Source organism: Ornithorhynchus anatinus, chromosome 16, assembly GCF_004115215.2.
Source record: "Ornithorhynchus anatinus isolate Pmale09 chromosome 16, mOrnAna1.pri.v4, whole genome shotgun sequence".
Taxonomy (NCBI): Eukaryota; Metazoa; Chordata; class Mammalia; order Monotremata; family Ornithorhynchidae; genus Ornithorhynchus; species Ornithorhynchus anatinus.
Window position 1 is genome coordinate 37,990,777 of NC_041743.1, and position 138,585 is coordinate 38,129,361.

At 55.0% G+C, this 138,585-nt stretch overlaps 5 protein-coding genes and 1 long non-coding RNA gene across 9 annotated transcripts; 4 read left to right on the forward strand and 2 right to left on the reverse strand.

The window, feature by feature from the left end:
- The first annotated feature begins 3,988 nt into the window (after positions 1–3,988).
- YRDC (yrdC N6-threonylcarbamoyltransferase domain containing) lies at positions 3,989–10,624 on the forward strand. The gene is made up of 6 exons (XM_029080742.1): positions 3,989–4,172; positions 6,137–6,332; positions 7,198–7,312; positions 7,796–7,915; positions 8,284–8,426; positions 9,687–10,624. Exons 1-6 carry the CDS (start codon positions 4,004–4,006, stop codon positions 9,757–9,759), a joined length of 816 nt encoding a protein of 271 aa, XP_028936575.1. The 5' UTR covers positions 3,989–4,003; the 3' UTR covers positions 9,760–10,624.
- Positions 10,625–11,054: 430 nt separating this feature from the next.
- On the reverse strand, positions 11,055–18,709 carry MANEAL (mannosidase endo-alpha like). 2 transcript variants are annotated; one of them, XM_029081351.1, is made up of 4 exons: positions 18,220–18,709; positions 14,941–15,050; positions 13,493–13,569; positions 11,055–12,748 (listed from the first exon to the last, which is right to left on the reverse strand). In XM_029081351.1, exons 1-4 carry the CDS (start codon positions 18,683–18,685, stop codon positions 12,112–12,114), a joined length of 1,290 nt encoding a protein of 429 aa, XP_028937184.1. In that variant the 5' UTR covers positions 18,686–18,709; the 3' UTR covers positions 11,055–12,111. The 2 variants fall into 2 exon arrangements, with proteins under 2 accessions (XP_028937184.1, XP_016083524.1); XM_016228038.2 differs by lacking the exons at positions 13,493–13,569; positions 18,220–18,709 and having other exon boundaries at positions 14,941–15,011.
- Positions 18,710–37,611: 18,902 nt separating this feature from the next.
- Positions 37,612–77,025, forward strand: EPHA10 (EPH receptor A10). The gene is made up of 17 exons (XM_029080280.1): positions 37,612–37,768; positions 40,923–40,987; positions 42,540–43,209; positions 56,775–56,930; positions 57,697–58,056; positions 59,516–59,645; positions 59,919–60,082; positions 61,705–61,813; positions 64,488–64,543; positions 65,719–65,844; positions 66,898–67,083; positions 69,087–69,148; positions 70,544–70,747; positions 71,521–71,670; positions 72,247–72,440; positions 72,916–73,110; positions 74,057–77,025. Exons 1-17 carry the CDS (start codon positions 37,612–37,614, stop codon positions 74,169–74,171), a joined length of 3,099 nt encoding a protein of 1,032 aa, XP_028936113.1. The 3' UTR covers positions 74,172–77,025.
- Positions 77,026–81,601: 4,576 nt separating this feature from the next.
- On the reverse strand, positions 81,602–91,965 carry CDCA8 (cell division cycle associated 8). The gene is made up of 10 exons (XM_029080973.2): positions 91,802–91,965; positions 88,686–88,814; positions 87,984–88,024; positions 87,365–87,431; positions 87,005–87,072; positions 86,626–86,696; positions 85,879–85,974; positions 84,932–85,058; positions 83,577–83,663; positions 81,602–82,514 (listed from the first exon to the last, which is right to left on the reverse strand). The coding sequence occupies exons 1-10, from the start codon at positions 91,899–91,901 to the stop codon at positions 82,470–82,472; spliced, it is 831 nt and encodes a 276-aa protein (XP_028936806.1). The 5' UTR covers positions 91,902–91,965; the 3' UTR covers positions 81,602–82,469.
- LOC120638901 lies at positions 85,919–88,334 on the forward strand. The gene is made up of 2 exons (XR_005660940.1): positions 85,919–86,003; positions 86,675–88,334. It is a non-coding gene; the product is annotated as an uncharacterized LOC120638901 (long non-coding RNA).
- Positions 91,966–92,246: 281 nt separating the features above from the next.
- C16H1orf109 (chromosome 16 C1orf109 homolog) lies at positions 92,247–98,199 on the forward strand. 3 transcript variants are annotated; one of them, XM_029080340.1, is made up of 5 exons: positions 92,247–92,375; positions 94,272–94,557; positions 96,148–96,327; positions 97,381–97,499; positions 97,719–98,199. In XM_029080340.1, exons 2-5 carry the CDS (start codon positions 94,283–94,285, stop codon positions 97,754–97,756), a joined length of 612 nt encoding a protein of 203 aa, XP_028936173.1. In that variant the 5' UTR covers positions 92,247–92,375; positions 94,272–94,282; the 3' UTR covers positions 97,757–98,199. The 3 variants fall into 3 exon arrangements, with proteins under 3 accessions (XP_028936173.1, XP_028936174.1, XP_028936175.1); XM_029080341.1 differs by having other exon boundaries at positions 92,250–92,319; XM_029080342.1 differs by lacking the exon at positions 97,381–97,499 and having other exon boundaries at positions 92,266–92,375; positions 96,148–96,341.
- The last annotated feature ends 40,386 nt before the right edge of the window (positions 98,200–138,585 follow it).

Below are 138,585 nucleotides of genomic sequence, written 5' to 3' on the forward strand. Positions count from 1 at the left end.
GTACTAAGCGCTTGGAATGTACAGTTCAGCCACAGAAGAGCAGGGGAGAGAGCTGGGGGCCCCGGGGAGGATCTCTCCTCGCTCCCCTCCCCTCCCAAGCCGGCCTGGGATCCCTCCCTTCGGCTCCGTCCCGAACCCGTGGTGAGGTGGGAAGAGAGCTTCTGCGGGCCAGAAGGGGCGCGGGGGGGGACACGGTCCACCCTGCTCCCCTTGACTTTGCGCCCATCTTATCCTGCTGCCTTCGGCGGCGAGGTGGGGGGCGGGGGCGACCAGAAGGGCCCCACCCAGGCCTCCCATGACACCCCTCCAGAAGGTGTTCACGGTACATGAGCCCCAGCCCTGGCCGGAGGAGCAGAATCCTCCCGGGCGTGGCTGGGGCGGGGAGCACCCAGCTCCCTCTCCCCCCTCCAACACCTTTCCAGGCTTGGGGGAGACTAGCAAGGGCCCAGTTAGGGAGTCCATCTAGGCGAGATCTCGTTCAGTGCTGAATGCGTTCGGAGAGATGGGTGCAGAGCATCATTTATTAAAAATAAAATAAAAAAGCACTTTAGGTTATTTTATCGTTAACCCGATTGCTGCAATTTCTTTTGTATATACTTTCCACAAAGTTTTATTTTTTGCTCTGAGTAAAAAAAGCCCTTCAAGGTGTGAAAAGAAAAGCACTTACCTTGGTGCAATACTTGTAGCTCGTTAGCGTCGGGGTCCCCGCGGCCCTGCTGTTGACCCTCGCTCGGTCCCAGAGTACACTGCCCGGTCTTGGCGATGATACACACGATTTATGCATCCTTAGCACCCGACCAATCTATGCAAATCCTCCTCCTGTCGCCTCCCTGGGAGGAGCGGCTCTCAAACTTTCTCAAGAGCCGCCCGTCCGCCTCTTTCCCCTCGCCTGGTTTCCAGGGGGAGGAGGAACCGCCCCGTTCCGTTTCCCAGCTGCGGTGCATCCTTCTTCCTCCCCACCCCTGACCTTTACTGGCGAAGCCTAAAGCGGAGGAACCGATCACCTTTAGGAGGGCCGATCCGTGACGCTTTTTAAAACTCCCCTCTCCGCTCCCATCCAGGGTCTTGTTCTAAAGATTGCACTGGAGCGTCAGAACCAGTGATAATCTCTCTTTTGGCAACTGCAGCGGTATCGTGTGACCGTCTGCCACGCTCTTCCCACATCACCGATCGGAAACGTATAGCGGAGAAGCGGACCCGTCCCCACCTGGGCGGGATATAGCTGCGTCCTTCCTCGGGGTGGGGGAAGGGAGGGCTCGATTTAAAATCCCACCTCCGGGTGGTCGAGTCAAAGTGGAATTTGGACTCCAACTCGCATTTTCCCCAATCAGAGGAATGGGGGAAAAAAAACCCAATCCATTTTCAAAGGCTACAGGCACAGTGGAACTCTTCACTGACCGTGTTAACTTGTAACGGGGAATTGGCCCTTCCTTATTCTTTGAGTTAGAAAAAAAGGGAATGCTACGTATTTCCGATTGGTTTTGTGTGTGTGCGTGTGTTTAAGCTCCATCTCCCCAGCCCATTCGAGTCTGTCAGTAACGGGTCATCACGCCGACTGGGGGCCAGCCCACCCTTAACTCCGCCATCTCGTCTCACCCATTCTGGAGTGGAATTTTCTTGTTTGCACTGAAAGAAATGCAAGTTAAACTGGGTATCTATACCATCCCTTACAGAGTCAGAGCTTGTGTTCCTGAGGTGTAAACGGCATCTGCCGTCCTATCTGAGGGTGTGCCAGCCAGACCCAGATTTGGTTGATTATGCAGCAGCCGCTCTCACCTGAACGCAGTTTCTACTCTTTTCTTACCAGAAACTTTCTTAGCAAACGCAAGGGGATGTGTGGTGGGGTTTTTGATGGTTTTTTGACATCCTGGCCTCGCCCCAACTGGCTCAGAGTCCAAGGCTTCAAGTCAGTGGGATCCCTGGAATTCTGGGGTCCCGGTGTCTGCTTAGAGCTGCAGCTCTCACCCCACATCCATTTTTGTAGCATTTTGAGCTAAGGGGAGAGGAATGAGAAGGTAATTGCAGTTTCCTGCATTGGGTCATTGCTCTGCTCTTTCCAAGCAAAGGCAGATTCTAAAGCATCTCCCCCCCGGCACCTGCTTCCGCGGGCAGGAAGGGGGAATTGCCTCAGCTCTATTTGGCCCGCCCCCCTTCCTTCCCTTCCCCCTCAGTGCATGCACACCCACAGCTGGGCCATCGTGGCAGTGATTTTTCCAGACAGAACATGCTTTTCCTAGGATCGAGAGTCTCTACTGAAGGAACTTATTTAAATATGAGACACGGTAACAACTGACTTCCACTGAGCGATGTGAAAAAAAAATGTTAGTTACAGGTTCAGTACTTCCAAAGGAAGAAACCTCCAAATCCAAAAAAGTAAATATGAATTTGTATTTTTGAAGAATGTGAAACAATGGTGTTTGCTTAACTGCTCATTTTGTATAAAGTTAATATTGTACTTTAAGATCCGCTAAGTGGAAATTTAACTTTTTTTAATTGAAGAAGCAATATTAATACTAATGGAATCCTAATTAAATGCTTATTTAAATCTGCTGGTGTCAGTGGTCTTTTTCCTCAGCAGCAGCCTGTCTCCAGCCCACTCTAAACTCATTCCTCATCCTCCTTTGACTTTTCCACCAACCCTAGGGGACAGACCCTTCTCCCTCTCCCACTAAAGGAGGGGACGACCAGTCTTTCCAGGGCTCCAGCCCAGGCTTTCAACGAGTACCACCCCTCCAAACAGGGAAGGTTGGGGTCCGACCTCCTCTTAACAGGCCGGTACAGCTGCCAGGCTGAAGTGGATTCTAAGGCCTGACCTATTAATGAGACCCACAAAAGCCACAGTATAAGGTTTGCCATTTATTTTCAACACTCGGGTCCACCAGAGGATTGGGACAGCCTACTGGGGGGGGGGGGGGGGGGGTCGGGGGAAGAGGCGTAGACTCCGGATGAGGTTCCGGGGACAGCGGCCTGCATCCGGAGATCATTCCTCAGGGCTTCGCAGCACCAGCCCCGGGTGGAAGGTCGTTCCCGTCGGCGGGGCCGAGCGGAGCAGCCGCCTCTTGCTCAGGTGAGAGGCTTCTGGTTGACCCGTCGGAAGACTAAAGGGGGGAGAGAGGAGAGGTTATACGGACGGGCAGTCCACGATCTTGAGGGCGGAGTGGAAGGTTGGATTCTCTTGACTCTTCTTCCCCACCCCCTCCGGCTCTCTCAAATGGTGGCCGGGGCCACTGACCGGGGAAGAGTCCTCGTCGTGCAGCAGGCTCTTCAGGTCTTGCAGCATCTTCTCACAGGTGGCAATGATCTCCAGGAGGTGTTGCTGCCTCTGCTCAAGGGCCTTCAGACGCTCTGCGGCCAAGGTGGGCTGGGGAAGGGGGAGACGAGGCCTCATTGAGTTTCGCCACAGGGGAAACCCAATCCTTCGGGAACGGAGGGTCTTCGCGGGGTCCGGAGTTCTAATCCCGGCCCCGCCGCTTGCCTGTTGGGTGACCTTGGCCTAGTCACTCCTCCGGACCCCCAAGAGACTTCTTCCGCCGTCTCCCTTTTGGACCGGGAGCCCCTTATCGGGCGGGGGTCGTCTACCTGTGGTTGAACGGTCCATTCCAAGCGCTCAGTACAGTGCTCTGCACACAGTAAGTGCTCAATAGACAATTCAACGAACACAGTCCTCCCTCCTGTCCTAAGGCACCCACCTGAGCAGCACTGGCAGAGACGGTGCTGGCAGCATCTGGGGCACTGCAGGAGCAAAGAAAGAGGGTCAGTCCCGAGCTGCCCCCCCCCAGCAGCAGCCCCCCATCCCTTTCTCTCCCCCCACCCCCGGCGACCTTTGGGATTCCTGGGTGGGCTCCATCTTCCGGCGGCGCCCCCTGCCCGCCCCCTCCATCCCTTTTATGCCGCCGCCCTCACCGCCGCCCCCTGGCGCTCACGTGGAGTGCTGCAGGCGGCGCGGGCCCTTTAAGGGCGAGGGGGGCGGGGCGGCGGCGGCGTGGCGTCACTTCCGGCGGCCATGGCGCCCTCGCCGCCGCGGCCCGGCCCGGGCTCCTCCGCCGCCTCCGCCTCCGCCTCTGTCACGAGCGTCGTCCCCGCTGTCGCGACCGCCCTCCCCGCCGTCGCGACGCCCCCCTCGCCGCGTCTGCTGCTTCTGCCCGCAGCGGACCCCGGCCGGGGCCGTCGAGGTCGGGACGGGCCCGGGGAGGCGCGCGCCCGAGGAGAGGGAGAGCGCGCGCGCCCGAGGAGGGGGCGAGGGAGCGCGCGCGCCCCCTCGCGGGGGACCGACGTTCGTGCGTGCGCGCGTTTCCTTCCTTCATTCATTCACCCACCCCCATCATTCATTCATTCAACCCCCCAGCGGCGCGCCCCCCTCTCCCCCCGCCTTTTTTTAATGGTGCTTGTTGGTGTTTGTTAAACGCTTATTAGGTGGAAGCAGCGTGGCTCAGTGGAAAGAGGCCGGGCTCGGGAGTCAGAGGTCATGGGTTCGATTCCCGGCTCTGCCCCTTGGCAGCTGGGTGACTGGGCAAGTCACTTCTCTGGGCCTCAGTGACCTCAACTGGAAAATGGGGATGAAGACTGCGAGCCCCACGTGGGACCACCTGATTCCCCTGGGTCTCCCCCAGCGTTTAGAACAGTGCTCTGCACCTAATAAGCGCTTAACAAATACCTATATTAGTATGGTCCCCCTGGAGGCTCCCAGTCTTCATCCCCATTTGACAGAGGAGAGCACTGAGGCCCAGAGAAGTGAAGTTGGTATTGGTTAAACGCTGACTAGGTGCAGAGCACTGTTCTGAGCGCTGGGGGAGATACAGGGTCATCAGGTGGTCCCACGTGGGGCTAACAGGCTTCATCCCCATTTTACAGATGAGGGCACCGAGGCCCAGAGAAGTGAAGTGGGTATTTGTTAAGCGCTTACTAGGTGCAGAGCACTGTTCTAAGCGCTGGGAGAGACACAGGGTCATCAGGTTGCCCCACGTGAGGCTCACCGTCTCAATCCCCATTTTAACAATAATGACAGTAATGTTGCTATTCAAGCGCTTACTAGGTGCAGAGCACTGTTCTGAGCGCTGGGGGAGATCCAGGGTCATCAGCTTGTCCCACGAGGGGCTCACAGGCTTCATCCCTGTTTCACAGATGAGATGACTGAGGCACAGAGAAGTGAAGTGACTTGCCCACAGACACACAGCCGACAAGTGGCAGAGCAGGGATTCAAACACATGACCTCTCACTCCCCGGCCCGGGCTCTTGCCACAGAGCCACTTTAAGCGCTATGTTCAGTCATTCAGTCGTGTTTATTGAGCGCTTGCTACTACTAATAATGTTGGTATTTGTTAAGCGCTGACTATGTTCATTCATTCACTCAATCGTATTTATTGAGCGCTTACTAATGTTGGTATTTGTTAGCGCTATTTTCATTCATTCAGTCGTATTTATTGAGCGCTTACTAATGATGGTAATGTTGGCATTTAAGCGCTGACTATGTTCATTCAGTCATATTTCTTGAGCGCTTACTAATGATGATAATGTTGATATTTGTTAAGCGCCGACTGTTCAGTCGTACTTATTGAGCGCTTACTAATGATAAGGTTGGTTTTTGTTAAGTGCTTTCTGTGTTCGATCGTATTTATTGAGCACTTACTACTACTAATAATGTTGGTATCTGTTAGGCGCTGGCTATGTTCATTCATTCATTCGGTCGTATTTATTGAGCGCTTATTAACGATAATAACGTTGGTGTTTGCAAAGTGCTGACTGTGTTCATTGATTCATTCAGTCGTATTTATTGAGCGCTTGCTACTACTAATAATGTAGGTATTTGTCGAGCGCTTGCTGTGTTCGATCGTATCTATTGAGCGCTTACTACTGATAATGTTGGAATCTGTTAAGCACTGCCTATGTTCATTCAGTCGTATTTATTGAGCGCATACTAATGATAATAACTTTGGTATTTGTTAAGCGCTGACTCTGGGGGGGCTGATCTGCCCAGAACGTCTCTGTAGAAAGATAATCCGGGCAGAAGAGTGAAGTATGGAGGGGAGGGGGAGAGGGGCGCGCTGGTGGGTGATGGGGAGAGGGGCGTGCGTATGGCGGGGAGGGGGAGAGGGTCCCTCATCACTGCCCCCGGGCCCCCCCGGGGTCTCTCCCGCAGGCTGGCGGGAAGCGCTGGGCCTGGCGGTGTCGGCCCTGCGGGCGGGGGGCGTGATCGCCGTGCCCACGGACACGCTGTACGGACTGGCCTGCTCCGCGCTCAGTTCGGCCGCGCTCAGGGACGTGTACCGCATCAAGGGACGCAGCGGGGACAAGCCCCTCGCCCTCTGTCTCGGAAGCGTGGCCGACGTCTACAGGTCAGGACCGGCTCCGGGACGCCGCCTCCCCCCTCCGCCCCCCTCGGACAGCGGGGTCCGAGGGGACTGGGCACCGGCTGGGAGCCGGCACACCTGGGATCTGACCCCAGCCCTGCCACTTGCCTGCTGGATCACAGTTGGGCAAGTCACTCGACTCCTCGCCTCGCCTTTCTCGTCTGCAAAATGGGGATCGAACGCCCACCCTTTTAGGTTGTGAGACCCACGCGGAATGGGGACTGTATCCGACTTGACTGTTATCTCGGTGCTTAGCGCGGTTCTTGCTGCCTAGTGAGCGCTCAGCACAGCTCGGTTATCTTTAACAAGAAGAGATCCTGCTTTCCCTCCCCCTCCCTTTTTTTAAAATGGTCCTTGTTAAGCGCATAGCATATGCCAAATGCTGTACTTAACACCGGGTTAGGTAGAAGACGGTCAAGCCTGACACATTCTCTTTCCCGCATGGGGCCCCTACTCCTAAATAAGAGGGAGGAGGATTTAATCCCCATTTGCCCGGTGAGGTAACTGGTGCCCAGCGAAGTGATTTGCCCAAGGTCACGAAGCAGACAAGTGGCAGAGCCGGGATCGGCACCCTCCCCTTCCCACCGGGTGGGGCGTCTCCTGTTGGGGGCCTTCCGGGGACGAGGAGGGTGGGCTGCGGAGTAGCCGGGCCCCACCGTCATTCCCCCGTGAGGCATCTTGCCCTCGGATGCTCAGCATTCATCGCCCGGAGGGCTTTGGAGCCGACGACCGTCTTTGAGCGGCTGGCGGGGGGGGGGGCGGAGGGCGGAACCCGCTTGACCTCGTGGCCTCCGGGAGGGCGAGCCCAGCCGGGGCTCCGTGCCCAGCCCGCCGCTGCCTTGCCGAACAGGTACTGCCTAGTGAGGGTTCCCCGGGAGCTGCTGCGGGACCTGCTGCCCGGCCCGGTGACGCTGGTGATGGAGCGATCCCACGAGCTCAACGGCGATCTCAACCCTTTCACTCCCGTGAGTCGTTGACGCGCGCCCCTTTCCGGCCCTTCCGCACCCCGGGCTGTCGTGGCCCGCTTTCGTTCATCCCGTCGTACTTCTCGAGCGCTTACTGTGTGCGGGGCACGGTACTGAGCGCTGGGGAGAGTAAGTCGGCCTGCTCACCGGTTCCCCCTTCAAATCTGGCAGACCACCATCCTCCCCACCCTCACGTCTCCTCTGCCTACTGCCACTTCAGCCCTTCCGCTCCACCTTAAATTCCCACTTGGGTTCTTGCGGCATATGCTCGATCACTCCCCCCCCCCCCCCCATCTGTAACGAGATTTTAAGCATCTCGTCTGCCCCGCTAGAATGAAAGCCCCTCGAGGGCAGGGATCGCGTTTTCTAGCCCTTTCGTAGCCTTCCGAGCACTCGGCGCGGGGCGCCGCGCCCGACGGGGGCCGACGGAGGGTCGATTTTCGTCCAGGCCTCCCCGCTGACCCTCTCTCCTCCGGCTCGCAGCTGGTGGGCATCCGGATCCCCCGCCACGCCTTCATGCGGCAGCTGGTCCAGAAGTTCTCGGGACCCCTGGCCCTCACCAGTGCCAACGTCAGCTCGCAAGCCAGCTCGCTGACCGTCAAGGTAAGGGCCCCCCCAACCACCTCCGCGCTCTCAGTTAACCTAAGAAATATCACTTGTGTTCGATCTTGATTGTGATCTCTTTGAAGGCTCAGATGCCTAAGGCTGCTGTTTTGTTAACGTTTGTGTTTAAATTCCTTATCTGGCATTTATTTTGGGGTCTGTGGGTCCTGCTGGGTTATAACCTCCTTGAGGATAGAGAGCGTTTCTATTGGTTCTTCGGCAGTCTCCCAGGGGCTTAAGAAATACCATCCATGGACTCTCGTCTCATCTCCGAGCATCTAGCGCGGTGTTCTACCCAGGCGGTGGCCCCAGCGGTCGACCGATGGGGTCGAGGAGAGACACACGTTCCGTTTCATCTTATCTCTCAGGAGTTCCGGGACCTGTGGCCTCAGTTATCCTTGATCGTCGACGGGGGGCCGATCGGAGATGTCCAGAGCCCCGAATGTCGCCTGGGCTCGACCGTGGTGGACCTGTCCGTCCCCGGCAAGTTCAGCGTCATCCGGCCAGGCTGGTAGGTGGGCGGCCGGGCCGCCGACTCACCGGGGGAGCCCGGCAGGGCATCTAGAAGTTCAGGAAGTCACCCGCCCTACCTCTCCCCGACCCCCCAGCCTGGCGGGAGGGTGCGGAGGGCCAGGCGGGGCCACGCGCATCACTGCAACACGGTCGCCTCGATGGCACCACGGTTTCCTCTCGCTGCAAGGAAGCTCTTCCCTATAGAGCTTGAGATTTTATTTTTGGGAGACCTCGTAAACCATCGCTTTTTCATTCATTCATCCAGTAGTATTTATTGAGCGCTTACTATGTGCAGAGCACCGTACTAAGCTCGTTTATGCGTTTGGATCTCTACCCTCTGAGCACTTGATACCCACCCCACCTTCCGCCTCATAGCACTTACCCATAATTTATTTTCACGTCTGTCTCGCTGTCGGCTTCTAGCTCCGTTTCTCCCGGCTCTGCCACTTGTCAGCCGTGTGACTGTGGGCAAGTCACTTCACTTCTCTGTGCCTCAGTTCCCTCATCTGTAAAATGGGGATGAAGCCTGTGAGCCCCACGTGGGACCACCTGATTCCCTTGTGTCTACCCCAGCGCTTAGAACAGTGCTCTGCACATAGTAAGCGCTTAACAAATACCAACATTATTATTATTATTATTATTATTATTATTATTATTCCCCGGTGCGTGGCACATAGTAAGTGCTTAACAAATACCATCATCGTTCCCCGCCGCCCCACCCGGCGGTGGTGAGGTGTGGGTCATCCTGTTGATCCTGGAAATCAGAGCTGGGGGCTGGGGATGCCAGAAAGCAGCCTGGAGGCAGCTCCGCCTCCTTCCAGCCGGTGAACCTGGGTGGCTTAAGGGATAGAGCCCGGGCCTGGGAGTCAGAAGGACTTGGGTTCTAATCCCGGCTCCACCGCTTGTCTTCCGTGTGGCCTCGGGCAAGCCCCTTCACGTCTCCGGCCCTCAGTCACCTCACCAGTGAAATGGGGTTAAGAGCCTGAGCCCCTCGGGGGACGGGGGACGGGGACTGCGTCCGACCCGATTAACCCGTATCTACCCCGGCGCTCAGAACGGCGTTTGACCGATAGTGAGCACTTAACCGAAACCATCATACCAGTAGCCATTTCCACAGGCCACATTTCCCAGCCCCCGTGGCCAGGTGGGGATCGTGCTGTGTTGGCTCGGCTGGCGTGATTGGCGGTCAGAATCCGGGGGCTGCAATTTCTGTCCACGCCCGGGGGAAGACCTTACCATCTTCCGCTTCCCTCCACAGTGCCCTGACCCAGACGGCCGACATCCTCCAGAGAAAGTACGGTTTGCAGCCGTCCGAGGACTCTCACCCTTAGCATCGGAAGCCAGCGGGGTCGAGGTCGTCGTGCTAGGCACCGTGTGTCTTTGGGTTTTTATGGCCTTGTTTAATGAGGTCGGCGGGGTGGGCTCTCTCAGCCCTGCTCTTTGGGGGAGTCGTTCAAGTAAGTCAGCCCTCCCTTTCGGCCGAATTCTCATCTAGAGACCTTCCTGGGCGCGCTGGGCGGCCTCGGTTGGCGACTAGACTGGCGGCTGCGTCTTTACGGATGGTTCCGGGGGGGAAAGCACGTCCGGGCCCCGTCGTCCTGCTCTGTGCCCGGAAAGTCCGGCACATACAGAGGAACGAGGTGCAGCTTGACTGGCCGAGGGGAAGGAGCCCGGGCCTGGGTTCTAATCGCGGCTCTGCCGGGTGCCTGCTGCGTGATTTTGGGCGAGTCACTTAACCTCTCTGTTAAAATGGTGTTTCGAACCTATTTAGACCGTGAGCCCCATCGGTTCAAGGACTGTATCCAACCCGATTAACTCAGATCTACCCCAGAACTGTGTCTGACACAGGGCCAGCCCCTAACAGATCCAGTTGTACAAATAGAGAGCTCTTACCCCGTCCTCAGGCTAGAGGTGGGCTCCGGGTTCGAAATCCCTTGTGTTTGCCGGAGCCTGCCCTAGCGTCAGGAAGTCACTTCGAAGTTGCTGGATCTTTCGGGTAGGCTAGTTCGCGGTCCGGAGAGGGGAATCGAGAAGTAGAATCTCTGACCGTGAAGGTGCGTCTCCTTCCCTGCCTCTCCTTAGGGATGGAGCGGCAGCGGCCCAGCGGAGAGACGCAGATGACCAAATCTGCGTTCGCCTGTTCCGGGTTGGAACGCCAATGCAATAAAAGCCCCCGAGGGCGTAATTACCCTGTGACTGGCTTGTGATTTGTGGTTCCAGCTTTGAGTCTTACCGAAAAAGCACGTCTTCTCCTAGAGGCCTTCCTTGACTTGAGCCCTCATTTCCTCTTCTCCCGCTCCCTTCTACGTCGCCCTCGCACCTGGATTTCCACCCTTTACTCAGCCCTCTCTCAGCCCCACAGCACTTCCGTACGACTCCGTGACCCTGCTATCAACGCCTGTCCTCCCCTCCGGGCTTTGAGCACGTCGTGGCCGGGGGACGTGTCTACCAACCGTTCTATTGTACTCTCCCAAACGCTTAGCGCGGTGTTCTGCACACCGCAGACGCTTAAAAAACACTTGAGTCCTCTCCTCCGCTCCACAGCACCGAATCGACTCGTCGCCTCTCGCCCGCGGGGGCCGGTCCCGGAGGGCATTCTGTACAAGGTGATAGCGAGAGAATCCACTTACTTGCGTAAACGGGACACTGCACGTCTCTTTATTTTATACAAATCACAGTAGCACTGTAAATGGCTCTGGTAGGTGGGAGTAATTCACCGAGATTGGTGCAAACAGAGGGGGATGTGTGAGGAGGAGACGCGGACGATGAAAGCTGGCGAATGCTGTGGTTATTCGGGGATCTGCTTTCTCCTCCCTCCACCCTCCGCTGCCCCTCTCCTTTGACACTGGGGGGGGGGGGGGAGGGGGTCCCAGATTCTCCCTCTACAGCACCCACCGGCCGGGCGGAGGCGAGTTTGCCTGATTGGCGGCCTACGATTTTAGATTAAGGAAGAAGACCCAAAGCTTTCCCAAACATTCGAATGAAATTCAGCGGCAGCCGAACGCCCCGCCCGGAAGGACGGGTGTGATGGGAGCTGGGAGCCCAAGTGGCGTCGGTGGTTTCAGAGCTTCGGGATCGGTTACGAGGGAAGCTTAGGCCCGGAAGGGATCCCCTGTCGGAGAACTACGTGAACTCCCCCGGCCCTGGGGGAATCCGTTCGCCCACTGGCCTCTCCACGGGGGACGGTCGATCGCCGCAGCGCCCGGCTCGAACCCGAGGTCCATCCGGCCCAGTAACCCGTCCGTCGGTGGCGAGGGAGGGAGCGAGGCGGGACGCCGGGGCGGGAAGGGACCGGGGTACGTGCTGGGCCGGGAATCCCGATCTCTCCTCTTCAGGAGGAGAGCGACTGGCGGTGAGAGACCGCAGACACCGAATCCAGCACCCTCCCTTCGGCTACAGAGTCCAGGTCTAGAAAGGATTCTTCGCGTCTTTTCTCCCCACCCCGATTCCGTGGCACCGGGTCGCCGACCCGGTTTCCCTCACGCCCGCCCCCCGCTCCGAACCGGCCCCCCGCCGCTTCCGCCTCCGCCGCCGGCCCTCCCGGAGGAGGAGGAGGGTCCCGGGCGGCGTCGGGCCGAGACCGGGGGGCCCGCGCCGGCTCGCCCGCGGTCACGTCACGGTTCCGGGCTCGGCCTCCCCGGGTCGGGGCCGCCGCCGCGGACGGGCTCCCCCCGCCCGCCCGGTCACATGAGCCACCGCTCCTTCTCCCTGCTGAAGTGTTCGGCCCAGCGGCGCGTCAGCTGCAGGTAGAGGTTGGGCTGGTGGGGCAGGTAGTCCAGGTACAAGCGGGTGAGGGTCTTCTTGGGCACGGCCTTCTCGATCTGGGTCCCCTCGTGCCACTCGTTGAAGGAGGTGATGGAGACGATCTCCGGCCGGACGGTCAGGGCGGCCTGCAGGGCCGTCTCGTAGTACTTGCCGTTGACGCGGTTGCGGGTGTTGTGGTTGTTCCAGGGCCGGATGCTGGTGTCCACGTAGCCCGGCCCCACGCTGGGGATGAACAGCAGGTTGTGGGCGTCGCAGAAGCCCTTCACCGCCTTCCAGTTCTGGTGGGACGAGCCGAAGGAGAAGCCGTTGGAGGCGAAGTACGTGTACATGCCGTCGAAGCCGGCCGTCAGGATGTCGCGCTTGTGGCCCTCCTCCACCAGCAGGGCGATGAAGACGCCGTCGTAGGGGGTGTGGCGCAGCGAGTGGGAGCCCGAGGCCGTCAGCAGGTTGGCCCAGGCCTCCGGCGGGGTCAGGTAGGAGTCGTAGATGTAGAAGAGGGGCAGGCTCCGCCCCGTGGTGCTCTTGTATCTGTACATGGCCCCGTGGGCCCCGTACCTAGAGACGGAACGGGGTGCCCGGGACTCGGGAGGCTGAGTGGAGAGATCCCGGCCCCGGGAGCCCCAGAACCCGGGTTCTCGTTCCCGCCCGCCCGCTGCTGCGCTGCGACCCCGGGCAAATCCTTTAACTTCCCCGCCTCGGTTTCCTCATCTTTAATGGGGGGATTCGATCCCCGTCCTCTTTCCTACCCGGACCGCGAGTCCCACGTGGGACGGGGACCGGGTCCGACCTATTTCCGACCTCTCTGTCCCAGGGCTTAGGGAGGTGCTTGGCCCGTTGTAAGCGCTTGAATCGCACCGGCCGCTATTACCCGCGGGCCCTCGGAGCTGGCAGGATCAACCAGAACCGGCTTGGCTGGGCCACGGAGCTCCACGCCACCCTGAGCTGGGGAACCTGGCCGCTCCCCCCCCCCCCCATCTGAGAGGCGGCACGGCCTAGTGGCGGGAGCACGGGCTTGGGACGTGGGTTCTAATCCCGGCGCCGCCACTTCTCGGCCGTGCGACCTCGGACGAGTCACTCGACTTCTCCGGGCCTCGGTTCCCTCGTCTGTCCAGTGGGGATTAAGACCGTGGGACAGATTGGGTACCGTGTATCTACCCTAGTGCTGGGCGCACAGTGAGCGCTTGACAGATACCAACGTCACTATTACTTCAGTTGACTGACCGCCTGCCCGGGGCTCGGGTGGGGAAGGGTGAGGGGAAAGGGGGAGTCCCTGGGCCAACCCGCCCGCCCCTGCCTTACGTGTCCATGATGTATTTGATGTTTTCGTGCAGGGTGCGGTCATCCCGCCCCTTGTACGGCTGAATGTGAAAGGCCACCTGTAACAAACCAGAGACGTGTTACCAACCGAATAAGCAGCACCCGTCCCTACCCGCGAGGGAAGGGGGCTCGGATCCCCTGGGGGAATTCTAGCGTTGTCGGACTTTCCCGGGCACTTGGTGCACGGTGGGCGCTCGATAAATACCGTCGACCGACCGTTAGCACGGCAGCTGCGGAGAGGCAGCGTGGGCCTAGTGGAAGGAGCCTGGGTCCCGGGTTCTAGTCCCGGTCTGGCCACTGGCCTGCCTGTCACCCTGGGGCAATCCACGTCACCTCTTTGGGCCTCAGTTCCCGCCTCCGTTAAATGGGGTCAAGAAACCTGCTCTACTTCTTAGACTACGCAACCAGTGTGGGATGGAGACTTTCTACCCGCGGTGCTTAGCCTCATGAAAGCACTTTACAACTGTCATTATTAAAGCTGGGAGACGTGCTCAGAGCAGTGGCTGCTTCTGGCTAAAAGACTTTTTGGTCCCAGGGCCTACGAGCTACTCGTACGTGTTCAGTGCAGAGACTCGGCGCTTAGAACAGGGCCCGGCGCAGAGTAAGCATTTAACGGATACCACGGAAACAACAAAAACCACCCACTGCTCTGGGTTTATTGATATGAGTTCTTCCCAGCCAATTAAAGATTTCTTAATTGAACACAAGGACATAGGAAAGGGAAATCTGCTATGCAGTCACCACTTCAGCAGGTCAACTCACCCTACCATTTGGGACCCGACGATCTTGTATCTACTCCGGCGCTTAATACATTGCTTGACACGTAGTAAGCGCTTAACATCTACCACAATCATTATTATTTAAGCGCTTACTCATCCACGTAGCCGTTCTTCTCATCCCCCCTCTCCCTCCGAGAACTTTTGTGTCTCCCCTATTAGACCGTAGGCTTCCCGAGGGCAGGGATCGTGCGTTCTGATTCTACCGTTCTCTCCCGAGCCCCTAATTCGGCGCACATAGCGGGTGTTCAGCGGGTAGTCTGGGACCTGACAGCCAGAGGGGAACTGGGACGTGATCCATCGTCTGGCTGAAAGACGGGGCTCTGGCCCACAAATGAGGGAAATGTTGGGGGGACGAGGGAGGGAGAGAGTCTTTCCATACGTATTTATTATTCTATTTATTAATGATGTGGACAAATCTAGAATTCTATTTACATCGATGCTATCGATGCCCCTCTACTTGTTTTGTATTGGTGTCCGTCTCCCCCGTCCCAGACTGTGAGCCCGTTGTTGGGTAGGGATTTTCTCCATTTGTTGCCGAATTGTACTTTCCAAGCGCTTGGTACAGCGCTCCGCACACAGGAAGCGCTCGATAAATACGATCGAATGGATGAATCCGTCATCGTCTACAGCTTCAACGAGGCAGGGACCGACCTTAATGTTGTACCGGTGTGCGGTATCCAGAATGGCCGGCACCAGGTCATCTGAGGGTTCCCCGTTGTCATCTGCCATGCCCGGCGGGTACCAGGACAAGACCAGGACCCCTGCAACTCAAGCCACAGTAGCTGCTGGAGGGGAAGGGTGCCCCGCCCCAGATTTCTCCGGGTGACGAGATTCCACCCATCCCCGCTCCCCCAGCCCCACCTCCGCTACAGAAATAGATTTTTTTCTCGGAGTGTCACAGAGGAGGCCCGCAGTTCTTAGAAAGGCAAAGTTCTGAGGCTTGCAACTACTAAAAGGAACTGGGATAGAGAGAAGGCGCGTCCTGCGGGGATTTTTCGGTTCTTGGGAGACTACGCCACGAAATATAGTCGGCGGATACGATTCCCGCCCCCGGAGTTTACGATCGAGAGGTTGAGTTTAGGTGCCGTTCCTTAGTGAAGGCCTGGATTTGAAAATGGAGTTGTGGTAAGACCGTGTAAGTCTCAGCCTATGCAAGCACACGCTTCAGCCCTTATTTATACTCGTCCTAAGGCTTCGGTATAGACGGTATATATGGTATATATGTTTCTCAATCGCTTCGGCGATTCAGTATTTCTATGTCTGCTCCCCCCCATTAGAGTGTAAGTTCCTCCCGGTCAGGGAGTGTTTCTCTGTAGGTTGCCCCGATGAAAGGATGAATGGAATATATATATATATATATATTAAACATATATACTTACAGGACCGGGCCTTTGTCATATAGCAGAGGGCGAGTATGGACTGTGACAGTCGGGAAATTCAACCCACCCGGAAAAAGCCCCTCTTAATAGCTGGGGCAGCGGGGAGGGGCAGAGAGCTACAAGAGGCAGGTACCGATCGAGAGCCGGAGGTCATCGGGAAGCTGACGACCCGATCGTCTCTCCAAGATGCGGCCGCTGCCGGGCGGGGAGCCCCTCCCCTCGAGACTAGGCTCGGAGCAAGGCCCACGACGCCAAAGTCGATGGGTCAATTAACCGGCGGTAGCACGGGCCCGGGAGCCAGAGGACCTGGCTTCTGATCCCGGCTCCCACACGTGCCTGCGGCGTGACCTTGGGTAAGTCACTTGGCTTCTCTCTTCCTCAGTCTCTTCGGCCACAGAAGGGGGATTCGACACCTCTGCTCCCCCTTACTTAGACTGTGAGCCCCATGTGGGACGGGGACTACGTCTGACCCGATTCACTCGCATCCACTTCGGTGCTTAGGACAACGCTCGATACGCAGTAAGCGCTTAACGATATCAATAAAAAAAAATTGAAGATGAATTTCTGAAAGACGTCGGAGCTGTCCACGGGCCACGGTGCCGATATCCCTCTGGAAAGAGCCGGAAAGGGGACGAGCAGAAACCCGTCCGACTTACCCACGCCTCCAAAATCTATATTTATTAATGTCCGTTTCCCCCTCGGTAAGTTCTCTGTGGGCAGGGAACGTATCTACCGACTCCGTTCTATGCTACTCTCCCAAGCGCTTGGTACAGCCCTCTGACTGTGCGCTCGTTGTGGGCGGGTTACGTGCCTGCCCGTTGCGTTGAACTCTCCCAAGCGTTTAAGTACAGTACTTTGCACACCGCGAGTGCTCAAGAAACGTAATCGAGCGAACGAACGCTCGGCGCACAGGAAGTCCTCAACAACTACGTCGGTTGATTCATTCCCGAGCAGCAAGTCCATTTAACGAACTACCAAAAACGGAGTGCCCCACGTAGAACCATCTGTACCTTCTTGGGTAACGTTTTAAATATTTTCAAAAGTGTAACAACTTGGAGGGGCTTGACCTTTTAAGCGCTCGGTCGGTAGCATCGACTGTAGCGGCCCAAGACGCGCTGTGAACAGAGAGCCCGGCCTGCTCCGCTCATTTTCCTTTTCGGGTCAATCTTTTCCCCGCCCCTCGGCAAAGGACGCAGGACGTCCTAAAGACACAAAAATAACGCAATTTCGTGTGCCCCTTCATCCTCAGAGATGTAACTCGGTTTCCCTTCGCAAGCGACCATCCTCTAGGCGCCGGCCTCCTGGGGCACTTGGTGCTTAGGACGGTGCTTGGCGCAGAGTAAGCCCTTAACAAATATCATCATCATCATCATCATCATCTCCGCTTCTATCGCTGTCTTGGCCTCCCCAGAAAGTGGCCGAGAAGATCGTTCCCAGTCCGGGTCAGCCGCTTCCGCCCCACTCCACTTGGTTCGTGTTTTTTCGCTCCGGATAGCGCAGCCCGAAAAAGTCCCCGTCTCTTGCTCCCAGGTCAGCAACCTCAATTCGTCCGGGCCGGAAACGTCACTACCGTCGATCGACCGATCGACCCGAGCCGACCGCCCTGCCCCCGGCGTCACCGGGCGAGGGCCCACGACTCCTGGCGCCGCACAGAGCGAGGAGGACGAAGACGCCAGTCTAGTCGTAGTAGTTGGTCGCCAGGCCTCTAAACCTTTCCACCCCGCTCGTCCGCAGCAGGGAAGCCCCTTCGATCCTGACCGCCACCCTCCTCTTGACCGAGGCTGGGGTCGCCTGCCCGGGACCCCGGAGGAGGGGCTGGGGTTTCGGGGTGGGGGGGTCGGAAGGAAAGGGGGAGCGGCTGGAGCGGGGCACAGGCCCCGGGGGAAGGGGAGAGAGGAGGGACCAAGTTATTCATTCAGTCGCATCTATCGAGCGCTTGCTAGGTGGACTAAGCGCTCGGAACGGACAGTTCGGCAACGGAGACCGTCCCTGCCCAACGACGGGCTCACGGTCTACACGGGGGAGACGGACGGCGAAACGAGACCGGGCCGGCATCTAAATCGTTAAGATGAGTAGAATCACGGACACGTACGACTCAAGTTATCGACGCCCGTCTACTCGTTTTGCCGTCCGTCTCTCCGGACTGCGAGCCCGTCGTGGGCAGGGCCGGTCTCCACCGGTTGCCCGGTCGTACTTTCCAAGCGCTCAGTCCGGCGCTCTGCACACGCTAAGCGCTCGGCAGATGGGTGGAAAGGTGTTGGGGGGTGGGGGAGGGGGGAGGCCGGAGAAGCAGCACGGCCCGGTGGCGAGAGCCCGGGCTGGGGAGTCCGAGGGCGCGGGTTCTAATCCCGGCTGGGCCGCTCGTCCGCCGCGTGACCTCGGGCGAGTCACTTCACCCCTCTGGGCCTCGGTTCCCTCCTCCGGAGAAGGGGTCGAAGACCGTCGGCCCCGCGCTGGGACAACGCGATCATCACCCGGGACGTCCCCCCCCCCGTGCCGAGGACGGGGCACCCGGGGGGCGGGAGGAGGGGATGGGGGTGGCGCCCCTTACCGATGGCGGCCGCCTCGAGCTGAGTCATGTGGTCGTCGAGGACGTCGGGGTCCCGGGAGCTGTAGGGCCCGAGCTCGGGGTAGAAGCTGGAGCCCAGGTCGTCGGGGGGGCTGTGGCGGCCCTTGGGGTAGCCGGCCGAGATCTTGGGGTCCCAGTGGGGCACCATGACGTGGTCCCAGTGCAGGTAGCGGCCCTCCCGCCCGGGGCTCCCGTACCACGAGTAGTAGAAGACGTGCAGGGCGTCGTAGACGGCCGGGCCCGGGGGCCGGGCCGGGGCCGGGGGCCGGGCGGAGCCGGGGCCCGCCGTGCGGGGCTCCCGGGGCTCCCGGGGGTCCCGGGGGTCCCGGGCCAGCACCGGCGGCCCGTCGGGAGGCTTCAGCGTGCGCAGCCCCATCAGCGTCCCGAAGGCGAACAGCAGGACGAGGAAGAGGCCCAGCAAGGCGCGCCGCCGCCGCCGCCGGGCCATGGCCGAAGGGCCCCGGGGACCCCCGAAGGCCCCGGCCCCGGCCCCGGCCCCGGCCCCGGCCCGCTTGGGACGCTCCTCCTCCTCCTCGTCCTCCTCGTCCTCCCTCCTCTCCCTCCTCCTCTCCCTCCTCTTCCCCCCTCCTCCTCGTCGTCGTCGTCCTCGGCCTCCTCCCAGGCCTGGACCCGCCGTTGCCTAGAGACGGCAGCCTCCCCGGCCGCTCCCCGCGGCCTCGCTCCGCCCCCCGCCCCCCGCGCACGCCCCGCCCCGGCCTCCGGCCCCCCGCCCTCCTCTCCCGCCCGGCCCGGGCCCCGAGCCCCCTCCCCCCCCAGGACCGGCCATCACGTCCCCTCCCCGGGCCCGGCCCGGGCCCCACGCCCTCTGGCCCGCTGCCCTCTGCCCGCTGCCCTCTGCCCGCTGCCCTCTGCCCCCTGCCCTCTGCCCTCTGCCCCCTGCCCTCTGCCCCCTGCCCTCTGCCCCCTGCCCTCTGCCCGCTGCCCTCTGCCCCCTGCCCTCTGCCCTCTGCCCCCTGCCCTCTGCCCCCTGCCCTCTGCCCCCTGCCCACTCCCCTCTGCCCGCCGGGCGAGCAGAGGGGGCGGGGGAGGCCTTCCTTTCCTTCCCCCGAACCCGGGGCCGCCCGGGGCGCCGCCGACTGCCCCCCACCCTCCTCTGGTCCCCACCCAAATGAGAAGCGGAGCGGACAGAACCCGGGCTTGGGAGTCAGAGGACGTGGGTTCTAATCCCCGGCTCCGCCACTCGTCCGCTCTGTGACCTCGGGCCGGCCGCTTCCCTTCTCTGGGCCTCGGTGACCCCATCTGGAAAGGGGGGATGGAGACCGTGAGCCCCATTGAGACCGTGAGCCAGGGACCGCGGCCGACCCGATTTGCTCGTATCTACCCCGGGCAGCGTGGCTCAGTGGAAAGAGCAGGGACTTGGGAGTCAGAGGACACCGGTTCGAATCCCGCCTCTGCCACTTGTCAGCTGGGTGACCGTGGGCCAGTCACTTCACTTCTCTGGGCCTCGCTTCCCTCGTCTGTAAAATGGGGATGAAGACTGGGAGCCTCACGTGGGACGATCTATGACCCTGTATCTACCTCGACGCTTAGAACGGTGCTCTGCACACAGTAGGCGCGTAGCGAAGACCGACGTTAATCAATACGGGGCTTGGCACCTAGTGAGCGCTGAACGGATAGCATTCTTCTTCTTATTTTTATCCTCTCCCCCGCCTACGGCATGGAAAGGCCCGAGCGGCGGCAGGAGAGGGGCAGGGGCGGCTTGTGGGGCCTAGCGGAGAGTGGGAGCGGGGCCTCTCAGCTCACCCCTTGCTCCCTGATCCCCCCAAGACCCGTGGCCCTTGGGACACGAGTCCGCGCTGGCCCGCTGGGGGTTGCGAGAAGCAGCCTGGCCTGGGGCCCGGTGGAAAGAGCGTGGGCCCGGGAGTCAGAGGACCCGGCTTCTCATCCGCCTGGCTTCTCATCCCGGCTCTGCCGACGGCTCGCTGCGTGAATGTGGGCAAGCCGCCCGATTTCTCTCTGCCTCGGTTTCCTCAACTGCAAAATGGGGCTTCGGTAACCGCTCACCCTCCTCCTCCTCCAGACTGGCGGCCAAAGACAGGGCAGGGACGGTGGCTGACCTAATTCGCTCGGACCTACCCCGTCGCTTTTTATTGTTGAACTGTTCTTTCCCAAGCGCTTGGTACAGGGCTCTGCACACAGTAAGCGCTCCGTAAATATGACTGAATGAATGACGCGGAGTGAGTGCTTAACAAGTACCCTAAAACAAGTGAGCAAACCTCCTGCCAGCGAAGGCTGGGCCTAGGCGTTCATTCATTCGGTCGCTCGTATCTATTAAGCACGCACTGTGTGCGGAGCGCCGTACTAAGCACTTGGGAGAGTAGAATACGACTCATTCATTCAACAGTATTTACTGAGCGCTTACTATGTGCAGAGCACCGTACCAAGCGCTTGGAATGGACAAATCGGTAACAGATAGAGACGGTCCCTGCCCTTTGACGGGCTTACGGTCTAACTTGTCTGCCCCGTGACCATGGGCGGGTCACTTCACTTCTCTGGGCCTCAGTGACCTCATCGTAAAATGGGGATTCATTCATTCGATCGTATTTATGAAGCGCTTACTGCCTGTCGAGCACCGTATGAAGCACTCGGGAAAGTACAATATAACAGTAAACGATACACGTAGACGTCCCCGGCCCACGACGCGCTTACAGTCTAGAAGGGGTTTAAGACTAAGACCCCCGCGTGGCGGACCTGATTCCCGCGGCGCTTAGAACAGTGCTTGGCACATAGTAGACGCTTAACGAGTAGCTGTGTGACTGTGGGCGAGTCACTTAACCTCTCTGCGCCTCAGTTTCCTCATCTGTAAAAGGGGGATGAAGACTGTGAGCCCCACGTGGGACAACCCGATTCCCCTGTGTCTACCCCGGCGCTTAGAACGGCGCTCTGCACAGAGTAAGCGCTTAACAAATACCAACGTTATTCTTATTATTACTATTATTACCAGAATGATCATTGTCATCATTAACAATCAAGAGACACGTTCCCTGCCCACAACAAGCTCATCGTCTGGGCAGCGGCCCCGCCGGGCACGGGCAAAGGGTCTCCCTTTGTTCCGGGTGGATTTCAGGTGCCAGTCAGACGGAGGCCCTGGACCAGGCGTCTCCCCAGTAGCCCCTCCCTCCCCCCCAACCTGCCCCCAACCGCCGGGGCCCCGCGCGGGGCGGCAGGTCGGAGTGGGGTGAGGCCTCTGAGGGCCGCTAGATGGCGCCAGATCCACACATTTCCTCCCTCAGCCCAACGGCTTCTTTCCTTTCTTTTCCTTTCTTTTCCTTTCTTTTCCTTTCTTTTCCTTTCTTTTCCTTTCTTTTTCTTTCTTTTCCTTTCTTTTCTTTTCTTTTCTTTTCCTTTCCTTTCCTTTCCTCTCCTCTCCTCTCCCTCTGCCTCTGCCTCTGCCTCTCCCTCTCCCTCTCCCTCTCTTTCTCCCTCTCCTTCATTTCTCCTCTCCTTTCCTTTCTTTTCTTTTCCTATCTGTTTCCTTTCTTTTCTTTTCTTTCCTTTTTGTTCTTGCTTTTCTTTTTCCTTTCCTTTCTTTCTTTCCCTTTCTTTTTTTCTTTCCTTTTCATTCTTTATTTTCTTTCTCTCCTTTTCCTTTCTTTTGCCTCGCCTCGCCTCGCCTCTCCTCGCCTCTCCTCGCCTCTCCTCGCCTCTCCTCGCCTCTCCTCTCCTTTCCTCCCCGTTCCTTTCCTGGGCTGCCTAGGGACACCGTTTTTAGGCAGGATTAAGAGAAGCAGCGTGGCTCAGTGGAAAGAGCCCGGGCTTGGGTGTCAGAGAGCATGGGTTTGAATCCAGGCTCCGCCACTTGTCAGCTGTGTGATTGTGGGCAAGTCACTTAACTTCTCTGTGCCTCAGTTACCTCATCTGTAAAATGGGGATTAAGACTGGGAGATTCAAGTAGATGACCCTGTATCTCCCCCAGCGCTTAGAACAGTGCTCTGCACATAGTAAGCACTTAAATACCACCATCATCATTTTCATTCATTCTTTCCTTTTCTTTTTTTATTTCTTTTCTTTCTTTCCTTTCTTTCCTTTTCATTCTTTCTTTTCTTTTTTCTTTCTTTTCCTTCCTTCCTTCCTTCCTTCCTTCCTTCCTTCCTTCCTTCCTTCCTTCCTTCCTTCCTTCCTTCCTTCCTTCCTTCCTTCTTTCCTTCCTTCCTTCCTTCCTTCCTTCCCCTTTCCTATCCTTTCCTTTCTTTTCTTTCTTATTGAGCACTTACTGTGTGCAAAAGCACTGTAACACAGAACCCGTGGTAAGTAGTTTTTGAGGGAATTTATTTGACAGATTTGCCAATCAGGACCTTTTGCTTTTTGAAGCTGCCACCGTGGCCTGCTTATAGATGGGTAATTGAATTGTTTTGCTTTGGGTTTTTAAAATTGAATTTCTTAATCGATCAATGGTATTTATTGAGCGATTACTTTGTGAAGAGCACTGTACTTAGTGCTTGGGAGAGTACAGTACAGCAGAATTAGCAGATACATTCCCTGCACGTAACGAGTTTACAGGCTAGCGCTTACTAGGTGCCAAACACTGTACTGAGGGCTGGGATAGATACAAGATAATCAGGTTGGACACAGACCATATCCCACAAGGTGTTCACAGTCACAACCGTCCTCTCCACAGCTCTGACCCTTCTCCTGTTTTGGCATGAACTCGGCCTCCCCCGCTGGAGCTAATAGTAATGATGAGGCTATTCGTTAAGCGCTTCCTCTGTACAAGGCGCTGTTCCAAGCGCCGGGGTAGATACGAGGTAATCAAGTTGGACCCAATCCCTGTCCCACGTGGGACTCACAGTCTCAATCTCCATTTTGCAGATGAGAGAACTGAGGCCCAGTGAAGTGAGGTGATGTGTCCGAATTCACACAGCAGACAAGTGGCGGAGGCAGGATTAGAACCCATGACCTCCTGACTCAGACCCTGTACTCTATCCGCTCCACCATCTGCTTCTCCAAAGCTCCCCGCCTTTCCCCTGTGGCCTCAACCCCTGGGCCCAAGAACCCCTTGGAACTTCACCTGAGGCCCTCAACCTTTTCTCTGCCCTTGACTTTTACGCTGTTTTAATTTTTTAATTTTATGCGTTCTCCCCCAGACCTTTCCCCTCCACGTTTTTAGTATATTGCAGCTCCCTAGGTGGTCAAGGACTGGGTCGAATTCTCATCCCCGTATTTTCTCCCAGTGCTTTGCCCATGCCGAGCATTTAATAAACACCACTGAATGGGAGGCAGAGGACCTGGGTTCTAATCTAACCTGGTTATCCTGTATCTACCCCAGCGCTCAGCACAGTGCCTGGCACATAGTAAGCGCTTAGCAAATACCATTTTGAAAAACAAGTCTGCCGCGATGCCCTTTAAATCCCCTTCAGATCTTGAGAGGCGGATCGGAAAGCCCAAGCCTGGCAGGAGAGGAGGGCGGGCTCTGGTTCTCCCAGCTGTTCAGAATGGAAGTGAAGAGAAAGCCGTGGTTCACTTACTGGTAGGTTTTGGGTTTTTTCCCCCCTCCTTCCTTCCTCCTTCTGTCTTGAGAAAGCGCTGAGGGATTGGACTCATTCATTATTCTGGGCAGGTTTCCTGGGGGGAAAAAAAATCCCCTCCACTCCTTCCCGGTGCATTTCTTCCGAGAGAGCCACAGACGCCCCTCCTCCTGGACATGGAAATTCCCATCTGAACTGGGGTGGGTCTGAACTCCCAGCAGGAGGGTGGGTCGGGGCCAGGAGGGCATATGGCCCCCTCTGAACTGAGCACCGCTGGCCAGGACCTCCCATATTCCTCATGCTCCCGTGGGAAGCAGCACGACCTAGTAGCGAGAGCACGGATTTGGGAGTCAGAGGACCTGGGTTCTAATCCCCGTGCCGCCACTTGTCTGCTGTGTGACTTGGGTGGGCCACTTAACTTTTCTGCACCTCAGTTATCTCATCTATCAAATGGGGATTAAGACTGTGAGCCCCATGTGGGACAGGGACTGTGTCCAACCTGATTACCTTGTATTTACCCCAGTACTTAGAACAGTGCTTGGCACATAGTAAGTGCTTAATAAATACCATAACTATTATTATTATTATTCTACCACTCTCATTGTCTTCCAGGCTGGTTAGGGGGAGGGAACCTCCAGCCCATGAACCTACTCCCCCCCGGCAATTTATATGGTATCTGTTAAGTGCCAGGCGCTGTTCTAAGCACTGGGGTAGATACGAGTTCATTAGGTTGGACACAGCCCCCGTCCCACATTGGACTCACAGTCTAAATAGGAGGGAGAACAGATATTTAATCCCCATTTTACAGCTGAGGTAACTGAGGCACAGAGAAGTTAAGAGACCTGCCCAGGGTCACACAGCAAGCGATTGTCAGAGCTGGGATTAGAACCCAGGTCCTCTGCCTCCCAGACTTTTACGGTTTCCTCTAGGCCGTGATGCTTTTCCCCCTCTTCCTCTTTCAAAAACATTAATCTTTCCTGGCCCTTTCCACTGTCATTTCAGCGGGAGAAACTGGAGCCTGAGAGCAAGAAGGACCAGGGATAGAGATTCCCTCTGGGCTAAATCCTTACTTGCCCAAGTCTGGGTTCCATAATAATAATAATAATAATGGTACTTGTTAAACACTCACTATGTGCCAAGCACTGTTTTAAGCGCTGGAGTAGATTCGAGTTAGGTTGGGCCCAGTCCCTGTCCCACGTGGGGCTCCCGCTCTTAATCCCCATTTTGCAGGTGAGGTAGCTGAGGCCCAAAGAAGCAAACTGACTTGCCTCGGGTCACACAGCAGACAAGCGGTGGATGCGGGATTAGAACCCATGACCTTCGGCCTCCCAGGCCTGGGCTCTATAGCTGCTAAACCTGGCAGTCCTCGCATCTCAAAGGGGCTCAACACACTTTGAAAGTCAGCTCTTATCACCTCGAGGAGACCGAATCCGCCTATAGAGCACTTACTGTGGGCAGAGCGCTTGGGACATGAAGAAGAAACGGAAGATACCTTCCTTACCTTCGAGGAGCTTACATTCTAAGGAGGAAGGGTAAGGCTCTAGACTACGTCCCACAGCTCCCAGGTGCTTGGATTGTGGCTGAGCAGGGTTGACTTCCTCTCGGTCCCAAGGTCAGTGGCTCTTGGAAGGTCCCACCAAGACTGTAAGGTCCTTGAGGGCGGGCATCATCCCTGCCAATGCCATTATACGGTATTCTCCCAAACGCTTAATACGATGCTCGGCACAGAATGAGCGCTCAGTAAGTGTCACTGATTGCCCGAGCCCGCCTCTGTAGGGGCTCATCCAGTGCCATTAGATTGTAAGCTACGTGAGGACCAGGACCACGTCTCGCTGTTATTATTCCTTGCTCCTCCTCCCTCGCATGCTCTGATGGAGAACACGTGGGTGTAAACACTCCTGCTCGGAGCTACTTTTAAAAAATGGTTCCTACTCATCCGGAAACCGCTGACCGACAGCGCGAGAAGAAGCGGGCGGAGGAAACCGGGGGGGGGGGACGGGACGGGGGATTCCACCGACTTCCCCGTCCCCAGCTCCAGATGCCACTCTGCCCCGCTCCTTTATACCCACTACTGGAAGCTGAGCCTCTCAGCCCCGCAGAAGTGGGGTCACCGGGGGCCGGTTGTGGGGCGAGTCTCTCGCCCGCTCCCTCCCGACCCCAGCTGCCCTTTCCGGGAAGTCGGCTTTGGCTGCCAGGAGAGCTCAGATCCTTGTTCCCTGCGCCCTCGCTTCCCCAGCTTCTTCATCCTAGCTTTCATCTCCGGCCTAGCCAGAGAGGAGTGAAGATGAAGAGAAGAGAAGCGAGGGGAGAGGGGAGAAGGGAGGAGGGGTGGGAGAAAGAAGGAGGAGGGAAGGAGAGAAAAGGACCCTAGATAACCTCCCCTTGTGTGTACGTACACCCCCACACATTCTCTATGGAAGGAAGACTATTCCTTCTCTCACCATCCACAATTTGCTCAAGGGACAGGAGCTTGGTGGAGAAGGCTGTGTTTGTGTGTGTGTGTGTGTGTGTGTGTGTGTGTCTGTTTGGGTGTCGAGAGACGCTTCAGGATGGGGCTTTGTGTCAGTGGGAGTCCTGATAGAGCCCACATGAGCCATCATTCTGTGACCTAGACCCACGAGGCTCCATCCCCAGTCAGACTTCTGCCTTTCTCAGCCCAAGCTGACGCCCAGAGGAAACTTTCTGGGCTTGATAACGATGCATGATCACGGTATTCGTTAAGCGTTTACTATGGGCTGAACTAAGCTCCCTGTCCCTCATGGAGTTCTCAGTCTAAGGGGACTTAATTCCATTTTAGAGTTAAAGAAACAGGCCCGGAGAAGTTAAGCGACTCGACCGAGGTCACACAGCAGGTCACACACCGGCAGGGTGGGGATTAGAACCCGGGTCCTCTGACTCTTAATCCTGTGCGCTTTCCACTCGGCCACGTGCAGGCCACGGGGGGAAATGTAGTCCCCCAGAAGGTTGGATGCCACTGGGCGTGTATGAGTCAGTTCGGGTATTTATTCAGCGCTTACTGTTGTTGCCAACCCCTTTCCCGCCAAAACCTGATCCACACCTCACCAGGGTGGAGGGCAAAACTGCCCAAAGAAGGGTGATGCCGGTTGAGGTTTGGGGCAGAAGAACCTCTTCGGGCATCTAGCGGGGGTCAGGCCCAGCTGGAATCCCCAGTATACACCAGGCCGACAGGGACAGCGAAGATCACAGCGGCTAGTGAGCCCGCTGCTTTGGTAGCCAAGGGTCCACGGTATTATGGCATGACATTGGCACAGACATCCATTTGGTTGTAAACTCCTAGGAGGGCAGGGATCTTCGTCTACAAACTCCACTGGGATGTCCTATCCCTAGTGCTTAGTACAGTGCTCTGAACACAGGAAGTTCTCCGCAAATACCGATGATGGATTAATTGAGCGTCACCCTAAGTGTTGTTCATTTTGCCCACAGATGGGTTTTGAATGAAAAATTATCGCACACACCACGGCATTGCGTCACGCCACCGCCTTTCGACTCGCTGTCATCGATCCGTCGGTTTGTTCCATCGATCCATCTTCAGTATTTGTGGAGCATGTACCGTGCGCAGGGTACTGTGTCTAGGACATCGATCGGCGGTATTTACTGAGCACCCACGGTACGCAGAATCGTGGCAGTCCAATTGGCGTGATTCCCGACCTCATGGAGTTTCGGATCTAGTAATAATATTAATAACGTTCGTATTTGTTAAGCGCTTACTCGGTGCAGAGCACTGTTCTAAGCGCTGGGGTAGAGACAGGGTAATCGGGTTGTCCCCCCTGGGGCTCGTAGTCTTAACCCCCCGCTTTACAGATGAGGTAACTGAGGCCCAGAGAAGTAAAGTGACTCGCCCACAGTCCCACAGCTGACAAGCGGCGGAGCCGGGATCTGAACCCATGACCTCTGCCTCCCAAGCCCGGGCTCTTTCCACTGAGCCGCGCTGCTAAGGGAGAAGGGCCCTGAAATAAACTACAAAGAGGAAGAAACCAAAGTAGAAAGATACGTACATATACCTCCCAGGGCTCAGTACAGCGCTTTGCCTATAGTAAGCGCTTTCCAAATACCATGATAATAATTATTATTATTACACGACACAACCAGGAGGTGTGACTATACACTCATTCACTCCATCGCATTTATTGAGCACTTACTGTGTGCAGAGCACTGCACTAAACGCTTGGGAGAGTACAAGACCTGAGCGCTTAGGTGATGTGGAAGTGCAAAAGGGGCAGTAGCCGGGAAAATAGGGTGGGGCGTAGGAGGATCGAATCAGGGAATACCCCTCGGAAGAGATGTGATTTCAAGAAGGGCTTTGAAGATCCCAGGGGAAAAGGAGGATGTGAGCAAGAGGAGGGCGGTGAGAGAGATGAGAATGTTTGTCACGACTGAGACTGTTTCGGCGGCCAAGTGATAGATGGGAGAGAAGGAGAGGCAGAAGAAGAGAGCGAGATGGAGAGATTGAGAGAAGCAGCGACAAAAAGTGAGGCGGAGACGACTGGGCTTTGGGCTCAGCGTTTCCTTCCCAGGAATGAATGGCTCAGACAGCAGATGGATCCAGATGGATTGGAGGTGGAAGAAGTTGGGGAGAGCGGAGACTCCTGTCTTTGATCGTGCAGGAGCAGCATCTGGAGTGTGCCTCGAGGTGGGGGTGACCCCCCCACCCCCCTCTACTTGGGCTCTGTCCCTCCTGGGGCCGGGGAGAAGGCAGTGCCTCCATCTCTCCTTCAATTCCCCGCAAGGGGCCCTCTCTGCCTCCCCACGTTTTCTGTGATCTGCACTGCCGCGGCTGGCCCCGGCCGTCTCAGACGCACAATTAGCATGGCGTAGTGGGTAGAGCGCGGGCCTGGGAGTCACCAGGTCACGGGTTCCAATCCCGGCTCCGCCACTTGTCTGCGGTGTGACCTTGGGCAACTCATTTCTCTGGGCCTCAGTTACCTCATTTGGAAAATGGAGATTAAGACTGTGAGCCCCACGTGGGACAAGCTGACTACCTCGTACCTACCCCCAGCGCTTTGAACAGTGCTTGGCAGATAGTAAGCACTTCACGAATACCAGAATCATCATTACAGTCGCTGCCGTTCTGCTACGTTCCCGGCTCGACTCATCTCTCAGAAGCTTCGGCTCCTGCTCCGGGGAGGGGGAGGGAGAGGGAGAAAGACGTATATCCATTTATTCATTCAATTCGATTCATTCAACCGACTCACCCCCTTTGCTCCACCCCCCACCCCCCAGCACTTGTGTATACGCGTACACGTCTATAATTCTATTTATTTTTACTAAAGCCTGTTTACTTGTTCCGGTGTGTATTTGTATATGTAATTCTATTTATTTATATGGATGCTACTGAGGCCTGTTTACATGTTTTGATGTCTGTCTGTCTCCCCCCCTCAACTCTAGACCGTGAGCCCGTTGTGGGTAGGGATTGTGTCTCTTTGTTGCTGAAATGTTCTTTCCAAGTGCTCAGTACAGTGCTCTGCACACAGTAAGCACTCGATAAGTACGATTGAATGACTATAGAGTGGAGACGCTCTAAGGGGACTTTCCTCTCTCTCCTTCTCCAAACACTCCCCCACCCCCTCCCCGTCCACAGATGCGCAAACATACTCAGAAACAGATACGTATTGATATACACCCCTACACAAAAACACCCGCCCACTGATGCACACAGATACAGTCCCATGAACACTACACAAAGACATACACAGAGCTACAGATACCTGCACGCTGCATACACCCACACAAGCACACACAAATACACACCCCTACACATACCAACATCCGCTCGCATGGACCCAGACCGTGATGCGTCCAGAAACGGGCCTATAGTGAACCACACACACGTTATCATCACACAGCCTCACCTTCCTGATGAGATTTCATCATCTTTCATAATTCAGCGATCTAACCGTAATTGATTTTCCACCCATGAAGAATAGAATAACCCAATTAAAAGCACTTTGTGGAGAAATCCACAGTGTTTTCCCTCAAAGTAATTAAAACCAACAGCCCCTCAGACCTGGGGCTTTAACCGAAATTGCTGTTGGGGGATTTTAAAGAAATAGACACTCCCCTCTTCCTTCCGCATCCCAACGTATCTACCCCAGCCCCCCTCTGCAGAATATCGGACGGACTCCTGGAGACCTGTTAACTGCCTTGTCCACCCGGCCCGGGCGGAAGAGCGAGGCCCAGAAAGGCTAAGCCGCTTAATATCACAGAGTACATAGATGCTGAAAAGGGGAGAAGAATCTAAGTGCCAGGGTTGTCTCTCCCCCAGAAAAGTTTGCCTGATGATGAAAAGTTCAGCTCTGCATCCTCAAGGCTCATGACCCTCAGGCTCCTATCTCTCTATGTCTCTCTCCTGGCTCACATGGAACTAGAGAGAATCCAGAGGCCACCCTGGGCCCCGTTTAGCCTTAACTGTGCCTTTTGGGCCTGACTAAGAGGGAGGGAAGGAGGGAGCGTAATTGGGGCTCTCCCGGAGGGGTGAGTGGAGGAAAAGTACCTTAGGAGAGCTGAGCAGAGCGAAGCAGAGCTGCCAGCTGCCAGAATGATCATGGGGGGGTTTCATTCCAGCCTGGATTCCCTATGGGACTTGGGGCATGGCGTTTCCCCTCTCTGGTCCCAGTTTTCCAAATGGAGAAATGGGGGCACAACTCGCTCCCCGGCTACAGATGGTGTAAAGGGGTTTGGCGTTCCTTGGGGGGGGGGGGGGGTCTGCCTGGGAAGAATTACTATCATTTTCAGGTGAGGTTTAGGACCTGGGTGGCCTCTTTAGCATTTTTATTTCCGGAGGGAGAGTCTATTCGGCCCCCTCCGAGCCAGCCGGCTTTGATTTCTCCCTTCAACCCCCTACTAGTGGCTTCCGCGATAAGGTCATACATTCAGTCGTATTTTATCGAGCGCTTACCGTGTTGAGACCGGGGGGAATTGACTCCATAACAGTACCAATGGTACTCATTAAGGTTTACTATGCGCCAAGCTCTAGGATAGACATAAGATTAGTTTGGACGCGGTTCCCCTCCCAAACAGGGTTCACAGTCTAAGCGGGAGGGCGTTTTACCCCTATTATTCGGATGGGAAAACTGAGGCACGGTGCAATTAAGTGACTTGCCTAAGGTTACACGGAGGGCAAATGGAAGAGCCCGGACTGGGACTCGGGTTTCCCGAGTCTCTCTTGTGCGCTTTTTTCCGCCCGGGCCTCGCTAGCTCCGCGGAGGCGCTGGAACTCAGACGGACACGACTGGACTGCTCAGCCAGGCAGAGGCTCAGGATAGAGACGGAGCAGGTTAGAGGACTGAGAGAGCAAGAGAGGAAAGAGCTAATGCACTAAAGACGTGACGCAGAGGCCGTTGAGGGTTGGTTTTTTTTTTAAAATAGAATCTATTAAGCACTTACTAATATGCCGGGCACTGTACTAAGTGCTGGGGTGACCTTGGGCAAATCGCTTCACTTCTCTGGGCCTCAGTCACCTCATCTGTAAAATGGGGATGAAGACTGTGAGCCCCACGTGAGACAGACTGATCACCTTGTATCTACCCCAGCGCTTAGAACAGTGCTTGGCACGTAGTGAGCGCTTAGCAGATGCCATGACTATTATTATCCTTATAAGCTAATCAAGTTGGACACCGCCCAAGTCGCACGGGGAGCTCACAGTCTCAATTCCTATTTTACAGATGAGGGAACTGAGACGCCGAGAGGTTAAGTGACTTGCCCCAGGTCACGTAGTCGACAACGCTGTGTTGTACTCTCCCAAGCGCTCAGTACAGTGCTCTGCGCACAGTAAGCGCTCAACAAATACGATCGAATGACTGACCGACCGAATGAATGACAGGCGGCGGAGTCCGGGATTAGGATCCAGGTCCCGTGACTCTGACTAGGCCACGCTGCTCTTCAGGTAGAGCGGGAACCCTCAGCTGGGCCAGATGTTCAGCTCCAGATGCTTAGCTCCAGCTGTAGCCAGCTCCTCTGCAGAGGAGGCCAGATGAATAAATACCGCGATGATGATTATTATCACGTTTGACCTCTCACACCTCCCCCCAGGCCCGGCTGGAGGCGTCGGGACCACGGGCAGGGCCCGGACCGGAGGCCGGGGGAGGCTGGTTGCCAGCCGGGGCAGCCAGCCCCGTAAGCCCCGTCCTCCGAGGGGAGCCGGTTCCTTCCTCTCCGGCTCAGGCTCCCCACAGAAGCCACCCCCCAGGGACAGAGAAGGGGGCGCCCGGAAAGGCCCGGGGCTTCAAGGGTGGCTCCGTGGCAGCTCATCAGCATAGTCTTGAAGTCTCATTTGCACACATTTACATACATTTGAGTCTCTCCCCTTGGCCTGCTCACATTTTGTTCTTTATGAATTTTTCAGAGCAACATCCAGTCAGATCTCGAGTCCCTCCCCACCCCGCTTCCTCTCCTCCCCTGCCCTTTCTTTCTAATCTTTCCTCTCTGCTTCCCTACCAGCTCCCTCTTCCCTCTCCCCTCCCACCCCCTCTTCCCCCAGAAGGGTAAAGGGCGTCCACGGACAGAAGACGCCAGGTGGCTTTTCCCACCTCCCCCTCCCACCAACTTGCAAAACCTCCTAAAAGAAATCACCTTCGCCAGGAAGCATTCCCTGCCTAACCCACACCTTCCCACCAACTTGCAAAGCCTGCTAAAAAAAAACCTTCTCCAGGAAGCATTCCCTACCAAACCCGCACCATCCCGGTGGTGCCGCTCCATCAACCTTCCCAGAACTCGTGTGTGCGTCTCTCTGCCTCGTGATCCATTTAACTATCGCCTGCTTGCGTTTTTCTTCTCCTCTCACTCCAGTCCACATACGGCGATCCGTGCCCCATCGTCGTCTCCGTTGGACCGTGAGCTCCTGGAGAACAGGGATGCCGTCTTTAGCTCGGGTCGTTTGTCCCCGAAGTGCCCGGTACGGTGCCCTACGCACAGGAAGTGCCGAACGTAGGCCGTCGACGGTGACGACGATAACGGCGGCGGTGGCGGAGGGAGTGGTGAAGGGGGTGGAGGTGGTGAGGGTGGTGATGGTGATGGCAGAGATGGTTTTAGTGACGGTGGCGTTGATGCGGGGGAGGCCACGGCTGACCCGTACCACGGGACTCGATCCTAGTTCCCATCCAGGTCCTCCCCCCCCACTTCTCCTTCCCCTAATCTTCTTTCCTCTTCCCTCCCCTTCCCATCCTTTCCTCTCTAATCCCACCCTCTTGCTCTTCCCTCCACTCTTCTCCCTTCTCTTCCTGTCACCTTCCACCCATTTCTGCCTCTGTTTTTCCATCGCGTAACGGAGGGCAAATCTTTCCATTCACTCCCCAGAACTAACCGTGGACTCACCCCAGGGAAGTGATCTGTTTTCTCGTTTGTTTCGCCTTTTCCCGCCTCCTGCTGGAACCTGAAAGGGAAGGGTCTGGGTGAGGGGGTCTTAGTCAAGATGGGGTGGGTCCCACGCTGGTCTTGGCCACCTTGGGTGCGGGCAGAGAGGGAGCAGGGAGGTGGGGAGAGCCAAGGCAACCGATTCCTAGGGATTCTAGGCAGCAGGCGCCCTGGCACCCACCTGCTCTCTCCATCTGCTCTCCGGCTTGAGCTGTGTGAGGAAGGAGCAACTTACCCTGCGACTTCCACCTGAAGGGGAGGGGAAGAGAGGGGAATTGGGGGACGGGACCTGGGAGGAAAAGGGGAGGGGGGGCTCTGGTTGGGGAAACAAGGTGATGGGGGAGAGATTCTTAGAACCGTTTCCCAGAAGAGGAAAAGGAGGAAAACCCCCTGCCCATCCGAGACTGGCCGGCTGGGGTGAGGACGTGAGAGAGCTATGCAGATTAGCACGGGCCCACGGGCCAGAGACCTCCCTGGGGGACCACGACGGTAAATCGGCAGCCACCATTCTTGTCTTTCATTCATTCAGTCGTATTTAGCGAGCGCTCACTGTGTGCAGAGCACTCCGTTGAGCGCTTGGGAGAGTACGGTACAACCATAAGCAGACACGGTTCCTATGTCTAGATCGGATGGCTCTCCTTCTCCTTTCCCGACTCCCTAGGCCCTCCCCGTTTCGTAGCAAGGCTCAGCGCGGAGGGGGTCCAGGGCGTGACATCGGACTGCACGTTCTGTAGAATGGCAACAATCACAGTGTCGCTTAGAGTCCCTCCTGCTAGGGAACAACTGGCTGACCACTGAGTCAGCGGCCTTTCTTCCCAGGACCCGGAGGCTCCATGTCCTTCCCATCCCCTCACCGCTGGAAGTGCTCAAAACCGAATCAACTCATCCCCCCAAATGCTCTTTCCCTGAGAAACAGCGTAGCTTAGTGGATAGAGCATGAGCTTGGGATTCAGAAAGACCTGGTTCTAATCCTGGCTCTCTCACACGTCTGCTGTGTGACCTTCTGCAAGTCACTTCACTTCTCTGGGCCTCGGTTACCCTCGCCCGTAAAACGGGGGTTAGGTTCGTGAGCCCCGTGTGGGACAAGGACAGTGTCCAACCTGATTAGCTTGGATCTATCCCAGTGCCTGTGCCTGGCACATAGTGAGTGCTCAACAAATACCCTAAGAAAGAATGTGATCGTTAAATACTCGTCGCCTACCTCATCCCCCAGAACAGTGCGGAATTGGTGAGAGGGGTCGCGGATCAGGGCGGGGCCTCTGCCCAGAAGCCCGACTGAAATCTGTATATATTTTCATTCCCCTATTTATTTTGTCAATGAAATGTACATCGCCTTGATTCTAATTATTTGCTATTGTTTTCATGAGACGTTCATCCCCTCGATTCTATTTATTGTTATTGTTCTCGTCTGTCCGTCTCCCCCGACTAGACCGTGCGCCCGTCAAAGGGCGGGGACCGTCTCTATCCGTTACCGATTTGTCCATTCCAAGCGCTTAGTCCGGTGCTCTGCACATAGTTAAGCGCTCAATAAATACTATTGAATGAATGAATGAAATAAAATCTCCTCCAGGAAGTCTTCCCACACTAATCTCTCATCTCCCATCCCTATTTTCCTCCTCACCCAGTCACCCACGCATATGAGTCCTCATCACCTAAGCCTTCAGAACGCCACCCTACCCCTCACGCCACAGCACGTACATTCAAACCTTTTACTCCGTGGCTTCCCGTTACCAGTTATTTATTTTCGCGTCGGTCTCCTCCGTGAGGCCACGGACTCCTCGAGAGCAAGCATCGTGTCTGTTAACTCTATCGCACCCTCCCCGGGGCTTAGTACCAGGGCTCTGCACAGAGCGGGAGCTCGGTAAATAGTATCGATTGATCGATGAGGCATCTGCTCCGGCCCCTTCTCCTTCCACCCACCCCCGGTAGGGCTCGCAAAGAATGGGTCGCTTGATTCACCCCCAGAGCAGAGAATCAGAATGGCCTCCCCAGTCCTTCAGCAGGAGTCTTCCTCCCCCCCCCCACCCCCCGCCCCCCGGTTCTCCCTCAGCTTCTTTCCGAAGGGGAACGGGGGACCCACCGCCTCCTCTCCCTTTGGGAATTTTCCATCTCATTGTCGAGGGACTATTTATAAACACCCACCCACCCGCCCGAGCGGAGCGGGAGTTTGACGAGAAGGCGGGAAGGCTGCCTCGGCTCCTGGGAACCGCCGGAGGGACACGGGGGAACGTATCGATCGGGAGGGAGTCGGGGCGTCCCGCGGCTACGAGGCGGGGAAGAGGGAGAGAGACTGGGAACGGTCCGACGATGGGTGGAGAAGTCTCGTTCCCGACTCCTAGCGCGGCCCGTCGTTCAATCGACGCTTCCATCGCTTCTCGTCTGTCCGTCTCCCCCGATCAGACCGGAAGCCCGTCAAACGGCAGGGGCCGTCTCTATCTGTTGCCGACTTGTTCATTCCAAGCGCTTAGTACAGTGCTCTGCACATAGTAAGCGCTCAATAAATACTATTGAATGAATGAATGAATGAATGAATGAATGAATGAATCTGCGGGAAAGGGCAGGCCTCCTCCCGTCCACCCCCAGGTACCGGCCTGGGAACGGATAACAGCGACTTTGTTTTTTACTCGCCCAAGATCCAGGGCCAGGAGCTGATTACGAGTCTGCACTCAGGCCCGTCGGATCTGCAGGAGGCGACGGGCGGGAGGCCGGCCGAGAAGAAGAGCCCTGCTCCGGCCTGGACTCCCCTAAATCGAAGCGCGGAGCCCGTGGGAAACGGAAAAAGATCCTGGGAATAAAGCAGATAGATACCATAATTACCGGTGGGGTTCGCTGACCGCTTATTGGGTGCGGAGCACCGTATTAAACGCTTGGGAGAACACGACGGAGTGGGGAGATTCGCTCCCTGCCCACCGCAAGCTTACCGTCAAGAGGGAGAGACAGGCATTAATACAGGCAAATGATTTCTCGTCTAGGATTTATAGAGACGGTCAGAAGGGCCCGGGCTGAGGGTGGGGCGCATACCGAGTGCCCGAAGGTTACAGATCCATTATATTAATCCAATATATTACCCCTCCAAATGATAACAATAGCAAATGTTAGTTAGCGGTTGGCCCGCCTCCCTCCCATTTTTTAAACGGAATCTGTTAAGTGATTACTACGTGCCAGGCGCTGTGCTAAGCGCTGGGGTAGGAACAAGCTAATCAGCTTGGACACGGTCCCCGTCCCACGTGGGCCTCACCGTCTCAATCCCCATTTTACCGAGGCCCAGGGGATAAGAATAATAAGCATTATGGTGTTTGTTGAGCGCTCACCATGTGCCAGGCACCGTATTAAGCGCTGGGACGGGGACAGGCAAATGGGTTGGACCCAATCCCTGTCCCACGTGGGTCTCCCAGTCTCAATCCCCATTTTACAGAGGAGGGAACTGAGGCCCAGAGAAGCGAAGTGACTTAATAATGTTGGTATTTGGTAAGCGCTCACTAGATGCGCCAAGCACTGTTCTAACCCTAGTGGAAGCATCTCCTTCCCCCGGAGCCCCGCCCCCCGCCCCGGGGTTGGAGAGCCCCCCACTCCCAACCCCCCCCCCCCAAGGCTCCGCCCCCCGCCCACGGTAGCCCCGTTTAGAGAAGCAGCGGGGCTCGGTGGCAAGAGCCCGGGCTGGGGAGTCAGAGGTCGTGGGTTCTAATCCCGACTCCGCCACATGGCAGCTGCGTGACTTGGGGAGAGTCGCTTCTCGGTGCCTCAGTTCCCTCCTCTGTCAAATGGAGATGAAGACTGGGAGCCCCACGTGGGACCACCTGATCACCTCGTGTCTCCCCCAGCGCTTAGAACAGCGCTTGGCACATAGTGAGCGCTTAACAAATACCATCATCAACGGCCTCATTATCATCACTATTATTATTAGCCCTGGGGTTGGGGAGCCCCCCCCCCCACCACCCCGAGGCTCCGCCCCCTTCCCCCGGAGCCCCGCCCCCGCCCCGGGATTGGCCAGCCTCAGCCCCAGGCCCCGCCCCTCTCTCCGGAGCCCCGCCCCCGGGATTGGATAACTCCCCCCTCCGGGCCTTAAGGCTCCGCCCCCTTACACCGAAGCCCCGCCCACCTCCCTGGGATCGGATACCCCCGTTCAAGGCTCCGCCCCCTTCTTCCGGAGCCCCGCCCCCGCCCCGGGATTGGCCAGCCTCAGCCCCAGGCCCCGCCCCTCTCCCCGGAGCCCCGCCCCCTCCGGGATTGGTCACCCCCCCTCCTCGGGCCTTAAGGCTCCGCCTCCTTCCTCCGGAACCCCGCCCCCGCTCTGGGATTGGCCGGCCTCGGCCCCGCCCCCGCCCCGGGATTGGCCGGCCTCGGCCCCGAGGCCCCGCCCCCGCCCCGGATTGGCCGGCCTCCGCCCCGAGGCCCCGCCCCCTCCCAGGGAGCCCCGCCCCCCTCCCCGGGATTGGCCAGCCCCCTCCCCGCCCCCGGGCCCCGCCCCCCGCCGTCCGGACCGGCCCGACCCGCCGCCGCCGCCGCCGCCGCCCCGACCATGGAGCCGGGAGGTCGTCCGAGCCCGAGCCCGAGCCCGAGCCCGAGCCCGCGCCCCGACCCGCCGCCCCCGCCGCCGCCGCCGCCGCCCCCGCCCGTCCTGCTGCTCCTCGGCCTGCTGGTGCTGGGGCCCGCCCGCCCCGGGGCCGCCGAGGACGGTGAGCCTCCCCTCCCCTCCCCTCCCCTCCCCTCCCGTCCCGTCCCGTCCCGTCCCGTCCCGTCCCGTCCCGTCCCGTCCCCTCCCCGCTCCGGGGGCTGCTGTCCGCGGTCCTGCCCGCCCCGGGAGGAGCCGGACCCAGGACCCTGCTCGAAGCACTGCGGCGGAAGGCGGGAGCCCCCCGTCCCCCCCCGTCCCCCCCCGTCCCCCCGGAGGAGGAGGACGGACGCCCCCTGCCCAGCCGCAGCGCCGGACAGCTCGCTCCCTCCCCGGGAGGGGGAAGCGGGAAGACACCCCGACGAGCTCCGGAGGCTTCCCGGAGGAGGCGGCCCGGAGGGTCTGGCCGGGGGGGGGGGGGGGTTCGCCGCCCGGCATGCGGCCCCCCCCCCCCCGCTGGAGGAGCCGGAGCCGAACAATCCCGTCCCCCGGGAGGCTCCCGGTCTTCACCCCCCTCGGACAGATGAGGTCACTGAGGCCCAGAGAAGTGAAGCGACTCGCCCACAGTCCCCCAGCTGACAAGGGGCAGAGCCGGGATTCGAACCCGGGCCCTCCGACTCCCAAGCCCGGGCTCTTTCCACTGAGCCGCGCTGCTTCTCCCGGTGGACGCCCCCACCGTCTTGGGAGCAGCGCGGCGGAGCGGAAGGAGGCAGGCTGGGGAGGCACGGGTCACGGGTTCGAATCCCGGCCCCGCCACTCACGGCTCCGGGCCTCGGTGACCTCCTCTGCAAAATGGGGATGAAGCCTGGGAGCCTCCCGGGGGACCGCCTGATGCCCCTGGATCCCCCTCCCCCCCCCCGCCAGCGCTTAGAACAGTGCTCTGCACGTAGTGAGCGCTTAACAGATACCGACATTATTATTTGCTGAGCGCCGGGGGCAGAGCGCTGGACTAAGCGCTTGGGACGGGCAATGGGGCCACAGAGAGAGACCGTCCCCGCCCCGGGTCGGGTGTGTGAGGGTGAGGACGGAGGCGGGGGGATGGACAAGATGACCCCTGGAGGGCCTGGGCTGTCTTAGAGGAGCAGCGGGGCTCAGGGGAAAGCGCCCGGGCTTCCAGGTCGGAGGTCACGGGTTCAAATCCTCGCTCAGCCGCCCGTCATTCATTCGATAGTATTTATGGAGCGCCTCCTCTGTGCAGAGCACCGGACTGAGCGCTCGGGCTGGACAGATCGGGAACGGAGAGAGACGGGTCCCTGCCCTCTGACGGGCTGACGGTCTAATCTGAACGGTCTTCACTTCTCTGGGCCTCAGTTCCCTCTTCTGTCAAGTGGGGATGAAGACCGGGAGCCCCGGGGGGGACAACCTGATGATCTTGTATCCTCCCCGGCGCTTAGAACGGTGCTTTGCACATAGTGAGCGCTTAACACGTGCCATCATTCTTCTTCTGATTCTGATTATCCTCCCCGGCGCTTAGAACAGTGCTTTGCACATAGTGAGCGCTTAACACGTGCCATCATTCTTCTTCTGATTCTGATTACTATTGTTATTATCCCCTCCCTTGGGTGGCCCCCTTAGACTTCTGGTCTCTGCCCTTTCCTCCCCCATCACCTCCCTCCCTCTCTGCCCCTCCCAACCTCGGCATCCCAGGCCCCGAGTGCTGACTCTGTGCAGAGCCCTGAGCTAATCCCTTGGGGAGAGTGCAACAGAGTGAGTAATAATAATAATGATGTCGGTACTTATTAAGCGCTCGCTGTGTGCTGAGCGCCGTTCTAAGCGCTGGGGTAGATACAGGGTAATCAGGTGGTCCCACGTGAGGCTCGCGGTTAATCCCCATTTTACAGATGAGGTGACTGAGGCACAGAGAAGTGAAGTGAGTAGACGCAAGCGAAAGAGCCCGGGCTTGGGAGTCAGAGGTCGTGGGTTCTGATCGCGGCTCCACCGCCAGTCAGCTGGGTGACTCTGGGGCGAGTCACTTCCCTTCTCGTCTGTAAAATGGGGGTTAAGAAGGTGACCCCCAACGAGGGACAACCTAATTACCTTGTATCTAACCCGGTGCTTAGAACAGTGTTTGGCACATAGTGAGCGCTTAATAAATACCGACATTATTGTTGTTATTATTATTATTATTACGCTCCCCCTTCAAGGAGCTTACGGTCTGCGGCCTCGCTGCAAGAGAGGAAAATGACCCTTTCCAAAGGCCCAAGCTGCTCCCCTCAACCCCGGGACTGGCAGAGAGAGGAAACCTAGAGGGGAGGGGAATAATAATGTTGGTATTTGTTAAGCGTTTACTATGTGCCAACTACTGTTCTAAGCGCTGGGGTAGATACGGGGTTATAGGGTTATCCCACATGGGGCTCACGGTCCTCATCCCCAGTTTGCGGGTGAGGGAACCGAGGCACAGAGAGGCTAAGTGGTTTGCCCAAACTCACACAGCTGACATGCGAGGGAGCTGGGATTAGAACCCATGATCTCTTGACTCCCAAGCCCGGGCTCTTACCAGGGGAAGAACGAGCGGGGCCCGCCTGGGCCTCTCCCAACCTGGTGTCTCTGCCAGTTCTTCTCCCCTGATTCAAGCCTTCTGGTCTCCCTCCTACAGCTCTATTTCTCCTTTCTTCTAAGTCCCCATTTGGGTCCCAGTTGGGTCTTCTGGCCTCAAATTTCATCTTCCTTTTGCTCCTACTCCCCTAGTCCTCTCAACTCCCCCCACCACCATAAAAAAAAATCCTGGAAAAATGATGGGTGGACAGCACCAATCCTTACAGGCCACAGGGACTCCCGCTGGGGACAGGGGCCCTGGCCACTAGGCTGCCAGAGGGTTACTTGGCAAATTACGGTGGCTCAGTGGAAAGAGCACGGGCCTGGGTGTCCGAGGTTGTGGGTCCTAATCCCGGCTCTGCCGCTTGTCTGCCGTGCGCCTTGGGGCAAGTCACTTAGCTTCTCTAAGCCTCGGTGACCTCATCTGTAAAATGGGGATGAAGACTGTGAGCCCCACGTGGGACAACCCGATGACCTTGTATCTACCCCAGCGCGTAGAACGGTGGTTGGCACATAGTGAGCACTTACCAAATACCATCATTCTTCTTCTTCTTCTTATCTCCGCCCTTAGTCCCAGGATCCCAGGCTTTTCCCCCACCCAGTTTTCCATACCTCTCTCTTTCTCTGTCTCTCTGTCTGTCTCTTGTCTATGTGTGTGTGTGTGTGTGTGTCTGACTTTCCAGTTGTCCTGCTAGATTCCAAGGACTCCCAGGCTGAGCTGGACTGGACCGCATTCCCATCTAATGGGGTGAGTCAAACTTTGGAAAAAGCATGTTGTGGGGGTGAGGGGGAACAGAGTGTGTGTGGCTTGGTTTGCACCCTTTCCCCCCTCTTCCCCACCTTCCACCTCAGGACCCCAAACCGGCTCTGTCTTTAGGGATGGACAGAGTGGGGGAAGGGCCAGGTGAAAAGGGAAGAGCCACTTTAGAAGTTTGTATTTTCGCTGAAAGCACCGGAGGCCAAGGGGAAGGTGTAGGGGCACAGCTTCCGAGGGGAGCTGAGGAGCTGCAGCCCAAGGGAAGGGGCAGGGAGGAGGCGGGAGGCAGATGAGATGCCCTGAACCAACCGTTCGGGTAGAAGAAAGTACAAGCTTGGGAGAGGCGGGCTAGCTACTCTACCGGGTGCTGACCGCGTCGAGGGATTCCAGGTTCCCAGGCCCGGGCGGGGTGGGCTCTGGGCGGCGGGTTGGAGGTCCGTACTGCAATGCAGCTGCTCCTGCAGCCCAGGTGTGGAGTGTGGTTTGCCAGGAAGCTCCCGGCCTCGGCCACCTGTTCGGTCCATCCCCGTTCATCGATCAGTGGTGAGACACGGACAGCCGGGACGGCTCCCGGTCATCGGTCGGAGGATTAAAGCAGAGCCCTCAGATCTTATTCCCCGCTCCGCACTGGTGTGATGCGAGGCTGGAAGCCAGGCGAGCTCCCTGGCTCTGCCTCAGTCTGTCCCGGTGACGGAGGGAGGGGCCAACCCTGCTGGGTTTGAGTGGGCTTCCCCAAGCCCCGTGTCCCAAGCCAGGCCCTTGGCTGGACCTGGAGCTGATGCCAGAGTCAGGAGGGGGCCGCTCGGGGGGAGCGTTCCCTTTCTTACAGACGGGAAAAACTTAGAGCTGGAGAAGAGGGAGGCCTAGCCGGACTGAGCTCTCCTGCAGAAGCGGGGAGTCGTCAGTCCGGGTCCCCGTACTATTAAGGATAGTGATGATGATAATAACGGTAGCTGTTAAGCGCTCGGTACGTGCCAAGCACTGTTCTGAGCAATGGGGTCGATACAAGTTAATTAGGTTGGACCCGGTCCCCGTCCCACGCGGGGCTTCCAGTCTAAGTAGGAGGGAGTAGGATTTAATCTCCGTTTCACGGTCCCCGTCCCACGCGGGGCTTCCAGTCTAAATAGGAGGGAGTAGGATTTAATCTCCGTTTCACGGTCCCCGTCCCACGCGGGGCTTCCAGTCTAAGTAGGAGGGAGTTGGATTTAATCTCCGTTTCACGGTCCCCGTCCCACGCGGGGCTTCCAGTCTAAGTAGGAGGGAGTTGGATTTAATCTCCGTTTCACGGTCCCCGTCCCACGTGGGGCTTGCAGTCTGAGTAGGCTTTAATCTCCATTTTACAGATGAGGTAAGTGAGGCAGAGAGAAGTGAAGTGTATCGCCCAAGGTCACCCAGCAGACGTGCGACGGGGCCCCGTACCTTATCCAGAGCCCCTTCCGGCTCCTCCGAGAGCGGGGGGGGGGGGGGGGAGGAGGTCGGCGAAGGGCCCTCACCCCCCAGGCGGGGCCGGGGGGGGGCTGAGGTGTCCGTCTCCTCTGTGTAGTGGGAGGAGATCAGCGGCGTGGACGAGCACCTGCGCCCCATCCGCACATACCAGGTGTGCAACGTGCTGGAGCCCAACCAGAACAACTGGCTGCAGACGGGCTGGATCGGACGACGGCGAGGCCAGCGCATCTTCATCGAGCTCAAGTTCACCCTGCGCGACTGCAACAGCATCCCGGGCGTGGCGGGCACCTGCAAGGAGACCTTCAACCTGTACTACGCCGAGGCGGAGGCGGACCTGGGGCCCGGCCTGCGGGAGGGCCGCCACCGCAAGGTGGACACCATCGCGGCCGACGAGAGCTTCACGCAGGGTGACCTGGGCGAGCGCAAGATGAAGCTCAACACCGAGGTCAGGGAGATCGGGCCCCTGACCCGCGGCGGCTTCCACCTGGGCTTCCAGGACGTGGGCGCCTGCGTGGCCCTGGTCTCCGTCCGGGTCTACTACAAGCGCTGCCCGGCCACCGTGCGGAACCTGGCCGCCTTCCCGGACACCGTGGCCGAGGCCGCCTACGCCACGCTGGTGGAAGTCCTGGGGACCTGCGTGGCCCACGCCCAGGGCGACCCGGACAGCCCTCCCCGCATGCACTGCAGCGCCGAGGGAGAGTGGCTCGTGCCCGTGGGGAGGTGCGGCTGCAGGGCCGGCTTCCAGGAGCAGGAGGACGTCTGCGAAGGTAACGCTCTGGGGCTCGGGGTCGAGGGGGCGAGCGGTCTCCACGGGGTAGGCCTCCTCCGACCCCTTGGCTTCTTTTCAGTGGATGAAGAGATCCTCCTGGGGTTTAGTCTGGGTTGGCCCGAAGGGTAACGGTACTCAGCCCAGGCTAAGCGGAGGGTTCTGGGTTCCACGCTCCCGGCCCGTAGATTGGAAAGCGGTCCTGTGACTCTCCGCGGGGTAATTTTCGGGGAAAGGAAGGTGGCAGGCAGGACGGGGTGAGATTAGGAGGGAGGCCGGCTCCGCAAGAGGGAGGCCTCGGGGAAGACCGGATGGGGATTATGGCCGCGAGGGGTGGCGGGGGATGCTGGGGGAGGCCGAGGGGCTCTGGAATGGGGGGCTGAGAGGGTCCGGTCACTCTAGTTCTAACTCTAGCGGGTGCAGGTTTTTATTTTCCAAGCCCCGGCTGGTGATGTGGTGCTTTGAGCTGCACTGAGGGGTAGAGAGTGGGAGAAGGGACGGCCCCTAAACATGAACTAAAAGCTAGCTGGATCGACTTCAGGGTCACCCCCACCCCAGCGTCCCCATTTCCGCTCTTCTTCCTCCCTCTGCCCTTCTCATTCTGTTCCCCTACAGTTCCTCGCTCTACCTTCCTTGTCCCCCCTCTTCATGCGGGGTTGAAGAGTACAAAACCGAGTACAGTAAGACTACGAGACGAGATGACAGACACGGTCAACTATCCACAGAGCTTACAGTCTAGAGAGGGAGAGAGAGAGATTTAAATTACGGTTAGGGCAAATGGCAGGGTTGTAAGGTTTGTCTTTTTGTTATTTTTTTAATGGCATTTAAGCGCTTACTGTGTTCAGTAAGGATATGATCCCCGCTCACCAAAGAGCTTACGGGCTCACAGTCGAGAGGGGGAGCGACATTGAAATTACAGATAGGGAAATGGCAGCGTGTAAGGTTTCATTGTTATTATTATTTTTTATGCTATTTAAGTGCTTACTATGTGGCAGGCTCTAGGGTAGATACAAGCTAATCGGGTTGGACCCAGTCCATGTCCCACACGGGGCTGCCGGTCTTAATCCCCATTTAATAGATGAGGGAACTCGGGCACAGAGAAGTGAAGTGACTTGCCCAAGGTCACCCAACAGGCAAACGGCAGAGCTGGGATTAGAACCCAAGTCCTTCCGAGGTTATGCACATAAGGACTGAGGGTGGGGTAGATATCAAAGATCCGAGTCCACGGGTAACTCAGAGGGGGAGGACTGGTAGGGGAAATGAGGGCTTAGTCCGGGAAGGCCTCTTGGAGGCGATGCCATTTCCTGATCTTCCCTTTGTTTTAATCCCGCGGAATAATACTAGCATTTGTTAAGCACTGGGGCAGATGCAAGATGATCAGGTCCTACGTGGTCCCTGTTTTACGTGAAGCTCAGAGTCTAGAGGAAAGGCAGGACAGGTATTTTAATCGCCATTTTACGGATGAGGAAAGCGAGACGCAGAGAAGCGAAGGGACTTGCCTCCTCTGTCCACTTCTCCACTCCCGCGAAGGGTGGCGAACAGTGCTCTTCCCAAGTGTCGGATCTCCTCTAGGTGCTCTCTGCTCTGGCCGGGAGACCCTCCTGGAGGTGAATCTCTGCCCCCTACTTGTTTCAGGGCCTGCCTGGCCCAGGTCCTCCTCCTCCTCCTCCTCCTCCTCCCATCCGTCCCCCGAAGAAGCTCTACCGAGCTGGTCAGTCAGGCAATGATATTTATTGAAGCCCAGAGCACTGCACTAAGCGTTTGGGAGAGTACAATATAAGAGAGTTGGCAGACACCTTCCTTGCCCACAATTAAAGCTGAAAAGCCCACAGGGCTGTCCTGGTGGGCCTCAGCTCTGGCTCCCGTCTGCTCCTCACGGGGCCTTAAATCATTCACGTGCTTGCGGGGAAAACGTTCGAAGTCATTTAATGGACATAATCAGGTTGGTTCTACCACCCCCTCCCCCCTGCACCCCTGGATGAAACCGAATTATCGGCTACCCCTCCCTCCCCACAAACCTCCTCCCCCTCAATCTGGTCAAACGGCAGAAAACAAAATCTCTTTCCCCTCAACACTGTGCTGATATCAAAGGGAGGTTTAGCGGTTTTTAAAAAAATGTAATAAAAGATGCACGATCGAAGTCAGGGGCTGAACCCCGTGACTGATAGAAAGGCGACCACCACATCAGGAACCTCTTAAAAATGATGGAGTCGTAGCGCTTACTGTGTGCTACGCGCTATGCTACACAATGAGGTAGATCCAAAATCAGCAGAGCGGGTACAGCCCCTGTTCCCAGAGTCACTCAGTGTCTAATAAGAAGAGGGAGCAGGTATCTTTTATTCCTGCTTCACAGATGGGGAAACCGAAGCAGAGAGAAGTTAAGTGACCCATCCAAGGTCACCCAGTGGACAAATCTTGGGATGAGATTAGAATCTTGGTCTCGGGATGTCCTTCCCTGGGGAGCCCCCGTTCTGGTCAAGCCTTATCTCCTGGCCTTAACCCCTCCGGGCTGACCCTAATCCCTCCAGAATGACATCAACCGGTCCCACTGTGTAAATCATCTTGGGCTGGAGACTTAGAGAAATCAGAAGCCGGGACTGGGGACTCCATGCGAATGTGCTGCTGGTGGTGGTGGGAGAGGGCGCTGGGTGTTCTGGGTAAGTCACTTCGCTTCTCCGTGCCTCAGTTACCTCATCTGTAAAATGGGGGTTGAGACTGAGTCCCACATGAGGCAGGGATTGTGTCCAACCTGATTTGCTCGTATCCACCCCAGTGCCTGGCACATAGTAAGCACTTAACAAGTCCCGCTATTATTATTATTACCGGTCGTAACCGGACACCGATGACGGTTCCAAGAGAGGTTGAAGTTTGCCCGGGGTTCCTGCAGCCCAGGGCTTGGGGCAGGATGTGAGTTTTCCAAGGCCTGAGAAATGGAAGCCCCTCCCCTCCCCCTCAGCTCTGGGGTCTCCTGCGGCTTGCCCGTCCATCTCCGGCTCCCCGTGCCGCCTCCGCGGAGCTCCCGGGCAGCCTTCTGGAGTCGGAGCGACACGCACTCAGCCATCCTGGAGCCGCAGGTCTGGGGAGGGGGCGGGGGTGGGCCCGGCGGTTACTTCCGAGAAGAAGCAGCGGAGCGGCTCGGGGAGCACTCGAGAGGGTTAGCGTTCGTCCCTCGCCATCCCGCTCCCTCTCCGGTCTCTGGATTGGGCTTCGGGGGGCCGGGTTGGGAAGGCGGGGGGGATCCCATCAACCTCCCGGCTCAGGCTACCCATCCCACCGTGGCCACGACTTTGGGGCTTCCCAGCCAGTCGGAGCTGCGTGGCCCAATGGATAGAGCCCTGCCCTCCGAGTGAGAAGGACCTGGGTTCTAATCCCAGCTCTGCCCCTCCGTGTGATCTTGGACAGGTCACTTCACTCTGCCTGAGAACCCAGATGAGTAAAGCCCTGAAGTAGGGAACTTTCAAGAATGTAAGGTTCCAGCTCTTCACTCAGTCAGTACTGAATGATTAAATCAAGCACTTGGGAAATTCACCGAAATAAAGTTGGTAGACCTGATTACTGAGCTTATGTTTTAGGTAAGGGGGGCTAAGGCAGTGAGCAGAGTAGGAGAGCATAGAGAATCAACAAGTCCAAGGGATTAAAAGAAATAACAAGTATATGGATGAGTGTTGGAGTGGAGGTGAGAGAAAGCTGCCTGCTCTCTGCCGATCTTATGTGTCGAGCTCTTACTGTGGGCAGAGCATTGTACTAAGTGCTTGGGAGAGTACACTGTAACAGAGTTGGAAGACTCATTCCCTGCCCACGAGGGGAAGCCGGGTGGTCCAGTGGCTAGAGCATGGGTCTGGGAGTCAGGAGGACCTGGGTTCGAATCCTGGCTCTGCCACTTTTCTGCTGGGTGATCTTGAGCAAATCACTTCAGTTCTCTGGGCCTCAGTTACCTCATCTGTAAAATAGGGACTAAGACCGTGAGCCCCATTTGGGACACGGACTGTGTCCAACCTGATTAACCTGGATCTACCTCAAGTGTCGGTTCAGTGCCGGCAACGTAGCGCTTAACAAATGGCATTTTTTTAAAAAGGTGCTTAGTCTGGGGGGGGGGATCACTTCTCAGGGGCTCAGTTTCCCCATCTGGAAAGCGAGGATGAAATTCCTCCCCTTCCCTCTGTAGACTGTGAGCCCCGTGTAGGACGGGGACGGCGTCTGATCTGATTATCTTGTATCTACCCCAGCGCTTAGTGTCCGGCCTGACGGACTGAACAATTACTATTATTATTATGTGGCTTTCCGGAAGGGCTTTGGAGGAGGGGGGGGGGGCCGTGCTTCGAGGGAGCTGAGGGGGGAGAGGGCGCTGCGGGGTGGGAGGCATGAGCAGTAGGCTGGAGGCGGGAAAGTCGAGCGTGGCAGATGGTGGGGTGCCGTAGCTGAGGAGGGTGTGAAGAGCGTGAGCTGGGGAGAGGCCAGAGGAGAGGGCGGTTGGGTGTGGAGGAGAGGCAGTGGGAAAGCCTCTTGGAGATTTGGTTCTGAGGAGGGGAGCGAGGCGATCCGGTTGGCATTTCGCAAAGAAGATTCCGGAAGCTACGGGGGAGCGGGGCTGTCAGGATGTGGTGAGGGCCGAACCGGGGCAGCGGCTCTGAGCGCGGAGGAGGGGTGACTGCAGGCTCCTTTGGGCAGGGAAGGAGTCTGCCAGTTCCGTTGTATTCTCCCAAGCGCTTGCCACAGTGCTCTGCGCATAATAAGCGCTCGATAAATACCATTCGTTGATCGATCGACCCCAGGCAGCGCCGCTGAGGGAGTCGGCCTGATTTAGGGACCCATTGGCTGAGATGGGAGGGTGGGGGGTGAGAGAGAGGAGTCCAAAGTGACTCCAAGGTCACGAAGGAGGAGGAAGGGCGGGACAGGCCGGGGTCGGCGACGTTGAGTTCCTCTGCTTCGCTCTGCCCATCTCTCCCCCCCTTCGATCCCCTTCTAATCCTGCCCCCCACCCCACCCCCGCCCCAACACACACACATCTCTCCTCCTCCCACCCTGCCCTCTCTCCTCTCTCCCTCCCTGCACCTGCCGGGGCCGCAAGGAGAATGCCAACGAGGCCCAAGGTTAATATTTACCACCCGGATTTATTGCAAACGAGCCGCCGTCCAACCAGACAGTGAATTAGCGTGATGGAGACCTGGTTCCCGAAATAGCCCGGAGCATCAGCTTCTCTCCTTGCTGACACGCCCGCCCGAGAGCAGAGCTGCAGCCTGCAGAAGCTTCAGTGATTTATTGCACTCGGAGGCTTGATGGATGGAGGAGTGGGGGGGGGGGGGCCGGGCTTAGGGGCAGAGCAGGGGGGTTCCGGATTTGCCTGTGAAGGGACAGTTGGCTAGCTGGAGGACGGGTGACCAGGGTGCCGACCCCCCCGCCCCCCTTCTCTGGGGCCCGGGTGGGACCCTGGTGACGCCATGCGTACCCGATCCCTGCCTCCCGTCGCTCAGGGTGGGAGCTTCTGAAACGTTTTTATTTCCCGGGCGTCGTAGATCACTCCTAGCTCTGGACTTGGCCTCGGAGGAGGTCATTTCCTCCATCCCCCTGCCGTCAAGATGGACGGCCCCTCCCTAGTGCGGGCAGAGAGTCTTTCCTGGGCCTGAAGCTTCCCCGGGAAGAACCCTTCCCAGCCTCTTTCGGGCCCCCTTGAGAGCAGCAGTCCTTCCTGGTGTTGAAACCCCACCCTTCCGCTGCAGTGTACCCTCGCTCCTCTCTGTCCCTTCAGCTGCAGAGTACCTTCACTCCCCTCCGTCTATCCACTGCAGTGTAATCTCACTCCCTACCATCCCTTCCACCGCAGTGTAGTCTCACTCTTCTCTGTCCCCTCCGCTGCAGCGTCCCCTCGCTCCCCTCTATCCCCTCCGCTGCGGCGTATCCTGACTCCCCTCAGCCCTGCCCTCACTGGAGTTGGGTTGTGGCGGTTTGTCCCGGAGGCTCCCTCCACCACTTCACTACCCCACGGGGGACCTCGGAGTCCATTTTTCAGAAAGGAAAAAATGAGGAGGTCCGGGGTCCGCTGATGACCACACCACCTGTGCTCTCTTCAGTGACCTTTAACCCTTGACTCGGACCCTGAGCTTCTGAGGGGATTCTTTCCTCCAGTTGCCGCCTTTCTCTCATACCTACTCTGCTGACAGGCTGGGTCCTGCTGCCCCTGATTAAGGGGGTTGGGTTCCTTGGTAGGGAGGCGTGGGAGTGAGGAAAAGAGGAAGGGAACACCCATCAGCCCAGATTCTTGACCCTGGCTTCGGGGGAACTCGGCGTTTTATCTGGGATCTTCTTGTGATCCACAGGGTCACGCGAGCCTGCCGTCGGACCGGTGAGATTCCAGAGAACTGGGTTTGAGTCCCAGTTCTGCCACTTGTCTGCTGTGTGACCTTGGGCAGATCACGTCATTTCTTTGTCCCTCCATCTCCCTTTCAGTAAAATGGGGATTCAATTCCTCTTCTTCCCCTTAGGGTGGGGAACGTGTCTACCGACTCTGCTGTAGTGATATACCGTACTCTCCTGAGAGCTTAGTAAACACTGAGATGAATACGATTGATCGACCGTGTCCCCCGTGGGTCAGAGACTGTGTCTTACCTGGTTGTCTCGTAGCTACCTCAGCACTTACTACAGTGGTTGTCACATAGTGAGTGTTGAATGGACGCCACCCCTGCCCACCTACTTATTCGTGGCGCTCTGTGCCCCAGAGTGAGCAGGACAGGCAGGGATGAGAGAGGGAGAATGAGGGGGTGCAGAGCAAGCCACCAGCGCTGTAATCAGTTGGTTCGCACGGATTCTGATGTCTTCATACCGAGATTTATCCTTCAGCCCCGACACCAGACCCCGTCACCATCATCAGGGATTTGTCCTTCAGCCCCGACACCGGGGCCTGTCATCATCATCAGGGTTCTTCCGGGTGTTCTGACCCTAGGCTCCCCAGAGGCGCCCAGATCAGGGCTCTGATGGCAAGGCAGGTTTGACAGTGGCTAAACAAGGACAGCTTTCTGGAACCGGGCTCCCCGTCCTCCCAACCCCTGGCTCCCAGCCCAACTGAGGCAGCTTCTGAGGAGAAGGGAGGAGCCCGGCTGGGGAGCAGTTGGGGGAGGACCGGGAAGGAGGGATGGCTCGGAATCTCCCTTTAGCCCAAGGGATCTCAGGGAACAGGTCTGGGTTCCCTGCGGGTAGACCTTTTCCTTACTCTGAGGTCTGGGAGTGGGACCTGGGACAGGGAAGGAGACGGAAGTCTAGGGATGAGGCTCGGGGCTGGGGCTCCTTTTTTATGGTATTTAAGCGCTTACTATGTGCCAGGAACTGTTCTAACCACTGGGGTAGATACAAGGTTGGGCACAGTCCATGTCCCACGTGGTCTTACCTTCTTAATCCCCATTTTACAGATGAGGTAAATGAGGCACAGAGAAGTATAATGCCTTGACCAAGGTCACATAGTAGACAAGTGGCAGAGCCAGGATTAGAACACAGGTCCTTCTGACTCCCGGGCCCGTGCTCTATCCACTAGGCTATGCTCCTTCTCCTTATAGTCCTTCCTTTCATCTCCCACCTGTTCTCTCTATATTTCCTGCCCCCTTCCTCCCCCAAACTGACCCCGTGGTGTGGACATGCTTTCTCAGACCATGCCGACTGACCCTCCCCCACATGCCTCAGTTTCCTCACATGTAAAATGGGGACTCGATCCCCGTTCTTCCTCTTAGAGTGTGAACCTCCTGTAGGACAGGGACTGTGTCTGGTCTGTCTATACTTTATCTATCCCAGGACCCAGTATAATGCTCAGCACATAGTAAGCACTTGAGAAATACCACAATTACTATCATTACTCTTCACTTCTCTGGAGAGAAACACCTCCATCGTAGCAAGCTGGTCAGTGTGGCCGAGTGCCAGGATCTACTGACCTCTTGGGAGGGGCCAAACTGCCGAGGACCTGCCGGGGCTGTCCAGCCACTCGGTCTGGGACACCCCCAACCCTGCCGACCCTTCTCCTGGATTCTACCCTGGGTCAGGCTGCCTGCACCCTAGAAGATGGTGGGGGAGGCAGGAGGGGGACCCTGAAACCCCCACAAAGTGACAGGGCTGGGGGGAGGTCCCCAGCCTCCCTTCCCACTCCAATGAGCAAGACTCATCCGCTCCCCGGCGTCCCTTGACCTCCGATGCTTCTAACTCTCTGCCCATTTTTTATGGTATTTATGTACTTACTATGTGCCAGGGACTGTACTGAGTGCTGGTGTAGGTGCAAGCTGATCAGGTTGGACACGGTCCCTGTCCCACATGGGGCCCCCAGTCTTGATCCCCATTTGACAGGTGAGGCAAATGAGGCACAGAGAAGTGTAGTGGATTCTCCAAAGTCACACAGCAAACAAGTGGTGGAGCCGGGATAGAACCCAGGTCCTCAGACGACCAGTCCTGTGCTCTTTCCACTAGGCCATGCAGCTTCCCTTGAGGCTTGGGTAACTAATGCCAGCCCCTTCCTGCCCCTCTGCCTGCCTCATGCCGGGATTTTGGGATTAGAGCATATAAAACTGCTTTGCCCGGGAAGGATTTCAGACCTGCAGTGGTTCCACACTTCTCAGTTTCAGGTGGGGGAAACGTTATGAGTCAGTTTGGGGCCACAGGCTTAGGAATCCAGGCTCGGGGGATCAGCCTGGAGCGGCCCGGCCCCAGTACCCGAGATTGACAACTGCACCACAGCAGGGGGAGAGGTCGGGAGGGGAGGGGGGTTGTGCGGAGAGGGGGGAGGCCTCCGCGTGGTCTTCCAGTGCGGGGGGTCATCTTCTGCCCGATCGACTCCATTGATCGGGGTTCCGCCGCCCAGGGTCACTGTAACTTGGAAGATTGGAGTCAAGGTTGGTGGGGGGGAGTGTGGGGGATGGGATGGGAAAGGGGCAGTTGTGATGAACTAGTTTTGCTGAGAATCGTTCTCTGTGCAGAGGCGGGCGAGCTGGAGGGATGGGGCCCGGGCTAAGGGGACAGACCAAACCCCGGAAGGGCCCTCTGTCTAAGAGGTGTCTCTCTTCTTTTTTTTATGGTATTTGTTAAGGGTTTACTTTGTACCAGGCACTGTACTAAGCACTGGGGTAGGGCTTACTGTGTGCCAGGCGCTGTACTAAGCACTGGAGTAGATACGAGCTAATCCGACTGGACACAGTCCGTATCCCACATGAGGCTCACATTCTTAATCTCCATTTTACAGAGGTAACTGAGGCACAGTGAAGTGATTTGCCCCAGGTCACACAGCAGACAAATGGAGGACCTAGAATCCAGGTCCTTCTCACTTCCATGCCCAGTCTCTATCCACAGGCCACGCTATGAGGGTCATCTGCACGCCGTGTGGTCAGAACGTTTGACCCGCCTTGGCCTCTCCACCTCCCACGGTGAGGTTTAGCTGCTGGGAATGTCCGACTTGAGTCCAGAGGCCCACTATATAGAGGACTTGTGATTTCCTTCCCTCCCCTTTTCTCCCCTCTCTCCTCCTCCTCCTCTCCCTCTCCTCTCCTAGGCTAAGTGACCCGGGTGGGGGTCATAGGCTCTAAGTGCGTGGAGGGAGAGTTGGGATACTGAGTCTGGGGAGGATGGTTTGGGGAGAGCTGTTTGGGGGTCAGTCCTAACTTGGGGTGGAGGGGAAGCCGCAACCTGTAGCCACTAAGGAAGACTTCCTGGAGGAGAAGGGTAGGGAAGAGAGGCCATCCCTCTCCCCAGATGCCCCCTCCCCCACCCTCCTCATAAGGGAATAAGTCCCCTTTCTAGCCTCCCAGAACACAGAACCTGTCGGTTCTGTGTCGGACTCCCTTCCGTCTCAACCCTTGCACGAGCCCCACTCCCCAAGCATTGCTGGACTTATCCTGAAAATGGGTTGTTTCCCTTACCCGTGACCTAGGTTACCGTCTGCCTCCCTGCTAGACCGTAAGCCCCTCGAGGGCGGAGTTTAGCCTCCCAACTCTACGGAACTCTCCCAGGAGGTTAGTACGGTCCTCTGTCCAATGTAGGTGTTCAATAAATCCTCTCGATTGCTTTGCAGCGAGTTACTACAATGAAGTTAATAAAAGCTAGATTTTAAGATGCTCGAGGGCAGGTATCAGGACCTTTAACATCACTGCACTTTCCCCAGACGCTCAGTACGGTGCCCTGCACGGAGTAAACATTCAATAAGTACTACCGACATCAGGAAGAGTGTCCCAAGGGGAAGCAGAGTGAGATTTAGGAATAGGCGTGAGCTGGAGGGACAATAGTGAAAGTAGTCTTCATCCCAGAAGGGCTCTTTTAAGGAGAAACAGTTCCTGTCCCATCCTTCCATCTGCCGAGGCAGAGGGATGGCCGCATTGACCCCGGAAGGGCCCTGCCAGCCTCAGAGCTGGCCCTCCGGTGAGCCGCCGGCCCGCCGGCTGTAACACCGAGATCATCGGCCTCGTGCAGGTCGAGAGTGACATTTACCGCCGCCCTTGGGCCGTCGCCTTAATCTCTCTCCTCTCCCCGGGGCCGGCGATTCGAAAGGTCAGAACTCATCTGCTTGTCTGAAACATTTTCATCAGGAAACGGGGGCCTCTGAAGCGGGAAATCACCGCTGCTTCTGGCTCGTCTGCAAAAACAGCTGCGGGACCCCACCCGCCCCTTCTCCCCTCACCTCCTGCACCCCTCCGAGTTGGCAGAGACGGCGCTGGGTGGGTGGTCTGACCCGGGGACCCTCAAGCGGCTCTTGACAGCCCCCCCCACCCCACCGGAGCGAGCGGCCTTTGCTGTGACAACCTGCTTCAGGCCGTGCTGGAGACCTCGGATGGAGATGGGAGGCCCTCTGAGGAGCTCAGCACAGTCCTGGGTTTCAGAGGTGGATTCGTCCTTTGTGGTGAGAGTGGAGCCAGAACCAAAGGGCGGGGGTGGGCCAACTTGCGGTTGGTCGAGTGTCTGGCCGATTGGTCAGTGTCCTCGCCCTGCCTGGAGAGCTGGGTTTAAGGGGTCTAGACTTGAGGGGGAATCACCACAGGACCCTCTGCCTCCCATCAGCCCCTGAGCCCTAAAAGCCCTTGACTCCTGCAGCCCCAGGATCGGTCAGTTGGGCAGGGGGCGTGGGCAGCTCAGGAAAGAGATTCTCCTATCCGGGGCTCAGTTTGGCCAGCTTGGGCCTGGCACTGTCTGGCCAATAATAGCCATTTTTTTTCCCTGCCCTCTTCCTAACCTCCTGCTGCCCCAACCACTCAGTGGGGGAGGAGGGAAGGGGAGACTTTAAACCCCAAACCTGGGATGACTCCTTCACAGTGGAGCTCTTTTCCAAGGCTGAGACCTGACGGCAACTCATTACCGAATCCTCAGGGCAGGGTGTTACGTGCTGTTCCTTCTGAGACTGGAGCCAGCAATCCTCACGAGGTCAAGACCTGCTGGAGCCCATCTTGTCCAGTCCCCTGCCTCCAGACAGCATGACTCCTTGCTCAGACAGATGAGGTGTTTTAAGTGGTAAGAGATCACCGTGGACACCCACAGTAGCCTTCACCTTTGATGTCAAAGAGTTCTTGATCTCTTAAGAAGCAGTGTGGCCTAGTGGATAGAGCATGGGCCTGGGAGCCAGAGAGACTTAGGTTCTCATCCCAGCTCTTACTCATCTGCTGTGTGATCTTGGGGAAGTCACTTCACTGGGCCTCAGTGATGTCATCTGTGAAATGGGGATTAAGACTGTGAGGCCCACGTGGGACAGGGCCCGTGTCCAACCTGATTAGTTTGTATCTAGCCCAGCACTTAATACAGGGCTTGGCACAGAGTAATTGCTTAACACATTATTTATATAGATGTCTCCCCCTCTAGACTGTGAGCGCTCTTTGGGCAGGAATGTGTCTCTCGTTTTATCGTATTCTCCCAAGTGCTTAGTACAGTGCTTTCCACACAGTAAGGGCTTGATAAATATGATTGAACAGTCTCTTAAAATCTAACCTGAATCCATCCTGCTGCGGTTTAAGATGATTCCTCCTAGACCTGCCTGCCGTCGAGACACACAACGAACAACACCCTTCCCCACCATCCTCCGTGGAATAACTTCACTCGGAGACGGAGGAGGGGCAGGATTGAGGAGGGTGCGGATAGCAGTGGGTGAAAAGGAGCCAGGGTGGTGGAGGAGGAGGAGGAGGAGGGGGAAGGGATGGGAGGCTGGCAGCTGGACAGCGTTCTGAGTGAGGGCCAGAAAGGCTTGGTTCCCAAAGATTGCTACAGAAGCAGGAAGAGAAGCCAGCTGCTGTGAGTTATGGGGCTTTATCCACCCCAGTGCATGGAAGGGTCTGTTTCTACAGATAACTCTCCATGTATGTGTGTGGACATTTAGGCATTTGAATGAGGGTGTGATTATTCATGTGTCTGTTAATTGTTTGCAAGTATTCATACCTGACTAATCGGCTGCGCTCCCCCCTCCCGAGACAGATGAGAGAGGACCTTGCTGTTGGCTTTAAAGCCCTCCCACAGCTCGCCCCCTCCTTTTTTACCTCAGCGATTTCCTAAATCAACCCAGCCGGTGTGGTTCACTCCTCCATCACCAGCCTACTCACCATTCCTCAATCTCGTCTATTTAGCCACCAATCCCTTGCCCACCTCCTGCCTCTGGCCGAGAACTCCCTCCCCCTTCATATCCGACGCATCACCACTCTCCCCTTTTTCAAACCCCTTCTGAAATCGCAACTCCTCCAGTTTCTCCCCTAAATCCTCCTTTCCACGGCTCCCTCTCCCTTCTGTGTCGTGTATGTACTTCGGTCTGTACGCTTTGACCCCTTGACATCCACCCCGCCTTCAGTCCCGCTGCACTTATTTACAGACCTATAATTTACATTCATTCAATCGTATGTAGTGAGCACTTATTGTGTGGAAAACACTGGACTAAGCGCTTGGGAGAGTACAGTATCATTAATGTCTATCTCCCCATCTAGCCTGAAAGGTCCCGGTGGGTGGGGAACGTGTCGACCAATGCTGTTGGTACTTTCCCAAGTGCTCAGTACAGTGCTTTGCACACAGCGAGCTCTCACTAAATACCACTGAACGATATCCGTAATTTATTTTAACGTCTGTCTCCCGTTCTAGACCGAAGCTTCTGGTGGGTAGGGAATGAAACTACCCCCTCTGTTGTACGGCACCCACCGAAGCGTTCAGTTTAGTGCTCGGCACTCGGTAAATACCACCGAATGATATCCATAATTTATTTTAATGTCTGTCTCCTGCTCTAGATTGTAAGCTCCTGAGGGGTAGGGAATGTGTCTACCACTTCTGTTTTAAGGCACCTTCCCAAGCGTTCAGTACAGTGCTCGGCACTCGGTAAATACCACCGAATGATAGCCATAATTTATTTCCATGTCTGTCTCCTGCTCTAGATTGCAAGCTCCTGAGGGGTAGGGCATGTGTCTCTGTTGTATTGCACCCTCCCAAGCATTTAATACAGCGCTCTGCACTCGAGAAACGCTCCACAAATACTCCCGATCGATCGATCGATTAGGGGATGGGTAGGAAGGTGGTTGCGTGTTGTGGGACCGATTCTGGTGCTCCTTGGCCGTCTTCCCCTCCCTGGTCTTCCTCTGTACGTTCCTCCAGCCTGCCCCTCTGGGTTTTACAAGTTCTCCCCGCGTTGGCCTCTCTGCTCCCCCTGCCCGGAGCACAGCTTCACCCCGACCAACGCCTCCACCCTCTGCACCTGCCAGGAGGGCTACACCCGCTCAGCTGTGGACCCCCCAACGGCCGCCTGCACCCGTGAGTCCCGGGGTCAGGGTGGGAAGAGGTCGGGGGAGGGGCCCAAAGGCCGGGAACTCCCCCCTCTAGCCCCCATCCCCCCCCCCCCGCCCAGTGGAAGGAGTATGGGCTTGGGAGTCAGAGGTCGTGGGTTCTAATCCCGTCTCCGCCACTGTCAGCCGTGTGACTCTGGGCCAATCACTTCACTTCTCCGTGCCTCAGTTGCCTCGTCTATGAAATGGGGATGAAGTCTGTGAGCCCCGGGGGGACAGCCCGAGGACCTCGTATCCACCCCTGCGGTTAGAACGGTGCTCGGCACAGAGTAAGCGCTTTAACGACTAAAACGATAATAACGTCGGTATCTGTTAAGCGCTTACTCTGTGCCGAGCACCGTTCTAAGCGCTGGGGTAGGTACAGGGTCACCGCCACGTGAGGCTCACGATCTCGATGCCCATTTTACAGATGAGGTAACCGAGGCACGGGGAAGTTAAAAGTGACTTGCCCCCCAGTCGCGCAGCTGGCAAATGGCAGGGCCGGCAATCGAACCCGTGACCTCTGACTCCCAAGTTTATTCATTCATTCATTCATTCATTCATTCATTCAATCGTATCTACGGAGCGCTTACCGCGTGCCGAGCACTGGACTGAGCGTGTGGAAAGTACAGTTCGGCCACAGAGAGAAGCGACCCCTCCCCAGCGACGGGCTCGCGGTCTAGACGAGGGGAGACGGGCGTCAATAGCGTCGATAGAAATAGATGAAATGCTAGACGTTCTTCTTATCTCCGCAGGACCCCCCTCTGCCCCCCGGGACCTGAGCTACCGGCTGAAGCAGACGTCGCTGCTGCTGCACTGGAGCCCCCCGGCCGACTCGGGGGGTCGCTCGGACGTGACCTACACCCTGCTGTGCCGCCGCTGCCCGCGGGGGTCGGGCCCGGGGTCAGGGGGCGGGGGAGGCCGCTGTGAGCCCTGCGGGCCCGGGGTGGGCTTCGTGCCGCAGCAGACGGGGCTGGTGGAGCAGACGGCCACCCTGCTCAACCTGCTGCCCAGGACCACCTACACCGTCCGCGTGGCCGCCCTCAACGGCGTCTCCGGGCCCCGGGCCGCGGACCAGCGCTACGCGGAGGTCACCGTGTCCACGGGGCTGGCCGGTAAGGGACACACCCCGCACACTCCGCTCATCCGGGACCAGGCCAGCCCTCCCCATTCTCTACCTCCGGCCCCTCTCCCCATCCTCCGGCCCCTCTCTCCATTCCGTCCGGCCCTCTCCCATCCTCCGGCCCTCTCCCATCCTCCGGGCCCCTCTCCCCACCCTCCGGCCCCTCTCCACATCCTCCGGCCCCTCTCCCCATCACTCCGGCCCCTCTGCCCCATACCTCCGGGCCCTCTCTCCAATCCTCCGGCCCTCTCCCCATCCTCCGGCCCCTCTCCCCATCCTCCGGCCCTCTCCCCATCACTCCGGCCCACTCTCTCCATCCTCCGGCCTCTCTCCCATCTCCGGCCCTCTCCCATCCTCCGGGCCCGCTCTCTCCCATCCTCGGCCCTCCCCATCCTCCGGCCTCTCTCCATCCTCCGGCCCCTCTCTCCCACCTCACGGCCCTTCTCCATCCTCCGGCCCTCTCCATCCTCGCCCCTCTCCACCAATCCTCCGGCCCCTTCCCCACCTCCCCACCTCCCACACTCGCCCCTCCCTGCCGTCGAGTCCCTTATCTCCCCCAACACAGGCGGCTCCCAACCAGCCATTTGCATGAAAATCCCTTCACTCTCCGAGGGGAACGGAGACAGCGCTCTCTCCTCGGCCCCACTCTGCCCCCTCCCTCCCTTCTCTGCCCCCTCCCTCCCTTCTCTGCCCCCTCCCTCCCTTCTCTGCCCCCTCCCTCCCTTCTCTGCCCTCTCCCTCCCTTCTCTGCCCCCCTCCCCCCTTCCTCTCCCCATCCCTTCCTCTGCCCCTCCCTCTCTCCTCTCCCCTCCTCCCCTCGTCTGCCTCCCCCTGCCTCCTTTCCCCCCCATCCTCTGCCCCCTCCTTTTCTCTCTCCCTCCCTCCCTCCCTCCTCTCCCCTCCCTTCCTCTGCCCTCTCGCCAAGGACCCCAGCTCCTCCTGGGCCGTGGTCCTGCAGGCCGGGGCCGCCGCCGCCTGTCCCCTCGAAACGGCTTTCGTCACAGCCAGCCCAGGTTCTCCGGGGATGAGGGGGGTCGCTGACCCCAGATTTCCGGAAAGGTCCCGGCCCCGGGGGGCGCCCGGTTATTAGGAGAAGTGGGGGCCGAGGCGCTGCCTCTCTTTCAAATGTCAGAGGCCCCGGCTGGGCTCCCCCTGGGCTCCCCGGAGATGGGGCGGGGTGGGAGTCAGTCTCGTTTCCTTTCATTCGGTCATTCAATCGTACGTATTGAGCCCCGGGTGCGAAACACTCTACTAAACGCTTGGGAGTGTACACCGTAGCAGTAAACAGACCCGTTCCCTGCCCCCAACGGGAAGGGACCCTGGGGTGGGCGTCGACCGGCGGGAGATCGGGGGGGGGGGTGGGCCAGGGAACCCGGGCCACATAGGCCCCGCCCCGCCACCGGATTGTGCCCATTCTGTCCCTGACTGGCCCCCCTGCGCCTCTCCCGCAGCCCCCACCCCGGAGCCCGAGATTCGGCCAGACAGGATCGAGCAGACGAGGATCTCGTTGTCCTGGCAGGAGCCGACGCCCGCCGGCCACAACGCCACCGAGTACGAGGTCAACTTCTACGAGAAGGTGGGGTCCCTGTCCCCCGAACCCGCCCTCTCGGGAACCAATGCCAGGCCCCTTCCCTGTCTCCTCCTGACGTCCTGGGGGACGGGGTGGAGGGGGAGGGGTCTTAGCTCTCCCCGGTCCGGGTGGGACGTTCGGGCTGCTTCCGGGCTGGGGGGCGGAGGGGCCGAAACGAGGGTCGCCGGTTCTGCCGGGGGCGGACACGAGGGTCCGGCAGCTGCCCCAGGGCCGCCCGCCCATCAGGCTCATGGTCGGCGGGTGTCCCGCCTGCCCCTCTCTAGGCCCCGAGGGGCCGGAGCCCCTTCGACGGTGAGGACGGCCACTCCAGCCGTGACGGTCACCCAACTGAAGCCGGGGACGCCTGTACATCTTCCAGGTCGCTCCCCGCTCGCCCGGGGGCCCGGGGACTTCAGCCCCAGCATCGAGGTGGAGACCCTGGGCGAAGGTGAGGGCCTCCCTGCTTGCCCCGGCCAACCGGGGCTCCAGGGAAGGACCGGGGGGTGGGGGCCGTCTCTCCCGCCGCCTGCAGCTCCCCGGCCCCTTCCCTCCTCCCCGCAGCTAACGTTCCTCCAGTCCCTCCTCCCCTGCGGACCCCTGCCCCTGCCAGGTGGAAGAGGGGCGGTAGGGAGGAGGCGCCAGGGCAAGCAGGTATGCTGGGCGAGGAGGTGGCTAGTGGCAGGTCCTGACCAGTGAGCCCCACCCTTGCCCCGATGACCAGGAAGCGCTCGGATTTCCCCCTTTTCCTCATCTGCCCTGACTTGCTTCCCCCCCCCCCCCCCCCGGCTCCCCAGGACTTCTGTATATCTCTGAAACTCCATTTACTTCTACCGATGTCTGTTTCTTCGAATTGATGTCTGCCTCCCTCCCTCTAGACCGTGAGCTCGTGGTGGGCGGGATGGTCTCTCTCCATTGCACTTTTACTCATCCAGTCGTATTTATTGAGCTCCTACCGGGTGCGGAGCACTGTACCGAGCGCTCGGAAACTACAACTCGTCAACAGATGATAGAGACGATCCCTACCCAACAACGGGCTCACAGGCTAGAAGTCTTCTTTCCCGAACGCTCAGTCCAGGGCTCCGCACAGTAAATAGGATTGAACGAATGCGGCTTGAGCCGCAAGCCCGGCCAGAGAGCTCGCCGTCTGCAGCCGGCCGGCTCCGGGCGAGGTCCAGCCGGCTTGTGGGAGAGTCGGCTCGATCGTTCCTGGCTGAAGGGCCGGGCAGACAGATGTCCACCCCCGCCCGCTCCTCCGCCCGCCCCCTCCTCCCCCCTCTCTGGGAGCTCCGCGTCCCACAAATTGGGGTTAACGGGCCTTTAAATTGCCTTCACTTACCATCCAGACGACGTTGGCAGAACGAGTTGAGTCTAATAAAAGTCTTCCACGGACGTGTCGCTGTCTCGGGCCTCTCTGGGCCGGAGGGGGGTGAGCGGCGAGAGGCGGAAAGCCATCGGCAGGTTGGGGCTCGCCCACCCCCCCGCCGCCCCCCGGCGTGATGGCCCTGCCGAGCTCCGGCTCCTGTGGTGGAGCCGGCCGAACGACTCCCCGGACACGGTCCAGCTGCCGCCTCCAGACGGGAGGAAAAGGCAGATGACCGGCACGAGGAGGGGGGAGCCCCACTGGGGCTGCTGGAACTACTTAGGTTGCGTTTTTCCGGGAAACTTGGCGGAAAGGACGGGGGGGGGGGGGGACGCGAGGGTAAGGGGTTGCCGGGGGAGGGGCCCAGGACCCCCGCGAAAGCGCGAATCGGGGAACTTTCTCTTGGCTTGGACTGAGGGTTTCAGGGGCTACGATCTAGGGACTAAGGAGGGGGGGGGGGTCCCCTCACCCTGCACTGGCTTCTCTCACTGGCCTCAGCCCGCCCCCCCCCCCCCATCCTTCACATCCCCCTCACCCCCTAGCTGGAGGCAGCCGCGGCAGCTTGGAGGGAGGGGATGGGGAGTGGCCGCTTCCCACTCCCCCGGAGAAACGGGCATCCCACACCCCTCCGAGGCCGTGGCAGTGTGGCCCCGGACAGCCCATCTGGAGACTCCTCTGATGACCGTCCTGTCTCCTTCTCTCCCCGCTAGCGGCCATGATGTCCAGTGAGCAGAATCCTATCGTGGTCATCGTGGCCGTGGCTATTGCTGTCCTGATCGTGCTGGTCTCCGTGGTGATTGGGGTAATGGTCTGGAGAAGGTGAGCCACATCCCCCAAACCCCCCCACTGACGCCCCTCCGCCCCCTCAGCCTCCCATCTCTCCTACCGGGTCTCCTTTCCCCCCTGGGGACCTGCTTATACCCAGCCCTTCTGAGAGCTTCTGATTGGAGCCTCACTGACACCTCTTCAGGCGATGGGTAGTCAGAGTGGCAACTGCCTTTGTTTTGCCCACTGCACACAGATACACAGATCGAGACACACATACGTGTCCTGTTGAGTACATGCCTAAAGACACGTACGCATGGCTTGCAGCACACACGTACGTTCGAGCGCGGCCTTCCGCATTCACATACATGCACACGCACAGACCCTTCCCTCCCAAGTACCGTAGCTGCCGCAGTCAGAGAGCTCCTGGCCCAACTCTCCGGCAAGAAGGGGATTTAGGCTCTTAACTTGCTAAACGTCGGAGGGAATTGGCGCAGATGAAATAGATCTCCTGGCAGGAGCGGCGCTGCTCAGAATGCGACTGGAGCTGTCTCCCCTCTCCTGGCTCCATTGCTGCTGCAGCCCCCCAGTTGGCCCCCTCTGGGAGCACTGGGAATAGGGTCTGGGCCTGGAAGGGGCTTCCTGGAGGGACCCATCCCTGGAGGGAGAAGACCCAGGGCAGAGGGGGATGGTGACAGGGAGACTGGAGGCTCTAGAAAGTCAGTACAAGAGTTTTCCATGATCTCCTGTTGTCCCTGTGTAGGGCAGGGACTGTCTGATCTGATTAACTTGTATCTTCCCCAGTGCTTAGAACAGTGCTCGACACATAGTAAGCGCTCAGATACCACAATTATGATCCTTTTTGCCTTCCCCCCCCCCCCCTCCTTCAGCCAGTGAGAATAGAAGCAAAAGGTTAAAGATCGATGTAGTCTCTAGCCTAGTCACTCCCAGAGCTTGAAGCTCATAAGAGTAATTGTGGATTTGTTCAGCGCTAGGGTAGATATAAGATAATCAGGTGGGCCGCGCAGTCTTTCCCACACGGGGCTTACGGTCTGAGGGAGGGAGACCAGGGTATTTAAATCCCTATTTTACAGATGAGGAGACTGAGAAGCTGTGACTTGTCCAGCAGGCAAGAGTTGGAGCTGGAATTAGAACCCAGGAATCCTGTCTCACAGGACTGTGGTCTTTCCACTAGACTGCTCCGCTTCCCTCTGAGCTGGGAGCTGGGACCCTCAGAGGCAGAAGAGACAGGAGGGGAGGCAGGGTGGAAGATGCGCTGGCTGTCAGTGAGCGTCCAAAACAAATAATGGCGCTAAAGCCAGAGGGTCTGCGACCCGGACCAAGCTTGGCAGGCTGATAGATGGCCAGACGCCTGTCTCTACCACTGCGGAGCAAGGGAGAGAGGAAACGGACAGATATGTGGGGAAAGAGGGGATGGATGGGTGGGCGACTCCCTCCCAAGCCCCAGAAACCTCCAGGACAAGAAGATCAAACCCCGCGCTTCCCAGACATTTTCACCCCGGGACAGAATCAGCGCGGTTCCTCTGCTGTCTGTGTCTTGGGGCACAGTGGGTTTTCAAGGTTTATTCTATGGGCCTTCGTGTGTGTGTCGGGGGGCGGAGTGGGGGGGGGGAATCCGGCCGCGCCGGGGGGAGGGAGCCGAGGAAGGAGAGGGACTCAGACAGCTGGAGTCCGAGCTGCCCGGGGAAATCTCTGATGCAGATAATTGTGCGCGCATCAAAACCGGGCCCTCCGCCTGCCTCCCCCACCCGGCACGACCGCCGGAGAGAGAGGAGAGGCCGGGGAGGCGTCTTTATTAATCTAACAGATGTTTCAGCTTAATGGCCTGTAATTGTGAACTTTCAGAAATCAGAGAGAGATTAAACCGAACCCGGAACGGGTAGGATCCTTTCCAGCGCGAAACCCTTGGAAAAATAATTAAAAGTGGGGGAGAGAGTCAGACTGACAGGCTCGGAGGCAGAGACAGAGAACGAGGAGGAGAGAGAGAGGGAAAAGAGGAATACAGCTTGTTAAGGCAGGAGCTCTGTCTCGGGTCCCAGATATATCGGATTGTGCTAAAAACTCTGAGTTCAATCCTTCTTCCCTTCCCGGGGGTCTGTGGGCAAGGTGAAGGGGGCTTGGCCTGATGGTGTGCTCCTCTCTCTTGATGAGGGTTGTGGCGGCAGGAAGGTCTGGACATTGGGCCTAACTCAGTGGGGGATCAATAATTATTATTACCAATAATAATGTTGGTATTTGTTAAGCGCTTACTAGGTGCAGAGCACTGTTCTAAGAGCTGGGGTAGATACGGGGTCATCGGGTTGTCCCCCATGAGGCTCACAGTCTTAATCCCCATTTTACAGATGAGGGAACTGAGGCCCGGAGAAGTGAAGTGACTCGCCCACAGTCACGCAGCTGACAAGGGGGCAGAGCCGGGATTCGAACCCATGACCTCTGACTCCCAAGCCCGGGCTCCTTCCACTGAGCCCACCCACAGGGGAGAGGTGGACCCAGAAATCCTGGTCTTCCTAGGGGGACCTGGCACCGGGGCGGTGGGGGAGGAGAGCGAAGAAGGGGCCCTTCCTCCTTGAGGCTAAGGCGTGAGGGCGGGTGGGGTGGTCCGTAGGGCCTCCGGGAAGGGTCTGTGTTGGGGCGGGGGGAGGAAGGGGGCAGGACTAACGGGGTCCGGGCCCGAGTCGGAGCTGACCACCGCTTTCTTCCACCCCAGGCAATGTGGCTACAGCAAGGCCAGCCAGGACGGGGACGAAGAACTGTATTTCCACTGTGAGTTGCAGCCGGCGGGGACCCTGGGCCGCCCCCTCCTCCCCTTCCCCACCCCTCACCCCTGGAGACGGGCCGGAGCGCCAACCCCTCCTTTCCTTCCTCCCCTTTCATGCCAAACGCCCCTCTTGGGGGGCAGTGCCTCCCCAGGAAGGATTCCTAGACCCCTCTTCCGCCGGGTGGGCCTAGTCACATGGTGCCGCTAGCCCTCCCACACTTGGCTTGGGCTTCCTGATGAGGACACTGGGCTGGCAGAGATTTGTCTTGAGGCTTTTCCACGGCTGGTTTTGCTCCCCCGGAGCGCGGTGGATTCCCCCTTCCAACCCTCCACCCCGCATCGTGTGAGGTGGGGCCGAGGAAGCGGTCGGCGCTTGGCACATAGTAAGCGCTTAACGAATACCGTCGTTACTATTCGAGGCCGCTCTCTCCCGGAGTTCCGAAGCAGTTCTGGCTGGGTGGCTGGGGGAGGAAATCCAGAGCCCCCCCCCCGGAGTTGGGGGGGGGGGAGGGACCAGGCTCAGCCTAAGAGGAGGTGGAGGAGGAAATGGGGGCGAGGGGCTGGGGAAATACAGCCTGGGAAGCTAGAGGGTACTGGACAGGAGTCTCTCTTCGGGTTCTGGAGCTGAGGGGGGGAGGGGAGGGGGTCAAACAGCCCACCCCAGGGCCCCCTTCCCCTCCCCCAAGTCTGATCCAGGCTCGGCCTGCCACCATCAGGGATATGTCCTTTAATAATAATATTTGTATTTGTTAAACGCTTACTATGTGTCAAGAACCGTGCTACGCTGGGGGTAGATGCAAGGTAGTCAGGTTGTCCCACGTAGGTTTAGTTTTCATCACCATTTTCCAGGTGAGGTAACTGAGGCACAGAGAAGTCAAGTGACTTACCCAAAGTCACACAGCCGACCCGTGGCAGAGGCGGGACTAGAACCCATGACCTCTGACTTCCAAGCCCTTTCTCTTTCCACTAAGCCACGCTGCTGGTCACGCTGCTGCCCTTTAGACTGTAAGTTCATTATGGACAGGAAACGTATCCGCTAATTCTATCGTACTGTACTCTCCCGAGCGCTCACTATAGTGCTCTGCGCGTAGTCAGCGCTCAGTAAATGCTATTGTTTGATTTTTCGGGGGGCCCAGGGGTCGCTCACCCGGCGTGTCTCCCCCCTCCCACCTCCCCGCAGTTAAGATCCCGACCCGGCGCACCTACGTCGACCCCGAAAGCTGCGAGGACCCCCTTCAGGCCGTGCACCTGTTCGCCAAGGAACTGGACAATTCGAGCATCAAAATCGAGAGGGTCATCGGGACAGGCAAGCACCTCCTTCCCCACTCATTCATTCAGTCGTATTTATTGAGCGCTCACCGTGTGCGGAGCACTGTACTAAGCGCTTGGAGAGTACAGTTCGGCCACAGATAGGGACAATCTCTTACCCAGCAACGGGCTCGCGGTCTAGAAGCCGGGGGAGACAGATATCAAAACAAAACGAGTAGACGGGCATCAGTAGCATCAGAAGAGATAAAGAGAATTATAGATAGATACACATCATTAATAAAATAAAGAGAATAATAAATATGTGCAAATATACACAAGCGCTTTGGGGTGGGTGATGGGGAGGAGGAGCAGAGGAAAAGGGGGGCTCACTCCCACTCGCCTTGGGCCTGCGACCCGGTCCGATCCACCCACCCCCGGCTCCACGAGCCAGTCAAGACGGGGGGGCCCGTTGAGAAGCCCCCGCGTGGGTACCCCAGAGTCGTGGTGCGGGGGACAGGTGTGCGGGGTGGGGAGGGGGAAGCTCCTCAGCTCTTCGGGGTCCTTGGTTGGTGGTTTCCATGGAAACGCTTGCTCTTCCTCTCGAACGGCCGACTCCTCCTGGAAAGGGAGCCGACCCCAACCAGCCTCTCTCGAGCCCAGACCCCAGGGTCTCTGCCCCCACGAGGGGAGGGGGGACCCCGACCCCAGCCTCATCCTCTCCTTAAGGTTTTCCCTGATCCCGCGGGAGCTCCTGGGCTGGATCTCCCCGAGCGGGGAGCCTGCCCTCTCTGAGCCTCCTCTCCCTTTGGTGGGGGTGAGAAATCGATGCGTTGCAACTCTTTGGGGATGCTTGACCTCCCCTGCCCCCCGGCCCTGGGCAAAAGCTTTGTCCCAGTCCAGGTTTGTGGGGAGGGGGATGCCCAGAACGTCACTTTGAGGGGAAATGGGGGGCGGGGTCAGAGGTCAGAGAGCAAGGATTGGGCCTGTGGCTCTTCTCTGCCATCTCGGGGAGGAACGTCCAAGGAGGAGGGGGAGGTGGCAGGTTCCCTGGGGTGGAGAGGGGGGCTTCGGACCCTGGTCCAGCCTCCCTCGGGACCCCGTGTTCCCGCAGGAGAGTTCGGCCAGCTCTGCCGGGGCTGCCTGAGGCTGCCCAGCAAGCGGGAGCTCCCCGTGGCCGTCCAGACCCTGCGGGCCAGCTGTTCGGACAAGCAGAAGCGCGACTTCCTGGCGGAGGCCAGCGTCCTGGGCCAGTTTGACCACTCCAACATCGTCCGTCTGGAAGGAGTCATCACCCGAGGCAGGACGTCCCCCCCGAGGCCCAGACCCCTCTCTTCCCCTTTCCCCCTTTCCCCGGGGGCTTCGTTGGGATTCCCTTCCTCCCCCACCTCCCCAGCCGGCAGCTGCTTCCCTTCCCTCGCCCACTCACCCTCTCGGGAGAGGGGATGCCCGTCTCGCCGCGCCGACGATCATAATTTATTATCATTATGGCAAGTACTATGCTCCACACACTGTTCTAAGCGCTGGGGTAGATACAAGGTAAGCAGGTTGCCCCACGTGGGGCTCACAGTCTTAATCCATATTTTACAGATGAGGTAACCGAGGCACAGAGAAGTTAAGCGGCTTGCCCAAGGTCACACAGTAGACAAGTGGCGGAGTCGGGATTAGGACCCACATCCTCTGACTCCCAAGCCCGAGCTCTTTCCACTAAGCCGCGCTAGCTAATTAGGCAGATGGAGAGGCGGCCTTGGCCCTGAGCCCACCCCGGGTGGGGGGATTTGGGGGAGTCGCAGAGGTCGGCCTGTCTGCCGGGCGGGAGATAGAGGATGGAGGAGGCAGGAGAGCCAGGCGGGGTTCAGGGCTACCTGGCTCCCCCCCAGGGAACGGGCCACCCCGACACCGGAGGGGCTCAAACCCAGCAGGGTTTGGGATGCGAGGTCGGGGAAATTCGTTCCTTCGTTCCCAAGGTCGATCTGGCTCCCTGACCATCTCTGAGCTTCCAAATGGCTCGGGATCTTTAGAACGTAAGCCCAGAACGTAAGCCGTACCCGAGAAGCGGTGAGGCTACCTGAGAAGCAACGTGGCTTAGTGGAAAGAGCACGGGCTTGGGAGGCAGAGGCCGTGGGTTCTAATTCTGGCTCTGCCACTTGTCTGCTGTGTGACTTTAGGCAAGCCACTTAACTTCTCTGTGCCTCAGTTACCTCATCTGTAAAAGGGGGATTAAGACTGTGAGCCTCATGTGGCACCACCTGATTACCCCAGTGCTTAGAAAGTGCTCGGCACGTAGCAAGTGCTTAACCAATACCATTATTATTTTCATTATTCTTTCGGTAAGCTTCTTGAGGGCAGGGAGCATGTTTTCCAACTCTGTTATATTGTTTTATATAGAAGCAGCATAGTATAGTGGATAGAGCACGGGCCTTGGAGTCAGAAGATGGTGGGTTCTGATCCCAGCTCTGCCACTCTTCTGTTGTATGGCCTTGGGCGAGTCACTTCACTTCTCTGTGCCTCAGTTACCTCATCTGTAAAATGGGGATTGGGACCGGAAGCCTCATGCGGGACCGAGAATGCGTCCAACCCGATTTGCCTGTATCCACCCCAGCGCTTAGTACGGGGCCTGGCACACAGTAAGCACTTAACAGATACCACCATTATTATCATTACTCTCCCAAGCGCTTGGAAGAGAAGCCGTTGTTGCTCTGTGGGTAGAGCACAGGCCTGGAAGTCAGGACCTGGGTTCTAATTCCGGCTCCAACGCTTGTCTGCCGGGTGATCTTGGGCAAGACACTTCACTTCTCTGGGCCTCGGTTACCTCATCTAGAAAATGCAGATTAAGACTGGGTGCCCCAGGTGGGACAGGGACCGTGTCCAACCTGATTAGCTAGTGTCCACCCCAGCGTTTAGTACAGTGATGGGGACCTAGTGAGCGTCTAACAGATACTATTTTTAAAAAAGCGCTTAGTACAGTGCTCCGCGCCTACCAAGCACTCGATAAATAGGAGGGAACCCTTGTCTCTGGGGGCTGGTCCTGCCCAGACTCCACTCAGCCCGGGGAGGTGGGGCAGAAGGTAGAGCTGACAGGGCTAACCGATCAGCGGTATTTCCGTTGGAGCACTTAACGCTTGGCATAGTACGATAGCGTAAGTTGAAACGATCCCTGCCTTCGAGGAATTTACGATCTAGTGGGGAAGACTGACCCTAGAATAAATTACAGACAGGGGAAGCGACGGAGTAGAAAGCCGTGCTGTAGGGATGTGGGATGGGCTAGGAGTGTGAGAGTTTTCTCGTTTCCCCTGTAAACAGGTAGCACTCTGATGACAGTCACCGAGTTCATGGGGAACGGGGCCTTGGACTCCTTCCTCCGGGTAAGCCTCGTCGCTTCTTTTTCCTTCCTGCACACCTCTCCCTCGGCCTCCAAGCGGCATGGCCTAGTGGATAGAACACGGGCCTGGAGGTCGGAAGGACCTGGATTCTAATCCCGGCTCTGCCCCCCGTCTGCTGTGCGACCTTGGGCAAGTCGCTTCTCTGTGCCTCAGTTACCTCACCTGTCTGTGAGCTCCATGTGAGACATGGACGATGCCCAACCTGATTAGCTTCTATCTACCCCAGAATTTAAGCGCAGTGCGGGCACATAGTAAGCGCTCAACAGATACCTTTAAAAGGAATAATTAACAACTCACCAGTTGAGAGGAACAGGATGGCCTAGGAGAGAGCACAGTGCTCTGCACACAGTAAGTGCTCAATAAATACGATTGAATAAATGACTGAAGCCAGAGGACCCGAGTTCTAATCCCAGTTCTGCTACTTGCTTGCTGTGGGACATTGGACAAGTCACCTAACACTTCTGTGTCTTTGTAAGCAGCATGGCTCAATGGAAAAAGCACGGGCTTGGGAGTCAGAGGTCATGGGTTCGAATCCCAGCTCTGCCACTTGTCAGCTGTGTGACCGTGGGCAAGTCACTTAAGTTCTCTGTGCCTCAGTTACCTCATCTGTAAAATGGGAATTAAGACTGTGAGCCTCATGTGGGACAATCTGATGACCCTGTATCTACCCCAGCACTTAGAACAGTGCTCTGCACATAGTAAGTGCTTAACAAATACCAACATTATTATTTCTTCAATTGTAAAACGAGGATTCTCTCCAACTCAGACTCGGAGCCCCATGTGGAACAGGGATTGGGGTCTGACCCGATTCAGTTCTATCCACCTTAGTGCTTAGAAGAGCGCTTGCCACAGAGTAAGCGCTTAACAGATACCATAATAATCATAATCACCGATCACCGTCCTCATTAGCACCGGTGACTGATTAATTTCCCCTGTGGCACCTTTTGATGGATTGCCAGAGGTCTTTGCTTCGAGGCTCTGGGCAGGTGAGGACCCAGTGGTCTCCCAGTCCGGCTCCCCTCCTTAAAGGAAGGCAGATGTTCTATTTTGAATTGATGCTCCTCCTTTCCTGCACCCTTTTTTTTTTTTTTTTTGGAGGGAGGCGATGGAGGTCCTGGCCTCACCTCATATCTACCGGGATCAGAATTCAGGGGTGGGTCCCCTAAACTAGCATCCCCTTCAAGAAGAACCCCCGAGAAGGAACTCGGCATTAAGGATGCGTCTCCCCCGACTCGCCGACGCACACTTCCCCGACCCAGCACAGCGAGGCCAAAGTGACGTTCTCAGATTCCCGGACAGAGTGGGACGGGAACCTGCAAGTCTCGCTATTGAGCATCTTGGGGCGGGGGCCACCCCACATCTTCTTCTCTCCTGCAGAAGCACGAGGGGCAGCTGAGCTCCGGAGAACTCATGGGGTTGCTCCCGGGAGTGGCTTCGGGGATGCAGTACCTGTCGGAGATGGGCTACGTGCACCGCAGCCTGGCCGCCCGCTGCGTCCTCGTCAGCCACAGCCTCGTCTGCAAGATCTCGGGCTTCCGGCGGAACGTGGACGACAAGGCAGAGACCGTCTTTAGCACCCTGGTGAGCAGGCCAAAGCCTCCTCTCCCCATCGCTGCTCGCTCTAGGTGTATTGCTTTGCTTTGAATTTCCACCTTCGTGACTTATATTGGTCTTGGGTCCAAATTGCCCCGGTGCTCCCAGCCTCAGAATTTGGCCGAGACTGGTAGTGGAGGGAGACAAGATGGAGAAGGGGGGGGGGGGGGGCGTTTTGTTTTCTTTTTAAAGGTATTTGTTAGGCGCTTACCACGTACCAGGCACTGTACTAAGTGCTGGGGTAGAGACAAGCTAATCAGGTTGGACACAGTCCATGTCCCACATGGGGCTCACGGTGGTTAATTCCCATTTTGATGAGGGAACCAAGGCACAGAGAGGTTGAGTCACTGAGAAGCAGCGTGGCGTAGTGGCTAGAGTCCGGACCTGGGAGTCAGAATGTCATGGGTTCTAATACTGGCTCCACCCCGTGTCCGCCGTGTGACCTTGGGCAAGTCACTTCACATCTCTGGGCCTCAGTTATCTCATCTGTAAAACGAGGATTGAGACTCTGGGCCCCACGTGGGACAGGGATTGGGTCCAACCTGATTTGCTGGTATCCACTCCAGCGCTTAATATAGTGCCCGGCACGTAGTGAGGACTTAAATTCCATTATTATTATTATGGGGGGATCAGGATTAGAACCCAGGACCTTCTGACTCCCAGACCCGTACTCCATCCAGTAGGTCATGCTGCTTCTCACCTTCTGTTCCCTAATTCTCTGATTTCTCTCCCCAAACCTCTCACCCCCCCGCCCCCCCCAGAGTGGGCGGAGCCCAGCACTGTGGGCGGCCCCCGAGGCGGTCCAGCTTGGCCACTTCAGCTCGGCCAGTGACGTCTGGAGCTTTGGCGTCGTTATGTGGGAAGTGATGTCGTTTGGCGAGCGGCCATACTGGGACATGTCCAGCCAGGATGTGAGTCTCCCCCTGTATTTTTACTCTAACTTTGGAGGTAAAGGTCAAACAGCTACCAGCCGGGCTACTGCCCCGGGCTTTCTATAAGACTGGGATGTTGTCATTGTCATTTGCTTCTCTGGGCTGGAATCCCCCTTTCACAAACCTGGAAACTGAAGCCGGGATGATGGGGTGGGGCTCTCCCTGAGTTACACAGAACGTGGAATTCAAACTCGCAGCTACTGGGGCTCTGGTGATGACAATAGCAACAATAATGATAATAGTGACATTTATTAAGCACTATATGCCAAGTACTGTACTAAGCGTTAGGTAAATTCAAGATAATTGGGTCAGACACAGCTCTTGTCTCACATTAGCCAGGGGCTGGGGGTGGGGCTGAGGGGCAGAGGGGTGTCTGATCCTCAGAGACCTTCTAGACTGTAAACTCGTTGTGAGCAGGGAATGTGTCTGTTGTTATATTGTCCTCTCCCAAGCTCTTAGTACAGTGCTCTGCACACAGTAAGTGCTCAGTAAATATGATTGAGGGTGAGGGGCTCCAGTGGACAACTCCATCTCTCCCATTCTGGTTGAGCCCAGGTGGTCAAGGCCATCGAAGACGGGTTCCGGCTCCCGGCCCCCAGGACCTGCCCCGGCCCCCTGCACCAGCTCATGTTGGACTGTTGGCAACGGGATCCCAACGAGCGGCCCAAGTTCTTGCAGATCTACGCTCTCCTGAGCAAGATGGCGAAGATCCCGGATCCCCCAACGAGCAACGCCGCCCCCTGTCCCAGGTACGGCTCTCCGCTTCGTTCGTCGTCTTAATTAGGGTGGACTACGTGTTAAGCTCTGGGATAGATAGCAGAGTAGAGTTCCCCTCCCACATGGCGCGCAGCCCCGAAGGAGGGAGAAGAGAGATCTCCATTTTACCGGTGAAGAAACGGATACCCAGAGAGCTTAAGCAACTTGCTCAGGGTCACACAGCAGCCCAGTGGTAGATTTGGGATTAGAACCCGGGTTCCTTGGTTCCTGGTCCCACGCTCCTTCCACTGGGCCCCGGTGCTCGCCCACCTCCCTGGGTTCTGCATCCATCACTTCACTTTCCTCTAGCTGGAAGTTGGTGTCCTAAACTCCTCAGACCTTGAAACCTCCAGGGAGCTGTCTGTCATTCCCTGCCTCATCTGGGGCTCACTTGACCTACCCTCTCCCTCCATCTTCTCTCTCCCTCCTTCCCTTCTTCCTTCCTTCTCTCTGTCTCTCGTACGTCAGGCCCCATGCACCCGGCTCTCCTGCCCCGAGGGTGCCCGGCCCCTCTCTCTCTCTGGCCGACCACCCCTTCTCGGCCTTCCCCTGCTTCAGCTCTGTGGGCGAGTGGCTGGAGGCCATCGAGCTTGAACGATACAAGGACAACTTTGCAGCAGCTGGTTACCGCTCCTTGGAGTTTGTGGCCCGCCTCACCATCCAGTGAGTGACCGCCCTACTCCGGATCCACGACCCCCGGGGTTGGGGTGGACTTGGGGTTCCCGAGGGAGGGATCTAGCCTGCCTGAAAGAGGAACTGGTGAGGGCCAGCCCCCGAATCCGTTCTGAGCACCTACTGATGCCCAAACTGGGCACTGAGGAGAGGGTCGGGAGAGGAGATCACTCCACTCTCGAGAAGCTGGCGATCTAACGAGGACATCAGGAGATAGAAATATAGACGCAGAGCCCGGGGAAGGGGCAGAAAATGGCACTGATTCAGATGAAGACCAGAGATAGACTCTAGACTGTAAACTCATCGTGGGCAGGGAATGTATCCCATTATTATACTGTACTCTCCCGAGTGCTTAGTGGAGTGCTCTGCACAGTCAGCACTCAATAAATTCAAAAGGCTGACTCACAAAGAAGCTGGAAGAGCCATCTTAGCGTGATGAAAGGGCTTGGGCAGGGCTGGTCATGAGGGATCTCTCTGGGAGGGCTTCCTGGAGGAGTTGTGTTTAAAAGGTTTTCAAAGGCGAGGGCAACAGCAGGGAGGACTCGGGAAAACGGTGAGAGACTCGGAGGTGGGGCAGTGCTGGGTTTTGCTTGGCTGAAGGGAAGAACCGCAGCAGGGCTCGGAAAAATGATATCGGTGGTATTGGTTGAGTTCTTACTATGTGCAGAGCACTGTACTAAGTGCTTGGGAGAGTCCAGGACAACAGAGTTGGTAGGCACATTCCCTGCCCACAGTGAGAATGATAGCAACGAGTCAGTGTTATTTACTGAGCACTGTGAGTGCGGAACGTTGTACTAAGCGCTTGAGGGAGTGCGGTACAACAGAGTTGGGAGAGAGACGGCAGAGAGGGAAGAGGAGGCAAAGCGTCTGGACTTCCCTTTATAACCACTCCCGTCCCACTCCCCCAGCGGCCCTGAACTGTTGCTTGTGTCCACAGGGACGTGGCCAACCTGGGCATCACCACCATGGAGCATCAGCGACAACTGCTGGCGGGGATCCAGGCTCTGCGGACCCAGATGATGCACCTGCATGGTCGGGGGGTGCAGGTGTGAGTCTCCCCAGGATAGACAGTCCTGCCAGACCCCCGCCCCCCTCGTCACCAGGAGCCCCGCGGCCGCACCTGACCCCAGACCGTGGCCTTCCCGACGGTGACGGAGAACTTGGAGCAGACCAGATTCCTCTCTGCTCCTTTGCTTGGGCAGCCGGGTTTGACCGTCCCCTCCCCACCGCCGGTCAAGGTTGATTATGACCAAGGGCCCGACGTTACCGGCGGCCCGCTGGACCTCTTCTTCCCCTCTTCCCCTCACGTCCTTTGGTCACACAGGGTGGACTCTCTCTTTGGACTAACCTGGAGGTTGCTGAGGCCCAAGTGGCCTCAATTCGTTACAGGGTGTAAATCCGTCTCACTGCCTCCCACAGACCACTGTTCCTCCTTTACCCCGTGAGCCCCTCCTGATGGCTTCTGCCCTTCCGGCTTCGGCCGCTGCTGCGGCCCTGCCCGTGGGCAGATTTCCTCTCCCAAGGTCTGTCCTCTTCCCCTCTGTGGCCCGTGGGCTGACATAGATGGCTCAGGAGGGAGAGGAAAAATGAGCCTGCCAGGGGAGGAGATGCAGAGGACAAGACAGACGGGGAGATTCTGAGCTAGATTCCCTCCCTCTACCAAACTCTGAGCTCCCCTAAGGGGATCTGGAAAGTCACAGGGCAGGGTGGGAGGGCAACCCCTTCCTTTTTGCCCCGTTTCCTGCCCTTCCTGTCTTCTCCCCGCTCTGTAGACCTTCCCTCACTATTCCATCCCCACCCCAATTTTCCTGGTGCCTGGAGACCCCTGACCATCCCCAGGACTCTCTGGGAGGTGCTTTCTCCCTTATCCATGGTCTTCCGAGGAAGGTGAGTGAAACAGGGATGGGGGCCCGCAGACTCTAACTTACCCATGCCCCACCCCCCACACCATCCCCGGCTCCGGAGTTCCGGTCTCCGAGGAACCTGTGCTGAACCCTGGGGGGGTCAGAGGGGAAAGAGCCTCAGAGACTCTCCCTGGACCTAAGCACCTCTTGCTGCTCCAGGCTTGAGGTGGGTGGAAAGGAATTGTCCAAAAAAGATTAATTTACAACCCAAATGACTCTGAGGTCTTCTCATCCATCCTCCTGTGTCATGCATGCCCCTCTCCCAGGTTGGACAAATCTGAAGGTCTCTCTAAGGACAGAAACCTCAGTCTGTCTAAACCCTTGTTTCCCATCCTTCAATGGCAGGAAGTTATTTCTGGTGTCTAACTTCCCTCCTTCCTGTGTAGTCTCAATCCCTTCTCCCTTGTTTGGTCCTCCCCCATACCACCTGTTCCAGTGCTAGTTTCACCCCCCCCCCCCATTCCAGCTATTCCAGTGCTAGTTTCACCTCCATTCCCAACTCTAAACCTAACCTTAGGAATGAGGACCACTGTAACCTCGTCGCTCCTTCCCTAGGCACTTGAGGGCATCAACAGGGTCTATATTTTTTATTCCTTTTATAAACTCGATGTCTCGTCTAGCTTCCTCCTCATCCCCTCACCTCTCCTGGCATTAGAGAGTCCCTGGGGTGAACACGGAGATGCCAGGAGGGAGATCTGACGGGGGCTACCGGCCTCAAAAGGGAGACCGGTCAGTCCATTGAGTTCGAGGGTCTGGCCCTTCCTGCCATCACCCCACAGGTGAGGGGGAAATCTAGAGGGTGTGGCTTTTGGGGGAGTCATCCGAGACACCCCCCCAACACACACACTCACACACGCCCACACCCCACACAGGCCCGGCTGAGCTGGACAGCCAGGGTCCATTCTATGCACAGTACAAACTCATGTGAAAAGCCAAGGACCTTACACCGATGAGAAGGGAGATTTTCACTAGGTGGGAAAAGAGATGGGAGTGGGGAGAAGGGCATCGTGTAGAGAGAGTATCTAGGGCCGGAAAGTTCATGGAGGACAGAAGAGGAGAGGGGAAAGGTGTTGCAGAATCTCCACCCCCTTCACCTCTCCACCTCTGCCTCCCCAGTAAAGTTTTCCCCACCTTCCATTTCCCCTCCTACTTGTCCTACTTGTGTCTTCTCTCTGGAGGGGATCGGGGGGAGATGGGACATCTGGGATGGGCAGGGCCGGGCCTTTTTGGATGACCCCCCTCCCCCCGTAACCTCCCAGGTAAAAGATTGAGCTCTGGCTCGGGAAGAGGCTTGGACTCTGACTCTCGGCCTTGTAGCAGAATCCACTGGAAAGACGCAAGAGGGAGGGGGAAATGGAAAGGGGTCAGGCAAAGAAGCAAGAGCCTGGGGGGTCGACTTTCCCTGAGGATACAGCAGAAGGACTGAGGCTTGAGCTATGTGGCTACAGGAACACTACTGGCAGTCATTCGACTCTCTCGGCAGGGAATTTAACCCTGCCTCCCCCAGCCCAACAGTCCAGATGGGTCTAACAGAGCCTGGGGTGACCTCCGCTCTCCTCCATCTTCCAGCTGTACAGACAGGAGGATCCCGAGGAAGGCCTCCAGAAATCCAGGAAGTGAGTTATCTTTGTGACTGGCTGGGCCGAGTTTTTGCTGGAATCGGGTTGGCTCGCTGACTTTTTAATAATCACCCCCTTCCATCCCCGCTCCATGTTCTATACTGTAAATACTCACTCGGGAACGGTTCTATACAGATTGTACAAATCTATTTTTATAAGTTGTTTGCGAGAGTGTGGCACCGGAGGCCCGGAACCCCCCGGGGGTGCGCCTTCCTCTCCCTCCCACTTCTCCCAAATTCACTGGTGGAATCGATCTCATAAGAGCCAAAGGGGTTTGGGAAAATAATCTGGCAATCATTTTGGAGGGATTTTTTTTTTTTTGTCTGTATTTGTCAGATCTCGTTTGCAGGTTGCGATAATAAAGATGCGTTCGGGACAGTCGAGGTTAGGCCTCTCTCTGCCTCCCCACCTCTTCGCACCGGCTGCAGAAGTTTGGGAGCTAACAGGGGGCGGGACGAGCCCCAGTTAATTTCCACACGCGGTAATTACCCTTCAATTAGCAGCTCCGGGCACCACGTGAAAGCTTTACTAAACAGCAGGCTGAATAATAATAACAATAGCGATGGCTTATGTTAAGCGCTTACTACGTGCCAAGCTCTGTTCTAAGCGCTGGGGTAGATACAAGATAATCAGGTTGCCCCTCGTTGGGGTCACATTCTTAATCCCCCTTTTACAGATGGGGTATCTGAGGCAGAGAGAAGTGAAGTGACTTGCCCAAGGTCACACAGCGGGCAAGTGATGGAGTTGGCATTTGAACCCATGACCTCTGACTCCCAAGTCCTTGCTCTTTCCACTAAGCCAAGCTGCTGTTCCCCCTCTCTACCCGGGCCGGAATTTCTACTTTAGGGGAGCGCTAGAATGCAAAGAGGAGAATGGGGAGAAGCTGAGCGTGCAGAGTTTCTACTTTAGGGGCATGCTAAAATGCAAGGTGGGAAAGGGGTAGAATGGGGAGAAGCTGAATGTGTAGATGTTTGGGCCGCCCGGGGGACGGTTAGGGGTCCGAGCTGTTTAGAAATGGGTGGGTGAGTGCACACTGCAGGCTAATCGTAGGGCTCCACGCAGAGGGATCGGGGGATTTTTTCGCACAGTTCCCTAAGGAGTCCTTCTGTCCCTCGAACCCGGTACAGAACTCCACCCAGGTCCGAATGTCCACATCTGTTGCGGGAGATGGGGTGCACGACTGAGGCCAGTATTGGTAAATAATGGAGCTATTTGGACAGGTACCAGCCTGGGGTCTCCGCCCATTCCCACCCCTTCTAGCCCAGTGCAACGCTCTGGGGCAGGGGGGTGAAGTAGAGGAGGAAAGCAGCCACTCCCCGACCTGGGCCCAGCCTGCCCCCGCCCCCCTTGTCCAGGTCACGGGCTGGCCACGAGGCGAGCGGGCCTGGTTGGTGGATGCCGAAACAACCGCTGGATTGTCTCCCCTGGACCCCCTGGCCTGGGTGGGGGGAAGGGCTGGACAGTAACTCCTCCACCCGCAGCAGCCCAGATCCCCTCTCCCTCCTCTGGGTGGATCCCGGGGATGGGGAGGGAGAGAAACCCCATGGTTTAGCGGATAGAGCCACGGTCCTGGGAATCAGAAGGTCATGGGTTCTAATCCCAGCTTCGCCACTTGTCTGTTAGGTGACCTTGGGAAATTCACTTCACTTCTCTGGGCCTCAGTTCCCTCACTGTAAAATGGGGATTGAAGCTGTTAGTCCCAACTGGGACAGGGAATATGTCCAACCCAGTTTGCTTATATCCGCCCCAGGGCTTAGTATAGTGTTTGGCACATAGTAAGCTCTTAACAGATACCAGAATTATGTTTATTATTATTATTACCCTGTGCTCAGCCGCTGTGAGTCCAGTGGCCGAAGAGGTCTGGCCTCCAACTGAAGGGAGTCGGCATCACTGCCGTCTGTGGATCGTGGAGATGGAGCAGCTGTCCAGGCCTCGGGGGTCACACAGCTGTTCCTAAGAAAGCACTAACCCTGACCAACCATCCTCCCGCCCGGCAGCAGCAGAGCCGAGACCCACAGACTGGGGAAGAGGTTTGAAAGCATTCGCTGGTCCTGGGAGGCAGGGCAGGGTGGTGGTGGGCTTCAAAAAAGGTTCCTCACCACCCCTGCACTTCTCTTTACCTCCCTACATCCCTCTGTTCCCCAGCCATGGGCCGATAGGGTGCTACAGTTTCAACAGCACTGGGGTGATGGATCCATCTAGTCCACGCCAGGGCATTAGCAGTGGGTTTTTCTCTATAAATTGGGGCTAGCAGGCTGAATAGCCATGGGTGAGCTGATGCCTCCATTTTGCATTCCCAGGCTTGGTGAAACCAGACATTATTTCAGCCAAAAAATGAATTATTTCATTCATAATAATTTCATTCATAATAATATATGACATTATTTCAGGCCAAGAAATGGAAATGAAAAAAGCTGCTATTTCTCAGGTAAGGATAGGCCAGGCTTACTATGTGAGAGCCTTTAGCCACACCCCACACTAGAAAAATGAGCATATGAGAGATTAGCCCTGTTTAGTCCATTTAAACTCAGATTAATAAAAAGCAAACAGCTGAGCTGACCAATTTTCCTAGTTCCAAAAATTCCAATCCTCCCCAGTTTGAGCTTTATCCCCAGACCTCCATCAACCATTTGAAATCATCCTACTAAAGCTGTAAGGTAAACCCAACCCAAATTCTAGCCAGATGGATTAGTGGGAGCTGCAGCCAGATAGACTTATTTAGATTTACATTATGCTTAATGGTATTTATTGAGCCCTTACTGTGTGCAGACACTGTACAGCAGAGACAGACCTGTTCTCTGCCCACAGTGAAGTTACCATTTAGAAAGGGAGACAGACTTTACTATAAATTACGGATAAGTACGTAAGGGCTGTGGGGCTGAGGCAGGGGAGCAAATTCATTCAATCATTGATTGCTTACTGTGGGCAAAGCACTGTACTGAGCACTTGGGAGAGTACACTATAACAGCAGACAATGATTTCAAATGGTTGATGGAGGTCCGGGGATAAAGCTCAAACTGGGGAGGTTTGGAGTTTTGGGAACTGGGAGAATTGGTCAGCTCAGCTGTAAGCAAGGGGCAATACAGGAGTAGAGGAAATGAGGGTTTAGTTAAGGAAGACCTCTTGGAGATGTGCCTTCACTAAGGCTTTGAAGAGGGGGGAGAGTCACTGTTGGATATGAAAAGGGAGGGTATTCCACGACAGGCAGGACATGGGTGAGAGGTCTGCGGCGAGATGGAGGTACAGTGAGAAGCTTGGCATTAGAGGAGTACGACGTGTGGGCTGGGTCGTAGTCGAACAGCGAGGTAAGATCGGAGAGGGCCAGGTGCTTTCGAGCTGATGGTAAGGAGTTTCTGTTTGATACGGAAGTGGATGGGCAACCCCTGCAGGTTCTTGAGGAGTGCGGAAAGATGGAGTGAACTTTTTTGTAGAAAAATGATCCGGGCAGCAGAATGAAGTATGGTCTGGGGTGGGGAGAGGCAGGGCGGTCAGCGAGGAGGCTGGTAAAATAATCAAGGCTGGATAGGATGAGTGCTTGGATTATCGTGGTAACTGTTCAGATGGAGAAGAAAGAATGGATTTTTGCATTGTTGCGAAGGTTGAACCGGCAGGATTTAGTGACAGATTGCATATGTGGGTTGAATGAGAGAGATGAGTCGAGGACAATGCCAAGGTTACAGATTTGTGCGTCACCTATGCTTTACGCTATCCTTTGGGAATATCAATTTATACATATTCTGTATGGACTGTGCAAACCCAGGGTCACTGCCTGCAAGCCCCCCAAACAGCACCTTCCCCCAAGTAGCTTGGGCCCCCCAACCTTTTACTCAGAATGCCCTGCAGTCCCCTCAACCACCCACCTAAGCTGCAAGCTATGGGTCAAGGTGCCCCAAGCCAGTCCCCACCCCATCCCAGTAGCCCCCAGCACCTCCAGGAGTGGGACTAAGCAACTGGTGGCCATGTTCCCTGCCCACAATGAGCTTAGAGTCTAGAGGGTAGACAGATGTTAATAAAAATAACAATCATGGACAGTGATTCAACCCGTCCTACTGTACCTTCATTTCATTTTGGGAAGAGCTTCACAGTTGGCCTTCGCAAATAGGACACCTTAAGCTCATCGTAATCAGGAGTAAATGAATCCCCTCACTCACACCTTCTCTCCTTATCTCTTCACCTCACAAGGAACAAAGCCAGACATTTAGCTCTGCATTGCTGAAGCTCATTTTCAACTAGTAGCTCATTTAGAGCTTTTGCTTAAGGTGCTAATGAGTTAAATGCCAGCATGGGAATTTCCCTGCCCTGTTCCTTTCAATAGAGGCAGCGTGGCCGAGTGGAAAGAGCATGAGAGGGGTAGCCACCAATGGCACTCGGGAATACGGCCATATTCTGCCACCCTGAAAGGGCCAGGTGTATGCTGAGATACATGACGGTATATAAGGACAATAATGAGCATGGTCTAGTGGAAAGAGTGTGGGCCTCAAAGGCACAAGGGCCTGGGTCTTAATCCTGCCTCCATCAGTAATGGTCACTTAGCATAGTTGTGTTAATTAAGCATTTTCTGTGTGTAGAGCACTAGGCTAAGCTCTGGGAGAGAATACATAGGCAGGAGACCTTTATTTACCTCTTCCTCTTCCCCCCAGCACTTTTATCATCATGTATGTATTTTATTTCTATTAATGCCTGCCCACCCCCAAAACTTAAAGCTCACTGTGGGCAAGGAATGTGTCTACCAACTCTTAGACCGTGCTCTGCACACAGTAAGCGCTTATTAAATACCACTGATTGAGACAGTCCCTATCTTACTGAAGTTGCCCAGTAAGAGCAATGGCTAAGCTGGATGTATTAGTGAATTAGCAATCGAGTGCCAGGTGCCCCCTAATAAGCTTTTGAAGTTTGCTGGCCATGAACCAGGAGTGAGACCAGGCAAGTGTCCTAAGTGAGGATGACATAACCAAATACTGAACTATATACAAAATCATTGTTTAATTAGGAAAAAGGATAGCAAACAATAAAATCCAAATCTGTACAGGATCAGGTTTCCAAAAGTGCTCAAGTAATAAAGCACAAATATAGAGAACAAAGACAACTCTGTCAAGGCAGACTGTGGTCTGCTAAACCCTCTGTTAATGAAACCCTAGTAGCTGCATGTGGACATTTACTCCACCTCCCCGGGCAACGTTTTAATAGTCAGCGTCCCTTCAGAGTTCAGCATTTCCTTAGTCCACAAGGCCATTTTACGAGGCTCGGGGCAAGACCTCTGGGGACACAGTACTCTCTGTCTACAGGAACACAAAGACTTCACCGGGGGATACTACGAGTATACGAAAGGAAGGGAATGTGGTACACCTGACTGCAAAAGGCTCTAGCTTTCAGGTCCCAGGGCAGGTGTGGGAAGGGGAAGACGGCTGGATAGAAGTGGGAGATGCAACCTCGAGCCTTCGGGCTGTAGGGCTGGACGGCGGCTGCCTCGAAAGGGATGGGGGTGGGAAAAAGCTCCGACAGGGAGGATACTCTTTCCACATAAAACACAAACTGGGGCTAAATCCAAAAAACTTGGCTCATCAACAGTGGGGAATGCAAAGCTGCGGCCCAAAGTCTGTTCGCCACTCTCACCGTTTCCTCGGCGGCACGAGGGATAAGAATGGGGGATGATGGGAGGTGAGCGGGGAGAGCTTACTTGGTCTTCCCAGTGATTGACAAGTTACCAGAACTTCGCACCCAGCAAACAAGCCCAGTGAGGAGAAACCAAGAGACGGTGATTGCTTTGGGAGTGGAAGTGCAGATCCCATGGCTGAGTGGCTTGAGGGTCTCCAAGAATCCTGGAGTTTCATTTTTGAGGCTTTAAACTGGTACAGATTTGCGCAAGTCGAGTCTAAAAGGAGAAGACAAGAGAAGCAGTGGTCACGTAAAGCTGGCTGTTTTGGATGAAATAAGGTTAATAAACTCACCCCTGCTACTTGTTCCTCAGGTAGATGAATTTATGCTTCAACCCATTAGGCCCTTGATTAGGGCGGTAGATTTTAGAGGGCCCAAAACTTTACCATTCCCACTGCTCTCTGGGGGATTGGGGCTTTTCCAACCTTTGTTTCCTTGTCGACAAGTGGGAATACCATTTCCCAGAGCACTGAGGAGGCCCTGAGAATATGACGACAGTAAGTGCTTGGGAAACGAATTGGATAGTGGGCATGCAGACTGAAGGAGCAGTTTGGATTTGCTGTAGTTGTGTGAAAAGAAAGCTACAGGAAGTGAGTCAGGAGATGATCCTGGAGAAAAATATGCAGAAAATAATGGAGTTTAAGCACTCTGTTGGCAAGAAGAGGTTTGGGTTTCCTAAGCTTTGTGTCTCTTGCTGATGCCAACTATTTTTCTGCCCTATTTTTATGAGTCTTGAGTTGCTTGTCCATGGGCAGAATGTTGAACTGAAGTTAGGAGATCTTATGTTTATACTTATTTTATGTTTACATCGCCATAGTACTTGAGTGCCAGGCTTCTTCTTAGGAATAATGACAATAATTAAGCGCTTACTAGGTGCTAAATCTTGTACTAAGCGCTGGGATAGACACAATGCAATCAGATCAGTCTCTGTCCCACAAGGGACTCTAAGAAGGAGGTAGAACAGTCACTGAATCCCTATTTTACAAATGAGAAAACCAAGGCACGGAGATGTTAAGTGATTTGCCAAAAGTCATACAGCAGGGGAGTCACAGAGCCGGGATCAGAACCCAGTTCTCTGAGTCACGGGCCCCGGTTCTTCGGATAAGTCACTTCCTCACCCCAGGCTTCATTTTCGTTAAGAGGTAATCTTTTATTTTTTTAAATGGTATTTACTAAGCACTTATGGGCCAACTGTGGCCAAAATACACCAAAAGACACGGTACCGCTGCCAGCCACCGTGAGAGACAGGTCAGAGTGGAGTGGGGTAGAAGGAACTTACCGATAACTTCTTGATGTTTCCCAAAGCTTCTGGATCCAGACGTGCCAGATCCATTTTTTGCAAATCACTGGCCAGCAGACGCATACTCTACACAGGGGAGGAAAGCATTAGTTTCCCAAGGCTACAATCAATCACTGGTATTTCCTGAGTGCTGTGTGTAGAGCACTGTACTAAGCGCTTGGGAAAGTATTAAACAGCAGTGTTGGTAGATGCGTTCCCCCGTGGATACCAGCAGGCCAGGGTTCCTGAAACCCAGGGCGGTCAGTGGTGACCAAAACCTGGACCTGGGGGATGGAGAGAAGGCTGCAAGACAGGTAGGGAGGTGCAGTGGGAGCCCAGGTCCGAGGCTCTTGCCCTTGGTTAGTGCTCCAGGTGGGGTCGTGTACGGATAAGTGACTCCTTAATAGACCTTGCACTTCCAGGCCTGGAGGGTAGTGAGCACTCCCCATCCCCCCAACCTTTGGGGCACCAGTAAAGAATTACTAGTGCCGTGAGGGGTTGGAAGATGGGGAATCCTGTCTTTTCCCCAGGGAAAAGAATGCTCCAATTTGGGAGATTGGGAGATTTCCTGTTTCTCAGTCCACGTGTACTTGGGGGGAGACTACATGCTACCCCAGAGATAAATTATGGTAGAGAGGGGGCTCCTCACAATCCGAGCTCCCTCAGGTATCAGAACGCACTCTGTCTCTGCTGCCAGTGGGCGCCGAGAACCCCGGCACCGTGATGGCGGCTGGGGCCACGGACGCTCTTACCCAGTTATAGTTAACCCAACTCTGTGGCTCTCAATGCTCCAAGCTTGCTCAGGACACACAGCGGCCAGAGAGTGGGGAGCGGGGAAGAGGCTCCGGGGATGGGGTTCTATCTGGGCTCGGAATTCTGCGTGATTGCTCATCTCTCAGAAGTGCTAGTCTTGCCCAAGCTGACATCAGCGGGGTGCAGCCTAAAAGAGCTTTACCGACTAATCCTTTTTGCGGGCTTCTCGGAGGTACCGAGATGAGCGAGCGGGTTTGAGCATCCGACCGCGGGAAGCCGGAAGGTTGGGGGGGGCGGGGGGGGGGAGTGCAACGAGCGTGCCTGTCTAGGCTAAAGGTCAGAAACTGTGGCCCTCGCTGGTTTTGACATTTGAACCACATGGGCGAATTAATCCCAGAGACGGGCACAGCTTGACAACCGGTGGCTAATTTTGCCAGAGAGCAGTCCCTGTACGGTGACCGAGCTTTTAAAGTTAAACCTTCTTTAACTCTGGGAGAAGTAGCATTCTACTTGCGGCCAAGATGGGATTCACGGGGAGTTGGAGATCTCCCTTCTGCCTTCGGGGTGTAAAACTACCCTACCAGGGGCACCTGCCCGCTTACCTCCCCGCCTCCCACGGGCACGGTGAGGAAGATCTCGTTGTGATCAGCCAGGGGGCTCCCGTTGACCGAGATGTTGTAGATCCTCTCTCTGGCGGCGGGAGTCCGCAGTCCTGGGGTCTTGAAGATACTAAAGAGGGACGAGAGGTTCGAGGGCTGGGGAAGCTTCCCAGAAACTTCCCCATGTCCCTTCCCATCCCCCCTATTCTCTGTCTCGAGCTAGTTTAAAAAAAAAATAATAATAATCACCAGGTGGAATACACCATAGCAGAATGCTGAATTTATTAAGTTCTGAGCAGGACCCTGCTAGACGTAACTCTGCTGGGGAGAGGCTGTTATCACTAATTGTGCAAGCGAGTTCGGGGTGATTTTCGGCTCAGGGATCGGACGCCTTTTCTTTTAAACTGAAGTCGAGGAAGTCAGGAGCTCCCCGGCTCTAGAATGTGGGCTCGTCAGGGGCAGGGAACATGGCTGATTCTGTTGTATTGTACTCTCCCAAGTGCTTAGTACAATGCTCTGCACACAGTAAGCACTCAGGAAATACGATTGATGGATCAGTTGAAAGTTTAGTGAGGTTCAAGATTTGGGAGAAGTCAGGGATCGACCAGGCGCTTCAACGTGGGCTTGTTTTTCGAGAGTAGGCAGGGCAAACAAACCTACAGCTACCCAGTGAATATAGACCAACTAGAGCTGGTATAAGACTAATCGGGACATAAACGCAATTCCCTGCTGTCATCAAAGGGCATCCCGTCCCCTCCCTTTGGCCTAGAGATGCAAGCAAAATGACCCTCTGATACGTTGCGGTGATTGAGGACTCAAACGGGGGCCGAGCCGGCCACGATTCACACCTCCCACTTTTTCAGAAAGTCTCAGAGCCCTCTTCAAACGCCTCCTCTCCGAAGAGTGGAACGTTCAACGCTCCGGCACTACTGAGGTCTCCCGTTGCTCACCTGGAATCAAAGCGGGACGTGAAGCTCGGAGTTATCCCCAACACGGAGGAGTCGCTTCTGCCAGTGGCCGGAGTGATTAGATTACTTGAGCCCGCCCTGTGTGGACAGTGGGAACAAGGGGAGCGGTGAGATTTGACCTGCTTTCCTTACACCTGGCCAACGTTTCCATTCGTGCACAGGAAGTGACCACTTGCTTCATAAAGAAGAGGGTGGGGAGGGAAGGAGAGAGGCTACGATAAACCCAAAGTTTATCGCTGTGACCCGACCGGAAGCGGCATGGCGCAAGGTCCAGTGGAAGAAGCAGGGTTTTGGGAGCCAGAGGACCTGGGATCTAATCCTGGCCTGTACCTGCTGTGTGCCTTTGGGCAAGTCACTCAACTTCTCTGGGCCTCGATTTCCTCAACTGCAAAATGGGGATTCAATACCTGTTCTCCCTCCCACTTGACTGTGAGCCCCATGGATGGGGACGGGGCTATATCCGGCTCGATTAACTTGCATCCGCCCCAGCCCTTAGAGCAGTGTTTGACACATAGTAAGTGCTTAGCAGTCACCAACAAATACCCCCGCCCCCCCAACAACAGCAAATCCACCGGCTGCTTTCCTAGACTCCTCAATTTTTCTTCTTGTTAACTGCAGCGTATCTTTACTCTTGTTGCCCTCTAGTTTTCCCTTATTTCACTCCCCACCTCAAATAACCAGAACAGATCCTCAAAGAAAAAGGCTTCCCATAGCCTGAACTTCCATTACCTTTTAGTTCTGCTATTTGTTCTTACTGAAGGCGCTCTCTTCCTCTTAGGAGGACACTTTTTGGCACGAGACTACAATCAAACAGAGCACAAATTACACTTGAAACCTGTCAAAGGAAAAAAGGTGAGAGGGGGCACGATAGAGGACTCGCTTCTGGAGGAGAAATCCCTTTTATGAAACCGCTCAGAACGCTGCCCAGTGCCAGCCGGCCGCTCGTCAGCTCTATCTGCTCGAGACCGACTGCCAGCCCGTGTCTATTTCAGTCCACGCTCGATGGTATTTATTGAGCGTCTACTGTATGCAGTGTATTCTCGAAAATTAGACCTCCCACCCCTTCTGTTGGAGGCACAGGGCACTGCCCTCGAGATCCACTCCTTACCTTGGTGGTTTGAGGATAAAGCTCTGGTTCTTTGCTAATTACGACAACTTCTTCAGCCGTTTTCTTTGCTGCATAAAATGTTTGAATGGAAAAATACATACTGGAGAAAATGTAAAGAAAAGGTTCCCACGGGACCGTCAGTTGTGTTGGTTATTATTCACTCAACATTCCCCCTTCCGGGGACAGGTTCTATGGGGAGGGGCTATACTCGAAGAGCTAAAGAACCCAAATTCAATTGTTTCCAGAACGGCGCCCCGTTTAATGGAGCAGGAGCAAATCCACAAGCCGGTTAAGAAGGTCTGCTTTCCCGGCCGCGGCAAACCCAGCCGGGCACTGCTAGGGATGTCAAGGACTACCGACCTTTGACGGGTTTCAAGGGCGTCTGAATCTCTGTGAGCTTGTTTATTTCAGAAAGGTCCAGCTCAGCCTGAAACCAAGCAGTCAGGATAATCACCTCATGCATCAGTGAAGAGAATCAATGAAGTACAAACTTCCACAGGGAAAACACTTAAAATTCTAGAACAACAAAATTCCACCACCTGGCACCTTGTACGGTTCCTTGAAGCCATCGCTCTAGCAGACCACGGGCTGAGGGATACTTATCCGACAGCCAGTATTGGAGTTGAGGCCAGTTTCCAGGGTCTATCACCCTGGGCTGGGCACGGACACCTCGTGGCTAGAAGGTTTGACCCCCTGTTGAGACCCAAAGCCCCCTCCCCATTTCGTATCGCCTATCCCGACTGAGCCCTGCCAATCTTTCCGATAGAGGGAAGAGGCGGCCCTGTGCTGAACGGAGTTTGGCCGCCGGCGAGAGTTTAAAAATCCATGGATTATCCGTGTCGAAACGGATAGTCTCAGGGGGAGCTGCGAGTGGATTAGCTTTCGCTAGCTCTGATTGCATAATGTGAATGCCGACTGTTTTTTATTTTCTGCCGAGTTGCTTTTCCCTTTCAGAAAGTTCTACGCGAAAGTCTCCTACCGTTGCTGCGTCTTCCAGAGCCCGCTTGCTTCCTCCCAGAGCTTTAAAGAGAATGTTTCCGGTTACCATATATTCACTAACAGAGAAGTACTATCAGGGAAATTTGGGAGGCTCTTGAGTTTTTCATTTTAGTCACAAGAAAATTGAAATCGGTCACTGCTATTTACTACGTGAGAAGCGCTATATTAAGTGCTTGGGAGGGTACTATAGAACAGAGTTGGTAGGCCCTTCCCTGTCCACAGTGAGCTTGCAGTCTAGAGGGGAAGTGTCTAAAGCCCGCAAGGAGGCTTTCTCCTGACTTGCAAATAGAAAGAGCTGTAGGTTGGAGGTGAAGCATTAAAAAAAAAAAAAGTTAAAAAAAATCCAAGCTTTGTACCCTGTTAGAAGTCTACAGAATATTGTACTAAGCCTTTAGGGTATGTACAGAACTCAAAGGTGTCGATCTAATGGGAAAGGCAGACATAAACTGATATTTATACCAAGTGTGAGAACAGGCAAAAGGACAAGTGGACAGATAAACAGGTAAATAGCAGGACTGGCCCTGGACGAAAGACCCACGTGAAATGGAGCAGAGAGGACGGCTCCCTTCTAGACCCTCCCACAACCGACGACCCGTGCGCGTGCACCCGGTGGCGCCGGATGTGGAAGGCCGGCTATCTTTCAGGTCCCGAGCCCATCCGTCCACGCGGCGGGAAACCTCACCCATGTAATCGAGCCAGTTCATCTCTCGCAGAGTCTGGGGGAGACGGAGGATCTCGACGTTGAATAGATCCTCCACTTCCTTTCTAAGGTTCTGGGCTTCTGATTCCATTTGTCTGGACCTGATTTCAACTGGAACACCGGGGGCGAAAACAAGACGCAGGTTAGCAAACTCACATTCCTGGGTTTTTTTTTTTTTAAAAGAACTTGAAGAGAAATCAAGGGCATTTTGACTAGCTGGGATTTTGGAGAAGCTAAACCCATGGTATCCGAGATCGAGGTTACGCCCGTCTCTTCAGACGTCCACTGGTTCTTTTATCAGGAGACCGAAATTCACCTCCACGCTGCAGGGACGGCTCAAGAGGGCCTTGACGGGGGCAGAGCCAGCGTCTGATTTAAATGCCAGCACTGGTATTTCCCTGACCCGTTCCACTCGGTAGAGAGGCAGCGTGGTCTAGTGGAAAGGGCACGAGAACGGGAGTCACCAATGGCACCGAAGAATCCAGCCACATTCTGCCATCCAGAAGCACCAGCTGTGTGCTAAGTAACAAATACCAAATTATTATAACGGGGTGCAAGGACAGTAAGGGGCATGGCCTAGTGGACGGAGCACGGTCCTGGGAGTCAGGAGAGTCTGGGTTCTCATCCGAGCTTCGCCACTTGTCTGCTCTGTGATCTTGGACCAGTCGCTTAACTTCTCCGGGCCTCACTTTTCTCTAAATAATAATGTTGGTATTTAAGTGCTTACTATGTGCAGAGCCCTGTTCTAAGCGCCGGGGTAGATACAGGGCGATCAGGTTGTCCCACGTGAGGCTCACCGTTAATCCCCATTGTACAGATGAGGGAACTGAGGCCCAGACAAGTGACTCGCCCACAGTCACACAGCTGACGAGTGGCGGAGCTGGGATTCGAACCCATGACCTCTGACTCCCAAGCCCGGGCTCTTACCGCTGAGCCACGCTGCTTCTCATTCAAATGGGATTGAAGACCATGAACCTCACGTGGGCCACGGACCGTGTCCAACCTGATCAGCTTGTATTTACCCCAGCACAGAGTACCGTGCCTAGCACACAGTAAAGCGCTTAACAAATATTAAAAAAATGGAGGCTTGGGCATGTGTGTGTATACACGTTTAGAGCAAAGTTTGTCCTTGGGCTTAAAAAGGTGCTAAGATTCTGTCTTAGTACCCCCTGGACTGGACACACATATCCAGATAAGCCCCCCGTTAACACTAGAGGTTAACACTTGAGAAGCAGCATGGCTCAGCGGAAAGAGGCCGGGCTTGGGAGCTGGAGGTCATGGGTTCGAATCCCAGCTCCGCCACTTGTCAGCTGGGTGACTGTGGGCGAGTCACTTCACTTCTCTGTGCCTCAGGGACCTCATCTGGAAAATGGGGGATGAAGACTGTGAGCCTCACGCGGGACAACCTGATGACCCTGTACCTCCCCCAGCGCTTAGAACAGTGCTCGGCGCATAGTAAGCGCTTAATACCAACGTTATCATCGGGCGGGGGACAGACCAGCGGAGAGGAAGACGAGTGACCACCCTGAGTCCGTTCAGCCTGCTGGGTTGCAGCCTTCCAAACCCAGCCAGGAAGGAGCTGGACTCAGACGTCCACCGAGGGCCCCCGTACTGCCTACGTGGAGGAGGAAACAGGCCGGACGGAAGAGGAGACGGGACAGAGAAGCAAGGTGGCTCAGTGGCAAGAGCCCGGGCTTGGGAGTCAGCAGTCGTGGGTTCTAATCCTGCCATCACTTGTCAGCTGCGTGACCTTGGGTAAGTCAATTCCCTTCTCTGGGCCTCAGCGACCTCATCTGGAAAAGGGGGATGAAGACTGGGAGCCCCACAGGGGACCACCTGATCACCTTGTATTCCTCCCCCCCCCCCCCCCCCCCGACACCCAGTGCTTAGTACAGTGCTTGGCACATTGTAAGCGCTTAACAGCATCATTATTAGAAGCAGCGTGGTTCAGTGGAAAGAGGCCGGGCTTGGGAGCCAGAGGTCATGGGTTCGAATCCCCGCTCTGCCATCTGTCGGCTGTGTGACTGTGGGCAAGACACTTCACTTCTCTGTGCCTCAGTGCCCTCATCTGTGAAATGGGGATGAAGACTGTGAGCCTCACCTGGAACGACCTGATGACCCTGTAATAATCATAATAATATTGGTATTATACCATCATTATTACGATCCCGCCTCCGCCACTTGGCTGCGTGACCCTGGGCAAGTCATTTCTCTGGGCCTCAGCTACTCATCTGAGTAACTCATCATCTCATATCAGTTACTCGGAGAAGCAGCGCGGCTCAGTGGAAAGAGCCCGGGCTTTGGAGTCAGAGGTCATGGGTTCGAATCCCGGCTGGGCCATTTGTCAGCTGTGTGACGTGGGGCAAGTCACTTCACTTCTCGGTGCCTCAGTTCCCTCACCTGTAAAATGGGGATGGAGACCGGGAGCCCCACGTGGGACAACCTGATTCCCTCGTGTCTCCCCCAGCGCTTAGAACAGTGCTCGGCACATAGTAAGCGCTCAACAAATACCAACATCATCTGGAAAAGGGGGGATGAAGAGCGGGAGCCCCTCGGGGGACCCTCTGATGACCTTGTATCCGTCTCCAGCGCTTAGAACAGTGCTTGGCACCTAGTAAGGGCTGGAGAAATACCGTCATGATGATGGTATGATGATGATGGATGATGAGCTCCTCTTCCCCCTCTACTCCCTCTGCCATCCCCCCTTTACCTCTCCGCAGCTAAAGCCTCATTTTCCCCTTTTCCCTCTGCTCCTCCACCTCTCCCTTCCCATCCCCACAGCACCGTACCCGTCCGCTCGACTGTATATATTTTCGTTACCCTATTTATTTTGTTAATGAATTGTACATCGCCTCGATTCTATTTAGTTGCCATTGTTTTTACGAGATGTTCTTCCCCTCGACGCTGTTTAGTGCCATTGTTCTTGTCCGTCCGTCTCCCCCGATTAGACCGTAAGCCCGTCAAACGGCAGGGACTGTCTCTATCTGTTGCCGACTTGTTCATCCCAAGCGCTTAGTACAGTGCTCTGCACATAGTAAGCGCTCAATAAATACTATTGAATGAATGATGATGATGGTGATGATGATGATGATGATTACCTTCCCGGTCGAAATCCTGGAGGAAGGCGGCGAGCTTCACGTTGCGCGCCGAAGCGGCCTTCCCGGGCCGGGGGGCGGCCTTCTTCCGGGCGGGGGCCATAGCGGGGAGAGGAAAGGAAGGGAGCGGAGCGGAGCGCAGCGCACAAGGTGAGGGGCGTCAACGGGACCGCCGCCGGCGGGTTAAATGGCCCCCGCTCCCGCCGCCTCCGGATTCAAACTCAACCGCCGCGCCGCAGCCAATCCGGGGGTAGGGGGCGGGGCCGGGAGCGACTCCCGACCAATAGCCGCAGGCCGCCGCGCCCGGACGGCCAATCCCCGCGGGGAGGAGGCGGGGCCGGGAGCGGCTCCCGACCAATGGCCGCAGGGCTACGGGGCGCAGGACTACAATTCCCGGCGGCCAGTGTGGGCCGGCTGGGTTGGGGCATGCGCAGTGGGAAAAGGAGCCTAGAGGGGGCGGCGAGCGGCGAGCGGCGAGCGGCGAGCGGCGAGCGAGGGCTCGGACGTCGTTTTATTTCCAGGTTGGGAGAGGCCGGATCGGGCTCTTTTCCCGGAGAAAGACGGGGAAGAAGACGAGGTGGCCCCCGGCGGGGGGAAAGGCGGGAGGAGGTGGGCGGGAGGGAGGGGGCGAGCCGGCATCGGTGCGCATGCGCAGTCTCCCCCCACCACGTGGTCCGCTTCGCCCAGCGTGGCCTCGTCATTCATTCATTCATTCATTCATTCATTCATTCATCTCTATTGAGCGCTTACTGTGTGCAGGGCACTGGACGAAGCGCTTCGAATGTTGCCGTAATAATATGATTATGCATTATGATAGTAGATAGACTATTATATAGGGTCTCTATTTTACTATATATTGTGTATTGTATTATGGTATGGTATATTATTATTAATCATTCATTCATCTCTATTGAGCGCGTACTGTTGTGCAGGGCACTGGGCCAAGCGCTTCGAATGTTGCCATAATAATATGATTATGCATTATGATAGTAGATAGACTATTATATAGGGTCTCTATTTTACTATATATTATTGTGTATTGTAGTATTATGGTATGGTATATTATTATTAATCATTCATTCATTCATCTCTATTGAGCGCTTACTGTGTGCAGGGCACTGGGCTAAGCGCTTCGAATGTTGCCGTAATAATATGATTATGCATTATGATAGTAGATAGACTATTATATAGGGTCTCTATTTTACTATATATTATTGTGTATTGTAGTATTATGGTATGGTATATTATTAATCATTCATTCATCTCTATTGAGCGCTTACTGTGTGCAGGGCACTGGGCTAAGCGCTTAGAATGTTACCGTAATAATATTATTGTAGTATATAGACTCTATATTATACATGGCCTCTATTATACTCTATATTACAGTGTATTGCAGTATTATAGTATATGTTATACTATATATTTTATGATATTACAGTATTGTGTTATAGTATGGCATATTATGATAATAAAATTTTAATAAAATTATTAACAGTTCATTCAATTGTATTTATTGCGTGCTTACTGTGTGCACAGCACTGTACTAAGTGCTTGGAATGTTACCATCATAATACTATTATTATATCATAGTATATAGTATATAATATATTATAGCATTATGCTATAGTATTATAATATTATATTATAGTATGATATATTATTATTATTAACAATAATTCATTCAATCATATTTATTGAGCAGTTACTGGGTGCACAGCACTGTACTAAATGCTTGGAATGTACAATTCGGCAACAGATAGAGACAATTCCTGCCCAACAAAGGGCTCCAAGTCTCAAAATAATACCACGATTATTATTACTGTGTAATATGCCAATACGGTAATTATCATTATTATATAATTGAGACTAGGCATAGCGTAATGAATAGAGCCCGGGCCTGGGGGTCAGAAGGGCATGAGTTCTCATCCCAGCTCTGCCACTTGTCTGCTGTGTGGCCTTGGGCAAGTCACTTAACTCCTCTGGGCTTCAGTTACCTCATCTGGAAAATGGGGATTAAGACGGTGAGCCCCACGTGGGACAGGGACCTTGTCCAACCCGATTTGCTTATAGCCACCCCGGCGCTTAGTCCAGTGCTTGGCACATTGTAAGCGCTTAAAAAATGCCACAACTCTTCTTATTTCAGCGCTTAGAACGGTGCTCGGCACATAGTGCTTAACAGATACCGTAATTATTATAATAATTATTACCATTTGTTTCATTATCATTCTTATTATTATGGCATTTGTTAAGCGCTTACTGCTCTTCTAAGCACTGGGGTAGATACGAGGTCATCAGGTTGTCCCATGTGGGGCTCACAGTCTTAATCCCCATTTTGCAGACGAGGTAACCGAGGCACAGAGAAGTGCCCAAGGTCACACAGCAGAGAAGTGGCAGAGTGGGATTAGAACCCACGTCCTCCGACTCCCACGCCTGCGCTCTTGCCACTAAGCCGCGCCGCTTCTGTTGACTGCAGGGACGAGGAGGATGGCGGCCCCGGGCCCCCGCCTGACCCGCGTGCGGGAGGTCCTGAAGGCGTGCTTCCGGGCCGTCGAACGGCAGCAGAACGTGTGGCGGAGCGCGCTGCAGGACTGCCGGCCGCTCCTCGGTTCCCTGGGGAACTTGGCGGAGCAGGTGGAGGCCGCTCAGAACGTGGCCTTCGAGGCCGCCCCGCTGGGAGCCTTCCCAGACCTGAGAGAGCGCTTGAAGCGCAAGCAGCTGACCGCCGGCGACACCATCCTCGACAAGCTGGAAGAGCGGATGTAAAGGACGCGGTGACGGGGTCGATTTTTAGGACATTTGTGTGGTGGGCTCCCCCGACTCTGCCTCAGGAAGACATTTCCTCTGCTCTGCCGCTCACCTCCTCACGGTCCCCCGTTCGCGCCCGTCCCGCCGTCGAGCCCCGGCCCACGTCCTCCCGCGGTCCCGGAACGCCCTCCCTCCTCACCTCCGCCAAACTAACTCTCTTCCCCTCTTCCAAGCCCTACCGAAGGCTCACCTCCTCCAGGAGGCCTTCCCACACTGAACCCTCCCGTTCCCTCTGCTCCTCCTCCCCTCCCCATCTCCCCCTTTCCCACCCTCTGCTCTTCCCCCTTCCCCTCCCCACAGCACTTGTCTATATTTGTTCATATTTATTCCTCTTAATGAAGTGCATATATCCAAGATTCTATTTCTCTATCTATCATGGTATTGATGCCCGTCTACTTGTTTTGTCATCTGTCTCCCCCCTCCTAGACTGTGAGCCCGTTGTCGGGCAGGGATTGTCTCTCTCTGTTGCCCAACTGTCCATTCCAAGCGCTCCGTCCAGTGCTCTGCACACGGTAAGCGCTCAATAAATTGTGTGACTTTGGGCAAGTCACTTAACTTCTCGGTGCCTCAGTTACCTCATCTGTAAAATGGGGATTAAGAATGTGAGCCCCACGAGGGACAACCTGATTCCCTGTGTCTACCCCAGCGCTTAGAACAGTGCTCGGCACATAGTAAGCGCTTAACAAATACCAACATTATTATTAAATACGATTGAATGAATTTCACAGTAATACAGCGCGCAGCTGTCCCGGTTATATTCACATCCTTGAGGCTTGCACTTCTTGTAGTGTTGGATGTGTCTGTGTTTATGCCTATCCTGCTTTCTTCCGTCTAGTCTTTGATTCAATCAGTGGTATTTATTGAGCGCCTACTGTGTGCAGAGCACTGGGCTAAGCGCTTGGGAGAGTACAACACAACAGAGTTGGTAGATAACGTTCCCTGCTCACAAATGAGCTGACAGTCTAAGGTGGGGACAGACTTTAATATAATTTATAATACACAATACCTTGAATCAAAGCTGGGGAGTCAGGATTCAATCGGTAAACTCAATAAATTGAGTGCTTACTATGTGTAGAGCACTGTACTAAACCCTTGGGAGAGTATAGTACAGCAGAATTGGTAGACACACTCCCTGTCCTCAGTGAGCTTACAGTCTAGAGGAGTCAAGAGACCTGGGCGTGAGTCCCAGCTCTGCCACTGGTCTAGTGAATGTAACTCTGGACCTCAGTTTCCTCATCTGTACAATGGGGATAAAATAGACCGTGGGGCCATGGGGGGAGTGGAACGATGTCCGATCTGCTATCTGGTAGCTACTTCAGCACGCAGCACACATAGTAATAAGTTGTTAAATCAATCAGTGGTATTTATTGAGCAGCTAACCGCGTGCAGAACACTGTACTAAGCATTCGGGAGAGATGAATATAATAGAGTCGGTAGACAGGTTCCCTGCCCGCGGGCCCTCACCGGTTCTGTTGTGCAGCTGCTGCGTTGGCGACCGGCTCGTCTTTTCTGTGACCTTCAGCTATTCTGTTGATCTCCCCCAGGGCCGTCCTCCTCGGCGTACGAGACGCGGTCAGCGGACACGTGGAGCGAGCGTTTGAGGTGTACGAGCAGCACGCCCGGCCGGCGGACATCGACGCCATCTTGCTGCGCTCCGCTGTTATCCCCTCGATAGCGGACATGCTGGAATGGCTGCAAGATATCGAGAGATCTTATCGGAACTTGTATCCTTCACCCGGTCGGTATATCTGTCCTTGCTCTGATGGGTTCTTCTTTTCAGCTGAGGCACAGGAGGAAAGCAATATAGCAAACCCTCTGAATAACGAGCTCCAGCTGACATATTAGTGCCTTATAATTAAGGGCTATTAGGAAAACACCATGGTCTAGTGGATAAACCCCAGGCCTGAGAGTCAGAGGATCTGTGTCCTACTCCTGGCTCTGCCACTTGCCTCCTGTGTCACCTTGGACAAGTCACCTCCCTTCTCTGTACCCCAATTTCCTCAACTGTGGAATGGGAAGTAAATACCTAATCTTCCTCCTTCTTAGACTGAGAGTCCCGCGGGGGACGGGGACCGTGTCCTGCCTGATTCACTTGCGTCTACCCCGGCACTTAGAACAGCGCTTGACATACAGTAAGCCCTTAACAGATACCGTAAAAAATAGGGATTAAATGATAACTGGACAACACGGGATAAGGGATAGGCTCTTAAACTGTGAGGTTGCTGCTGCATTAAATCAGTCAGTGGTATTTGAGTGCTTACTGCGTGCAGAGCCCCGTGCTGAGCAGTGGGGAAAGTACCCGTCGGTAGAGCTTGGTAGACGCCCTCTGTGAACACACGGATCTTACAGTCTTCAAGGGAAGACCGACATTAAAATAAAGGCAGATGACGTAAGGGTTGGGCTGGGATGAGTATCAGATTGCTCAAGGGATACACGGTCAAGGGCAGAGTTCATGGTGAGGGGTGGGCGGGTAGGGAGAAAGAGGACTTAGGCAGGGAAGGCCTCCTGGAGGAGATGTGCTTTCAGGAAGGTGTCGAAGGTGGCGGAACGTACCGCAGCAGAGCCCCGATCGAGCACTGGAGTAGGAAGTCAGAAAGGACAACTTAGCTGAGACCGTCCCGTTGTTCCGAATCACTGCCCCGCTCTCTCAGTAAAACACACTACGGGCCCCTCCTGCCTCAGAGGGAAGTCGCGAAGAGGAGCGGACGGGTACAGAGAATTTCTGGCTGCCCACGGCGGGTCCCCGGCTGCCCGGTGGGTCCTTAACTCCCGGAAAGGTACTTGGGAAAGAGAGACCTCATCAACCAGATCAGTTGGGATAACCTACCTTTCCTTCAAGCTCTGCCACAGGCTTGGGAGCGGGTTTCAGAGGACGACCACCAAGACCTAGTACACGGTATTGGATCTTGCTCTCGTTCCCTGCCTCTCCCCACCTCCCTCCATCCCCCACTGTGTCCGCCCCCACCTCCTCTTTTAGGTGTCGTCCACATGGAAGAAGGACCCATCTCTCCCCCGCCCCCCTTGCTCTCCAGGACCAGCCCGACATCTTTGTCTTACGTCCTCCGGCCCTTCGATGAAGTAACTTCACTCATTTTTCTCTTCCTTCCCTTTCCAGACACCCTACTGATGGTGTCCTTCTTCCTGGACTCGTAGTCGAAGGGATGCTACCGTTCAGGACCCAGAAGGAGGCAGCTGCAGGCCGGGCCTTGAGCTTCCCTCACTGTTCGGTGACGTGAGAAGGGGAAGATTGGAGGGGTGAACCCCCGAAGCTTCGGGCCCGAGTCTGACCAAGCCCAGTGGGGTGGAAGGCGGTGTGGCCTGGTGGAGAGAGGGGGGCACCCGGAGTCAGCAGACACTTTGCCATTTGCCTGCCGGGTGACCCTGAGCGCCACCCTTAACTTCTCTGTGCCTCGCCTCATTTATAAAATGGGGATCAAATTTCCCATCCTTCCTCTGTCTTAGACTGGGAGCCTCATGTGGGACGAGGACTGTGACCGTTCTCATTCTTTTGCACCTTTTGTATAGAGCTTAAGCCCGATACTTGGTATGTAATAAATGCTCAATAAATAACATCGTTAGTTCTCTTATTATGACAACTTGATGTTCCCTGTGGGACAAGGACTGTGTCTGATCTGATTAATTTTTCTCTCCCCCAAAGCTCAGAACCATGCTTGACCTATAGTAAGTATTTAACGAAAATAATTACGACAGCAATGATAATAACAAGCACCACTCTATTCCAGTAAATTGGTTAGTTAGGCCAAAAGTTGGTTAAGGCCAGAGCTCCTTAATCGCCCCTCTGGGGGGGGTGTTTGGAATGTTCTGGGAGGGGACTGGCTTTTGGCCAGTAGGATGGAGAGCTCCACCTCCCCTGGGGTGGGGCTAAACTCTAGGGGGGGCAGAGCAGGGGAAGTTTCTCAGTTTGGTTTGGAGCCTGCTGAGGCTACAGACGGGCCTCCTCTCTGAAATCTAGCCAGAACGATCTGCATGTGGTAGGGTCTCTCTCTCTCCAAGCTATGCCTGGGATACAAAACAAGGTCAGTGTGGCTTAATTCGGGCAAGGGCATATATTGTCAGTGATGTAAGACTAAACCTGGTTTGTCTAAGTGGTTATTATTAGCGTATTACGGTATTTTCCCCAACAGCTAACTGTTAATCGGACAGATGGGGGAGTGGGCTGAGGTCTTTAATTTTAACTTGCAGGAGCTGGAAATAATGGTCTAGCTAACCTCTCTTCCAGTATTCTCTTTTGTGATCTCTCCTAGTGGTCCTAATGAAATCCTGATTGTCATCGTGCCTGCTCTGAGGGTGAAATGCGGGCATAACTACTGGGGCCGCGTCAACCCTATCCATTGGGTGCTGGTGGGAGCCTTTCATTCCATCTGCCTTGCGTGATACCGAATGTAGGGTGCTTCGTGATTTTAGCTCTGCTCGGACGGTTGCGACGAAGGGGTCCCAGAATGAATCCAGAGGGGGGAACATTACTTTGATGGGTTCCAACAAAATTCCCCGGAGGACGTCTGTCATCTTTGCCCGCGTTAGCGTACCCTCCGCTGAAGAGGCAGATAGTTATGGTATTTATAAAGGCCTGCGGTACGTGGTGGGGAAGATACCAGATAGTGAGATTTGACCCAGTCCCTCTTCCACACAGGGTTCACAATTTAAGAGCGTCTCTAGTCCCCGCGGCATCAAGCTAGTACTGTAGCCAAGTATTGACTGTCGCCACCTCCTTCCTTCCTTTCCTCCTCTTCTTCTCCGTCTAGGGAAGTGGGAAGGCCAAACTTAGTGATGTTTTCTGGGTTCTGAGAGACACTCGTTTATTACCCACAGTCTGCGTTCGGATAGTTCGGATCGTCCAACGGACAATTACTCCTCTCCCCCGCCCCCGTCTTCGTCCTTCAGAGTTTTACCGTAGACACGTCTCCTCATTCATTCTGTGTTCTTAGCACCGAGCTAAGATCTTGGGAAAGTACAATACAACAATAAACGGTGACATTCCCTGCCCACAACGAGCTTGCGGTCTAGAGTGGGGGAGACAGACGTCAATAAAAATAAATAAAATCACAGTTAAGCGCGTAAGTGCTTTGGTGCTGGGAGAAGGGAAGAGCAAAGGGATAAATAAAATTACAAGTATGCGCTTTGGGGCTGGGGTCTGGGGTCCTGCTTGACTAAGCCCTCCTTTCCTCTCTTCCCATTCCCTTCTGCATCGCTCTGACTTGCTTCCTTTATTCATCTCCCCCCGTCCCAGCTCGCAACGCTTATGTACGTGCCTGTAATTTGTTTATTTGAATGTTTGTCGTCTCCTCTAGACTCGTCGTGGGCAGGGAATGTGTCTGTTGTATTGTTGTACTCTCCCAGACATGTAATATAGTGCTCTGCCCACGGTAAGCGCTCAATAAATAGAATCGACTGACTGCCCCTGTTCTGCCCCTCTTCCCTTCTATCTGGAAAACGGCTGTGATGTTTTATTTCACTTGAGTTGTAATTGTAAACATTGGGATTCACAGAAACAGGTCGATCTTGAAGGAAGGATGTACAACGGGGGTGGGGATCCCTGCCCAAAGCTCGGGATTCTGGTGGCAGCAGCTGCCGTGGCTTTGGCTACTTGGGTTCAAGGACGGGGACGTGTCTACCAACTCTGTTCTCTTGTACTCTCTCAAGCGCTTAGTACAGTGCTCTGCCTGCAGCAAGAGCTCAAGAAATATGATTGCGCTCTGGCTACTCCGATCCAGTGGAATTAAGGGCAGCTGAGAGCGGTTACATTTTCTCTATTCAAGGCCTCTCTGATCCTGGAGCTAGGGCCCCAACCCTATCTTCCCTTGTGGGCAGAGCACTCAGACTTCTCTTTTGCTTCCAGGTCTTTGGAGAGAAGAGGAGAGGCAGGTACTCTGGGGATTAATTCTCCTTCCTCCCCCTCATCTTCCTCCCGTCTCCCCTCCTCCTCTTCTCCCCCTTCCCCCCTCCTTCCCCCTTCCCCCCCTTCCCCCCTTCCCCCCCCTTCCCCCTTCCCCCTTCCCCCCTTCCCCTCCTCTTCCCCCTTCCCCCCTCCTCCTCTTCCCCACTTCCCCCTCCTTCTTCCCCCTTCCCCTCCTCCTCCTCTTCTCCTCTTCCCCCCTCCTCCTCTTCTCCGCTTCCCCCCTCCTCCTCTTCCTCCCTTCCCCCTCCTCCTCTTCCCCTCTTCCCCCCTCCCCCCTCCTCTTCCCCCCTCCCCCCTCCTCTTCCCCCCTCCCCCCTCCTCTTCCCCCTCCCCCTCCTCTTCCCCCCTCCCCCCTCCTCTTCCCCCCTCCCCCCTCCTCTTCCCCCTCCCCCCTCCTCTTCCCCCCTCCCCCCTCCTCTTCCCCCTCCTCCTCCGTCCCCTTAGCGTCTTCCCCTCCTTCCCCCCCTTTCTCTCTCTCTCCTCCTCCTCTCTCTCCTTCTCCTCCTCTCCTTCTCCTCCCACTCCTCTTTTCCTCTCCCTCCGCTCCCTTCTCTTCCATCATCACATCCCAGTAACTTGGGGTTCATGGGCCAGGCCTAGGGCACTAGTGGGGCATCAAGTCTTAGACCAAACTGAAGGTGTGTAGAGCAAATGTACTGGGGGAGCAGAGTGGCCTAGTGGAAAGAGCACAGACCTGGGAGGCAGGAGCTCTGAGAATTATAGAGGGCCGCAAGCTTCCCGAGCAGTCAGTCAGCGGTATTTATTAAGTGCTTACTGTGTGCAGGCCGCTGTACTGAGCACTTGGGAAAGTACCATATAATGGAGTTGGTAGGCTCAATCTCTACCCACAGGCATTTAGAGTCTATAAAGGAAGGTGGACATTAAAATAAATTTCAGATGGGGAAATAGATTATAAAGGTAGACACATAAATGCTATGGAGTTGGGATGAATATCAAGCAGGGTTTAAAGATACAGGAAGCAGGATGGCCTAGTAGAGCACGAGCTTGGGAGTCAGGGGACCTGGATTCTAATTCTGACTCCACCACTTGTCTGCTCTGTGACCTTGAGCAAGTTACTTCCCCAGGCCTCAGTTACCTCATCTGTAAAATGGGGATTAAGACCGTGGAGCTCTGTGTGGGACATGGATTGTATCCAATCTGATTATCCTGTACCTACCCCAGCTCCTAGTCCTGTGCCCGGCACACAGTAAGTACTTAACAAATACCATTTTAAAAACACACCGAACTATGTAGACAAGTTCTTCAGGTGCTCAGTACAGGGCTCTGCCCACGGTAGACCCTCACAGTGAAGGAATGGGTGAATGAATGAGTTGGGCAAGAAGGCAGCCCAGCCGGTCTTGGCACCGTGGATTTCCCCCAATCCCACCGAGTCCAGGGCTAGTCCGGTCTGGGAGGGCACTCTGGGCCTCTGGCGACCACCACGATGAAGCTTCTCTTCTGTGGGATCCCTCAGGGTGTGGGCTGGTCCGGGAGGAGGCTGGCCGACCCCCCGACAGGTCTCAGGGCAGGTTTTGGGGCCTGGGTGCCCCCCAACTTTGGAGACCTCCAGCGGGGGGGTGGAGGGGAGCTCTCAGAGCCAGGAGGCGTGCCCGGGGCCAGGGCCCCCAGACACTTTGCTCTCCGCGGTTGGCGAGGCCCACCGCCCAATTTCTTTTCCTCTCGTGCGTCGGCCGACCGACGTCCCCTTCCCTCCTTCCTCGCCTGTGGCTAGTCCGACCCGGCCTCCCCGGGGCCGCGGTTGACCAGGAAGTCGGATCAGATGGTCTCGCTGCGGTGGGCTGATTGTGGACTGCGATCAGACTCATAGTGAGCGGGGAATGTGTCTGTTTATTGGTATGCCGTCCTCTCCCAAGTGCTCAGTACAGTGCTCTGCACACAGTAAGTGATCAATAAATACAACTGAACGAATGAATGCATGAATACGAACCGGAGCCGGGTCCTCTAGACTGTAAGCTCACGGGCGGGGACTCTGTTACATTGTGTCGTCCTCTTCCAGGCACTTAGTACAGTGCTCTGCACACAGTAAGCGCTCAATAAATACGATGGAATGAATGAATGCACGGATATGAACTGGATTGGGGTCCTCTGGACTGTAAGCTCGTTGTGGGCAGGGGCTAGGTCTGTTATTTTGTCGTGTGGCTCTCTCCTGAGCGCTTAGTACAGTGCTCTGCACACAGTAAGCACTCAGTAAATATGACTCATTGATCATTTATGGAGAGAAGAAGAAATAGTGATAAAGTGAAGTCAAACTTCATCCAGGGAGCAGAAGAAGAGCTGAGATGGGGTGACCCTCTTAATAATAATAATATTGTTGGTCTTTGTTAAGCGCTTACTATGTGCAGAGCACTGTTCTAAGCGCTAGGGTAGACACAGGGGAATCAGGTTGTCCCACGTGGGGCTCACAGTCTTAATCCCCATTTTACAGATGAGGTAACTGAGGCCCAGAGAAGTGAAGTGACTTGCCCACAGTCACACAGCTGACAAGTAGTAGAGCCGGGATTCGAACCCATGACCCCTGACTTCAAAGCCCGTGCTCTTTCCACTGAGCCACGCTGCTTCTCTTATGAAGCCTTCAAGGAGAGGGGGCAAAATCCCAACAAGGGCCAGGTGCCAGTGGCTCAGAACGGGCAGAATTCTTTGCCCCAAAGTCACAGAGTGGTCTTTTCAGCCACGGTCCTGTCAGAAATCTCCATCAGTGGCACCGTTTTCGAACTGCGATGATGACCGATCGTATTTACTGAGCGCTTACTGCGTGCAGAGCACTACTAAGCGCTTGGGAGAGTACGATTGCGTCTGAGGGTTTTCTCCTTCCAACGTCTTTCTGAAGTCGGAGGATAAAGCACTCTTCCACCAGAGGGAAGTAGTGCAACGTGAATAACTAAGCATTTTTATTCCGCGAGGCCTCTCCTTCTGACAACCGGCAGATGAGGTGATTAATACAAATAATAATAACTATAATTGCGGTGCTGGTGAAGCGCTTACTGTGCATACTAAGCGTTAGGATGGATACAAGTAAATCGGGTTGGACACGGTCCCTGTCCCACCTGGAGCTCACGGTCTCATTCCCCATGTCACAGTTGAGGGAACTGAGGCACAGAGGAGGAAAGTGACTCGTCCGAGGTCACACTACAGACAAGTGGTAGAACCGGGATTAGAAACCAGATCCTTCTGTTTCCCAGGTCCATGGTCTATCCTCTAGGCCTCGCTGCAAAGGCCGTTAAAACGGAGAAAGATCATCATGGAAAAATCCTGTCCGTTGAACACCGAGCCCCCGGTCTCACCAAGTGGAACTAGAGTGGATTTTGTTCCGACTGCTGATCTGAATGAATCTTGGTCAATCCGTCAGCGATTAATCAATTGTATCCGAGTGCTTATTGGGTGCGGAGCGCTTGGCAAAGTGCTCGGGAGAATACAATATAACAGAACTGTCACTTAACTTCTCGGTGCCTCAGTTACCTCATCTGTAAAATGGGGATGAAGACTGTGAGCCCCACGTGGGACAACCTGATTCCCCTGTGGCTACCCCAGCGCTTAGAACAGTGCTCTGCACATAGTAAGCGCTGAACAAATACCAACGTTATTATTACTGTGTGCATAGCGGGTGGAGCACTGTACTAAATGTTTGGGAGGATTGTGTTGGTCAACACAATCCCTGCCCACGAAGAGCTTACATTCTAGAGGAAGAGCTTACAATCAATCACTCCGTGGTATTTATTGAGCGCTTCCTGTGTGCAGAACACTGTACTGTTTGGGAGAGTATGGTACAATCTAACAGTGAGTCACTTTCCTCCCCTCTGTACAGTGGGCTTGGTGGTCCAGCTGTGGAGACTGTCTGAGATGGGGGTTGAGCAGCATGACCTGATAATAATAATAATAATAATAATGATTATGGTATTTAAGTGCTTACTGTGTGCCAAGCGCCGTTCTAAACAGAGGTAGATAAAAAGTAATCGGGTTGTCCCACGTAGGGGTCACAGTCTTAATTCACATTTTACAGATGAGGTAACTGAGGCCAAGAAAAGTTAAATGACTCGCCCAAGGTCACACAGCAGGCAAGTGGCAGAATCGGAATTAGAACCCACATCCTCGGGCTCCCAAGCCCACGCCCTTTCCGCTAAGCCACGCTGCTTCTCTGTGTGTACTCCGCTATACGTACATTGCTTCTCTAGCGGATAGACCACAGGTCTTTGGAGTCAGAAGGACCTGGGTTCTAATCCGAGCCCCGCTACTTGTCTGCTGTGAGATCCTGGGCAAGACACTTAACTTCTCGCTGCCTCATTTACCTCATCTGTAAAATAAAGATGAAGACTGTGAGCCCAATGTGGGAGAGGGACTGGGTCCAATCTGATCATCTTGTATCTATTCCAGTGCTTAGTACAGTGCCTGGCACATAGTAAGCTCTTAAATACCGCACCCCAAAAAAGACTCCTTCCTTTCAAGTTGTTCTTAGAGTGAAGGTCCCGGCTCCTACTGGGTCCAGTGCAGTTCCCCTCCCTGCCCCAGGTTGGCCACAGAATATTGCTAATAGCTAGGATTGAGTGGGCAGGGAGTGGTGGTTCGAGGATCCTCTACAGGTTGGGTTAAGCAGATAGTAAATTATGAATCAATAATTATAATTAATAATTTTAGCATCTGTTAAGCAATTACTAAGTACCAGGCACCGTACCAAGGACTGGGGTGGATACAAGCAAATCAAGTTGGACATAGTCCCTGTCCCACATGGGGCTCACAGTCTCAATCCCTACGTTCCAAGGTTCAGAGAAGTGAAACGACTCGCCCGGAGTCACTCAGCGGACACTTGGCGGCGCCGGGATTAGAACCTATTACCTTCTGACTCCCAGACCACGCTGCTTCTCCATTCCACACGGAAGGGCTCTGGTGAGCAGACGTACAGCTGGCCTGCTGTCGGACTGTGCAGTCTCTCCAGTCACAATTTTATCTCTGGGTTTCATTAGGATAAGAGATGAAAGAGCCTTTCCCCACCCTGCTTAGCGGGGTGGGGGTCTGCGATGGGCCCGGTTGACCCGGGGCTTCCTCCTGCACGTTGTACGTTGGAAGTAGGAGAGCCCGGGTTTGCTGCCTTTACTCACCACAGCCCCACAGCATTTACGTCCGTATCTGTCTTGTCTTACGCCGTCGAATCATCTCTGAACCATAGCGACTCCATAGACGTCTCTCTCCGAGTGCCCCATCTCCATCTGCAATCGTTCCGGTAGTGTATCCGGTAGAGTTTTCTCGATCCGAATCTGGAAGTGGTTTACCGTTGCCTTCTTCCGCGCAGTTAACTTGAGTCTCGCGTTCCACTCTCTCCCGTGCTGCTGCTGCCCAGCACAGGTGAGTTTTGATTTGTAGCAGATGCCCTGCCACTTGCTAGCCCCCGCTCCGGCTAGGAACAGAATGGGTTCGCCTCCGCTTGACTCCCTCCCGAGACCGGTGCCGTGCTGAGAGGGGTCCGCCATCTGTAATTTACTTATTTATATTAATGTGTCTCCCTCTCTAGCCTGTAAGCTCTTGTGGGCAGGGAACGTGTCTACCAACCCTGTTCTACTGTACTCTCCTGAGCGCTTAGTACAGTGAGAAGAGTTCAGTAGGTATCATGGATTGGTTGATTGATTGAGCCCGGGGTCGATGAGATTGGTTGAGCTCAAAGGCAGGCTTAGGTCCGGCTGGGGTCGACGGGGGGTGAGGCCGAGGAGCAGAGGAGAAGGTGCCCGGGAGGAGCCGGTCGATGCAGACCTCCTGGCACCCACTCAGCCGCCCGAAGAGGTGGGTTTCCCTCAGCCCGGAGCCGGATCCGCCTCTCGGCGCTTCAGACTCACCTGCTTCTGGAGCACAGGAGCGGTGTGGCTTCCCCCCCTCTCCCATCCCCACAGCACTCATGTCCGTGGCTCAGCGGAAGGAGCCCGGGCTTGGGGATCAGAGGTCATGGGTTCGAATCCCGACTCTGGCACTTGTCAGCTGTGTGACTGTGGGCAAGTCACTTCGCTTCTCTGGGCCTCGGTTACCTCATCGGTAAAATGGGGATGAAGACTGTGAGCCTCCCGTGGGACAACCTGATTACCCTGTATCTACCCCAAGGCTTAGAACAGTGCTCTGCACATAGTAAGCGCTTAACAAATACCAACATTATTATTCTATCCTTAATTTATTTAAATGATTGGCTGTCTCTCCTTTCTAGACTGTCAGGTCATTGTGGGCAGAGAATGTGTCCGTTTATTGTTCTACTGTAGTCTCCCGAGTGTTTAGTATAGTGTTCTGCGCAAAGAAACCACTCAATAAATACGATTAACTGACTGACTTAGTGGAAAGGGCATGGGCCTGGGAGCCAGAGGACCTGGGTTCTATTTCCAGCTCCACCATATCGATAAATCAGTGGTATCTATTGAGCGCTTACTGTGTGCAGAGCACTGTACTAAGCACTTGGGTGAGTGCAGTCGAACAGAGTTGGGAGACATGTCCCTACCCTCAACGAGCTTACACTTGTCTGCGGTGTGACCTTGGGCAAATCACTTCCTTTCTCGGGGCCTCAGTCTCCTCATCTGTGAAGTGGGGTTTCAGTACGTGTTCTCCCTCCTAGTTAGACTGTGAGCCCCATGCAGGACAGGGGTCGTGTCCAGCCGATTCACTTGTATCTACCCCAATGCTTAGAACAGCGCTTGATACCTTGTAAGACTTAACAAGTACCCCAGGGATTATCATTATCATCATCATTCTCCCATTCCCCACACGACCAGCCTGTCGACCCCAAACTCACCCGACTCTGCGGCCGGAAGAACTACGTCTCCTTGTACCAGGTGTGGTCAGCGGAGAAAACAAGTGCTCCCTGACGAATTTCACGGAGGTGACCAGCCTGGGCTCTTTCTTTTCCTCCTTCCATCAGCCCTTGGGACTCCCGTTCCGCCTTCCCTGGCTCTGTCAGCTTTCCTAAGAAGGATCTAAACTTGACATTTACGAGGTTTGAAGCCACGGCCCTACGCGTTGTCGTTGTGCAAGATGAGGAATGTGTGAGCCTGTGTGGGGCCGGGAGTTCATTTAGAACTTAGTTTAGTGTCTCCAAAGGCTCCGAACTGACCCGGCTCCGGCCAGGAAACTCCACGGGGGCAGATTGGAAAGGTCTCGGAGTCCGGCGCAGAGGATCGACTTCCTTTGGCCCTTCTGACCCTGACCCCTCACCCACGTCCCGCCTCCGGCCTGGAGCTCCCTCCTCCTTCCGTAGCCGACAGGCCACCGCTCTCCCCACCTCCAGAGCCTTATTAAAATCACATCTCCTTTAAGAGTCTTTTCCCGACTGAGCCCTCGTTTCCGCTAATCCCTCTCCCTCCTACGTCGCCCTCGCGTTTGGATCGGTACCCCTCACTCACCCCACCCGCAGCCTTACAGCACTTACGTACGGATCCGTCGTTTGTCTTCATGTCTGTCTCCCCTCTCTGGGTCGTGAACTCCTTGTGGGAAGGAAATGTGTCTACCAACTCGATCTAGTGTACTCCTCCAAGCATTTAGTGCGGTGCTGTGCACACAGTAAGCACTCAATAATTCCGGCTCTGGCAGGTGCTTGCTGTGTGACCTTGGGCGAATCACTTAAAAATGATAATGTTGGTATTTGTTGAGCGCTTACTATGCGCAGAGGACTGTGCTAAGCGCTGGGGTAGATACAGGGTAATCAGGTCGTCCCACGTGAAGCTCACAGTCTTAATCCCCATAACTGAAGCCAGAGAAGTGAAGTGACTCGCCCACAGTCACACAGCTGACAAGTGGCGGAGCCGGGTTTCGAACCCATGACCTCTGACTCCCAAGCCCGGGCTCTTTTCACCGAGCCGCGCTGCTTCTCCAGCTGCTCCGTGCCTCAGTTCTTCTTGTCTCCTTCTGAACTTCTCCATGCCTCAGTTCGTCTCGTCTCCCTCCTACTTAGACCTGCGTCGAACCTAATTCACTCATACCTACCCCAGCGCTTAGAACAGTGGTTGATACATAGCGCTTAATAAATACCATAAAAAATACTATTGATCGAGTGATTGATTCTGCGTCCATCTCAGATGTGGGCGGAGTACTCGCCGTCCCTGGTGAAGAAGATGGAAATGGGGGTGTGACCAAGGTTGACTGGATTAACCAGGTGCAAGGAGTATGTCTTTCTGATCCAGCGCTTAGTACAGTGCCTGGCACACAGTAAGCGCTCAACAGATACCATCATTATTATACCATCATCTTCCTCATTACTGCCTCCCTCTGTTACTCCCCCGCCTTCTCCATTTCCATGAGTGAGGAAATTTCTCCTCAGCCCAGTAAATCCCTCTGCTTTAGAGATTGCTTTTCCACCCAGCTGCCCATTCTGTGAACTCCCTGCAAACAGGCTTCACGTAGTAGTCCTCGGACTATTTATAGAGCGCCTGCTTTCCTTATGGTATCTGTTGAGCGCTCGTCATTTGCCAGGCACCGTACTAAGTGCTTGGGAAAATACACTATAACAGGGTAGGTAGACATGTTCCCTGCTCACTACAAGCTTACCTGTGACCTTGGGCAAATAGCTTCAGTTCCTGGGGCCTTACTTTCCTCATCTGAAAACGGGGTTTCAATTCCCGTTCACCCTCCTACTTAGACTGCGCCGTAGTACAGTGCCTGGCGTATAGTAAGCACTTAATGAGTATCACAATTATTATCATTTCAAAGTGCTGAGTTAGATAAAAGCTGGTCCAGTTGGACACAGTCCTTGTCCCACGTGGGGCTCACAGTCTCAATCCTCATTTTACAGATGAGAGCATTGAGGCACAGAGAAGTTAAGTGACGGCCCAAGGACACACAGAAGATCATTGGTGGAGCCGGGTTTAGAACCCAGGTCCTTCTGACTCCCAGACCCGGACTCTATCTACTAGGTCACGCTGCTTCTCTAGGAGTGACGCACTGTACTAAGGGTGTGGGAGAAGCAAAATGGAGAGGTGACCCTTTCCCTGCCCACGACGAGCTTCCACTCTAATGGGGGAGACTAATCTAAAAGCAGTTAAAACCAGAGCGGTCAAAATAAATAGTGGGGTACAGAAATATACATGAGAGCTGAGGACGGGTATAAATCAATTCACAAGTGCCCAAGTTGGCTGGTCCACTTATGTATGGCTCAGAACGATGGGAGAGTCACTGCGGAGGGCTGGGGAGAGGAGATGGGATTTTAGGAGGGCTTTGAATGTGGGGAGAGCTGGGGTGTGTTCCTCAATATAATAGTAATGGTGTTTGTTAAGCGCTTACTATGTGCTAAGCACTGTTCTAAGCGTTAGAGTAGATACACAGGCGAAGCAGCATGACCTGAAGGAAGGAGTCCGGGCCTGGGAGTCCGAAGGAGCTGCGTTCTAGTACCTGCTCCTCCGCTGGTCTGCTGGGTGACCTCGGGCAAGTCACTTCACTTCTCCGTGCCTCGGTTCCCTCATCTGTAAAACGGGGATGAAGACTGTGAACCCCACGTGGGACAGGGACTGTGTCCAACCCGATTAGCTTGTATCTACCCCAGGGCTTAGTACAGCTCCTGGCACATAGTAAGAGCTTGACAAATCCCGCTATTATTATTATGCTGCTGCCCCTGCCCCGCTCCTCCCGTTCCCCACCGCCTCCACCCGTCTGGGCCGCCAGAATGGAGCGGGTGGGCCTCAGGGGGCGGCGGTCCAGGCCGGGCTGGTGGCCACCCCGCATAACTAATTGAAGGTAGACGTCCGCCGAAGCCATCCACGTCAATGGACGAGCGGCAGTATTTTGGGGGAAAGAAACCATGTGGTCCCGAGCTCTGCCTCCCAGGAATGCTGTTAAGTCAGATGAGCCATTGGCCCCGCGTTGTTAAAAATAGCGCGAGCCGGGTGCGGAATTTTGGTTTTTCCATCGCCGACTTCCATGTGAAAAGAGCTGCTCTTCATTTGCAGTGAGAGCGCAGACTAATAAATCCGCTACTCAATTTAAATACCCACGGCGCGTTTATAGACAGCAGCTGATTTTTATCAGCTAGTTTGTTCTTTCATATAAGCAAAGTTTTATGAGGGTCTTCTGAGCTGGCTTATAATGTGATGAAATGTCTGCAAAACTCGACCATAAATCCAGGGGAACTGCCAAGAGGAGGCCGCTATTTTCCAGGCACATTTCCCCCAGCTGGAGGCCCCTGTCCCTTTGCCGAGTTTGCATTCTTGCACTTGTCTTTTGAAACTTTTGACTTGTTTTTCGGCTCTTCGCGGCGTGTCAAAGACAACCCAGAAGCGACGGGGAGAAAAGCCCCCCGGAGAGCCAACTGGGGCTCAAAATGGCCCTGGCTCGGGCGACTCTTGAAAATGGCGTCCGATCCCCGAGACCTCAGTCTGACAGGCCAACCAAGCTCCGAAGGCGGGTGGGGCACGGTGCCAGTTGAAGAAACGATTAGGACTTTTATTTCTTTATTTTGTCACCGTCGACCAGGGCCTTCCCATCCTTCTGACTCGGTTAAAAAGAAATCCATCAAGCAGGGGTATTTATTGAGCACTTGCTGTGCGCAGAGCACTGTACTAAGCACTCTAGAGAACAAGCTACAGCAGAGGTGGTGGACACGGTCCCTACCCACAAGAAGCTTACAGTCTACGGACAATGAAGAAGTAGCTCTAAAGAGCCAGTTGTTCCCAGATGTTCTCTGAGCCTGACATCTTTTTCCAACATCCAGAACTCCAGCTGGGCGATGGAAGTCTAGATTTCCTCCCCATGAGGTGAAATCCAGGCCGTTTCTCCCCTAGCCAAGAGCGGAGCTTATTTGCGGGAGAACAAAACGAATCGAATGGTTTCCTCAAAGGCCACGGAGCTATCGGCCAAATGGCCAGCACAGCCTGCCCTGTCTTCGGCTACCGTTTCTGAGCCGGGTGGAGGAGGCTATGGGAGAGAACGATGTCTCCCCCCGCCCCCCCCACCCCAGCTGAGCTTGAAGTTTCTTCAATCTGGGCATCTCCTTTCCCTCCCTACCGCGGCTCTCCATCTCCGCGAGCAGGTGCAGCCGTGGCTGGTGCTACCCGACTTTTGGCTAGTCCCTTGGTCACCGAGTCTGCGGGTCCCAAGCGCCGGCTGGAAGCAATGAGCTCCAGGACCCCTTGTTTCCCAACTCTCTGGTTACAGCCTGTTCTTTCGTTTACGCACTCCTCGCCAGCCCGAGCGGTAAATTCAATTAGAAGACGTGGACGACATTTCCAAAGGTCTCGAAAGGAAGGCTGCCATCTGCCTTGTGCAACCCTGTCGGACTCTCCCTGCTGCGGCTCTCTCGTCACCCCCTCCCCCTCCACACACACACACACCCCCCACCGGGAGAAGCTTTACTTTTTAACCCTTTCCCTCTGGCCAGAGCTCGGGGCTGGGTCTGCCCCATGAGGCGGGGGGAGCCCCTCAGATGGCGGTTCAGTCGATCAAAAACACTGACTGAACGCCTACTCTTCGCCGAGCACGGCACTAAGCCGGTCAGTCGATCGTATTTACTGAGCGCTCACTGTGTGCAGAGCACCGTATTAAGCTCTTGGGGGAGTCCAGTTTAACAATATAACAGACACATTCCCTGCCCACCATGAGCTTACAGTCTAGAGGAGGAGACAGACATTAATATAAATAAATTACAGATTTAAACTCTGCGCAATCTCCCTCCCCCCTTTCTCCGGCCCGGCTTCGCCTAGCGACGGAGCCGGGGAGGAGGCCGACGAGGCGTCCGCTTCAGCCTCTGGGTTTGAATGGGAAAAGCCACCCTTGGCCAGATAGAACCTAAATGTCTTTAGACTGAGTATCCCCCAAGGGATAGAGTGCAAGCTTTAGGTATCCTTTTTTGTCCTCTTCCCCAGTGCTTCCTACACAGTAGGCGCTCGATAAACGAATTACAGCCTGGTGGCCTCCTGTGTCCCGCGGTGATGTCTGTGAAGTGAAGAAGCTCATGGGAAAACCGGTATCTTCACCCCCCCCAACCCATCAGTCCCCATCTTTAACCGTCCTTCTTGACGGGCAGGGAACATGTCTGCCACCTCTATTGTATCATCCTCTCCCAAGCGATAAGTACATAGTAAACGCTCAATAAATCATCGACTGATTGACTGGAGGGACGTGGAATTAGTAAAGAGCAGGAGAGCCCAAGTGGTCTGGGGATAGTGTGGGCACTGGAGCTTCAGAGAACACAGGACAATCAGGGAATGTGGGCAGAGGGCACCTAGTGACCCTCCGGGGGGCATCTTTGGCTCCGGGAAGCAACCTCACAGCTGCCAGACTCCCGCTCCTCTGACCCCGGCCGGGCCGTGGCTCGCTGGGGCCGCCCGCTGCGGCTGCTGTTGTTGTCCCCTCCAGCTCATCACCCGCTTACTGGGAGTCGGGTCCTGGGTTTCATCAGCCCCCCCCACCCCCACCCCCGGGGGGGGCGCCTGGACATGAAAGGACTCCGGTTGGGAAAGAGGCACAGGAGGAGCCGGGGCGGGGAGGCCCTCCTCCCGCCACCTCCCACGCACCAGCCCGGCCCAGGGTTCTTGGAAAGGGACGTCCCCGCACGCAACGCCGCACGAGCGGAAGCGGCAGTCGTGGCCAAACCAGAAGACGACGGCGACGCTCACGGCAGAGCGAAGGAACCACATCAAGGGACCAGTCATCCACGCTGCAGCCTCCTTCTCCTCCCCTCGCCTCCTCAGCCTCCTTCTCTCTCCCTCCCCAGCCTCCTGCCCTTCCCCTCTCCTCAGCCTCCTTCTCCTCCTTTCCCCTCACCAGCCTCCTTTCCTTCACCTTTCCTCCGCGGGCACCTTTTCCCTCCCTCTCAGCTTCCCGCTCCCCCATTCCCTTCCTAACCCCCTTCTCTCCTCTCTCCTCCCCAGCCCCCTTCTCACACCCTTCCCCGCATCCTCTCGTCTCCCGTCGGCCGAGGCCCGGCTCCTAAGCGGCCTGGCCCAGTCGCGGCGTGGGCGAGGCCCGATCAGCCCGTGGCGGTGAGAGACCTTCCGGCGGGAAGGAGGGGGTCCACTCTCTCGCTGGTTCTGAGCTTCCACACAGCCGGGCAGGGTTGAGCTTCAATCCAACCCGGCCCAGAGGACCTCCTTTGCCTCTGTCCTCCTTGCCAAAGCATCTCTTCAATCCTCCAGGGCTCTGCTGAGCACCTGCCTCCTCCACGAAGCCATCCTCGGTGAATCCCAGTTGACTTTCATCACTCTAATCACTCCAGATAATCATAATGAAAATTGTGAAATTGTGGTATTTGTTAAGTGCTTACTATATGCCAAGTGGTGGGGTAGATTTGGGATGATCGGGTCCCACATGGGGCTCGCAGTCTGATGGAAAAGCGGTATTGAACCCCCTCTTTTCAGATGCGGGAGCTGAGGCAGAGAAGCTACTGTAGATTCCACCCTAGAGCGAAAGCTCCTTGTGGATGGGGAACAAGTACCCTCGTAAGCACTTAGTTCAGCGCTCTGCCCACAGTAAGCGCTCAATAAGTACCACTGATCGAAGTGAAGCGACTTGCCCAAGATGACCCAGCAGGCAAGTGGCAGAGGTAGGATTAGGACGCCGGTCCTTTGACTCCCAGGCCCGTGCTCTTTCAGCTGGACCTCGCTGCTTCTTCTCTGACTGGGCGGATGGTTTTCTGTATTTGTGTTTCAGCTCTTCTGCAGCTCTACCGCTTGTGCTATGTGATTGTTTGCCTGCCTCTTCTCCTGCCTGTGTCTCTCTCTCTATCGTCCTCTTGGGATCATGATGCTGCCCAGGCTGGAGACTGACTGACTGACTGAATTACTGAGACCATCACATTAAGATCTGTCTCCCCCTCTAGACTGTAAGTTTGGAACGTGCCTGCTAATTCCCACGTACTCTCCCAACTGCTTAGTTTAGTGCTCTGCACATAGTGAGTGCTCAATAAATTTGATGGATCGATGTGCCGCTTGACTGGGGAGACCTATCCGGCCCTCTGTCCGATCAATTAATCGATTGTATTGATTGAACATTTACCGAGGGCAAAGCAGTGTACTAAGCGCTTGGGAGAGGACGACGGAACGGTCGGTAGACGTGTTCCCTGCCCACAGCGAGCTTACAGTCCAGTGGAAGTCTAGAGTCTCCCGGCTAGAGATTACAGTCCGGTCAGGGACATCCCCTGCCCCACATGGGGCTCACAGTCAAGGGGAGGAAGGGCGGGTATTTAATCTCCCTTTTACAGATGAGGAAACTGAGGCCTGGAGAAGGAAAGTGCCCTTTGCACCTGGAAGACGACAGGCCCTCAGTGAGAGGTTCCCCCGGGCAGCCTCTGTGGGGCCAGGGGGAGGCCGAGGGTGGGGGTGGGCACGATGAGGTGGCCGAGTCCCAGCAGGGAAGGCGTGTGCCCGGCGGTGGCCTAGAGGTGTGTCATATCCCGGGGAAGCCCCTCGGCTCGACTTCAGAGGGCCGGCTGGGCCGAGCGGATGTGAATGGCAGCTCCTCCGCTCTCCACAGGCCGGGTGCAGCTTCCCCACCAACGCTGTGGTCTGCAGAGCCCCCCTGCCCCTCTCACCCTCCCTGAGGTGTGGGGGTGGTCCGGTCCCCGGGCAGGCGGGAAGGGAGCTGGGAAGGAAGGAGCGGAAAGAAGCCCCCGCCTCCTCCTCCCCGCCAGCCCTCGAGGAACTGGAATCTGGCACCCCGACGGGGGTCCCAGGTGCGGAAAAGCGTGCAGATGCGTTTGCCGGAATAACCGTCCACAGCTGGGCCACTGAGGGCGCCTTGCTTTTGATCCGGGCCTGCGCTCCACAAAGAATTCTCTCCAGGCCCTGGGGACAGGCTGCTTAGGGCAGCGGCTGGCTTTAATACCTCCGACCTGCACTGTGGTGGTGGGGGGCAGCGGGGGGTGGAGGTAGGGGCCAGGATGGGGCACGCTCCGCCCGGGAGTCGGGGGTCAGCGGGGGGTCTGACCCGTTTGGACGCAGTCAAACATTGCTCCCTACCGTCTGGCTAATGGCTCCCAGCTCACTGACCAAGGACACGTGATGGCTTCATCAATCAATCAGTCAATGGTATTTATGGAGCGCTTACTCTGTGCAGGGCGCCGTACTAAGGGGTTGGGAGAGCCCGATACAGCAGAGTTGGCAGACGCTTTTCCTGACCTTAAAGCCAGGTACCAGTGGAGAAGGTGAGATGCAATCGCTTAACGACAGTAATAATTGTGCTGTTTGTTGAGTGCTGACTAGGTGCTGAGGTAGATATGATAAATGCAGATCAGACTTGGGGCTCACGGTCTAAGAGGGAGAGAGAACAGGTATTGAATCCCCATTTTCCCGAAGCACAGAGAAATGAAGTGACTTGCCCAAGATCCCACGGCAGCCCGGTGGTGGAGCTGGGAACCCAGGTCTCTTGACTCCCAGTCTTGTGCTCTTTCGCTAAGTCTGCTTCTCTAATCATTTTTTTTTTTTTAGTGCTATTTGTTCAGCGCTTACTATGTGCCAGGCACTGTACTAAGCGCCGGGGTAGACACAAGCTAATCAGGTTGGACACGGTCCATGTCCCATCTGGGGCTCACGGCCTTAATCCCCATTTTACAGATGAGGGAACTGAGGCACAGAGAAGTGCAGTGACTTGCCCAGGGTCACACAGCAGACAAGTGGAGGAGCTGGGGTTAGAACTCTGACGCCCAGGCCTGGGCTCTATCCATCATGTTGCGTGTTTGCTTCTCTGATAGGATTATGCCACAAAATCTACTTAGGATAATAACCGTAGCTGCTCACAAGAAGCAGCTTGGCCTAGTGGACGGAGCACAGGCCAGGGAGTCAGAAGGACCTGGGCTCTAATCCCAGCTCTGCCACTTTGTTGTGTGACCTTGGGTAAGTCACTTAACTTCCCCCTGCCTCAGTTAAATCATCTGGAAAAATGGGGGTTAAGACTGTGAACCCCAAGCGGGACAGGGACTGCGTTCAACCCGATTTGCTTGTATCCACCCAAACGCTTAGTGAAGTGCCTGGCACATAGAAAGCACTTAAAAAATACCACTATTATTATTAATATAATATTAATAGCATAACGGTGATCATGATAGTTTGGTTTTAGCCCAGACCTGCCCATTAAAGAATCTGAATCGGTTGTCCGGTGTACCTCCTGACGTCACCGGAAGGCAGGGAGGGGCAGGGATTATTCTTCCCATCTCCTAGACGGGGGAAACTGAGGCCCAGAGAGGGGAAGGGACTTTCTTGAGGTCACACAGAGCACGAGCGTCAAAGCTGCAACCCGAGCCCCAGTTCCCCTGCTTCCCACGCCGGTGAAATGCCTTCCAGACATTCCACTGGTATCGCGTCAACATGCCATGTCGTGATAACACCCAGCGGGGCAGCCACATCTTGCGGGCATGTGGAAGGGGCCGGAACCGCAGCTCTGCTTTTCTTTTTTAGATTTTTGTTTTACCTTATCCGGTTTGTGCAACCAAAAAAAAAAAAAAAAAGTCAAGTGAGTCAAATGCCCAGGAGAACTGGGCTCTGTCGAACAGATGGAGGAGGAGGAAGAATTCGCTTTTCAGGAATGTGCAGGGAGAATCAATCAGTCAGTGGTACTCATTGAGCGCTTACTGTGTGTGCAGAACACTGTGCTAAGCGCCTAGGAGAGTACAGTACAACAGAGTTAGAGGACACGTTCCCTGCCCGCAACAAGTTTACAGTCTACTTGCTTTGCTTTGTTATATTGTCTGTCTCCCCCCTTCTAGATCGTGAGCCCATTGATGGGTAGGGATTGTCTCTATTTGTTGCCAAACTGTGCTCTCCAAGCGCTTAGTACAGTGCTGTGGACGCAGTAAGCGCTCAATAAATACGATTGAATGAACAAACTTCCCGACTGGATGTGTTCAACTGAAGCAGCCCAGAAAGATACCCGGAATGGAAATGGAAGGTTCCTGCAGGAAGGAAATCCCCCAAATAAAGACACCTGGGCTATCTGTTAAGTGCTTACCAAGTGCCAAGCACTGGGTTAAGCGCCACGGTAGACACAGGATAAGCAGATCGACCGATCCTCATCGCTTCCGGGGCTCACAGTCCAAGTATCGAATCTTCATTTTACAGGAGGAAACGGAGGCCCAGAGAGGTTAAGTGAATCGATCGGAGGGCGAGTGGCGGAGCGAGGATTAGAAGCCAGGTCTCCTGACCCCCGGGCCCGTGCTCCTTCCGCTAGGCCACGTTGCTTTTCAAGTAGCTTTCCCAGAAATGCCGGGCTAGTGGGTTGGGAGGGAGAGGCCCCTTCTCTAAAAATCAGTGCCCCCACTCCTGCCCGGGCTAAGGGAGGGACCATCCTGCCCCAGCTGCAGGGGGATGGATGGGTCGGAGCGGCCCTGGGCGGTTTCCGACTTCCTGAGCCGGAGTCGCAGCGCAAACAGTTAACAAAATGGCGGCCACGCTGTGCACATCTGCAGGTAATTTCTTTGCTCATCTGGAATGGAGCAAGGCTCATTCACTTAATTAGAAAAACACCCTCTGTCTTTCTGCCATCTCTCTGGATGGGCCACAGCGGCGTTTCTCCCCCCTCCTCTCCATACTCTCCCTCTCCCCTCCCCCCCCCCCCCCCCCCCCCCCCCACCCCACCACGATATCACGTTGATTGTATTTTGCATGTGGAATTCCACGTCTGGGGCCGTAATTTCATTAGGAGCAGCGATGAGGTCAGCCCGCACGCTCGTTACAGGGAGTGAGATCGGCAGTGAGACGGGGAACGAGTTGCGTGGCAGGCCTCCCTGGCCCCACTCAGCCTGACATTTGCAATCATTTAATATGAATAAATTCCATTTCTCCGCTCCGTTCGGCCTTTAATAAATCAGCCAAATTGTCCACCCGGGGATGGAACGTAAACCCTGTTGGTATTTTCCCAAAATGCTATCGCCCGCCCACCTCTTCCCCCCCATCACCTCCCGATACTTTCTGGGCTCTGCCAAGGGCAACGGTTCATGGCCCCAAGACCCAAGATCTCTTTCAGAGACCGGAGAAGGCTGCGGGTTGGGGAGGGTGATGAAGAGTGGGGGTGGTGAGGCAAAGCCAGTTCACAGTTCACTTTCCTGGGAGCCTGAAGATAAAAATACTACCACCATTCAGCGGGAATGATAGGAAGAATGCTGTTAGGATCGATCTCTTCTGTGCCTATGAGCTGGGAGAAGAGTGGGCTGGTAGGACATTCCTGTGGGCTGGTAGATGTTCCATCCCTATCTACGAGGCTGGGTTAATCTCTCCTTGACGTGTGTCTGAGACGTAGCATTCTCCTTCGGAGAGGAGAAGGGCAAGAAGTCCTTTGGCCAGAGAGGAATTCCAGTTAGGAGTCTGCCGGCTGGAAATTTGCGCTGGTTATGTAATCAATAGTATTTATTGAGTGCTGGCTCTGTGCAGAACACTGTCCTAAGCGCTTCAGAGAGTACAATACAGACAGTACAGAGAGTAGATGGGAAGCAGCATGGCCCACTGGATTAGAGCACGGGCCAGGGAGTCGGAAGGAGCCGGGTTCTAAATCCCGTTCCGCAACTTATCTGCTGTGCGACCTCGGGCAAGTCACTTCTCTGTGCCTCAGGTACCTCATCTGTAAAATGGGGATTAAGACTGTGAGCCCCCTGGGTGACCGGGTCCAACCTGACTAGCCTGTATCTACCCCAGTGCTTAGAGAGGTGCTTGACACAGAGTAAGTGCTTAACGAATATCATCATCATTATTACAACAGAGTTAGTAGAAGAACGCCCTGCTCTCAAAAGCTTCCCATCTAGCCGGGGACACAGACATGAAAGAAATTACGGGTAGGGAGAAATGACAGAGATGAAAGATAAATTCGTTAAGTGCTGTGAAGAGGGGGATGAGTCCCTGAATGTATTAATTAAGCTCAATTAATCAGAAGTATTTATCGTCACAGGGGGCACAGTACTATAGTGAGCGTTTGCAAGAGTATATTAGAATAAATAGACGTGATTCCTATCCTCTGGGATCTTTACTGCTACTGTTTTTGTCTGTCTCCCCCGATTAGACTGTAAGCCCATCCAAGGGCAGGAACTGTCTCTATCTGTTACCGATTCGTACATTCCAAGCCCTTAGTCCAGTGCTCTGCACATAGTAAGCGCTCAGTAAATACTATTGAATGAATGAATCAATGAATCTTACAGTCTAGCTCACCTTTAAGTAAAAAAGTTAACAGTATGCCTTGAATCAGGTTAAACTAGCTGAATGATTGAATAAACAAATAATGCACAAGTGCAGAGGAGGCGGTTTAATGGATCAGCGGTTTTTATCGAGCGTTTCCTGCGCGCAGAGCGTTTAAGCGCTCAGTACAGAACCGCGCACACAGTCAGTGCTCAAGAAATACCATTCCTCTGTCGATCGAATGAGGACCCGACGGCAGCTCTTCAATTAATTAATTAATGTTGGTATTTGTTAAGCGCTTACTATGTGCCGAGCACTGTTCTAAGCGCTGGGGTAAACACAGGGGAATCGGGTTGTCCCACGTGGGGCTCACAGTCTTAATCCCCATTTTACAGATGAGGGAACTGAGGCCCAGAGAAGTTAAGCGACTTGCCCACAGTCACACAGCCGACAAGTGGCAGAGCTGGGATTCGAACTCATGAGCCCTGACTCCAAAGCCCGTGCTCTTTCCACTGCGCCACGCTGCTTCTCAAGGCGCTAGAGGCTCTGTGGAAATCCGAGCACCGCTTGAGAGATCTCGCTTTGTAATCAGTCGGATTTATTGAGTGCTTACGGGGTGCAGAGCACCGTACTAAGCGCTCGGGAGAGTACTGTATTAACGATAAGCGGACTTTTTCCCTGCCTTGCTCTTCGGGGTCCTCGGCCAGATGGCTCCACCTTCGCGCCAAGCCAGCCTAGTTCCCGTCCAACTCACTTTTGGGGTGTTAGCCAAAAGGATGCTGGGAGTTTGGTGGTTTGGTCTTGCAGCTGTCCAACTCCTGAATCAGTTCGGGGCAGGAGGTTCTCAGAGTCAAGAAGTGGAGCCTACAGGACGCAGGGCCTGGTGAGAGGCATGGAGGAGGACACTTGTTCTTTTATGGTATCTGTTCGGCACTTACTATGCGCCGGGCTCTTTACTAAGCCCTGGGGTAGAGAGAAGATAACCAGGTTGGATCCAGTCCCTGTCCCGCATAAGGCTCCCAGTCTTAATCCCCATTTTTGAGGTAACTGAGGCACGGAGAAGTTCAATGACTTGCCCAAAGTCACACAACAGACAAGTGGCAGAACCAAGATTAATAATAATAATAACGTTGGTATTTGTTAAGCGCTTACTATGTGCAGAGCACTGTTCTAAGCGCTGGGGTAGATACAGGGTAGTCGGGTTGTCCCACGTGCGGCTCAGAGTTAATCCCCTTTTTACAGATGAGGTAACTGAGGCACAGAGGAAGGGAAGTGACTTGCCCACAGTCACCCAGCTGACAAGTGGCAGAGCTGGGATTCGAACCCATGACCTCTGACTCCCAAGCCCGGGCTCTTTCCACTGAGCCACGCCGCTTCTCTAGATTAGAACCCAGGTTCCTCGGACTTGCAGCTCTGTGCTCTTTCCACTAGGTCACGCCGCTTCTCGAGATCCTCTGGACTGCAAACTCCCGGTGGACAGGGAATGTGTCTTACTGTTATACGGTCCTCTCCCAGGTGCTTAGTACAGTGCTCTGCACACAGTAAGTGCTCAGTAGATACAATCGAATGGAATGAACGAAAGATCCGCATCAAGATAGTGAGGGGCCTTTTCCAAAATTTTCAGATCTGATGATAATAATGAGGATGATCCTGGCATTTGTTAATCACGTACGTAATCTGGGCCAAGCCCTTTGCTGAACTCTGGAGCAGATACAGTATAATCTGATAGGACATCTCTCTCCATCCACACGCCATCCTCGCACGGCTCAGTCCAAGCCCATTTAGGAACAGTAATTGTGGTATCCGTTAAGCTCTTACCGTGGGCCGAGCGCTGTGCTGCATGCTGGCTTAGATACAAGGTATTCAGGTCGGACACGGTCCCCGTCTTAGACTCACAGTCTAAGGAGGAAGTAAAATCTAAGGAGGAAGTAAAACAGATGACTTAATCCCCTTTTACAGATGAGGAAACCGAGGCATGGAGAAGCTAACTGACTTTGCCCCAGGTCACCCAGCGGACAGGTGGAGGATCCGGAATCAGAACCCAGGTCTCCCGGTTCCCAGACCTCGGCTCTTTCCACTGAGCTACACTGCTTCTCCCCGACGAACTCCAGGGATGGATCGTACCCGGCTGAGAAATGGGGCAGGGCCTAGTCTTGAGATCTGAAAGATCACTGAGCCCAGCAGGGCCTCCAGAGTTGATTCTCTTCTGCCTCCTGCCTCCAGAAAAACTTCTCACTACCCAGGAAAGCCCCTCTCAGGGTCGCACCTGGAGAGTTTCCAGTCTTCTACCCAGTCTCGGCTATGGGAGGAGAGTCAAACAGAGGCCTACCCATTCCATTCCTAGCTTGGCCAGGGCTAGCGAGTGGAGGCCATCTGATACAAGTCAAAATTCCCCCGTGCTGGGCAGCGGCCACTTGGGAGAGAGTCGAGGGCGGAGACTCGCGTTTACGGCGCGGAAAGGCCGCAGTGATAAGCCACTTGCGTATTTTTACCAAGAAAACTCTCTGGATCCGCTACCAGAAACGATTGCGGACGGAGAGCGGGGCGTTCTGGGCCAGATGTGTCTGTGTGTTGCTCCGGATCAGAAACGACTCGACGGCATAAGACAAGACCCAGGAGAGCGCAAGCTAAAACTGAGAGATCTCCATGGAAGGAGCTTATCTTAGTGGAAAGAGCATGGCCTAGGGGTCAAGAGGACCCGAGTTCTAATCCTAGCTCTGCATTTGTCCGCTGTGTGATCTTGAGCAAGTCACTTAACTTTTCTGTGCCTCAGTAACCTCATCTGTTAAAATGGGGATTAAGACTGTGAGCTCTGTGTGGGGTTAGGGACTGTGTCCAACCTGATTATCTTCCCCTACTGTTTAGTACAGTGCCTGGTGCTTAGTGATACAGCACGGGCCTGGGAGCCAGAAGGACCTGTGTTTTAACCAGCTCCGCCAAATGTCTGCTGTGTGACCTTGGCAAGTCACTTAATTTCCCTGGGCCTCAATTACCTCCTCTGTTAAAATGGGGATAAAGAGTGTCTGCCCATGTGGGACAGGGACTGTGTCCAACCTGATTGGGCTTGTCTCTACCCCAGTGCTTAGAAAAGTGCTAGGCACATAGTAAGCACTTAACAAGAACTATTATTATTATTATATTATTACGTGTTTAACAAATACCTCAAAAAAAGAGATTTATTTTCTTCCTCAATCACCCTGTTCCAGCACCTCATCGCTCTTCCCAAGAGACAGATCTTCTGAATGCCTCACCTAAACCTCTCTTGCAGCAATCCAAACCTGTTTCTTCTTCCACTGTCCAATTTCTTTCTGGCCTGCAGATCAGAGAAAGGAGCCCAGACAAGACTGGGGAGAGGAAGGAGAGTGGAAGAGCAGGAGGAAATTCCAGAAAAAGCAATTAGGAGACCAAAACAGGGAGAGGAGACAGACAGAGAGAGGAGAACTCGGCCCCCATTCACAGGAAAGTAACCCAGGAAAAAAATCGAGCTGAAAAATCTCAAGCACATGTTTGCAAGGAAATATAATGTAGTTGCGGTGAGCAGAACTTGGCCAAGGGGCTTCGGGTCTGAGTGGAATATTAAATCCCGGAGTGAAGAGATCCTTGCAGACAGGAGAAGCGCAGGAAAGTGTTGGCTCCTGGAGGAAAGGCGGCATGGGTTGGGGCGGGGGGAGTTTGGGGATCGCTCCCGGGACGTGTGGATTAGAGCGGAAAGCCAGACAGGATAAAGGGATTGCTGGAGGGAGCCCAAGAGAGATGTTGGCTGTGCAGAGGTAACTCCGAGCATCAGTACAAAGAGGATTTCCATGCCTCTGGCATTGGCCGGATCTGGCCTGGGATAAGGGAATCCGATCACTCCCGGGATAGCGCGGGAGCTCGGAGCGGGGCTGCTCCCAACTCGGTAGCCGTAGAATGATTTTCGGCCCTGTGTGGGCCTGAGGGGGAGGTTCTCGGCCTCCCCGAAGGATGGACGACAGCGGTCGTTCTTCACCCTGCCACAGCTTGGTAAATAGCCATGTGCCCACTCACCCGGGGCTTCTGTGCTTCCTAAGCCTCCTAAGGTAATCACCCTCCCGACCCCACGGTGCTTAAACCCACATGTTTGTTCTCTATTTTTATTCTTCTTCCCTTCTGTATCTGTCCCTAACCCCCTCCACAACCTTATTCTTAGCTGGTGAGCATCTTTGAGACTCAGGACCATAAAATAACAATAATTTGTCATGATTAGTAGTAATAATAATAATGATCATGGTACATGAGCCAGGCACTATATTACGCGCTGGGGTGAATACAGGCGATTCGGGTTGGACACAGTCCCTGTGGGGCTCACAGTCTCAAGCACTTGCTACATGCCAAGCACTATACTAAGCACTGGGTAGATGCAGCGTAATCAGGGTTGGACAGAGTCCCTGCTTCACATGGGACTCACAGTCTAAGGGAGAGGCAGACAGGTATTGAATCTCCATTTCACAGATGAGGAAATGAGGCCCAGAGATTCTATTAATGTCTGCCCCTCTAGACTGTAAAATCGTTGTGGGCAGGGGATGTGTCTAACCAACTCTGTTGCATGGTACTCTCCCAAGAGTTAGCACAACACTCTGCACACGGAAAGTGCTCAATCAACATTTTTTATTGATTGAGTGACTTGCCCAAGGTCGCACAACAGTCAAGAGGAGTAGCCAGGATTAGAATGCAGGTCCCTGACACCCGAGCCCGTGTTCTTTTCATGAGGTTATGCCGCTTGTCTATTTCATCCAAATACTTGTTACGGTGCTCGGCACACAGAATTCCTGTTCCTCCTATCCATAATTTTATATTAGCGTCCCCTTTATATTGTAAACTCCTTGGAAGCAGGGATCATGTCTATTTTTCTATTGTGCTCCCAAGCGTTTAGTACAGTGCTCTGCACACTGTAGATGCGCACTTGGATTTGTGACCTATGGGCTTTTTGATTTTCACCCCACCTCAATCTCACAGCACCGACGTCCATATCTTTAAATTATATTTTATAAATTATTCTTATATTAATGTCTGTCTTGCCCTCTAGACTGTAGGCTCGTTGGTTGTGGGAGGAGACAGGTCTGCCATTCTGTGTATTGTTACTCTCCCAAGCAGTTTAGTACAGTCCTCTCCACATAGTAAGCGCCCAAAAAATACTACTGATTGATTTGATTCCTTCGTGTGCAGTGACTCTCTAGGCACATTTGGGAGTGAAGCATGATGTGTGGGCTGAATGTTCCCAAAATCAGTCAGTGATATTTATGATTGAGCACGTACTAATCGCTTGGAGCCTACAGTATAACAGAGTTGGTAGACACGTTCCCTCTCTGTGTAGACTTTTAAAGACAAAAATCCTTGCTTTGTAATCTCCCAGGTGCTTAGTACAATGTTCCGTACGCAGTAAGCTCCCAACAAATATGATGGATGATGCCACCAGCTGGGGAATGTTCTCCAGCTTCCAGCTCTGATCCAGAGGAATCCAGAGCGGGTGTGACTGGTCCCTCGGTCCGCTAGGAGGATGATGCATTTTCATTTACGTCGTTTCCTGCGTCTGGACAGGAAAGACCAAAACGAGAGGCAGCTCAAGATACTAATACTCACTGCTTTCCCCTTTTCTTTTCTCCATGCCCACCTCCCTCCCCGTGGGTACCTTCAGAGGGAGTGTGTTGGGGGCGGGGAATTCTCCCAGGAAACTTGCTGATTCCCCTTCTTCCTGGCCTGAGGGATACGAGGAGCTGTCTGGAGAGGCTGAGGCACCTAAACTCCCTAAGAAAAGGCAGTGTGGTCTAGTGGAAAGAACACAGAATCAGGACTCTAGTTCCGGTTCGTGGCTCACCTTCTGTGTGGACCTCGGGCACCTCACCTTTCTGGCCCTCAGTTTCCTCATCTGTAAAATAAGGACAAAATATTCCACACTAGTCGATCAATGGAACAGCATTGGTATTTATCGAGTGTTTACTGTGTGCAGAGCACTGCGCTAAGTGCTTGGGAAAGTACAGTCAATAGCGTGTAGATATATCCCCTGTCAACAAGAAGCTTATTGTCTCTAGGGGACCTTACAGGTTCTTCCCCTACCTGAGGCTGTGAGTGCTGTAAGGGAGAAGGACTTTGCTCTGATTATCTTGTATCTACCACAGTGTTTGGCACATAGTAAGCGCTTAATAGAATACCGGTATTATCGTCACTGGAAGACAGCTTGGGTTGGCGCCGACCATCCCGGAGGCAGAGGGTTGGATAGGATGACCTGTGGAGGGCTCCTTGCCCCTGGGAAGCTGAATTATAAACACCTGAGGTGGGGATCAATTTTAGTCCAAGAAACCTGGTTAATTTTCCCTGGCATGAGCGATTTTTTTTTTTTTCCCCCTCCACTCTCCTTTCCGGGCACAAAACCCTGTCGTGACTCGGGCGGGTTATTATTTTTGCAAAATCCTCGTTAACACCAGGCTAGTTGGTTAACCTGCCTTCTGCCTCCTTGCCCCCAGCCAGCTCAGTTCCTCCGTGCAGGCCTCGCTTGAAAAAATAAATAAATACATTTCTCCATTATCCCATTAACAACTTCACAGGTTTCCCTTTTATGATTTCCCAGCCCCAATCAAAGTGGAAACACGTGTTGTCACGAGGGGCTGAGCTGAAGATAGGGCTGGTATTGGGGTGGGGGCGTCGCGTGTGTGTGTTTGTATGTATGTGTGTGTGGTGCCTTGCTGGCCACAGGGTGGGGGGTCTCAGGATGGGGGTGGGGCACCCAGGGATGCTCCATGTGTTTCTCCTCAACAGGGCTATTTTAGTCTGGAAAGTGCAGTTGCTCAGTTTGTATCCAGTCCCCTCCCCATCCCTCTTGCCTGTCGTGCATCCCGATGGATTATTTTGGGTTTTATTTATCTCTCCACCTCGCCCTCTGGATTTGAAATTGGGAAAGAATGTGGCTATCGTACAACTAGCAGCGGGGAAGGAGCTGGTGCGGGGGTGGGAGACAGGGCCTGAGATGGACCAGGGTCCGGAGGCTAGCGGGAGCAGTCCAGGAAGGGGAGAACGTTAGATTCTGTTCATGTTGGGATTGACCAGAGGAGGATTTCCCCTCCAAATCCCAAATCGGCTCTCCATTTCCCGGGATCTGGATTATTCGTGGCCTGTTGTTTCCTTTTCCTGTTCTTGACCAAGTGACTTGTTCCCGACTTCTCAGCGCCTTCCGTCAAAGTTGGGGGTCGGGGACAGGGAGAGGGGGAGGAACCCGTGCTCCCGCCAGCTCCAGTGAGACGTCTGGGAGAGGAGGAGAGTGAAGAAAGGAGGCTTGGGGTTGAGGAGTTAAAGACACTTAAGTCGGTCGACTTTTCTTCTCCACACTCTCCTGTCTGGTGCTGGTTGCTCCCTGAGCCCTCCACAGTTTTGGGGGGACAGGGACAGGGAGATACACAAGTTGACAGCAGAACTATATTGACTCCGGGCAGAGTTTCAGTCGGAGCCTAGGATCCCTTTCGAAGGCCGACCGAGCCTCATCCGTGAGATTGATTTAATTAAGAAATGGAAAGGGCAAAGCAAACTTTGAAATAGGATGGAATTACTGCGAAGTTTTTCCCGACCTTCTCCAGAGACCTGCCCACTGAATCAATCCTAGCCTTCTCCTCGCCTGGCCTCTCCTACTTTGGAGAGATTCCATGGTGACACCAAAGACGGGTTCTTTATCTCACTTGGGATATTAAAGGTCAAGCGAACATGGTCAGACGATCCAGAACTTCTCTTTCCCTCTGCGGAATGTTTCGCTCATTCAACTGCACCCCTATTTTTTCTCTCTCTCTTTTACACACAAACACACACCTCCCCCTCCCAGAATTGAAGGGGCCCAAGAGGCTCAAGAGTGAATCTGTGGCATGGCCCAGGGCTGTGTGACTTGGGCAAGTCACTGAACTTCTCAGGGCCTCAGTTCTCTCATCTGTAAAATGGGGATTAAGACTGTGAGCCCCTTGTGGGAGTATCTACCCCCTTGCTTAGTACAGTGCCCGGCACCCAGTAAACTTTTAACAAATGCCATTAAAAATACAGAGTTGGGGATTGATTCTGCCGCTGTTATTGTGGTACTTTTTAAGCACTTAGCGTGCTCAGGAGCTGGGTGTGGGGCATCTTCGGTTAAAGTTGACGTGAAGATTCAGTCTGTGTTTGAGGTTATTTTTTTTCTTTCGATGCAATTAGCCACCAGGCCCGCTAATGAACATTTCTCATGCTAGGCTCTGTGGTAGACATAGATCATATCAGACACAGTCCCTGCCTTAAATGGAGCTCCTAGTCTAAAGGGGAGGGAGAACAAGTATCTAATCCTCATTTTACAGACGAGGATACTGAAGCACAGAGAAGCCAAGTGACTTCCCCAAGATCACCTAGAACCTGGGTCTAAGAAGGCCCACCAGGCCACGCTGCTTCTTGCTGCTAGTCTCCTCCCTTTTTAGGCTGGGAGCTCCCTGAGGGCAGGGATTGCATCTCTTCTCCAACGACGTGGTCCTCAAGCTCCTAGTATGAGGGTCCGTTCGCCGGGGAGAAGCAGGAGAAACTTGGCAGCTTCCTGCGGGTCACCACCTTCCATTGAGACCCCTTTTCCCTCCCATTCCGCCTCCATCTCTTGTTCTGAAAGTCAAGAAAGTGTCGGCCAAGGCTTCCACGCCCCTTCTGCCCCCTCCCCCCGCCACTGACACGATGGGCTTCCACTGTGCTCCTGCCAGTTCCCCACGGCCTGGTAGAGTTGACACATTCTCAGGGATGTTGATATTTTCCCTGCACGGTTTCGCCTTTTCAGGCATCAACTTGGCCCTCTCTCTGAGCTCCTTCGCGGCCCCACCCTGGCTCTTCTTTGAAGACAGTGTTTGCTTAACATGAGAAATGTTCATTAGCTGGCCTGGTGGCTAATTGCATCAAAAGAAAAAAAAATAATCTCAAAAGCAGACCGAATCTTCAACGTCAACTTTAACCAAAGATGCCCCGCACCCAGCTCATGAGCGTCTCTCCTTGGGCCCCCAGCTTCTCCGACCATTTGCTCCCTGGCTAGCTGGATGAGACTAGCTCCCCTAGGCAGGGAATGTGTTTGTTTTATCGCTGTATCGGACTCTCCCAAGTGCTTAGTACAAGGCTCTGCACACGGTAAGCGCTCAGTAAATGCGACTGACTGACTCCCAAGGTCACTATCCTCAACCCCTGCTTTGGTCACCATCAAGTAGCAATCACTCAATCGTTGGTATTAATCGAGTGCCTACTGTGGGCAGATCACTATACTAAGCACTTGAGAGAGGACGATAGAGTCAGTAGACATGTTCCCTGCCCACAAGGAGCTTACAGATTCAAGGAGGAGGCTGACATTAAAATAGATTACAGATTTGGGCATAAATGCTGTGGAGCTGAGGGTGTGGGGAAGAGAGGGTACAAATCGCGGTGCGGGCGACACCGAAGAGAGAGAGAGTAGGAGTAGGGGTAGCACCCAGTTGTCCCATCCTTCCCCATGCTCACTGGTCAGCGGGTCAGGGATCAAAGACCTGTGGTGAATGGAACGGAAGGCGGCGTGTGAAATATCCATCAGGGACTGTGAAGATGGACTAAATACGCAGCAGGCACTGCGGTGATGGAATGAATACCCAGCAGGTCTTCTGACTCTATTGTACTCTCCCAAGTGCTTAATGTAATGTTCTGCTCACAGGAGGCACTCGCTAAATACCCTCGTTAGGTTGGAGACAGCATGGCCTAGTGGAAAGAGCACAGGATTAAGTGTTACGAGATCCAGATTCTAGTCCCGGTTCTGCCACCTGTTGGCTGTGTGGCCTTGAACAAGTCACTTTACTTCTCTGTGCTTCAGGTCTCTAAACTCGTTGTGGGCAAGGCATGTCTCTGTTTATTGTTACAGTGTACTCTCCCAAGCTCTGGTACGGTGCATTGCACACAGTAATGAGTGAGCCTGATTCACTTAATATTAATAATAATAATGATGATGATGTTGGTATTTGTTAAGCGCTTACTATGTGCAGATCACTGTTATAAAGCGCAGGGTAATCGGGTCGTCCCACGTGAGGCTCACAGCTAATCCCCATTTTACAGATGAGGGAACTGAGGCACAGAGAAGTTAAGTGACTCGCCCACAGTCACACAGCTGACAAGGGGCAGAGCCGGGAGTCGAACCCATGACCTCTGACTCCGAAGCCCAGGCTCTTTTCCACTGAGCCACGCTGCTTCTATAACTTGTATTCACTTGTATCTTCCCCAGCGCTTAGAACAGTGCCTGGCTCATGGTAGATGCTTAACAAATACAATTTAAAAAAAAAATGACTGACAGACCTCTCTCTCTCTCTTCCTTAACCAGAATGGCCACCAAGAGTGGGAGTGAGTTGGGGGATGTCTGTGTCTGCTCGACTGTGATCTCTCTCTTTTCCTCCAGGATTTACTGTTCCTGGGGGCTTCGGTAAACGATGGGGGTCTTGCCTCCAACGCTGGGGACCTAGGTCCCTGCCAGATGGGCAACACCCCCAGCGGGTGAGCGGGTGGCGGGACAGATCCTGAGGGAGAGGCAGGGAGAATCATGGAGACCGACAGACAGAGGTTGGCAGGGATCATGAACCCTGATGAAAACCTGCTTTCTCCTTGAGCACAAAACCAGACAATCTTTCTCCTCGTGGAATAGGAGGCCCCAGAACGGCTCAGACAGGGAGGGGTTGGGGGGAATGAAGGGCTGGAGTAGGTGAGAAGGTGGGGAGGAGGGGAGGGGGGAGGCTGAGGGGGTGGTGCTCAGAAACAAGGGGGTGTGTTTGTCTGTATGTGTGTGTAACCAGTCCCCCGCTCCCGTCCCCTCTCCTTGTCCCCCATTCCTCCCCCTCAACCTCACATTCCTCCCTTCCCCTTCTTTCTTTCTTTCTCACTTATTTATTTATTTATTCTTAAATAACCAGGATAATGAGAAAAACTCCTCTAAGGGCATCCTGGGGAGAGGAGACAAAGGAGCGAGGGGGGTCTTGGGAGGGCAAAGCCCCATACATCAGCTCTCCAGAGAAAATTAATAAAGGCCTGAGAAAGTGCCCAGAGCACACCCCCACCGTCCCCCCTCGGCCCCTCCTCTGTCCCCCTAGAGTCCTGGGAAAATTCAGGCCATCAGGGAGAGAGCGGGGAAGTGGGAACTGGGTCGTCTGGGAGCTTGGGGGCCTGGATCCGAGCCCCCTCCCCACCCCCCCACCATGTTGGTTTGACCCTAGTGGGCAGGTCCAGCCTCCCTCCCCTCTGTTTAGGGCCTCTCCCAGGCCATTCCTCTCAACCAAACCAGACCCCATCCCCTTCTCCTGGTGGTCCCCCGACCGCCCCGTCCCCTGCTTCCCATCAGCTACTCCCGTCGGGGCCTTCCCCCCCGACAGTGCCTTTCTCAGAACCGTGGTCCAGCCTCCGGCTTCCAGGGAGAGGGATCGACGGGTCGGAGAACCACAGGACCTTGTGGAGGGCAAACCGTCAAGTCCCCTGCCTCTGATTATGATTGTTCCAGGATGGGAGGGAAGGATGGGGGTTGGGAGAAGGGTGGGGGTGGGGAGAGGGAGACCGCTGGGAGCCATTTTCTCTCCATTGCTTCTTCCTTTCCATTTATTGGCCCCTCCTGGTACAGCCCATTTTGGAGCAAGAATGTTCGAATCTGTGGTTGCCCAAGAAGGAGGGGAGTAGCTTTTCTCGGCCTGCCTCTCACCAACACAAATCGTCAATCGCCCGAGCCGAGTAGGAGGGTGACTGGTGGTCAAAGCCCTGCCTGCCTGGTGGAGTGAGGGTCCACCATCCCACCCCCAGCCCGGGGCGGGAAGAATAGCGAGTTCGGTTTGCGATGGTCTTGTCGAGAATTCTCTAGGCACGTTGACTCTGCCCTCTCCTCGGCAAATAGGATGCCCTGTCCAGACTTGCTCTGCTGAATTCAGGGGTCTCCCTCTGCCCCCGTAAAGAGTCCGAGTTTAGCTCTCTCCACCTAAGTGGGAGTGATAATTGCGGTTACTCTGTGCTGAACCCTGGGGAAGATACAACAGAAGCAGATCTGACTGTTCCTGTTCCACAAGGAGCTAACAGTCTGAGAGGGAGAGGGAGAACAGGTGTTTAACCTCCATTTTTCAGATGAGGCAACCAAAGCCCAGGGAAATGAAGTGACCTGGCCAAGGTCTCACAGCAGGCAAATGGCAGAGCTGGGATTAGAACTCTCTGACTCCCAGGCCACAGTGCTAGGAACAGGGAAGGGAGAGTAGGGACAATCCAGCTGGGGGTGTCCAAGTGGATCCGGGAAGGAAGGCTTTAGCTGTTCTGCAAAAGGCAAATAAACAAGGGTGGACAGTTGTGGTATTTTCATCTTGAAGTCTGTTTTTTCTTCCTTTGTCCCCCAGATGAATCTGGCACCTTCCACCTTGTCCTTGTCTCTAGCTTCCTCCTCGACCCCCTCTAGCTTTCCTCTCCACCCTCTCTTTTCTTTTTCCAAAAAGTAGCATTCTAGGCTGGAGAGAAAACAGGGCACGATGCTGGGAGAGAACGGGAGGGTGGCGGCGAGGTGCCGAAACGTTGGATGTGTCCATCCCGGTGAATGGAGCCTCCCTCAGCCAAGTGGAGGGAGCTCCTTGCTCTGCCTCGGGTCCCCCGACGTGTCCTGTAGGGACAGCTACCCCTCCGACTGTGCTCCCCCCCCCAACTCTCCTCCCTCCCTAATCTGGCTCTACCTCTCATTCTCCAACAACTGGATTGGAGAAACCAAAACAGAAGCTCGGTGGGTTGGGAGACCTGTTGGAATCCTCTGCTCTGGAGGAAAGAGGAGCGTTGGCCTCGATACTGAATCCGGGAGGTGAGCCAGAAGGTAAGAGCATCCTTCAGGAGGCTGAGGAAGAATAAGGCGGAGGTTAAAAGGGCAGAGATAGTGGGAACTGCAGTTCACACGGGGAATCTGGGAAGGCTTCCCGGGAGGGGTGATTTCAGGGTCTGGATGCCATGTGTCTGGTCGAAGGGGGTCACGCCACCCTCTGGTTCCAGGCCCCTTCCTCCCTGTCCTCTCCTCCCCGCTCCTGGCCCCACCTTCCCCACCTAGGCCCCTCCCCTATATCCCTGCTCCTTTCCCTGGGGGGAGCCCATGTGGTTCTCATTAGGCCGCTGATGTTTGGTTGGGAAAGCGCGGGGCTAAATGGGCCAGACGAAGCAGGCCCCAGCGTGGGCCCGGCTTGGGCCCGGCCCGCCCGCTCTCATGCGAGAGGGAGATCAGTCAGGCCCGCTTCCACGGGTCGTGCCCAGCACATTGCTCATCTGGACGCAGCTGCACGGCAGTGGGGCAAGGGGATCAAGGCGGGCCGCACAGGCGTTCTTCGTTTCGGCCTTCAAACCAGGTCCCCGTCTGCCTCCCCTCCTCTGCCCCTCTCTGATAAGAGACCCTCCCTCTCTCCTGCACTTGACCGGTGTGGCTTCGCAGGGAGGGATGGATGCCGGGGCGTGTTTTAGGGCTGGGCCCAGGTGGTGCTCCAGAAGGCGGCTTGACTGGCATCTGGGGGCAGAGATACCATTCCCCTTTTGCATTCTGACTCTGCCCCCACTGCTCTGGGGAGGGCCTCAAATTCCCCACCTGTACAACGGGCTCGTACCTGTCCGTCCTCCCGTGATGGGAGAGATTTTGAGGGGAAGGAGGGTGACAGCGCTGCTCGAATGGGATGAGACACTGCGAGAACTCCCTCCCCTTTAATGCCCTCCCCCACCCTACCGCTGGAACATGGAAACCCAATCAATTGATCATACTTCTTGAGCACTTTCAGTGGGCAGAGCACCGTACCAAGCGCTTGGGAGCGTAAAGAGAAGCAACGAGGCCTAGCGGATAGAGCCCGGACCTGGGAGTCGGCAGGACCTGGGTCCTAATCCCAGCTCCGCCACCTGTCTGCCGTGTGACCTTGGACGAGTCACTTAACTTCTGTGTGCCTCAGTGACCTCAGCTGTAAAATGGGGATTAAGACCATAAACCCCATGGGGGACGTGAAATGCGTCCACTCCGATTAGCTTGTCTCTACCCCAGCGCTTAGTACAGTACCTGGCACATAGTAAGCACTTATCAAATACCCCCCCACCAAAAGCAGTGACATATTCCTTGAACACAATATGTTTCCACTCTAATGGGGGAGACGGACATAAAAACATTTACAAATAGTGTAATCATTATATATTATCGCATGTAGCACCAAACTCATATGTACTGAGGATGTACTGATAAGAGCAAATATAGGGAAAGAATAAATAAATAGAATAAATAAACCAATCTAGGCATGAGGGCTTTTTGACCTGATTCTCTTGCATATACCCTAGCGCTCAGTACAGTGTTGGGCACGGAGTAAGCTTTTAACAAACCCCTATATTGATGTTGTGCTGTTTTTATTATTAGTGACTGATGGAATGACTTGATCAGGTGGGTGGGAGTTAGTTGAGGGATGCCTCCTGTTTTCAAGTCTGCCACTTGTCTGTTGTGTGACCTTGGGCAAGTCACTTCATTTCTCTGTGCCTCAATTACCTCATCTGTAATATGAAGAGGCTGGAAAAAGTCAGGAAATGTGCTGATGTAACAGTTGCCACGAAAATACAATCGATCGACTCTGTGGTGTTTCCGGGGATAACGTATGGATCCGAAAGCTGGACAGTGAAAAGACAGGATAGAAAGCACATCGGCTCTTTTGAAATATGGTGTTGGAGAAGGCTTTTGTGGATACTATGGACTGCCCAAAAGACAAACAAATGGATTTTGGAGCAAATTAAACCAAAGCGGTCTTTGGGAGGCCAAACGACTAGACTTAGATTAAGCATATTTTGGACACATAAACAGGACTGATTCTCTGGAGAAGACACTAATGCTAGGAAAAGTCCAGGGAAAACGTGGAACCAGCAGCTAGATGGATAGAGACCATAACAATGATAACGGAAGCATCGTTAGAAAGTATGTGGATTATGGCAGAGGACAGGACGTTCTGGGGAAGGTATATCCGTGGTGTCACTACGAATCGGAAACGACTCGATGGCACCTGATGATAATGAAAACAATGGTGATTAAGACTCTGAGTCCCACGTGGGACAACCTGATTACCTTGTAACTACCCCGGCGCTTAGAACATCGCTTGGCGTGTGGTAAGCGCTTAACAGATACCATAATTATTAAGTGAACTTTGAAGATGGGATGGGTCGTGGCTTGGTGGGGTTGACTAGGGAAGGGAATGAAAGGCTTGTGAAATGGAATTGTTGGTATTTGTTAAGCACTTACTATGTGCCGAGCACTGTTCTAAGCGCTGGGGTAGACATAGGGGAATCAGGTTGTCCCACGTGGGGCTCACAGTCTTAATCCCCATTTTACAGATGAGGGAACTGAGGCACGGAGAAGTTAAGTGACTTGCCCACAGTCACACAGCCGACAAGTGGCAGAGCTGGGATTCGAACTCATGAGCCCTGACTCCAAAGCCCGTGCTCTTTCCACTGAGCCACGCTGCTTCTCACACTATTGACTATCAGAACGAGCCTAGGATGGGAGCTGGAGAGAGGTGGGAGGAGAGAGTGGGTGAGTAAGAGGAGACAGCCGGAGGAGAGCTCTGTGGCCAGTGATTGGGATTTTCTGTTCCATAGAATGAGAACTGAGCTGCTACTGGAGGTGCGTGAGGTAGATTTGGGAGTCGTCCACTTAGAAATGGCAGCTGAAGCCACGTGAGTAGACGGTAAACTCGTCCTGGGTCAACTTGTTATGGGCAGGGAGGGTGTCTGCTAATTCTGTTATATTGTAGTCTCCCAGCACTTAGTACAGTGCTCTGCACGGAGTAAAGGCTCAATTCAGTCACTCATCCAACTGTATTTACTGAGTGCTTATTGTGTGCAGAGCGCTGTATTAAGTGATGGGGAGAGTACAGTTTAACAGACACATTACCTGCCCACAACAAGCTTATGCTATTGATCGATGTCGACTCCGTTATATTGTACTCACCCAAGCACTTAGAACAGTGCTCTGCCCACAGCAAATGCTCACTAAATAAGATTAATAGATGCGTGTCTGTCTGAGAGAGAGGGGAGCGAAGGAGTAAGAGACCCAGCAAAGTCCTGTGGCCTTAGGTCTGAAATCAGACAGAGGGAGCTGGCTAATAATAATAATAATGGTATATGTTAAGCACTTACTATGTGCCAGGCGCTGTCCTAAGCGCTGGGGCGGATACGAGCAAATCGAGTTGGACACAGTCCCTGTCCCACATGGGGCTCACAGTCCCGATCGCTCTTTTACAGATGAGGTAACTGAGGCACCGAGAAGTGAAGTGACTTGACCGAGATCCCACAGCAGAGATGATCTTCTGACTCCCAGGCCCATGTTCTATTCACTAGGTCATGCCGCTTCCCTACACGGAGGCAGCGTGGCTTAGTGGAAAGAGCCCGAGTTTGGGAGTCGGAGGTCGTGGGTTCTAATCCCGGATTTGCCGCATGTCAGCTGTGTGACCTTGGGCGAGTCACTTCACTTCTCTGTGCCTCAGTTCCCTCATCTGTCAAATGGGGATGAAGACGGTGAGCCCCACGAGGGACAACCTGATGACCTTGCATCTATCCCAGCGTTTAGAACATTACTTGGCACATAGTAAACGCTTGACAGATACCAATATTAGTATTATTATTGTTATTATTATTATACCGTGCTGAACACCTGGCAGTCGAGTGATGAGCTCCCTCCAGGGGGCGCTCACGGTCAAGCCCTCTTTAACAGTATTCCCAGTTTTCCCAGGCAGAGAAGGATTCATTTTTCCCCATTTCTCAGGCCCAGAGAGGTGAACTTCCCTCCCCAAAGGCACCCGGGCTGTGCAGCCGAGTCAGGACCCCCTCAGCCCGACGCTGCCTCCCCCATCTCTCTGGTTCCAGCCCTGCCTCTGCAAGCACAGTGGTTTCTCCACCCCGCCCAGGCTCCTTTACTCTTCTAGAAATGGAAGATGAGAAAGAGCAGGGCGGGGGTCTGGGAGTCAGGGGACCTGGGTTCCAATCAGGGTCTGCTACTTGTCTGTTGTGTGACCTTGGGCAAGTCACTCCATTTCTCTGCACCTCAGATACCTCATCTCTCAAATGAGGATTAAGACTGTGAGCCCCGTGTGGGACATGGACTGCATCCAACCTGATTATCGTGTACCTTTCCGGCGTTTAGTACAGTTCCTGGCACATAATAAGAGCTTAAGAAATATCATTTTCTTTAAACGGGATAGGCCCCACCACCCACCAACCTTCCTCTTCCTTCCCTCCCTATCTCTCCCTATCTATTCCCTCCACAGCCCCTGTCACCTTGTTGTTGCTGAGGAGATTCAGGGACCTGGGCGGGGAATAGAGACAAGCTGCAGGGGCCTGATGCAGATTCAGTTTCACCTCCTCCCAGCGGGGCCTATGCGGGTGACTGACCGAGGGCCGGGCTTTGCGGCCGCTTCAAAGGCGTCCAAGAATCTCCCGCCTTGAGGATCTGAGGCTCGATTCTCCTTGAATTCCTCCATCTCACCCCTTGGAGATTCCCAGATTCCTTGGGCTGGAAGTGACTTCGAGCAATCGTCTCATCCATCCCCCTGCCTCCGGTCAGGGACTGACCTAATCCAACCCAGGCCCACTCCAGGGATGGAGACCCATCCCAGCACTGTCCACCTTTCGGGATCGGGAAGTTCTTCCGCCTGTCTAACCTCAATCCCTCCTGCCACAGTTTAAGACAGGGCACAGGCGATTACCGCCCTCGACCTAATGCCCCTCCTTTCGACCAAATCAGTCAGGGGGCTTTTTCCCATCTCCAACTCCCTCTCCCCGATCCCTCTTCCCACTAATAATAAAACGATGGTTATTATTGTTATTAAGGTACTTATTAAGTGCTTACTATGTGACAATCACTTTTCAAAGCACCGGGGTAGATACAAGAGAATCGGGTTGGACGCGGTTCCCGTCCCACATGGGGCTCACGCTCTTAATTCCCATTTTTACCGATGAGGTAACTGAGGCCCAGAGAAGTTAAGTGACTTGCCCAAGGTCACCCAGCCGAAATGTGGTGGAGCCAGGATTAGAGCGTGCTCTATCCGCTAAGCCACGCTGCTCCCCGTTATCCCTCTTGACCGAAGGAGTCGGGACTGATCAGGAGGAAAGGTCGCCCTCGGTGGCTCCAGGGGTTCGTCCTGGTGGGACTTGTGGCCCAGCTAGGAGCCCTGGGAGGGGGTCGGGGGGAAGGGTCCGAGGCACGGGGAAGGGAGGAGCAGTCTGTGAGAGCGGAGCTGGGTCCCCCTGCAGCCCCTCTCTTCTCTGCCGGCGGCAGCGTTGCTATGGACCAAGAGGAAACAATCCGCTGCGGGCCTCCTCCTGCGTGTTTGTTTGCTTAAAGGACAGACAAGCCAAAGGGAGGATTTCTGTTTTGACTGTGGTTCCTTCTTGGGGACTCTCCCATCCTCTCAGAACCCGATGAGTAGGAACCCGAGTTGGGGGGCGATGCGGGGCGGGGAAGGGGAGTCCCGTCTGCCCCGGGGAGACCCCAAAAGGGGTCTGGCCGCACTGGGACTCTGGAAGTTCAAGATGAGTTGTCCAGGCAGGGAGCGGACCCTTGGCTAGGGCCTGGCTTGAGCTCTCCATTTTAAAACAGGACAGCAGTTGCCTGGCACCTCTGGAGAGCCGGGTCCCGAGAGAGTCTAGGGAGGGAGGGTGCTGTGAAGCCTTGGGGGGGGTGGGGGGGGGGGCGGCTGGACCGGATGGAATTAGGGGATGGGGGCTACCTAACTCAGGAGGCCCAAACTCCGCCCCAGGAAGTCCAGGCCTCCCCGCAGCCAGGACCAAAGCGGCGTAGAGACCCAGTCCCGGTGAGTTTGGGGACAACCTCTGGGGATCCAGTCGATAGGAGGAGTAATCAATCAATCATTCGATCAGTGGTATTTGTTGAACGCTTACTGGGAGCTAAGCGTTGGGAAAAGTACAATGTAAGAGAATTGGTGGAGATGTCCCCCGCTCACAAGGAGTTCACAGTCTGGAGGGAAGTGGGAGGGTAATGCCCC

Excerpts from the sequence above, each read along its gene's own strand:
- EPHA10 (XM_029080280.1), top strand. The coding sequence starts at position 37,612 with ATGGAGCCGGGAGGTCGTCCGAGCCCGAGCCCGAGCCCGAGCCCGAGC. Across the intron at positions 37,769-40,922 it reads CCCCGGGGCCGCCGAGGACG|TTGTCCTGCTAGATTCCAAG; the intron begins GTGAGCCTCCCC and ends CTGACTTTCCAG. Across the intron at positions 70,748-71,520 it reads AGACCGTCTTTAGCACCCTG|AGTGGGCGGAGCCCAGCACT; the intron begins GTGAGCAGGCCA and ends CGCCCCCCCCAG.
- MANEAL (XM_029081351.1), bottom strand. The coding sequence starts at position 18,685 with ATGGCCCGGCGGCGGCGGCGGCGCGCCTTGCTGGGCCTCTTCCTCGTC. Across the intron at positions 15,051-18,219 it reads GCTCGAGGCGGCCGCCATCG|GGGTCCTGGTCTTGTCCTGG; the intron begins GTAAGGGGCGCC and ends CTTGAGTTGCAG. Across the intron at positions 12,749-13,492 it reads ATCAAATACATCATGGACAC|GTACGGGGCCCACGGGGCCA; the intron begins GTAAGGCAGGGG and ends TTCCGTCTCTAG.
- C16H1orf109 (XM_029080340.1), top strand. The coding sequence starts at position 94,283 with ATGGCGGCCCCGGGCCCCCGCCTGACCCGCGTGCGGGAGGTCCTGAAG. Across the intron at positions 94,558-96,147 it reads GACAAGCTGGAAGAGCGGAT|GGCCGTCCTCCTCGGCGTAC; the intron begins GTAAAGGACGCG and ends GATCTCCCCCAG. Across the intron at positions 96,328-97,380 it reads GAGAGATCTTATCGGAACTT|GTACTTGGGAAAGAGAGACC; the intron begins GTATCCTTCACC and ends ACTCCCGGAAAG.
- YRDC (XM_029080742.1), top strand. The coding sequence starts at position 4,004 with ATGGCGCCCTCGCCGCCGCGGCCCGGCCCGGGCTCCTCCGCCGCCTCC. Across the intron at positions 6,333-7,197 it reads AGCGTGGCCGACGTCTACAG|GTACTGCCTAGTGAGGGTTC; the intron begins GTCAGGACCGGC and ends CTTGCCGAACAG. Across the intron at positions 7,916-8,283 it reads CCAGCTCGCTGACCGTCAAG|GAGTTCCGGGACCTGTGGCC; the intron begins GTAAGGGCCCCC and ends CTTATCTCTCAG.
- CDCA8 (XM_029080973.2), bottom strand. The coding sequence starts at position 91,901 with ATGGCCCCCGCCCGGAAGAAGGCCGCCCCCCGGCCCGGGAAGGCCGCT. Across the intron at positions 88,815-91,801 it reads CCAGGATTTCGACCGGGAAG|TTGAAATCAGGTCCAGACAA; the intron begins GTAATCATCATC and ends CCGGTGTTCCAG. Across the intron at positions 88,025-88,685 it reads GAACTGGCTCGATTACATGG|CTCTGGGAGGAAGCAAGCGG; the intron begins GTGAGGTTTCCC and ends TTCTCTTTAAAG.